The 144,179-nt window shown below is 36.2% G+C and overlaps 4 protein-coding genes across 5 annotated transcripts in view; 2 read left to right on the top strand and 2 right to left on the bottom strand.

Moving 5' to 3' along the window:
• The window catches only part of PDC (phosducin), a 19,880-nt gene extending 9,455 nt beyond the window's left edge, over positions 1-10,425 (top strand). The window contains 4 exon segments of the mRNA XM_037504419.2: positions 3,632-3,716; positions 5,915-6,063; positions 9,903-10,008; positions 10,011-10,425. Of these exon segments, the coding sequence (XP_037360316.1) occupies positions 3,656-3,716; positions 5,915-6,063; positions 9,903-10,008; positions 10,011-10,423 (729 nt within the window). The 5' untranslated portion in view covers positions 3,632-3,655 and the 3' untranslated portion in view covers positions 10,424-10,425.
• A 12,633-nt stretch (positions 10,426-23,058) lies between these two features.
• ODR4 (odr-4 GPCR localization factor homolog) lies at positions 23,059-52,465 on the bottom strand. Its single transcript, XM_054693421.1, has 14 exons — positions 52,243-52,465; positions 49,239-49,359; positions 48,254-48,388; positions 45,051-45,146; positions 42,958-43,064; positions 41,908-41,944; positions 40,694-40,834; positions 39,796-39,891; positions 38,907-38,975; positions 36,213-36,341; positions 35,445-35,533; positions 31,142-31,329; positions 26,297-26,407; positions 23,059-25,103 (listed from the first exon to the last, which is right to left on the bottom strand). The coding sequence occupies exons 2-14, from the start codon at positions 49,335-49,337 to the stop codon at positions 25,036-25,038; spliced, it is 1,365 nt and encodes a 454-aa protein (XP_054549396.1). The 5' UTR covers positions 49,338-49,359; positions 52,243-52,465; the 3' UTR covers positions 23,059-25,035.
• A 6-nt stretch (positions 52,466-52,471) lies between these two features.
• On the top strand, positions 52,472-117,921 carry TPR (translocated promoter region, nuclear basket protein). 2 transcript variants are annotated; one of them, XM_037506316.1, is made up of 52 exons: positions 52,472-52,645; positions 52,997-53,305; positions 54,616-54,720; positions 56,607-56,680; positions 59,323-59,419; positions 60,630-60,733; positions 61,001-61,165; positions 61,581-61,673; positions 62,079-62,159; positions 62,239-62,326; positions 62,997-63,137; positions 63,544-63,635; positions 64,730-64,927; positions 67,335-67,442; positions 68,338-68,564; positions 69,412-69,575; positions 71,504-71,637; positions 71,727-71,875; positions 73,134-73,296; positions 74,511-74,645; positions 75,106-75,246; positions 76,150-76,315; positions 77,095-77,261; positions 78,173-78,325; positions 78,687-78,803; positions 80,863-81,066; positions 81,573-81,757; positions 82,504-82,651; positions 84,206-84,343; positions 84,445-84,576; positions 85,495-85,625; positions 86,211-86,421; positions 87,359-87,496; positions 87,804-88,002; positions 90,081-90,286; positions 90,771-90,832; positions 91,458-91,666; positions 93,707-93,979; positions 95,615-95,763; positions 96,145-96,228; positions 98,531-98,728; positions 99,862-99,993; positions 100,206-100,296; positions 102,743-102,927; positions 104,945-105,013; positions 105,130-105,224; positions 107,945-108,051; positions 109,305-109,400; positions 109,532-109,688; positions 111,370-111,488; positions 117,057-117,152; positions 117,724-117,921. In XM_037506316.1, the coding sequence occupies exons 1-52, from the start codon at positions 52,576-52,578 to the stop codon at positions 117,777-117,779; spliced, it is 7,311 nt and encodes a 2,436-aa protein (XP_037362213.1). In that variant the 5' UTR covers positions 52,472-52,575; the 3' UTR covers positions 117,780-117,921. The 2 variants fall into 2 exon arrangements, with proteins under 2 accessions (XP_037362213.1, XP_054549395.1); XM_054693420.1 differs by lacking the exon at positions 52,472-52,645 and having other exon boundaries at positions 53,008-53,305; positions 105,133-105,224.
• Positions 117,922-117,972: 51 nt separating this feature from the next.
• PRG4 (proteoglycan 4) lies at positions 117,973-133,349 on the bottom strand. The gene is given in 15 exon segments (XM_037506315.2): positions 117,973-118,070; positions 118,854-118,979; positions 119,460-119,657; positions 120,092-120,248; positions 120,503-120,639; positions 121,436-121,513; positions 122,197-123,324; positions 123,327-123,735; positions 123,738-123,811; positions 123,814-124,314; positions 125,972-126,094; positions 126,580-126,729; positions 129,094-129,213; positions 130,703-130,825; positions 133,274-133,349. Coding segments are annotated over 15 exon segments (3,498 nt in total).
• Between the last annotated feature and the right edge of the window lie 10,830 nt (positions 133,350-144,179).

Here is a 144,179-nt window from a genome sequence, read left to right as displayed (position 1 = left end):
GCTGGTCGTTGTATATTTCCTATTTCCCATGATCATGGAAGGATGGGAAATCCTGAGAAATTTAGAAGCTCCAAAGCTTTATAAATTAAGGAAAAATTAAGCCTTTAGGTTCAGAGCACAGAAATAGCAGTCAGCATCTATATAATTTAGAAAAAATCACAAAAGTCAGAACTAGGTGCTATGGACTGAATTGAGACCACCCCCCCCCCCCCGCCCCGCAAAGCTTACATGTTGAAGACCTAACCCCAAGTATGACTAAATTTAAAGATAGACTCTTACTGAAGTAATTACAGTGGTTAAATGAGATCATAAGGGTAGGGCCCTGGTGCATACGATTAGAGTTTTCATAAGAATCAACACCAGAGAGGCCCCCTGGTGGCTCAGGGGTCAAAGTCTCTGTGCTATCATTCTATCACCAGCCACTGCAGCATGAGTTCGATCCCTGGCCAGGGAGCTAATCCACATGGCGCCACAGACCTCTCCTGTCTCTCCCACTGCTCCCCTCAGCAGTGTATTTCAGTAGAACCGCCTGTTCTGCTCCCCCAGTCTGTCTCTGGTGAATCCTCTCACCCCCCACACCTCTGGCTTATACCTCAGTTCTTGTATGCATAAATAAATAAAAATAAATCTTTAAAAAAAAAAGAACAAACACCAGAGAACTCCTCCTCTCTCTGCCACATGAAGACACAGAAAGAAGGTGACTTTCTGTAAGCCAGGAAGAGAAGCTTCTCTAGAAACCATCCCTGCCATACCTTCGTCTCGGACTTCTAGCCTCCAGAACCACGTGAAGATAAATTTCTGTGTTAAAAACTCAAAGCTTGTGGCATTTTGTTAGAGCAGCCCCAGCAGACAGATATCAGAAACTATGTTTCTATGTGATTTTTGACCAAGAGAAAAATGGCAGAAAGTTTGAGAGAGCAAAATATTAATTCCCAAATACAAGCCCCACACTGAGATTTATTTTTTATTAAGTTGGTTAACAATGCTACATAATTCAGAGGTATAGGAATACACCTTTTCAGATGTATGTTACCACACCGCACCCACCACCAAGGCACCTATAGCCCTTCACCATAGTTATTTGGGTACCATCTACACCCTACTCTCCTCCCTCTCCCTTCCCCTCTGATAGCTTCAATTTTACAATCAGACTCCTAGGGTTATGGTTTTGGTCTATCTGACCCCTTGTTTATATAAAATTTGGAATGCATAATAACAAGACTAAGAAACAGGCAGATGATTTTAGAAATTGATCTAAAAGATTGCCAAAGGCACAGCTTGTTCTTTCAATAAAATTTTAAAAAACTAAAGGCCATTTCTTGGAGTGTGGAATAAATTTTTTTGAATGGTTAATATGAGTCCACAAGTGAAATATCCTACTTGGCTGTACAAATCTCCACTGTACAAAACTGACAATGCAATATTTCCATAATTTTATCACATAGGCAAGAGTAGTACTACTCTTGCATTTCCTAGTTTTATTTTAATATCTGATTGATGTATATTGTCTATTACACTTGCTTTTATAAATCATTCAGAGACAAAAGACTGTTGACAAATTCTCAATCAATATGCATTAGTGTCAAGAACCAGCAGCAGGCAATGCCATTTTGTCTTTTGTATTAACTTTCCAGGGTTATTATAAGTTTTTTAGAATTGATTATGATAACATGAAATCAACAGACACTTCTATTACAATTAGCATATAATCATGAGGTTTGAATATTTTATTTCAATAAGTACTATCCCAAAGAACTTAAAGACATGGTAACTTATATTAATCTGTTATTTTTTTATATCCTCACTTTGATTTTAAAGCAAATAGCAAAACATTAGGTTGGTCTATATGACTAATTTGTTCACTCATTTAGCATTTTCGTGAAGAGGCAAATGACATAGTAGAGAAAATAAAGACGTGGGAGATTTATGTGTCAGAAAAAATTGGCTTTGAAACTTCGCTCCATCCAATCTTTCGAACTCCAGTGATTCTGGAGTGGGAACTATAGTGAGGGAGACAGTAAATTGAAACCAGTCCAAATGTTGGGAGCAAGTATTAAAGCAAAAAAATTAAAAAATCAAAACTAAGAGTTGGGTTTACCATTCGTTGGAAAAGCACCAATCAACTCAAATGCAGAGCTGCAGCATAAACCAATAAAAAACTAAGATGAAATAAAAGCAGAAGATGGATGATATCATTGCTTAAAACTGATTTTGAAAGAGAGAAGGGAGATGACAAAGGAAGAAGAAAGAGTGCAAAGATGTATCAATGGTAATATATCATCCATGACTTGAAAATTTCAGGAAAAATTACAACTAGGTGGATTCCTTATGGAATGTGTTAGTATGTACAATAACAGATTTTTCTAGATAATGGAAAGGTAAATAAGCAAAGATTGAATTTGAGTGTGCACTAAGAATAAATAAAGTTCTATGTGAGGACATCAAGGAACTTCCTAAGAATGCCTCTACATGTTTTTGATAGATTTTTTGATGTATTTCACCTTCTGAAAATTCTAGGCATACTTACTGGTTTACATTTGCTTGATGAGTAACAGCACCAAAACTTGCTTTAAGATATGGAGAGACATTACAGTGTTAGGTTTTTTTTTTTTTTTTTTTTTTTTTTAAAGAGAGGCAGGTATTTTTATTTATTTATGTATTTATTTGTTTGTTTGTACATGCACTGGGTACAGTCAGAAGTGCAGGAGGGTGAGAGAATCCACCAGAGCCAGAGCGGGGAGCAGAGCAGGCAGAAGGACCGAAGTACACTGCTGAGGGGAGCAGCGGGCGGCAGGAGAGGTCTGCGCGCCAAGTGGGACCCTCCTCTGGTGGCCGGGGAACAGCCGGGGATAAAACTGGCGCTGCAAAGTACGCAGGCAGCTTCGCAACCCAGTGCTCAACCGCTGCGCCACCGGGGAGGCCCCAGTGTTAGGTTTTAAACAGCACTGTGCCCTAAATTATCGTGATTTATTTTTTATTTTTAGATCATCATTCTTTAATGTCATTTCCGAAGCTGGATTTATCAAACCACATTAAGGAAAATGGCTCTATTATTACCATGTTAATTTCCATGAGAGTGTAATGTTGTAAGACTTAGCTCCAAAATAAAATTATTGCTCCACCAGGTGATCTTAGGCAAGTAATGTAAACTCCCTACTGGAACAATGTCTGGTACATAGTAAGTGTTCATAGTAAGTGAATATATAATTATTAATAAAACTATTTGTATATTTGTATTGTATAAAATATTGGGATATAATTTTATGAAATCCAGTAGCAAACAGTAATAAAAGAAAATCGGTAATAAACAATGTTCACTAAGTACATATGCCTAAACTGAAGACATGTTAAGTTAAAAAAATAGACATACAATGAATTACATAAAATCCTTAGAGGCATAGACATCTTTAATAATACAAGTATTAAATTAATATCCTTTTACAATGCAAACAAAATTGTACTGATACTCTAATACTCCATCGCTTACAGATAAACCTTAACCTACTTGGAAACTGTCTGCTGGACTATATATATATATATATATATATATATATATATAAAACATAGAACATATATATATATATATAAAAACATAGAATTATGTAATCATTACTGTTTTTTCATCTTACAGATTATAGCAAATATAATTTTCAAAATGGAAGACGCCAAAAGCCAAAATCTGGAGGAAGACTTTGAAAGACAGTCTATACATACTGGTAAGAGAAACTTTAGAGAAAAAAAATATTAAATTAAAATTAATCTGGAGGGCCTCCCCGGTGGCGCAGCGGTTGAGCGCTGGGTTGCGAAGCTGCCCGCAGCCTCTGCAGCGCAGGTTCGATCCCCGGCTGCTCCCCGGCCACAGGAGGAGGGTCCCACATGGCGCACAGACCTCTCCTGCCGCCCGATGCTCCCCTCAGCAGTGTACTTCAGTCCTTCTGCCTGCTCTGCTCCCCACTCTGGCTCTGGTGAATTCTCTCACCCTCCCACGCTTCTGACTGTACCCAGTGCTTGTATAAATAAATAAATAAACAAATCTTTTAATAAATAAATGAATAAAATTAATCTGGAAATCTCTAATGTTCTTATCGCCAAATTTATCTTGAAATTAAAGCAATACCTTTAAATGATAGAGCTATCTAAAAAATATTTCAGCAGGTAAATTAATGTGAAATGGGAGACTCTTAAAGCACTTTTATTTAGATGTCAAAAAAACAGTAACCATTGAGAATTTCTTGCTGCCCAACTATCATAAAACCTCTCCATCTAACCATCTAACCTATAATTAACCACTATCTTATCTCCTCTTTTCCCTCAATTTGAAATTTTCCTTCAATTATAAAGTGGTAAGGCAAAAAGACAAATAAATTGAATTTTTTAATTTTAATTTGTTGAATTTAAAAAAATTAAGAGAATGATGATCCAGTCTTAAATTGATTTCATTTCATGCAGAGCCTGTTTTCTTAATCTGTTAAATTTTGTGGGCTGTCTAGATGTCACTACTAAGAGTTTTAAAAGTCAAATAACATTCCTCAAAAGTAAAATGTCAAGTTTCTTTTAAATCTATTGACTCTTATTTGACTATATCCCTTTCTCTTTGGATAATATTAATTGGAGACTTTCAATTTAGCCAGATGTTTGAATGAATTCATATGAATACTATATAAAAAGCATCGGAATTCATTTTATTTTTTTAAAGATTATTTATTCGTACATACAAGAACTGGGGTACAGGCCAGAGGTGGGGGGGTGAGAGGATTCACCAGAGACAGAGTGGGGAACAGAACAGGCAGACTGACTGAAATACACTGCTGAGAGAAGCAGTGAGCAAGGTAGAAGAGGTCTGCTGTGCCATGTGTGTAGCTCCCTGGCCAGGGATAGAACTCATGCTACAGTGGCTGCAGATAGCTTCATAGGTTGTGTCTTAATCCCTTGCACCACCAGGGAGGCCCCTATTTAAAACTTTTTATCTTCAGGAATTTAGACCTTCCAAGTACTGTTATTATCAGGGCAAGTGAACATCAGAATTTTAGCTGGATCATCCTTGACTTAATTAATTAATGTTTTCTTAAACCTGCAAATTCTATCTCATTTTTATTTGTAAAAGATTCTAAGACTATTAGGCGGAATTGAATGGTTATGTAACAATTTTCTTAGAACCATTTTAGTTTTTGTTATTAACATCAGTCTCTTCCTCACTGGATAAATCGTTTGACTGCTCTTGTTATTTTCTGGATCTTGATAACATTTCAATTTGTTTTCTAAACAATCCTAGTTTCCTTTATTAATAGTGTGGTGTTGATTATGGTTTATTGCTGAAGACTTTTTCTTAGTTAATAAAAAGTGCTATTTTTCTAAAATTCTAGTTTTCTCTCTACATTCTAATTTTATATTAGCCTTGTATTTTCATTAATGCATATGATTCAGAAAGACAAAGTCATCCCCAACTATAAGCATCCATTTTTATATAATTAAGATTGTATAATGTATTGTGCTATTCACACACCATGAATATTTACCATTTCAGAGTTCAAACTGTATCAGTATTTTGATAACCAACAATGTATTACCGAACTCAATCTGGAAGAAAATAAAAGTAATCCTATCCTTCTTGGTGACAAAAATTTCATAAAAGCCATAAAGTTAACAGGCCTTTAGATAAAGATATTGGCAGAGTTATGATTAAATACTTCATTTGCTTATTGTTTAGAAAGATTATTAACCAAATTTACTTAACAGTGTTAATGTAAGAACATTTTTATCAGCAAGGCAACCAAAAATTTGTAGCCCAAGTGTTTATTTCCAATGCAGTATATGACAAGGCTATTCCCATGACGATAGTTACACAAACACCAATTGTATAAATAATCCTTATGAAAACATAAAAGGAAACAATTTGTTTTTGATTTTATTCCAGGACCCAAAGGAGTAATACATGATTGGAGAAAGTTTAAATTAGAGAGTGAAGACAGTGATTCAACTCTACCTAGCAAGAAGGAAATTCTGAGACAAATGTCTTCCCAGGGAAGAAATGATATAGATTCAAAAGAAAGATTCAGCAGAAAGGTAAGATAAGGTAAAATCACTAATAAATTATTTACAATGTGTTTTCAGTCTCAATAATACTAAAATAATGTAGGACCTCTGACTACCAACTGGTTGCTGTGTGTTGATTCACATTCATACAGCAGAAATATACTTGGTGCCAGCTTTTTGGCCCTTGTAAAAATCTTCAAGTCTAAGGTCTTATTTTCAGATGTTGGTTTCTTCACTGATGTGGATGAAAGAATTAAATTTTTCCATCCAAGGAATTACGATAGTACCTCTTTCACTTGTTTTAAAGGGGTGTGGAGAGAAATAATGCAAATTGTCTTGATAAGTGTAAAACGTTATACAAATATGTGACAAGTATTGAAGATTTTATACTAAGTTAAGCTTTAGAAGTGTTTAAGAATAGAATAGCTACATGCCTAAATATGTGTAGGGTAAGTAAAGAATCAGGTTTTTCTGCCCTCCTGCCATTACGACTGATGATGGATCTCTGTGGTCCTGAACGCATGCCTGATGGCGGGCACCTGGAGTAGGGTGTGGGCAGGCATAGGTTGGTACACCTGGGCTGAGACTGGGCTTATAAGGGCGGTGTCATGGGGATGCCAGCGGAAACAGCAAAGCGAAAGACAGACCAGAGCAGAACCAGAAGAAGAGAGAGAATGAGGCCATGAGAGAACGCCAGAGAGCCTAGAAAGAATGAAGACTTGCTGGGGGCTGGAAGGCCTGCCAGCCTCCCGGCCGCCCAGAACTCTTGCCTGCTGTGTACCGGGTAAACCCCAATAAAAGCCTGCAAAAGCCACTGAGGGCTCCAGGACTTTCCTCCTTCACCCGTCTGCATAGAATCATAGAACCTGCCCTGTGTCTTCCTGCTGCTGCAATATGTGAATGGAGCAAATTTTATAAGAATACTCAAAAGCATGTCAATCAATATTTGTATGGTTCAGTCTATTAACTTGAAAGAACTATGGTGTAAGCTAAATGAAGATTGCTCAGGCTTCTGCGGCTCTCACCTTTGGCTTTGAATGCAGGAGGAGCTGGGGAGTGTTAGCTCAGTGTACGAATCCCTCATGGTGGACACCTGGAGTATGGTGTGGGCATGCGTAAGTGAGCACACCTGAGCTGAGAGACTGACCATATAAGTGCAGCATCACAGAGGATGGAGGGTGGCAGAGGACCATCTGGCACAGTGCAGTGGAGTGGTAGGGAGGAGCTACGAGAGGAAAGAGCAGAGCAAAGTGTGTAAAGATTCACAAGGGGGCCTGTAGGGTAAGTGAAAAACGCAGGCTTTTCCACCCTCCTGCCATTAGCATTAATGATGGATCCCTGAGGGCCTACCTGCATGCCAGATGGAGGACACCTGGAGTAGGGTGTGGGCATGCATAGGGGGGCACACACAGACGGGGCTTATAAGGGCAGTGTCACGGGGACGCTGGCAGAAGGAATGAGAACAAGAGTAGTAGAAGAGAGCAGAGAGAATGTCAGAGAGTCCAGAAAGAGTGAAGACTCTCCGGGGGCTGGGAGCACTGCCAGCCTCCCAGCCCCCTGCCTTCCATGTACCTGGTGAAAGCTCAATAAAAGCCTGAAATCCACCAAGGGCTCCAGGACTCTCCTTTACCCATCTGCCAGGATAATAGAGATCCTGCTCTGTGCCTCCGTGGTGCTACAGGGCCCAAGTTGCTGTCTCCCTGTGGGCTTGTTCCCCCTGTGAACTATCAGAAAACCTGTGGGGATGATGCCAATGGCTCCAAGTTTCTCTTTTAAGCTGCCTGAACCAATGATGAACCTACCTGGCCTGGGATGGTTGCAGAACATATGATAACAAATTATACAAAATTTAATTTTGAGGATCAAAACAAATTAAGTTGGGACAACAATCTTAAAGAAAAAATCTGATTCAAGCCATGAGGACATTAGGAAAATAAACATAAGGGACAGAAACAAGATAAGGAGGTAATGAAAACATCAGATACTTCTACTAAATCTGAGGCTAAGCAGCTTCTGTAAAATGAGAGTAATAATACCTACATGATAGGTATTGTGGTAAGAATTAAATAAAATTATTTATGTAAAGTACTTGGACTATAGGCAGTTTCCCATAAGGGCTAGTATGTCTTCTAAATTCTCTTCTTTATAAATTGTCAGTGGTTTCTGTTTGAGAGGATAGTAGTTGATATAATGGCGGCAGCTGATCCTCCGGGAAGCTCTTCAGCTTCCATGGCTCTGGGCTGCTTCACAAACTCTTAACTATACAATGTCCCATCATTACTCCTGGGGAGGAGGTGGTGCGTGCGTGTGCGTGTGGTGTGTGTGGCGGGAGGGGTGGAAAGATAGAGGTGGGAAGAAAGGGGGTGCTTAACATTCAGTTCAGTAAGTCCATAATGAAGTAGTCAACTATTAAAGGAGGTTTTGCAGATATTTTTATATTCCAGCTGCAGTGAAGAGAAGCTTTTTTGGAAGGTGGAAGTTAGGTCTTCTCTCACTTTAGCCTAAATCAGTGGATAAAAATCACCTGGAAGATTTGTTCAACTGGTTCACTCAGTGTCACCCTCACAAGTTCTGATTCCAAAGATCTGGGGTGATGCCCAAAATTTGTACTTCCTAGAACTTCTCAGGAGATGCTGATGCTGCTGGGCCAGTTTTAACTTCTTGATTAATCTAATGAATTCCAAATAGTAGTAAAAGTTGTCTTGACTTAAATTCTATCTTATGTAGTTAAAAAATAAGTAAGTGGTAAGATACAATCTTTTTTAACAGCTTTTGTGGAGGAGACAATGTACCAAGGCATTTGTTGGGGGATCATTTAAATGCACAGTTTGTGTGTGTGTCTGTGTGTTTTATAAAAGTCACTCCAGAGTAGCTCTTGTTGGGTTATTTTCACCCAAATTGATGGGTAATTAAGTGACTCATTGCTGAGATCATGGTCATCTCATGGTTGTTTCTACTATACTCAGCAATAGTCCTGCATGCAGTTCATCATGGAATAATTCCTGAGCCCCTATTATGTACTGGACACAATAGCAGATGTTGAAGAGTGATGAACAAGATGAATAAAATTCTTGCACCTTGGAATCTATCAGTAATAAAAAACTAATATTAAACACATACATATATAACACAATATGGGTTCATATGAAGAAAATATGAACCTGTAGGATAAATGGAAATGATCAGGATTTTTCACCCTCCCGCCATGAGCACCATGATCAACACCATGGTCTTAACACATGTGCCTGTTAATGGCACCTGGAACATGGTGTGGGTATGTGTAATGGACATGCCTGAGCAAGGAGACTGAGCCCATAAGGGCGGTGTCCACAGAGGATGGCAGCAGAGGAAGGGTGGAGGCTGAGGACCATGCAGCCAACTGCAGTAGAGACCAGCAGAGAAACCAGGAGTGAACACCAGAGAGCCCAGAAAGAGTGACGATTCACTGGGGACTGGGAGGCCTGGCAGCCTCCCGGCCCCCAGGCTTCCCTGCCTGGCCTGCCCCTGGTCACCTCACTACAAATGGTGTAGAAAAATCAGTAAAAGCCTGAAAAAGCTACTGAGGTCTCCAGGACTCTCCTTTAGACCTGTCTGCCTGGATCCATAGAGAACCTGCTTCATGCCTTGCTTGCATTACAAACCAGTATACTGTATAGAAGGAACTCAGGAAATATCATCAAAGGTGATGATACATGTTTGAACAAAGACTTATGTGAGATAAAGGAGAAGGCATATTAGGAATTGGTGGGGAGGGGACCTCTAGGCAGAGAAAAGAGCAAATACAAATTCCTTGGGTTGAAATTTGGTGTATTTAAGGGATATAAATTTCTGGTAAAATGATCTCTTTAATTTCTTTAATCTATTTTCAGATGAGTACTCAAGAATATGAACTAATCCACCAAGACAAAGAAGATGAAAATTGCCTTCGTAAATACCGTAGACAGTGTATGCAGGGCATGCACCAGAAGCTGAGTTTTGGCCTAGGTATGGGTTTTTGTATGAGCTGGAAACTGGAGAGCAATTCCTGAAAACCATTGAGAAGGAGCAGATCACCACCATCATGGTTCACATTTATGAAGATGGTATCAAGGGCTGTGATGCTCTAAACAGTAGCTTAACATGCCTTGCAGTAAAGTACCCTATGGTCAAGTTTTGTAAAATAAAAGCATCTAACACAGGTGCTGGAGAACGCTTTTCCTCAGATGTACTCCCCACACTGCTCATTTACAAAGGTGGGGAACTCATATGCAATTTTATTAGTGTAGCTAAGCAGTTTGCTGAAGAATTTTTTGCTGGGGATGTGGAGTCTTTCCTAAATGAATATGGATTGCTCCCTGAAAGAGAGATGCATGTCCTAGAACAGACTGACATGAGGGAAGATATTGAATAAAGATTCACTGTGTTAATAACTCATATTTCTCCTTTACACATTGAACTTTGGTGTGGTAGTATCTTTATTTCTTTAGAGAACGCCAATGATGGTCATGACTGCTCTATTCTGGGGGAAAAAAATCTGATTGATCCAAAAATTATATGATTAACCTTTCTTAATATTAGTGATTCAAACATATAATGCTTACTACAAAACACTTTAGCACCATGTTTGCCATAATCCCTTTAAAGTTATGTGTTGGGCCTCCCCTGGTGGTGCAGCGGTTGAGCGCTGGGTTGCGAAGCTGCCCACAGCCTCTGCAGCGCCGGTTCAATCCCCAGCTGCTCCCTGCCACCGGAGGTGGGTCCCACATGGCGCGCAGACCTCTCCTGCTGCCTACTGCTCCCCTCAGCAGTGTACTTCGGTCCTTCTGCCTGCTCTGCTCCCTGCTCTGGCTCTGGTGAATTCTCTCACACTCCCACGCTTCTGACTGTACCCAGTGTTGTATAAATAAATAAATAAATAAATATTAAAAAAAAAAAAAAAAGAATAGTACTGGAAAAATGATATTAAAAAAAAAGTTATGTATTGACTTCTTCACTGCTTGTTTCCTCAGTGTTATTACTTGTATTTTTCCCCATATTATTCTCAAATTACATTATTAATTATAATTTTGCTTATGTAATAAAAAAGTCTCATGAGAAAATAAATTTTCTATTTGAAGTCTATTCTTTCTCAATTATTACATTTGCAAGGACCTAAAAACATATACCCCCAAATGCTTCAGCAAGGCATATTTCAACAAAAACTAATACACTAAAAATTTAGGCACACTGTAGCACATTAAAGTTGAAAAATTATCTGTTAAAAATACTATTTCAGGGCCTCCCCGGCGGCGCAGTGGTTGAGCACCGGGCTGAGAAGCTGCCTGCAGCCTCTGCAGTGCTGGTTAGATCCACCACCGGCCGGCCTGCTGCGCCTGCTGCTCCTCTCAGCAGTGTACTTCGTCAGTCTGCCTGTTCTGCTCCCTGCTCTGGCTCTGGTGAATTCTCTCACCCTCCTGCGCTTCTGACTGTACCCAGTGCTTCTATAAATAAATAAATAAATAAATAAATCTTTAAAAAAATACAATTTCAGAAAAATACCGTGCTTTCACTCTTTTTTTCTTAGACCAGAGTGGAAGCAAGGTATTTTTATTCTCTAGACAAAAGAATATTTAGCAGTAATAATAACTATGGTTGATTGCCTATTATGGGCCAGTATTCTATAAATATTGTCTCTAATCCTTTTTTAAAAGATTTATTTATTTATACATGCAAGAACTGGGGTACAGGCCAGAGGTGGGGGTGGTGGTGAGAGGATTCACCAGAGACAGAGAGGGGAACAGAACAGGTAGACTGACTGAAATATACTGCTGAAGGTAGCAGCAGGTGAGACAGGAGAGGTCTGCTGCCATGTAGGTAGCTCCCCGGCTGACCAGGGATCAAACTCGTGCTGCAGAGGCTAGGCATAGCTTCACAGGTTGCGTCTTAACCCCTTGCACCACCAGGGAGGCCCAATATTGTCTCTAATCCTTAACACATTCTGCAAGCAGATAGTATTATTTCCCTTTTATAAATGATGAAACTGGAATGCAGAGAAGTGAAGTAGAAGGTCTGCTTCTATTTCCCATGAAAACACTCAGAAAACTCTTACACAGACATGTGGAAATGCAAAATAAAAAAAATATAAAAGTCAGTGAAAAGCAAGATAAAAGAAATTTCTAGGTGTGTGAACCAGAGTGGAAAATGAGTAAAGAAATGATATGGCTTCTGTCTGAAGACATGTGCCTGATAAAGTCACTAAAACAGGCTCCTTGTGAGACGTGCTGATAGAACATTTGCATGTTTTCCTCTGGTGGGTCAATGTCGAAACTAGAAGTCTGTCACAAATTCTAGTCTCCATCCCTAAGACTAGTTTATTGCTTCTTGTCTCAAAACTTTTACACCCTTTTCCCCCCACTCCCAATTCTAAACACTTCACCTTACTCATACTTCATCGAGAACATAGAGGATCTCTGATGAGACCTACCACATCTTTTTGTCAACAATCTGAACTGCATAGCTATATGTAAACACTACTTGCACAGCCGTGTGGTAGACGTGTGCATGCATGCAGCTGGCTAAGGCCCTCTGATTAGACTGTGCTGTGGAGCCTTCTCACCTACACAGCCATTTTTCTCCTGCAATAATGCCCCCTTTCCATTTCTCTATGTTGCATTATTCACAATGAGACTTATAAATGAGTTTTTAAACTATCCACTATTTAAAATAGTCCCACCTATAATTTGAAATTTCCAGCTAGCCCTACTATTTTACAATCACATTTCTTGGAAAAGTATCTCAAGTCCCCATCTTCAGTTCTCATTCAATTTTTGTTCATCCCATTCCAATCATACCTTTCTAGAAAGCACTCTGAGAACAGCTGTAGTCAGACTATAAACTACAGTGGCCAGTTTTCATTTCTATGTGATGCTGTCCCTATAAGCATGTATCAGATTTGACCTTCTCTTTTTGAATCACTTTCGGTTTCTTTGAAAACACTTTCTGTTTATTTGCCTTCCATCTTATCTACTCCTACTAAGTAAAGAAGGATAGTCAAATGTGTATCTCAAAACAGAACAATATCTTCAGAATAAAACAAAAGTTCTTTTCTTTTTTTTTTACATTTCTTTTTTTTTATTTAAATATTTTATTTTATGTAATTCTTACATCTTTTTTCATCTTTGCACAATGTACGCATTTTCATTTTGGTTATATTCCCCATACAATACAAAAGTTCTTTTCAAAGAGCAGTCATCATTAACTAGTATAGTGCTGCTTTGTAAGGCTGAGGTGGAAAGCTAAACCGTGAAAGAAGACTCTCATCTATGGAGAAGACTAAAAATGAGTGCTTTGAAAGTTCTCTTTCAATGAAAGCTTTGCTCCAACAAGAAATAACGTTCCATGCACTAATTTAAAAATAGAGAGTTAGCAAGTTTAAGCAGGACTGGACCCAGAAATGTGTTTAACCCATAACTGTCAAAACAAAAGTAACTAGGTGGCATCTGTATAGGGAGTAAGTGATGGTAGCAACCATCCTCAAAATAAGCACTTGGTGACTAAGGGATACCAGAGTGAGGCTTTGATCAGAACATTCAACAGGAAGAGTTGGACAAAAGGCAGGATTTGACTAGAACATTTGAAACCCACTGCTAAAGAAATCCTGGATTTCAAACTTCCCCATGTAAACACTTAATTCATATTTCATTTGGCAGGAGGAGAAAGAGATCATTTTGGTCTCAGCAAAAGAATGACGTTTTAAATGTAAAGGTTTGAAATGTCATAACAAATCTAACAAAACCACCCAAATAGTAACTGGAATAGACTTGAGCAAAGAGCCACGAGTGTTAGTTGTGAAACAATAGGAAAAATTGTAGGGAGTAGCAGAATTATCTTGTAAAGTGAGATGCTACTATTGGTCATGCAGCGTTCTTGACATCAGGGATTTCAAGGTTAAAAAACTGGAAATTTAAATAAGCAATAGATGGGAAGTGCTTTATTTGTGTCTTTTTGCTTTAAGTTCTATCACCATGTTGAGTATTAATATTCCAGCAACTACCCATAATCTGGACTCTGTTCTTTGACCAAGTCTCTTGATCTCCAATAAACTACTTCACTGGAGCCACTCACTTCATTTGCTATCATGCATTCTTATTTTTCCAAATCACAATTCCAAACTTCCTTATTTATTATAATAACCATGTCTCCCTCCTTATTTACTTGTTGAGTCTACTTAAATTTGGGGTCTCTGATTTCTTCTAGAATTCCACTGCCCTCATGGGTTACATGACATTATCATTTTGTCAAGGCAAAATGTTCTCTCTCTCTGTCTGTCTCTCTCTCCCCCCCACCTTTTTGGATCCCCCTTTTTTTTCCTCTTTATTTACTTCTTTATTAGCTTAGATTGCATGGTTCATCAATTAAAAATATTCTTGCCAGTATCTTAATTTTCCTGGTCCTTCTTTGCTGTCAATTTAACTGTTAGACAAAGACACAGATTGTTTTTCTATTCTTAAATCTGTGAGGACAAAGAGTGCTGAGGGAGGAATGGAAATCATAATTTCATTCATTTTGTTTTTTTTAAAGATTTTATTTATTTATTTTTGCATAAAAGAACTGGGATGTGGGCCAGAGGTGCAGGAGAGGTAAGAGGATTCACCAGAGACAAGAGTGGGGAACGAACAGGCGGATCTACTGGAATACACTGCTGAGGGGAGCAGAGGGTGAAACAGGAGAGGTCTGCTGCACCATATTTGGGTGGTGATAGCACTGAAACATAACCCTAAGGCCATCAGGGAGGCCCAATTTCACTCATTCTGTATTACTGACCTCAAGTGAGTCTTTAGCAACTGGCAATCTCTCTACATTGCTGTGGTCAACTTAGTTTCCCATACTTTGTAACAATTCTTTCAAATCTTCTTTGTTTCCCTGTTTCTTCACACTCAGCAGATGACATTGCCAACTTCATGGAAATCTGCAGACATCAAATGAGATCATCTTCAATTTCCACTACCAAAACTACAAGCTCAAAAATCCTTACACCAATCCTCTTTCTGATTTGTTAGATTAGATGCTCTTTCTCTTAAGGTCAATAGTTGCCTATGCTTTAACAATCCTCCCACCTTCTCAGAATTGTTACATTAGTGTTGTTTTACTCCTGGATGATCATGCCTTCTGTTTCTACATGTTCAAACACTCCCTTTCTTTACTTAGTCTTTCCCCTTTATATGTACACCTCAGGGCTTACCAAGTCATTTTCTAAACTTCAGTTCTGAGTTGTTGAAAAGGGCATGATAAAAGTGAAATACTGTGCAAATTGTAAGGCACTATACAATGAGAGTTATTTTAATGTTAGAATTTGTTTAACCTAAAGATCAAGGGAATTGAGTTCCCATGATTTTATTATTGTCTAAGTGGAAGACGTGGGGGTATAACTCAACTCTCCATAATCATTACCATTATTTCATTTATGAGTAACAACTAGAAAACATTTTCAACAGTGCTAACGTGACATAGAAATTTTTAGAAATGTTTTACATCGATATTGTTTATATGTTTTTGTTTATATGGATATTGCAACCTAGCAGCTTACTGACATCCAGAATTTTAATCCTGGGGACAGACATCTGGTATATCTACAAGTAAACTGGATTTGACAAAAATAGAATCTAAGAGCTGATTAAGCTGCCTTTATCCCTATCATTAAATTCCCATTCACAGTTCTGTAAACAAAAGCACTTCCTAACAAACTGAACACACTGAGTGAAAGATCCCCTTCATAAAAGGTCGTCTTTTTAACTAAGAATTTCTTTCTTTTTTTAAAATTATTTATTTATTTATACAAGCATTGGGGTACAGTCAGAAGCGCGGGAGGGTCGGAGAATTCACCAGAGCCAGAGCGGAGAGCAGAACAGGCAGACTAATGAAACACACTGCTGAGGGGAGCAGCAGGCAAGACAGGAGAGGTCTGCTGCACCATGTGGGACCCTTGCTGGCTGGCGGGATCGAATCTGCGTTGCCGAGGCTGAGGGCATCTTTGCAACCCAGTGCTCAAGTGTTGCGCCACCAGGGCGGCCCCTAACTAAGAATTTCTTTGCAGGGGTCTTTAGCAATCAGAATTTCAGAAGTTCTACAACATATCATATTATAAAATCTAGCTTCATTTGATGATGCTATATAAATAATTTATTAAATATTTATATAATGATTTAAAAATAGAAGAAATAATCTATTTCTGATTATTGAGATAGTTAATAGCTATTTATCCAAATCCTACTCTCCCTAACTATGGGTCCATGGATACAATGCAATAAAAATCAACATAAACTTCATCTGTATCCATCACATTGGGATCCCTCCAAACAAATCTTTGCCCTGCTACAACACACAGGTATTGCAAAAGTCCGTTGTAGGTGAAAACACTTTAGAAATGACAAAAGCAGAGATAAATAATTTTCATTTCTATTAATTTATCTTTTAGTAGGAATTGTATGGAAACTCACTGGCTGTCTTTGGTGAATATTCATTACCATACTTGATATTCCCCATGTCATTAGATATAAATCAGAAGTCAAAAACAATTTACTAAATATTTATTGTACTTTATATTTATACTAATCCTTTAGAAGAGAGTCCATAAACATAACAAGCATTATAATACAGTTTGATTATTACCAACTGTTTTGGTAGTAGTTATGCATTTATTGACCTTTGAGTATTATCAGAGTCAGTAAAAGATATTTTATTTATCCACAGTTGTCACAATAGGAAGGAGGGAGACTGAGGTGCTGTAGTAAAAGAGAGACATTGCTAAGGATAATATGTGGATTATATTTTCAGAGTAATAACAGTAATTATTTCCTTAGGGAAATTTTCTCTCCCTCCCTTCATCTGTATTTTTGATCATTTAAAAAAATGTAACAGGGCCTCCCTGGTGGTGCAGGAGATTGAGTGCCACACTGTGAAGCTGTCCTCAGCCTCTGCAGGTTCGATCCCGGCCGGCCAGCGAGGGTCCCACCTGGCAAAGCACACCTCTCCTGTCTCGCCCACTTCTCCCCTCAGCAGTGCACTTTGGTCAATCTGCCTGTTCTGTTCCCCACTCTGTCTCTGGTGGGTCCTCTCACCCCCCACCCCCACATCTCTGGCCTGTACCCCAACTCTTGTATGCATAAATAAACTAAATCTTAAAAAAAAAAAAGGCTTCAAACTTCAAAATTAAGGAAGTAGGTTGAAGCTACTCAGCTTCAAAGAGAAGTCTTTTCTCATGTAAAATAATGACTTAGAGTAAAGAGTTAACCTCTCTTTTCTCACAGGGAAAAGACAATTCCTGAGAACCTCTCTCAGGGAGAAGAATTAGGCACTAATTGACAAGCATATCCTGCTCCTAGTGTTACAGGGCAGGGAGAGGGGCAGCCCAGACCCCGCAAACCTGCCTACTCTAAATGGGTTCTACCATCCGCCGCATCAACACAAAACATATGAGACTTTAATGGGAAGGAACTTTAATACAATTAGGAAACAATACAGGAAAGGCAAAGAATCTAGTTTCTAAATCAAGCACCCAGAGTTACCCGTCCCTTCGTGGGTAAAACTCCATCCAAATGGGATTGGCCCAGAGCAAGGCCCCAAAGCCTGCCACAAGTCTAAAGCATCTTAGAGTGGGGACCCACAGAAAAGGGTCAGAAACAACCAGACAAGCCTGGAGGGAAAAGAGAAAAATCAAAATCAAGACAAAAACCACGATTGTCACCTCCCCAAGGGTCTCACCCACATCTGTGTCAACCGTCCATGACCAAAATGCAAGCAGTTTCTTCACGTGTCTCTTGGCTCCATGTGCCCCCTCCAGGTTTCCTTCTGGCTCTCTATCCTGCTTCCTTCCTTCCTCAGTCTCCTCTGCAGCTTCTTCTCCCTGCTCAGCTCCACCCTCCTTTTGGGTGGGGCAGGAAACCTGGAACCTCCCCCTTTCCTGGGGACCACCCTGTTACACTAGAAGCATGACAAATTAGAGACATGTGCCCAAGTGGAGTTCAGAATTAATGTGAAAAATTCACCACTCTGCACCTCTCGTTTTCCTTCTTTTTTGATCAGGGGTGTCTTGCCACTGTATACTGGATGAATATGGGGAACAAAACTTGTTTCTTTAATTCATGCACTTCAGATTGAGAGGAACTGCTGTTAAGGTAAGTTAGTGTACCTGAAACTGATTTAGATGATGAGATTCTGGGCCTTGAGCCTACATTGATGCTATAAAGTTGCCTTAGGGGGTGATGAATGCATTTTCTATGTGTCAGGAACAAGAATTGTTATGGCTGGAGGGTGCATTATGGTAACTAATCTCCACAGATGGTCATCAACAAGTCTTTTCCTTCTTGTATCTTCATGCCCATTGAGAGTAAAGGTGTTTTTCCCCTTGACCTTAAATCTGTGCTGGTCCTGTAGATTACTTTGATGAATACAAAGTAGCAGAAACAATATTCTGAGATTTCTAAGCCAAGGTCCCCAAAAGATTTTCATACTTTCTACTTTTCTTGGAATGCTCATTATTTCTTGGATCCTAGCCATCATGATAAGAAGCACCATAGATCTGAGGCATCAAGACAGGTGAGAACAGGGTGGATGGAGTGTAGAAGTACAATGGACTATGGTGGAGGACTATGGGTATTCTGGTAGTGGGAGAGGTACAGTGACCACACCTGAAGGGAGACAGCTATACTTTCAAGGTATTAATGATGTCGTTTTTGGAGTTGTTGGGTTCAGAGAGTGGGGTCCTTGCGTTCACTCTGGGAAAGGTTTCACCAGAGCTCCCCTTTCACCAGCACCAGTAAGTTCCCAGGCAAGTTTCTCCATGACACAGAGACCAGAGATGTTAGTTATATCCAAAAGGGCAGGTCTATTATAAAAGGGAGAGAAGAATAAAAGACACTTGCACAGACACAAACGGGCAGAAAGGGCAGCTCGAGGGGACAAATTTGCTAAGAGAGAGGCCTATATGTTCACAGGTGGGCAGCCTTGAGGAGACCTGCCTCTGCTGAGAAAGGTCAGTGAAGACAGGCCCCAGCATGGTACAGGTCACCGGCAGGCAGGAGGCGGCTGCTCTGAAGAGGGAGAGAGTTGGCAAAAAGGAGCACCTGCATAGGCACAGGTGGGCAGAGAGACTGCTGCACTGTGCCCTGCAGATATTGCCCTGATATAGTCTTCTTCTCTTTGGGAGAGGCTCACTCCTTGATGGAGTGGTTTGTTTGTTGTTGGTTTTGAATAACTATATTGAATTTCAAAGGGCTCAGATTTCTACAATGGCTTTCAATTTCCGTATCTTTACCTTTAGGTCTGAGCTCCTGACACTCCTACAGCAGTCTGATATGGGTTTAGTGCTTTGTGATCTAGGCATTGGCGCCTCAGGATCTTAGTTCCTATAGCTGAGTTAATGACTGTTAATCCCCTTTACACCTACCTTCAGCTCTTGGCATTGTGTGAGTCGGGTTTCTGACCTTGTGGCTCCTCCTTTCCAGTTTTTTCTACCCTTATCTTGCATCAACAAGGATAAAAATACTGGCACTTCATTGAAAAAAATTAAAAAAAATAAAGAAAAGCAGCAGGAGCCCAGCCACATGATGCAAAATGGAGGAACCCCAGTACATGGAGAGGTCCTATAGAGCATTGATAGCTGTTTCCAGCTGTCAGCCAGCATCAAAGGCAGCCATGTAAATGAGCTATTTTGGACGTTTCAAGTCTAATTGAGTTCCTAGAAATTCTTCCAGTCAACATAACATGGAGTAGAATTACTTAACTGATCCTAGTGAACTTACAGAATTGTGAGAAAAATGAAATGGCTCCTTTAAAGTCAGTTATGGGGCCTCCCCTGGTGGCGCAGGCGGTTGAGCGCTGCGCTGTGAAGCTGTCCGCAGCCTCTGCAGCGCACTGGTTTGGTCCCAGACGGTCAGCGAGGGTCCTACATGGCGCTGCAGACCTCGCCTGTCTCGCCCGCTGCTCCCCTCAGTAGTGTATTTCATCAGTCTGCTGTTCTGTTCCCCGCTCTGTGTCTGGTGAATCCTCTCACCCTCCGGCACATCTGGCCTGTACCCCGGTTCTTGTATAAAATAAATAAATAAATCTTTAAAAAAAATAAAGTCAGTTAAGTTTGCTGGTATTTGTATGTAAATAATGTACATGAAGAAACCTATTTCAACCTGAGAACACATCCCCAATATTGTTCCATCTATTCATTTGTTTCTTGACTCTGTCTTGCCATCACTCTCACCTTGAAATGGAAACGATCTTGAATTTTCACTACATCACTCATTCATATTAAAAACAAAGTTTTATCACAAATGTTTTCCTATATAAAATAGTTTACACTTGTTTTTGAAAAGCTTTACAAAAATTGTAACCAAATGATACCAAATGCCAGCTTCAGTTTTCCTCAGCCAATAAAAGGAAACAGAATTTGAGAAGGAAAGTTGACAACTGAGAAGATCAATGTCCTGCTCTTTGGTAGAATGCAGGGGTATTTATACAAAGGAGTGCAAAAACGGGAAGATGGTCAAGGATCAGCATAGCCTTTTGTTGTAGGCTCTGGAGATCTGGGGAGATGGACAAGGGTTGGTACCAGCTCTGATTTATTAACCCCACCCCCATTTAATTTCCATATTATCTTCTTAGGAATGTTCTTTCTTTTCCCTAGAATGCAGGAAGACAAACTTGTTAAATGCATGAGATAGGAATGCTTATCTGGTGTGGCGGGAAGAGAGAACTGCTCACTTATCACTGCATCACTACTGCATGGAATGGCTTGAGACTTGCTTTATTTATCACTTTATTTCTTAGGTCATTCTCCCCAGTGAATTACAAAACCCACATTTTATTTTCTTGTCAATGGACATTTGGGTAGCTACAAACTGGGCTGCCTTGAACATTCTTACACACACTTAAACACATATGCAAGAATCTCTCTTAAGGTATATATGTAAAGTAGAATGGTTAGGTATTAGACTATGTGAATTCTTTACAGGAGAACATCATATTGCCTTATCAGTTTACAGCCCCACCTACAGATGTGTTCTTCATATACATCTTCATTGGTATTGCCAAATTTCTTAAAATTTAAAAACATTAATTTTACATCTATTGAATGTAAAATTATATTCATTTTGGTCTTCGTCATTTAAACATCTTTACACGTTCAGTCACATCCTCTTAAAATACCTGGTTTATCAAAAAAAAATTCCTAGAAATATAACTGCAGGACTCAGGAGTAGTGTCGGGGAGGACACAAGTGGACAGGGGACCCGATGGTCTGTGGTGGAAGACTGGTCATGGTGTGGTGTTGTATCAAGGATCTGAAGAAATGTGAACCTATTACCCCAAATCATATAGTGTGTAAATCAATGTTACCTTAATATAAAAAAATAGTTGCAGAAAAAAATCCTGATTAAATGATAATAAAATACCTGGTTTATGTCCTGTGGCCCATTTTTCTACAGGACAATGATAAAGTGGTGGGAATAGGCATTTGTGTATTCCTGATTTAAAAAGTATAGAACTTAGTCATGATTTATTATCCTTCCATAGTATGCTGAATTCCACTTAATAGTGCTTTTGACTTTCATATCTGCATTAAGTGTTACTAACTTGCAGTTTTCTGCTATTGAATGTCTGATCTAATACTAGTAAAAATTAAACTGTCCTCATAAAGTGAGCTGAAGTTATTCCTATATTATCTATTTTTTTGAAGTTTGTAGAAAATGTTCAAATAGTAAGTTCCTTGAAAGAGGGGTAAAACATCTGTAAATATGGGTTATATGTTCTGTCAAATTTTTTTTTTTTTGCTTCTCAGTATTATTGAGTAAGTCTATTCATCTTGTCCATTTCTTTTGGAGCTAATTTAAGGATTTTTATTTTTCTAGACCATTGTCTATTTTTGTCTGTTCTCAAGTATATTAAGATGCTCCTAATAGTCCCTTATTTTCATCTCAGGAGAACCAATGGGTGGGAAATCCTTTTCAACTTTGTTGTTGACTTCTCAGCCATTTTCATCTTCAATTATGCCAATTGTATTTGTCATGAAATCACCTTAGATAAGGCAATTGTGATTCTAATTCATTGACTTCTTCCTGTGATGCTTCTTTTTGCATCTACATTGTTTTGTTCTTTACTAAGTTATACATCTTTTCCTTAATTTAAGCACTTAAAGTCATTCCCCTAAAAGTGTTGTTTCTGCTGTATCACCCAATTTTTGCAAATGTAGTATTTATAATTAGGACCTAATTATATGCTTTGTTCTTTCAAATCTATCAAGTTTTTTTAACTTGTGAATCTGTTTAAACAGAGTGCTGAAAGCTGTTTTCCTATAATACTAAGAAAAATTTAAGCTTTATTACTGACCTCATTTCTGATTATCCATTTAATACCAATCTTTGAGATTTGTGGTTTTCCTTCACACTCAGCATATGGTCAATTTTTGCCAATATATTCTCAAGATTATCCTGTTTAATGTTTTGCAAAATATGTCCATTGAATCCATATTGGTATTTATATTATTCAAATGTGTTTTCACCCATTTTTTGGTTTGCTTGTCTTATCAATTGAGAGCTGTTGAAATCTCGCACTGACATTCAATTTGTTTAGTCCTACAGTTCATTCCTTTTGAGGTCACTGTATAAGGTATGCCCAAATTTACAACTGTTACATATTCCTAGTGAATTGATTCTGTTCTGTCATTTAGTGATTTGCATTTTAAATAATACTATTGTACTTTAATTTTATATCACTAAAGCTACACATTTTCTTTCGCTATTTGCCTAATGCAGTCGTTTTCATCTTTATTTTCAACCTCTCTTATATTATAGATTTTCTTTTATAAACAGCCTATAGCTAGATTCTGAAAAACTCTGATTTTGTTTAATTGGGTTGTGTAGTCATACTTATTTTTATTCGACTTAAATTATTTTACTAATTTCTTCCTTTTTTTGTATTGAGTTACTAACTTCTTATTCCATTATTTTCCTTTACAATGATTCATTAGTTATCATTTTAGCAATGACAATTACAATTTTACTATTTATATTTAACATATGTTTAAACACTATCATATTCCACTTTCTGAATAAGATCACTGAGGGCAATTTCAATTTTAATCCCTCTCCTACTATCTAAGCCATTGTCTAGTTTTTCAATAGTAACTGATTTTAAAAGTCTAATTAGTTACATGTTTAGTTATATTTACAACTTTACTTCTTAAAAAGACTTAATTATAATTGCTTTACATAAACCATGCTTTTGATTTTGATGTTTATCACTTTATCAGTTCTTCAATTTCAGATACTTTTGATAGCATTTTCCTTCTTCAAGATTATTCTTCTGCAGTTTCTTTAATGAGGTTTGTGATAAAATCTGTGTCTCATTTGAATATGTATTTCAATTTGGCATGTTACAAATTCTAAGTTAATAAAAGGCTTTTCTCAGAATTTTGAAGGTATTATTCTACCATTTTGGGGGGTACATTGTTGTTAGTGAGAAATCTGAGTATTTGTCTTGCCTTCAATGATATTTTCTCTGCTTTGATTGCTTTTAAAGTCTATGCTTGGCATCTTGTACTGACATTATATTGAGTTTGGGCATGGATTTAATCTATATATGTATTTGGGACATATTTTCTTTTTCAATATATGAATTCATGTTTTTCTACCAAATGCAGAAAATGCTATTATCTCTTCAAATATTGCCTCTCCATTTTCTCTTCCTACTACTGTCAGTCTTCATAATTCTTCTCTAAGTATCGCTTCACTTCTCTTTATATTTTCTAGTTCCTCATTTCTCCTTGCTATTCACTGGGTAATTTTAGATCTTGCTTCCAGTTTATTATCTCTCTAGCAAGTCTAATATAATATTTAATATGTCTGAGGTATTTTTATTTTTTTTCAAGTAATACAGTTGTCATTTCCAGTGTTCTATTTGGTTTTTTCAGGTGTGCTTGTGGTTCGACTGTCCTTCATGTATGTTGGTAATGAGCTTCAAGAATTTAATCCAAAGTTGTTTTACAGGTTCTCTCATGCTTTCAACTTGTGTCTTGTGTTCTGAAATTATGAAATAATATTGCCTGATCTTTATCTATGGGATCTTGCACCTAAATTAGGGAATATTGGCCTATATTTTACTTCTACCATAAACTATAGGGTAGCTGAGGGCCATTTCAATTGTCACAGGTGGGGGATCATCTCAGTTTCAGATTTCTTGTTTTTCTAGTCCCAGACAAACTGCACATGGCAGTGCTATTTACCATCTGGCAATCACAGTCCACCTGTATGCTTAATATTTATCATTCCCAATGCAAAATGTGCTCATTTTTTGTGGGGGACAAAGATAGAGGTTATTGTGCTTGAAGAATTCCCTTATTTTCTTTTAGTTTACTACTAATGCATTCAGATGTAGATTTTATTCGGGATCTACTTTTTTTTTTAGCAACTAGTCTAATGTAGTTAGAAGCAAAAGTCTTGTATTAAAACAGTATGATAATCTAACTTTAGAAAGCACGTAATTTCTATCAATCGTTCTGATCAAACCTCTATGGAAAAGTTTCCTGCCTCTCTATCAGAACTCCATCAGTATCTTGGAACTGAGTATACATTAGAGAGGTCATATGGTAGTAATTTACCCAACAGGTTGTTGTCTGTTTGCAGAAATTTCTTTTGTGCTCTCTTACTAAGATATTCAGTCAACTATTCAAATTTTCAACATCCTGATAAATATGTGATTCACATCAATAGGACTAAAATCTGTGAAAGTAAGCCATCATTTTGAACATTTAAAAAAAAAAAGATAATAATGAATTGTTGCATGCAATTCCCCTTTAGATGCATAATTTTATTTTTGGAAGCCTGAGCCACCTGTAATATAAGCAAAGCTAAACAAGGCAGCTGGTGATTTCATTTTAGGCATTACGGCAGCAGATCTGGCTGCTATTGTCTTAAGTGCAGATGGACTGTTTACATCTTTATTATTCATAATTGCTGGTCAGTGTTCACTGGATGATCAGGAAGCTCTTTATGCCTCAACCTAATCACTGAAGTAATGAAAGGAGATACCCGCAGCAAGGACTGCAACTGCAAATGCTGCAATCACACCTAAAAGTAAAACAAACACAAAACAAATGGACATGGAATGAGCAAAAGAAGACTTAGCTGATCCTAGGGTCTGAAATGTGGTTAACTGACAGGCCTAAACAACAACAACAACATACACACAAAAATACAAATGCTTATACACATATATATGTGCACCAAAAGCCAGCAAAATCTTGGAGAAAAATATATGACTAAGCTGAAAAAATAGATTGATTAAATTTATCTGGTAAACATATACTTCTCCACTGTAGCAAAACCTTAAAAGAAAATGATGTATCTCTTATAAATGTGTGCATGCTACCACATCTAAGAGAAAAATTAATATATATTTTAAAAACTTCTATAAATATTTACAGTGACATTCAGGTATCTCATGTTACTTAAACTAATAAGACACCAAAGGGCAGTGCTTCTCAATCATTTTAACACAGTCATTTGTACAGTCACTGGAAACTGCAAAAGCTCAGATTCTACCATTATAAAATCTAAGGAAGTCTGGGTTGGTGACTTTTTTAATTTTTATTTCTCCTTATTGTAAATTAAAAAAAAAAATCGATCACAGTAGCACAGCAATACACACACACACACACACACACACACACAAAATCCATATGATACAAAGAATTTAGGTAATTTAACTTTTTTAATGAATGACAAGGACAATAACTAAAGCATATGATTTTTCTCAGTCAAAAGTTTCAATACTTGAAAGCATTTCTCAAATTGGGATTCCACACTGAACAACAATCTCCATGCAGTAAGTTGGAAAAATGTTGAACTGACTGCTGTACTTCTTGGAGTTTTTAAAATGCTTAAACGCATTATAAATTTATAGACTTGAATTTGACTTTTTTCCAAAGAAAACATCAAAATCTTCAGCAACAATAATCCTGGGCATACCAGTTTAGAAAACACTGATTTTTCCTATTTATTGATTCCCCAAACTCAACAAGCTTTTCTAAGAACACAAATGAAATGATTAAGAAGTGTTATCTTTGAAGGCACTTGGAAATGCATTACTTATAAATTACTTGTAAATCTATCTCCAGGGCCTGACATTTTTCTATAGTACCAGTAAATGCTGGCTTAATCTAGTAATTTTAAGAAAATCAAAATGAAATGAAATTTTAAAATGGCAAGAAAATTCAAATCCAAAATACCATCTTTTCAACATTATAAAATAAATAAAATACCTATGTTTTGCTGAATTTTCAATACCATCGTAGTTTTAATGGGTTGTTTTGGCTGTTCATCATCTGTGTTATCCAATGAAGGTTCAGTATTTATAGAGGAACTCACGCATACTGTAAGAGGATAATAATAATAAACCCTAAATAAAATGTGGATAATTACCATTTTAAAATGAGTTTTAAAGAACATTATAAAGAACACACACTGTGAAGTCCATTTTCCTTCTACTTGATTTCTTTAATAACAGTGAATTTGTTCATTATCAAATGTAGGTGAATAAATTTTTGTGGAATATGTATCAAACTGACATCATATTTAAAATACTTTATGGTTATCTCTCCTGCCCACCTGTGACTATGAAGGTGCCTTTTTCTTTTTCCTTTTCCTAATAAGCCTCTCCTTTTAAAATGTAAAAAAAAAAAAAAGAAAATATTTTATGTAGTTTTGTAACTGACCTAAACCAGACAGTCACAGAGTCAGAGCTGAATGATTCCCACAAATTATAACTTACCTTTGGTAGCAAAGATAAACTGATACCAAAAATCAAACCAGATCATAGCTGGATAATCTTCACTCTTAAATTGGGATAATTTTTTATCACTCATTGGTGGTTTTGGCAAGCAGCAATTTCAAATTGGATACATGTTATTTTTCTTTTTTTAAATTAATTAAAAAATTATTTATTTATTTATTAAAGATTTATTTATACAAGCACTGGATACAGTCAGAATTGAGGGAGGGTGAGAGAATTCACCAGAGCCAGAGCGGGGAACAGAACAGGCAGACCGACAAAATACAATGCTGAGGGGAGCAGCGGGCGCAGCAGGAGAGATCTGCAGAGTTGCAGAGGTTGTGGACAGCTTTGCAGCCCAGTGTTCAACCGCTGCGCCACCAGGGGAGGCCCTACATATTATTTTTCTACTTCATTATGCCAACAGCAATTCATGGAAGTTGGCTTCGTTGAACATATTTAACATGGATTAAAAGCTTTTGACCGAAAAATATCCTTTGTGCACATGCTGGTGGTGTTCAGTTTTTTTCCCCTTAGTGCTAAAGAATCTGACAGAAAACCTCAACATGTAAAATAGATGAAAGTAGAATTACTCTGGTTGATGCAAGCTTGGAGGTTCCTGGAATCAGACTTCCTGTTTCCCCCAGTTAAGTGGTAGTGAAGTGCTGCTGTAGGGAACTCTAGAGAACTATGTTTGAAAGTAACCACTTCATGTTGATCCCTTTATTCACAAAGACAAGAAGTACAGACTGAGAGAGAGTAAATCCTACTGTTTAAATTCAGCACTTGGATTTAAAAAGTTCTGGCAGCCATCTCTACAATCCAATATACTAACATAGGCTTACAAGGATGATACATAAACTCACTGAAACAATTAATCTATGGTACTAAATGGATGAAAGAAAAAGAAAAAAGTAACCTACATCTCATCAAATTCCTCTGCAGAAAGGTTAACCATGACTTTCAGAAATAATTCTTAGTAACTACGTCATTAGAATCAAGAGCCTGACCATCTTCCCCACCCCCTTCAAGCATGTAACTAAAGAATTAAAAATAAATACAAAAACCATTTTCATTTTTTTCCTTCTCCTTTACCAGATTAATTACAACAGCCAACAAAGTTTTATTAAGAACTGTTTCTAGGGCATCCCTGGTGGCGCAAGGTTAGGTTAAGCACCACACTATGAAGTAATCCGCAAACCTCTGCAGCTCGAGTTCCATCCCCAGCGGGCTGGGGAGCAACCCACACAGCACAACAGACCTCTCCTGTGTCACCGTCTCACCGTCTGCTCCCCTCAGCAGTGTATTTCAGTCAATCTGCCTTTTCTGTTCCCTGCACTGTCTCTGGTGGATCCTCTCACCCCCTGCATCTCTGGCCTGTGCCCCAGCTCTCGTATGCATAAATAAATAAATCTTAAAAAAAAAAAAAAAAGAACTGTTTCTAGAACTATTCAGTCTTCTATGTTTCTATAACTTCTGGTTTTCTCAAGGGACATATACCTTAGTTCTAGTTTACGTTAGTCTACCAGCTTCAAATGGCGCAAATTCATTTATGGGTCTAGGAGTTTAATGTATAATTATATTCATGTTAAACACAAACACTTTGAATTTTCTATTAGCAAGTATTACTGCTAGAAAGTTTCTCCTTTGGGCCACTAAGATCCACAGATAACAAAAGTAATGGATAAAGGTGAATTACACCTGTTTGTTACAGGAACATTTTTCACTCAAGTATTTATATGTATGGGACATAACAGTTTTATTTGTCATGATATATTAAACATTTAATACTAAATTTTATATGGGAAATTCATGCTTCAGTAAGTCCTGTGCAAATAATTTACTTACGTCTGTGTTATTTTTAAATGTCATAAAAATCATCTTGATTTGATACAAATTGGAGATAATTTTACCAAAGCAGACAATTTTCCAAGATGAATAAGGCCCTGTCATAACAATTTGTCCATTTGTTTTTGGTGGGGGTTTGCAGGATTTTAACACAAACTGTAGATACTATGTCATTTCACCGATACTTTTAAGTTATTTGAAATATAAATGCAAATAATATGATTTAACATTAAATTAGATCTCAGCCATTTCTTAAATCCAGTTAATTTTAACTACTAACAAACCCCAAATCAGTCATGTAAGAAAATAACCTCCTTGATTAACTGTCACCAAAAGAGAAACCAAGGACCTTAGGAATGCAGACTAAGATGCAGACATGTTCTGATTCCATTCCAGGCTTTTGACAGGAAGGTAGGACAATTCAGAATCTTAAAATGAGTCTTGAACTGATTCGTTATTTTCTTCTTCATTCTTGAATATTAAATTAATGAGGTTGCACGACAGTCAATGATTTAGCCAGAAAAGTGCATCCTTGGCATTTGCTTATTTTTCCTTTATAATTAACAATGTTTAACCAAATCCCCCCAAAAAATTAATTTTAGCTCCGATATCAAGGCAGAATTGGCAAAGATGAAATTCACCAGATTTTAGAAGTGTCTCAAAATTTTAAGTGACATGGTGTTTAAGATAAAATTCATCTAAATTGTTAATTTCTACTAGGAGATGACTAATGCATCTCAGAAATTTTAAAGTCATAGTTATCCCTCACCTTAGGTGAGTCATTTTGACAAACTGTTCTTCATCCCTTAAGTCATTTAGAATGATGTTATTTTAAGATATTTACTTGGCAAAATATATATTTTTAACATAGCAACTACTTGGCAACTGTACTATACAATACTAATAAATAACAATCAGTCAAATAATAACATTAAATCTGAAAAACTAAACCTAGATACTTATAAAAAGCTTAATGTTCCTAAACGGATAGTAAATGATTTTAATTTTTGAATTTGAACATTTGAACCACTTTTTTTTAATGGTTTATTTAATATGGAAACCTGATGTGACATATTTATAAAAATCTAGATACATATAAAACATTACACTTTCATATTAGCATTTTTCATTATAATTTAGAAGGGGCATTATATTTTTCATAATATAAGTTTTATTGATTCACCATTAATTTACAATACTATATAGATTTGGAGGCATAGTTTCACCTCTATCTGTAACTAAACAGCACTCTAATGTCATTCCTACTCTCTGATGCCTTCTTTCTTCCCACAACTCTTCCTCTCCCCTCTGGTAAACACTATATTATTCACAGAATCTGAGAGAGATTTTTGTTGTGATTTGTTATGAGAAACCATCTGGTTACTGTCTTTTACTTTCTAACTTACTTTGCTTTGCATGGTCACCTGAAGTTTCATCCAAGTTACAAAAAACAAAATTTTATCCTTTCTAATAGCTGAGTAGTATTCTATTGAGTATACAGACCATAACTCTGTTATCCATTGATGGGAATTTAGATTGAGTCCACATCTTGACTATCGTGAATAAAGTTTCTATGGACATTGGGGGTATTTAAATTGTTCCAAATTAGTATTTTCATATCCTTCTAATAAATACCTAGGAAAGGTATTCCTGGATCATAAGGTATTTCTATTTTTAGATTTTTAAGGAACCTTCATACTGTTTTCCACAGCAGCTGCACCAATTTACATTCCTACTAACAGCGTATGAAAGTTCCTTTTAGGCTACAACCTTGCCAACACATGTCGTTTTTAGTCTTTTTGATGTAGGGAATTCTCACACGAATGAGACGATGTCTCACTGTGGTTTTGATCTGTAGTTCCCTAATAATAAGTGAAGCTGAGCATTATTGAGCATCTATATATAGATTTGCTAGCCATCTGTGCCCGATAGCCATCTGTATATAAAAGGTTTGTTAGTTCAAAATCTTATAATAATGCTAGCTAACATTACCCTACATTTATGTATCTGTTTATAAACCATTTCCCCTAACATGTTTACTAAATTCTTGCCCATTTCTGCTTAGAAGCATAGTTACATGAAAGAGCTAGGGAAATAAAGGTAAACAGTATAGAAAAGAAATTCAATAAAGAGGTTTCAAAACTTTCTGACATATTTAGCTAAATAATGACAATGTGTTTTGAGAAAATGTTTTTTATAGTAAAAATACCTGAAAGTTATATATTTCCACCTACTTAAGGCTGCACTTGTTTTATGAAGCACTACTTACTATGTTTGGAAGCCTAATCTTAAATGTTGGTACTATTTTCCATGAATATACTGCACATTTATATACGTAGAAATTAAACATATTTAAAAATGCCTTGGTTAGTGTGTCAAACAGAACTAGTTTTAAGGAAATCTAAAAGACATGGTATTTAAACTAGATGTCTCATAGGTAATTTCGACTACAGTATATTCAAGTTCTTAAATAATACCATATAATTACCTGTGTTTATTTCCTCTGCAATTTCTAAATCTTCTATTTGAATCATATGATCTAACATCTCTCTAAAATGGTCTTTGATTTCTTCAGCTGACTCATCGCCAAATTTATAGTCACATAACATTACAGAGGATCCTGGAATGGGGACAAAAACCCGGAGAGGAAGAATGTGGAACTCTTTTCCAGAATCTAAAAAGAGAAAGAACATTATCAATATTTAGATAGGTTTGTTACTAGTATCAATGACATATATTTGACAAGGATATGAAAGCATTTAACATATGTAAAATCTGTGCCTCCCTGGTGGCACAGGGGCTAATGTCTCAGTGCGATCAAACTATCAGCTGCCACTGTGGCATGAGTTAGATCCCTAGGCAGGGAGCTAATCCACATGATGCAGCAGACTTCTCCTGTCTTGCTAACTGCTCCCCTCAGCAGTGTATTTCAGTAGATCCACCTGTACTGCTCCCCATTCTGTGTCTGGTGACTCTTACCACTCTCCCCTGTACTTCCCCCACCCACACAGCTCTGGTCTACACCCCATTGTATGCAAAAATAAAAATAAATTATTTTTTTTTTAAAAAGAAGTAAAATCTAAAAGGCCTTTTCATTTTCTAAGAACTGCTTTACCTTAACACTGCTGGCTCTTACAAGAGACCGAAATTAAAGTCCTATAAACATAAATTTATGGCTACCTTAAGGGAAAGGATTCTGTTGATTGTGCATTGCTGTATTACCCAGTGTCCTATCAAGGAATACCCAAGAAAGAATTCTTACCCTGGTCTTAGACATTTCGTCTTTCTTATTTGTTTTAACCTTACAAGTACTGAATTTTATAAATTAATCTTGCCTTTTTCATGCAGGGAAAGAGTAAATGAATGGCTACCAACATCAAGCATATACATAATGGCATTCATTTTGTATAATCTCAACACTGACTTCATCTATATAGATGCTAGATATCAAGCAGATAGAAGTCATCAAGACATGATTTTATGTAGTAACCTCCCTATCAACTCCATCTTGTTTTATTTTCATTTTCCCCTTTCCTCATAATATTTAATATTCCTTATTAATATTTAATTTTATCTTGATACTTGTAATGCTTATTTGTAAACAGCCTTAAGTCATTTTTCAGGGAAAAAAAATAACCTGCAATTAAATAAACAACACCTATATTTCATTCTTTGAATATTCACAAAGTAAAACATATTTCCCTCAATTTCTAAGGTAGTCAGTGCTACACAAAAACATAGTTATTGTTTGGCTTAACATCATGATTCTAATGAACTATTAACAGAAATAGATTTTGTATAAAGAATGACCTTTTCAGCAACAGATATGATTTTGGAAAGATACAAAAGTACAGATGAACAAAACCAGGACTCATTCTAATAGTAACCTACATTTCCTTATTAAGAAATTAGTGGTAGCTTTCTGTAACTATAAACAGAAGATGATGAAGAATGCCTTAAGTGGGCCTCCCCGGTGGCGCAGTGGTTGAGCGCTGGGTTGCGAAGCTGCCCGCGGCCTCTGCAGCGCCGGTTCGATCCCGGCTGCTCCCCGGCCCCCGGAGGAGGGTCCCACATGGCACGCAGACCTCTCCTGCCGCCCGCTGCTCCCCTCAGCAGTGTACTTCGGTCCTTCTGCCTGCTCTGCTCCCCACTCTGCCTCTGGTGAATTCTCTCACCCTCCCGCACTTCTGACTGTACCCAGTGCTTGTATAAACAGAACAAACAAATAAATAAATAACATGCCTCTATAAAAAAAAAAAAAAAAGAATGCCTTAAGTGTCTCAGGAAACTGTAACTTGTTTTCATATGAGAACTAGGAGAACAATTTTACTCTTGATCAGACTGCCTCCTAGTTAAAAAATTATATTACTGCAATTTGTACTATAGTACATCAATTTGTCCACATACTGAAATTAGGAATATATATTTTATTTTGGGCCATAGTTGCTTGAAATGAGAAAAGTTCAAACCTTTCAAAGATAGCTATAATGTGCATGTGTAATTGGAATGTAAAATTTTAAAACTATTTCTAACTGAATTCTAGGTTTGCTGTTAAAAATAATACATTTATTTGTATTATTATACTTGCAATTTAATTTTCTGTCATATCTAAAGAGCAACAAACATGTTGCTGGAATAATTTCCTGTTAATGAAGTTAAAAATATATATATATTTATACTATATTTTTAAATTACAATGCTACACTTTCCAAAAATTATGGTTAAGAAACTTTTTAAAGGCAATTAACATAAAGTAAGTAGTTCTCCTCTTTCATTATTTCCAACATAATAGCAACTACCACTTACTAAGGTATTGGCTTACCAACTTCTGTTATGGACTTTAAAAAAATTTTATCTCACAGCATCAAAAAGTGGCTACTGCAATCCTTATTTTATATAGAAGACTCCAGACTTACAGGCTGCACTATCTGTGCACAGTCACCCTACCATTAACAGAGCAGATACAGAATTCAAGAATTTCAAGATTCTTGTTCTCCCACCAAACTCTAGTACCCATTCTCTTCACACAAGCCTCAAAGGCCACTCAATTATCAGTGAGGTTTTTTCCTTCCATTTTAAAAAAATTTAGAAAGAGGTTATGATATTGACTTCTAATAAATCAAATTTAATGTACAAATAACACAACTGTTAGTAGAAGCACCTAATTTTACTAAATATAAAATAATAGCAGCACAGTTACACAGTACCATTTTTATGAAGCATTTTGAAATGTAATAGGGCACTTAGCAATATTCTAATACCTAACATGTGATATGGTAGCTCTCTGGCACTAATGGGGATACAACCCCATGTTCTCAAAATACCAAACTTCATAATTTAGCTATTACACAAACTGTTGCTGAGGACAGTGAAGTAAATGTTTAAAACCATTAGAGTTATCACATACACAAAGTCAAGTAGTAAAAACAAAATCAAATTGACATAGCAGCCTCATCAATGTAGCTTTGTTTTTGCTATAAGATTGTGTGGTTAAGTGATCACGTCTTACTACTTCCCAAAACAAAAATCTTAACCTCATAGCTGCATAAAAGATTCAAACTTGGTCTCAAGCAAAAGCATGTGACTAGTGGGTGGAAAGTTAGGGTTATTTGTGAATTACAGGAAAGGCAAATGGTAAATCTGGTAAATTCATGAGTTTATTATATTAGGAGTATGAAAGGATTGCTTTGGGCTTCTTTGGTGGCCCAAGCATTCACTCTCAGTGCTATCACCTCTACAGCCTGAGTTCAATCTGAGCCAGGGAGCTAACCCACATATGGCGTAGCAGACCTCTCCTGTCTCGCCTTCTGCCCCTTTTGGCAGTGTATTTCAGTAGATCCACCAGTTCTGCTCCCCACTCTGACTCTGGTGAATTCTCTCAACCCCACCCCCAGTACCACTTAGCCTATATCCCAGATCTTCTATGCAAAAATAAAATAAAATAAAATAAAATAAAATAAAATAAAATAAAATAAAATAAAATAAAATAAAAGGATAACTTTGTTATCTTAGCCTACCAAACCTGACATAATGGCTATCAGTAAAACTGAAATGTGTAGTTATATAGAGGAGTCATGCTTTTTTCCTATAAACAATAAAATATTCCCTGAATAAGCTAATATATATATGTCTTAATCATTTAACTTTCAACTGTCACTCCACTCAAATCTCAATAGTAGCAAGGGGAAGATGTGTGTGCTTCAAAAAGCATATTCAGTATTATAAATTACTTTTTGAGTAAAAAAATAGCTTAATACAAATTACTGAAATGTAAGAAGACATTTATATTTCTCAAAATATGGAATAGTTATAAAAGGTTAAGATACCAACTTCTAGCTATATTTAAACTGACCAAAGCCTACAAAGTATATAAACTAATATACAAAGAAATATTTGGTAAGAGTAAGAGCAATCAATTACAAATATGCCAGAAATTAATACTGATTGAATAATCTCTTATATAATACTCAACACTAATAAATATTTTGATTCTGAATAAACCTTAAAAAAAACTTCAGGCACTAATAAAAATGTTTGCTTCATTTGGATTGAAGTTAATGTAGCATAAAAAAAAAATCCTTAAAAAATTGCTATGTTAAGAGATTTGTAATATTTTAGGGTACTGAAAAAAATTTGGCAATTAAAAAATTTTCATTCAAGAAGTTAAAGATGACACATTATTATAAAAGATATAAGTAGATATAAAAGATGACATTTATTCTATTTTGCTATCCTATTACTATATGAATTGAATACATGCAAGAAAAGTACTTAATTTTATACTCATAACTTTTTTTTCTGGACTTTCATTTAAAAGAAGATCCTCAAATAATATTTCACAACGGTCAGCAACTGTATTCAAAATATCTCTCTTCACTGCCTATGGAAAACAAAACACAATAAGTAATTAAATAATTATTTTAGATCTATATTATTTTACTACCAAATAACCTCCAGGTAACTGATTTCCCTGTATAATCATGCCCTCAAAAATAACTGATATATTATTCTACCTTCTTACTTCCAAATATTTAACATGCTTATTAACACATTATAGTTTAGTAGCAAATTTGCCTAGAATTCATCTAAGTAGAATATAAAACCTAGTAATTAATGAAACTTTGCATCTAAACAAATAATGCCAGCATTATAAATTAAGAAATGTATAACTGTGACAAAAGTTCCAGTCATCATTTTTAAAATTCTGAATTATATAGAGTATACAACACTACATAGTAATTCTGCCTATGAATACTTTTCCTATTATTTATAAAGTTCAAATTTCCCCAAAAGAAATGATTTCAAGTGTACTTATACGTCACAACTGTGGAGAACCTACTAAATGTATATAAACACCACTTTTAAAAAAGGTATCCAATAGATACAAATGAAAATTCTCTGACAAGTTATATATATTTGGTCCACCCAACAGATTAGGCCTTTATCAGTTAACTAATCAAATTAGTAATTATGAAATCTGAAGTTAAGAAAAAGTTTTTTTGAATAGCTATGTTAACATGCTCCCTTTTGTCATATACCCGTTTTTATCCTTTTGATACCTGCACAGCATCTTTAACCTTGGGTTTATTGCAGTGAATATAAGCTCTACATTTCACAGCACCCTTAAGATTTACAGAGCCGCTGCAGATCTGGACTGTGGCTGTGGATCTGTGTTCTGAATTCAAACACTGAAAGACAAAATCTGTTTAAGTTCTAATAGCCAACTATTATTAACTATATGAAATACTTAATTAAATAACATATAAATCATTTCATGGAATAAGGGATTTTTGATTGAATGAAAATATTCTTCACAAATTAAAATGTCCTAATACTTCTCCTTATAAGTTACATACTATTTTATGAGCATTTTGGATATACTTTAAAATTAAGTAGTACTACATTCAAAGTTTTTTTCTTACTAACATAAAGTACATCTAAAGTACCAATATTCAGTTAATAAATTCACTGAAAATATATTATTTGCAGATAACTCATATAAGTACTGTTAGGACGAAAGATACATTAAGAAGATATGATTTCATAGGGACATAACTATACAAAATAATGTTTACACAAAAGTAACTGAGACACAAAGCAGGATGTAATAAATATGCCAAGATAAAAAGCAACACATAGACACTTATTTGTATACTTTAAATTCATAACTCAGACTAAAAATAATGCCATGCTCTAGAGCAAAAACAAAATTTACTTGTGACCAGAAAATGATAATAAAAAACTATCTTTAGAATAGTAAGTCAGAAAATAATGAAAAGTAATGGTAAGGTTAAAAAGAGGCTTGAGTTAGACTTTCTACTTAATATAGCATAAGTAAAGAATTTTCAGCAAGGTTGGTAATACAATTAGTATTTGACCCTTACATACACTCAATTCTGGAAAAAATTTGCTAAGTTAATGAACACGCGAATCAATGTAAAATGTAATTCAGGAAGGATGATCAGAGGTCATATATAAGACAGATTTGAAATACGGAAAATACTCCAAGAAATATGTGAACAAATGTCTCAGGATTTTCAGAGAATCATGTTGGGCAATAATGAATAAATAGATGGAGATGAATAAATAGATGGAGAGAGACCAGTTAAGAGTTTACCTGTGATCATCTAGACAAAGTAACAAAATTGTAAACTGAATGGTAGTGGGACTATAAGGAGGATAAGAGATGACTTTAACACTGCAAAGGAAGAATCAACATATTGTATGGAGGTCGAAGAGAAGATTAAAGTCAAAAGCATTCATACTTTTATTAGTGACTTTAATTTTTTGTTTAAGATAGCCAATTTTCAATTTTTGAAGAGATGTGTAATTTAAAACAAACATAAAAATATAAACATTCCTAATATTGTGTCATTTTTATCAAATCAGAGATACCATCAATCTATTTCAAATTAAGTATATAACAACTCTTTTTGCTAACAAGCATATACAACAGCTGTGTACACCTCGTTTACTTGGAAGAGTTGTGAATTTGCTTATAAAACCTATAACCCAAAGTATTACATGTGCACACATGCATATATAACTATGCATAGGAACTAGTTTAAATAGCTATCTGCCTGGCGCAAAGGCAAAAGACCCAAACAGGTTTTATTAAAATAATGTTTCTTCATTAATGCAAAAGGGCACCTGTATCCCTATGTTTATAGCGGCACTATTTACAATAGGTAAGCTATGGAAACAACCCAAATGCCCAAAAATAGATGACTGGATCAAGAACATGAGGTACATATACACAATGGAGTATTACTCAGCTATCAAAAAAGATAAACTCATGCAATTTGCAGCAACATGGATGGAGCTGGAAGGGATCATGCTCAGTGAAATAAGCCAGAAAGAAAAAGAAAAATACTGGATGGTCTCACTCATAGCAGGAATTTAGAAAACCTAAATAAGGGACCAGGATCAAAGCAAGGGGGATGGGAATTGTATGGGGACTATAACCAAGATGAAAATGCATACATTGTGCAAAAATTAAAAATGATGTAAAAATATATAAAATAAAAAAATACATATTTTCCGGGGGTGGGGAGATAAATGTACCCATTAATAAAAAAAAAAAATCAATAAATGAAAACAATTTATTCTTTAACAAAATACCTATTCATTCATTTCCTAAAAATAAATGTTTAAAGGTATCTGGAGAAATAAAAAAATAATGTTTCTTAGTAAAAAAATACATGAAATCTCATCTTTGCAAAAACATGCATGGACCTTGAAGGAATTATGCTAAGTGAGAAAGGTATAAGACAAATACTACATGATTTCACTCATATGTGGAATATGAAGGGGAAAAAGCAATCTAACAAACAAAAGAAAAACAAAGACAAACCCTCAGACCCTTAGACTCTGACAACAGTATGATGGTTATCAGGGAAGAAGAGAGAGAGAGGGAATAAGTGGAGGGGGCCCATTGGTTGGTAACAGATGGTGACTGAACATCTGGTGGGCGTGGTGTGATAGACGCAGATGCTGAGATGAGAAACTGTACATGCAGAACCTATTCAGTATTGTAAACTAAAATTACCTAATTAAAAGAAAAAGATATAATGTTTCTCGGGAATACCTTTTCTAGAACTGGATGTTTTTACAGTCTATTCTAGCTCTGAAATTCTTTGACACTCTAATTAGAAACATAAAAACAGAAGCATAAAAACAAACACACAAATAGAATTTCATTATAGTTATTCTAACAAATAAAGTATTTTAGATAATCATTTAAAAATATTTACCAACTGTGTTAGCACTCTGACATCAAAAGAATGACTAGATGCTTGAACATTTCCCCTGGAAGATTTTTTCTGAAAAACATAAAAGTTAAAAAGCTACAGGAGATCAGAGTAAAACATAGAAGACCATATGGGAACTACCCTACATTTGCTAAGTAACTCAGGAAAGTCTTTTATTTGCTTTATTTTATCTTTTCTATAGATAACATTACTTTGTATATTCTCTATCAATTAGTGAGTATCTTAAAAACCTTTAATTCCCTACTTTCATTCCCCTAAAGCAAGGATTGGCAAACTATGGCTTGCAGGTCAAATCCAGACTACCATCAGTCTTTGTAAACAAAGGTTTATTGGAACACAATCAAGATTTCATTGCCATTTTGTCTGTGATGCTTCTGTAACAGCAGAGTTAACTACAAAAGAGACCAGATGATCCATAAAGTATGAAATAATTTACTATTTGGATTTTTACATAGAGTTCATTGACTCTTGCTCTAAAAGGAGATACAACCAATATTCGTCTTCCTTTAGGTCAAAGCTACTTTGGACATCTACACATACAGGACAGATTGTCACCTACAAAATGATATTATTAGTCTTCAAACTGTTATCAGAACAGAACAAAACATGCCTTTAAGTGGAGAGTTTTTAATTTGGAGGTTAAATAGAATTTAGGTAACATTTACTCCCTCAGGTTTAAGGATACAATTAATTTAGATATACTCTCCCATAATTTTCTGAGAATAATATTTGCCCTTTATTTTAAAAGACCTTAGAAATAAGAAGTTGATGAAAATTGTTTTCATAAAGCCAAGGGCTAAAGAACTAAACATAAGGCATCTTTTATTTTTCTTTAACCACAATTTCATAGGATGATTTCCTTTTAACTTACCTGTCCTTCTAATAGGTCACCATCTTCATCTTTAACTTGTCCATTAATCAAATAAACACCATTTTCTATTTGCTTGGCCCAGCGTGCTAGTCCAGTCTTAAAAGAAAGAGAACGAGAATATCTTTCAGGTATAATGCCATCTCAATTTAACGCCCTGGAGTCTACTTTTTTCCACCTAATATTCTGAAATATTAAAAATCCCTAAATATCAGCATTGTGGTATTTAAATTCAGTCTCATAAACAATTAAAAAGTTTAATCCCCAATTTTTGGCATCTCATACATTTTTAAACTAAGTTTTTCTAATATTTATCCCAAACTCACATTCATTTCACCAGACTTAAGAGGTTTACTAACTACACAACCATACTTGAATAAATGCTGTAATTCCCATTATCTTAAAAAAAAGTGATAAAAGAGAAAACACCTCAAAATAAAGTACCATTAAGAGGAAAAACAAACCTACTCCATTTGCCTTCTTTCATAGGAAAAAAGAAGAGAAATAAGTTGCAAATAAAATAACGGTATTAGAAAATTTAAAAATGAAAATTAAAAAAAAAATAGAAAATTTAAAAATGACTAACTGGGAAAGGGAAGAAAAAATTAAGACCAAGAGAAAGTAAAAAGACCAAATAGCATATTTTCTTGTATTTTAAATGTAAATTAACTATACTTAATAAGGATGGAGTAGCTGTTATGCTAAATACAGCTGTATTACGACACTCTCCCATCTCTATATAAATTTCTAATCTGGCTAGGGTAATATATCATAGTATAACAACATCATTGTAATTAGAATACAACTTTTGAGGATTATAAAATTAATAGTACAACCAGAATAAATGAAAAGAGATTGTCTATTTAATAATCACTAAAGAAAATTCATTTTACCCTGATACCTTTGTATTTTTTTCCAGAGTATAGCTGACAGAAGTAGAAGAGAGTGGTATGTGAATATTAATATGAACTGTACACTCTAAAGAAACCCATGAAGATGATAGTCCATTTTGATACTTCCAATCTGCTGGTTTGGCTGAACTCTTTAAGAGGAAAAACAAAAAATATGCGACTTAGGTAAAATACACAGATCACTAAAATACCATAAATATCAACCTAATAACTTATACAAACTGATATCTAAAATATCTGATCAAATTCCTTCAAGAAAGGGCAATAGCTTAGAACTGAATAAAACTAAGGCAAGCATTAAGTCATGTTGCCAAGCAGGTAACCTTGACAACTTCTTCCCACGGCAGTAGGCTAAAAGGGATCAGGCAGTTCCATGTTGAGAGTTCTGGCAAGTTCTCTGGTCTCCTCCAGCTCGTATGTGTTCTTCCACAGTCTTTTTTTTTTTTTTTTTTTTAATTAATTAATTAATTAATTAATTTATTTATACAAGCACTGGGTACAGTCAGAAGCGCGGGAGGGTGAGAGAATTCACCAGAGCCAGAGCGGGGAGCAGAGCAGGCAGAAGGACCAAAGTACACTGCTGAGGGGAGCAGCGGGCGGCAGGAGAGGTCTGCGCGCCATGTGGGACCCTCCTCCCGTGGCCGGGGAGCAGCCGGGGATCGAACCGGCGCTGCAGAGGCCGCGGGCAGCTTCGCAACCCAGCGCTCAACCGCTGCGCCACCGGGGAGGCCCTCTTCCACAGTCTTATAACTATCTGACTAATACTTGTGAGACATTCTCCTTTCTGTCCCTTCTTTGCTAACAAAATGCTGCAGTTACTTTTTCACATGTTTTTACATACCACAGCAATATGTTAGCCTGCTTCTAAGTACAGGTAGGCTGTATACTTGGCACTGTAGTAAGCAAAAGCCCACCTTTACCCCCAGTCTCTCAAATATAATACCTAATACACAAACAAGTTAGGGAGAGAGTAGCAAAAATAGTTTAACAGTTAAAAAAAAAAAAAGCTTTCCTTTCCTGTAATGAAATTAATCACATTTCAAAATAAAAAATTACAGGTGGTTGTGGATATCAATAGGAAGTGACAGCACTGAAATCATTAAAATTATTATTTCATGAAGATTATTAAACTAAATAGGAATTTAAATTTTATTAAAAACCAGTTTGTAACACAGAAAAATATTTAAACAGTAATTTTTCTTACCTTTGGATCATGAATATCATAAGTTCGACAAACTGTCCTTTACTAATTAAGGATAGAAATGGACAAAAAGAGAGGCAATTCTTGATAATCAAAGGAAAAAAATCATCAAAACATAAAGTGCATGCATTCAAGAACTTTTACAAATGCATATGACTGCATACATTTAAATGTATATGTACATACATGTATATACACAAGCATATAATGTTCATGTATGTGTTTGTACAAATAGATATAATTATGTGTATAAATGCACATGTGAATTGTCCTAGATAGTACTTGTAGTCATTTAAACTATTTCCTATTGCTTATAAATACTACTAATACATCAAATAGAATAGCAGCACCTCAAATATGTGCCCTCTGAAACAAATAGGAGTGCTGTTTTGAATAGAGCCAAGTCTGACAATGTTTATTGGGCCTGTACATGGAACTTTCTAGTTCATAACCAAAAGAGTTAAAATAAAAGCCCAGATCTTGCAGGAATGATCCCTTTTTGAATTCTGCCTTTTGGAAGACCTAATTTATTGAACCCTTGTCTTGCTGCACTCTTTGGTGAGACTGTCTCTTGCTTAGAAGTCACTATGGCAAGATGTAGAGGAAAAGAAACTATGTTACTGACTTTGTGTCACATGATCTTGTTCAAAGACAAGTATTTCTTGGACACTCCATACTGTCTATCCTGGTACACCTGTGCTTTGAATTGAGCATTTTACCTATAGGAATTAGAGCTGACATGTAACGTCATAAAAGCATTACTATACCAAAGTTGTCAGTCAGATGGGCACTTAACCTCTCTGCAGGAAATGTATGAGTTTCAACAGGAGCAGACAGCTAGTAAAGAATTCAGAATCTTGAGCCTTTTCTCAAATTCTTTACAACGCTGACATGATTAACAACCAATACCACTACTATTAGTAGTTCTAATTATATTATTTACAGTACAATTTATAAATCATTTTAAAAATGATTAAAATAAATGTTTAGGGGAAAAACTTGCAGGAACATATTTTGGTATTATATAAAACATAAACCCTAGATAAAAGATACTTTTTTGTAGAAGAGCAAATGTGAAGTGTCACTCGTTCTGAGACTTCCTCCTCTGTGAAGTCCCACAGCTTTTTTTTATTCATAGATTTTTCCACAGCAAATACAAGCTGAAAGAAAGAAAAGCACACATTAATTGAAAGTAAAATGATAGAAGAAAAGTGAGTGCAGAAACAGACATCTATAATGTTAAGCTCCCATTTAGCTTCAAAATTCTATCATTATATATTCCTTTCCTCAAAATAAGTACAACTGATTATTAGCCATTTGGACTTTAAGGATATAAAAAACTGGATTTTAATTTTAAATAGAAAAATACAATTCATGATATATGTAACACATAATTAATGATCAAATGACATGAAAAAGATTAAAAGTGAGAAAGATCAGAATGAATTATATAAATTTATGCTAGGATTAAGAATTATAAAAATGCATACTTGATTTGTGGAAAGAAGCCATAAATTTAACTCTAAGCTTTCCAACAATAATGCACTGAGAGAAAACTAGAGATTAGTTAAGAGAAATTTAAAGAAAATAAACTAATCTAATTCATATGATCTATATACTGAAAACAATTGCTCAGAAGAGGCATAACTTTCTTGATAATGACATCAAAAGAAAATTTTCAGACAAAAGTAATATAGGGAGCAAAGTTCTTAACAATAGGAGAGATCTTATAGGAGAGAGCATGACAAGTTTTACAGGGCTATTTTTTATTATGTCCCTCAATGCAGGTCAATGGAAAAGAGTTAGATAAGTGAAAAAAATTTCTAAAAATGTATTCTCAACTCTTATATGCTTCTTAGGAACAAAAACAATACAAAAGTAAAAAAAAGGAGCACCTGATTGCATCTCTAATACTGAAGCCACATTCACTCCACTCAATCCAGTACTAAACACAAAAGGATGCACAACCAGTGCCATTAAATACACAGATTTGGGATATATTTTGAAACACCAGAGGATGAACAATTGTGAAAGAGGTACATTTGACTAAAATGGAAAAAGTGGCAGAAAGGTGAATAACTTGCCAGGGGAGGGGAATTTCTCCATTTCTTCCAGTACTCCCCAAAGTACAAATGTCAAAGGCTAGAGAGAGGGATATGTGATAGATAAGAAGGTCACAAAACTGGGTGTGAAATACCTTCTTGAGGGCTCATGTGGATCTTGAGTGCTAAGAAATTAAAGTTGGCTAAGCAGTTTACTTTAGACTATAATTTAAGTGAAAAGAGCTTCTGGATTTCAAATTGACTTGTAGATTATTTTATCCAACTCTGATGTAGGAATTAAACAAAAAACACAGGGGATTCAGGATAGATACTCTGTCCAGGGATAAAAAGTAAGTATCGATTGGTTCTTTATGCCTTACTTTTAGGATACTGAGAAAATTCAACAGAAGGTGAGGAATTTTAAGACCTATTAATGTCATAGTATAGCAATCACTTGGAACCAAATGGAAGGTCTGGCAGAGTACTGCTACTGCACACACAAAAAACTGTTAAACAACTGTCACTTATTTCTTTTTTTTTAAACAAGTGGTTTCTTTTTTTTTGGCTTAAACATTTTTTTTTTAAAGATTTATTTATTTATTTATACAAGCACTGGGTACAGTCAGAAGCACGGGAGGGTGAGAGAATTCACCATAGTCAGAGCGGACAGCAGAGCAGGCAGACTGAGGAAGTACACTGCTGAGGGGAGCAGTGGGCGAGACAGGAGAGGTCTGTGCACCATGTGGGACCCTCACCCGGTGGCCAGGGATCAAACTGGTGCTGCAGAGGCTGCGAGCAGCTTTGCAACCCAGCGCTCAACCGCTGCACCACCAGGGAGGCCCACACTGTCACTTATTTCATAGTAACACAAAACTATCTTTAAAATAAAGACCATTTTAAAATATGTAGCTTTGATAAAAAATATAAACATTGACATTTGTTACACTCAAGATACCAAGCAATTTGATGGAAAAAGTTGTTTCAGTATAATCCCACCATAAAAAATTATGAAACATAAATCTAAATATGGCTAGGACTGGTATACATATGCATAATCAATTACAGTAGTAAGTAATTTAAGAATTTTTTACATATCAGACTTACTCTACGCAGGGCATTTTGAAAATCATTTCCCATTTCTAAAGTTGTAATAATAAATACTCCAAGAACTAAAAGTCCACCAGGTAACATTCTGGATACCTAAAAACAGAAACACAGAATAACATAAGCACCCACATTAAATAGAGTTGGAGAAACTATTAAATCAGCAAACACCAACTGAGCACTACAGCTATATTCAAAGCATTGAAGTGAAAAACTGGTTAAAATATCAAAAAATGAATGACAACTAAGATGAACGACATATTATTCTGAACACAATCTTCAAAGTGCCCTTAACTAAAACTATTGTATAAATATAACCACTTAATAATGATACCCTTCAGTTGCATTAATAAATATAAACCCCTTTCTCATGAGATCAAAGACTGAAATATCTTCTAAAATATTTTCAGTGGCTTCCACTATCAACTAAATAAAATATAAATTTTACCTTAAGACTAGCATTTCAGATTCTCTAAATGGCTACTCTGACATTCAGATTAGCTGGTGCTAATTTGATGCTATTTTCCCTAAACTATTCAAGCATCATTTAGAAACTTCTCACTGTTTTCTATACATATGCCTGGCCTTTCTGACTTTATACCTTCACTCAGGCTGCTCCCTCAGTCACAGCTACCTCTTACTTGTTTATGTGACTAGACTTATCAAGTACTTCAAAGTCAGCCTGAAGAATGCCTTCCTAATTCTTTCATCTCCAAACTCCAAACTTCCACAAGACTTTGACATAGTTTCCCCATGGAGCTTACCTACCACACAAGCCTGTTTACGTTATTATTACTGTTTACGTACCTTAGTAACAGGAATGGGAGGTCTTTTATGGGAGGAAGTGATTCTCAACTGGTCTTTTTTTTTTTTTTTTTTTTTTTGTGGCACCCTCACCAGTGGCCAGGGAACGAACCAGCACTGCAGAGGCTGCCGGCAGCCTCACAGCCCAGCACTCAACCACTGCTCCACCAGGGGAGGCCCTCAACTACTCTTATTCCTATAATATTTAGCAGAAATTCTATTACAGCCTAGAATTTGAACAGGGGAATCTGACTTGAAAATTTTATTACCTTCTATTGTTTAAGTTTCCCTCAATTTTTAAGGCTATTCACTGGTATTAGGCATTTATGCTATTTCCCATATTTCTTACACTAAAATAATATTGGTTAAAAATCCTTGTAAGTCCTTCTGTGTTCACAGAAGGAAGTAAGAACAACTTAAGATAAATTTCTTAAAGTGGATTACTGGGTCAAGAAATTATATATAGTTTTAAGATTTTTGATATATATTATGAATTTGTCCTACGTTTCCCTTCCCATGATTATGATAAGTTTTTAATGCCATAGGAATTTTTTCCTACCATCTATACACTGAGTTCAGAGTGCTTTGATTATTTTTTGTATATTTAATGTATGAGCAAACTGGTCGCAAAGCTGTCTCCAGAAAAATCAGATACCATAGTCTAACCCCTCTTTACTGTTGGATTCTTCTGATTTCATAAATTCTATTCATTGTTGTAACAAAAGCTTGGCATATAAAGAATAAAGGTTTATATTTAGCATGGGGAATGTGTATGTGTTTTCAAAGTCATCGATACATAAAACTGGTATTTTTTTTCTAGAGGCAAAAAGCTAATCTACCTTGCTTATAAATTGTGTGTACATACACATACATGTTTATGTGTCTGAAAGATTTAAAGTTGATTGCAGAAGGAAATTACTCTAATATTCCTTATCAAATAGTATAATCCAGTCAATAAATAGTTTCAAGCAAATAAATTTATCATTTCCTCTCACCCATCCCCAAATATGCTTCCTATTTATGTAACAGCAATATAATCTTCCTAAATACCCAGGTCAAAAATCTCAGTAATCTCTAGCTACTCTCCCACAATATCTCCTCATTCCCAATCTGCCTGATCATTAAACATTGTTAATACTAGCTTTTTCTTTGGAATGTTTTGACAATGATGCTTTAGCACATTCCATTTGTTGGTTTATTCACATATCCACTTATCCAATATCTTGGAATTCTCATTATAAACAATAAAAAAAAATACTGCAACTGGTACTAAGGCTACAGCTATAAACAAAACAGATGTGACACTTGCTTCATAAAGCTCAGCAACTAGCTTAGACTCACATCACCTTCTTTTGTACTACTGCTGAAATTATAGTCTGTTCTGTCTACAGTCACTCTATTCTCCATTTACTCAGTACCAAGAGATCAAGATTATTCTCTAAATTATTGATAGATCAATCAAATTAACTCCTCAAAATAGGGAGCTGTGAAGGGAACTACTATCTACTGAACAAATGTCTCGTATCTAAAAATGACACTCCAAAACTATGCAACAACTGGCACCTTAGGGTCTTAAGTCTAACAAATTCTTTTATATACCCCATATTTTAGTTATACACATACATACCTTTAGCTTTCATGCCTTTGGTTATACTGCCCTCAGTGCATCCAATGTGTTCCCTGAATTCTACTGGCAAAGACCTATTCATCCTTCAAGTTCAGAGCCCTCTGTGAAGCTGTCTGCAATTCAGCCACTGTCAAATATTTAATCAGTTCCCATTCCATTTTCCTATATTACTTTTTTACTTTTATCATATGTCTTATAATTGTTTTTGGTAATGAACTTTCGCTATCGTTAAAATGTAAGTTGTAAAAGGATATTTTTAAAAAATTTAACCATTTTATTCACTCAATGACTACCACTATGTCTTTAAAACAAGCTGACTAGCAACTACACTGTCAATTACTTGTATTCTAAGGTAAAAAAAACTTGGGAAAAAAAGAAAAAAGAAGAAAAATTGGAAATGAGCTAAATGACTTCTAACAGGAAATAGGCTAAAAAAAAAAAAAACACAAACAGCTATGCATAACAGATAAGATCTATTGCCAGGGTTCAAAATCCAACTGCTGCCATTTTTTCACTATTCAATCTTGGCTGGATTACCTAACTTTCAATAAAATGTTTATTTCTATTTAAATTAGACACAAGTAATCAACAAATAAAAAATATCACTATGGGTGAAACAGAATAAAAGGTAACATATTTTTGATAAGCCATGCAAATTTTAAAAATAAAGAGTACTCTGAAGTCCTAATCTAGACACCTGAGGATGAATTGGTATAATTTTGCTGGTCAAATAAACACAAACTTAACTACATAAGGAAACAAATAGGATGACCTGGTTAGCATGTTCTGTAGTCCACTCTTCATCCAAGTTATCCAATTTAGCTTTGGGTTGTTTGAGATTCTCATTTTGTTCCTCCTTGGGTGGTGTTCTAGTGGCAAGAATCACATAATCCTTTTGTGACGAACACTTAAAAACAAATTAGATAGTTTATTAGAGTGATAGCTAACTGAATATGGTAAGGCTTTTGTGACATAAAAAATAATGTATAGTATGTTAAATTGTTAATATCTATTAACAATTACAATGGAATCTACAAAGAAACCAATTTTCACAGGGAGTCTGACATTTCCTTCACAAGCTACTTCTCTCTTAATGCAGTTAATGCCATCAGCTCCTTATTTATTTGGGCATCCTGAATGTGAATCACAGTGTTTCTTAAAAATAATTTAGTAATGAGTGAATGAACTGCATTTAAACTGAAAGTATGCTCGGTCAATTCTCCATTTTGTGTTTGATTTTTAAAATATAACTCTAAAAGGATAATAAAATTTATTTAATTTCCTAAGTTCCCTCAATCCCTTTCCCTTCCTCTCCATGGAATAAACATAAAAAGAAATTCCTTAAGATGGGCACTATCACCCTGTAATAAAAATATATGAAAATGTTGTTACAAGTTTAAGAAGAATGTGAATTAAATTGTCAAAAGCTACTTTTGTGAAGAATTGGAAAACCAGGAATAATAAATATTAGAAGTGAGCAAAAAATACCTAGAAAAGATGAATAATCTGGTCAGTAAAATTTCTAATTATGGAGTTCCTACATTATAAATTACTTTTGCATGTCAAAGGCATTTTTACTTGAGCAAACCTAAGCTAGGTTAGTCCTACTTTTCCACATTGTTTTTCAAAATTTACTTTAAATTTACTAGTCTTACACCCATGTCTCCACCCCAACGATGAGTTTATGGTAAAATAGCTGACTTTACCTGCACTAAGATTCAGTTTGTTTTATCAAATGCACAGTGAAAGATACATACCTGTCCTATTAAAAGACCAGAAACAAAAGCCTTTCCTTGGAGATTGATGTTTGAAAGATACTGGCCAACGGTTTCATCGACAATGTAGGTTCTTCCCATTACTGAGAACTAATTTGAAATCCTAAAATACAAGAAAAAATATGTAGCTTTTTGGTAAAAATATAATTTACAATGTTTTTCTCATAAGAAAAGTATAATGACACACTCCATTTCTTGCAGAGATTGCTTATTAAATAGGGATATTTATCTTTATGAAGTTTAAGTGTGCTTCAGAATTCTCAACATAGTGTCACAGCAAACAACTATCAACCACCATTGACGGGAGAGGTGAAACCTTCTATTCCTGGGAGAAGGGAGAGGACACTAAACTAGCAGTCAATACCCCTGACTTCTTATTTCAGGTCTACTAGTCTTAGTTGTATCACCTTTGTACTGTGCTAAGCCTCAGTCTTCTGATTTCTAAAATAGGAAAGATGACCATATCTGATGTTCACTGGGAGGCAGAGGCACTCAAACTCATTTACTCGACAAGATTACACTAAAGAACTACTGTGTGAAATAAACTATGCCAGGGGATGGCAAAAAGACAAAAATAATGGATCTCTTCCCTTGAGTAACTCATAGTACAACAACAGTTATGAAAAGATAAATAACAATGGAATAATGAAATTTGTATAGCTCCTACTTGTTATAAGATATTGTTCTATATACGCTTTGAATTCAGTAACATTTAATATTCTCAAAACGGCCATGAGACAGATACTACTATTAATACCTCATTTTATAAAGAAATTGAAGAGAGGTAATACGCCTCGCCCAAGTTACAAAGCTTATAAATGCCAAAGGTTGTATTTAAATTGAAGCAATCTGGTTCTAGAATCTCTTCCCTTAAAAACACCATCTCCTAATGAATCTCTCAATGAAACCATTAGTATGGGTAACACCACCTCTGCTCTCTCTTCAGTTTGTGGATAAGAACCAGTACATTCCTCTTACTGGCTTAAACAACTCTGGTTTTCTGTAGCTTAAAATCAAAGATGCTGACTAAAGTTGCTGAGGTGGTATATCTGAAACCAATAAACTGCTAGTCACAATGAATTTGCATTACTCTAAAACTAAAGTTCACAGAATTGATCACGGTTTGAAATGGCCATCAGATACTGTTTTTTCAAGGAGTCCATTCTATTTTGTGTCAAAATGTACTGGATTTCTTTCTAGCTCTTTTCCAACAACAACACAAGTAAACTTGGTTTATATACCATTTTTTAAAAGGTGACTTACACACTCTGAAGAGAAACCAGAGTATCTTTTTTTTTAACACTAAGTCTAGAACTGTGTGCCTAGTTACTAATACCTCTATAAGGGCTTTCCACTTTCAGCTGTGCCTTAAGGAATGCATTTCCGTGTATTAATCTTTCTTCTACTTCATTATGCTAATCTGTATTTTTTGCTTCTGCCCTAATAATTCTTAATTTTTATAAAAAATACCAAGTGACAGTGACTCCAAAGCACTACATAACTTTCTTATCTTATTTCTTCCAGTATGTTCCCAATTAGCTATGATAATGTGTAAGAAATTGAATATAACTTGAAGATGAAAATCTATTGGGTTTGGAAATTTGGTTGAATGTCAGATAATTTCTTTAATGCTCCTTCAAAAATTTTAAATGTAGCCAATCATACTTTATAAAAATGTAGATCTTGTCTTACACAGTTAAAAGTTACCTGAAATGCTGTTTGCAAGTTGTACTGCAGTATAACTCAAGACAACTCAAACTTCCTGTATTCTTGGTTACCCAGTCTACAAAATAATTTGGAAAACTGCAGGCCTGCAAACCTATCTAATTTTAGGATTTTCTGAGTACAGAGTATCTGCTTTTCCCAATTGGTTGATCAATAATATTATATTGTGGACCTCAGATAGTAGAGAGCTGTACATATCAGCAAAATTATGTAAAATATTTCTGGGAAAAACCAACTTTAAGTTCCATACTGATATTCACAAAAGGCCTGCTACTGTGGGAGTTGCAGAGAGGACATTCCGAATGTTTTACTTTTTATAAAGAATTTAATCAATTCTTTTAGTGAAGTGAAAATATATTATTGAGCAAATGAATATAATAAAGACTCCAGCAGAACTTCCAGCCCAGGTGCAATGAACACTCCAATGCAGGCATAATTAACAAATTTGCTTACTTACAGCTCCTTCCCTTTCAAGATTCATGGCCAGGGCCTCAGCACTGTTATCTGCAAGGTCAGGCAGCCAACCAGCTGGTCTATCTCTCCAAGGCCATTCCCAAACGCCTGCATCTTTCCTCTCTTGCCTTGTCCCCCCACCCCTTGTCTGGGGACTTTGCCACAAATGGTTGTGTCTACTGAAAATGATGCTATCAATATAACAGATATAGACACAGTTGTGCATAAAGGAACCCTTGGTCAAACCGGTGCTCAGAACTTACAGGGCTACCCAGGTCTGGGACCTCATGCATGAGTAATAAAGCTTCTCCTGACCTCACCAGTCCTGAAGTACTCTGCCTGGGTAAAAGGCTAGAATTTATTTCTACAACATTAGAACATCAAACATGAAACAATCTATTGATTCAGTATGGAAGTCACAGAATTAAGGCCTGGAAACAAGTAGTTCTGTAGGATGGTGACAACGGTTTTTAAGAATGTGTTTAGCAACTTTCGTTACAGCCGGTTTTCAAATATTAACATAAAGGAACATGTTCTACAACGTTGTTACCTTTAAGTATGAAAACATGGGCTACACCCAAACCCCTGTGTTATTTAAGTCCTCCTGCTGAAAAATGAACCAGGCTCCTTAAATGCCTGTTGCATCAGCCGCCCATCAGAAAAAGGCAAGTCAGACTGGATTTGAGTGTGCACCGGAGTGTCTGTCCATATGTTTCCTTGGCTGTCCCTTTCTTCCTTGAAAAGAGAGCGCTCCATGCTCGAGTGCATACACACACCCCGCACTCACGTATCACTAGGGCTGACTCACCAGAATGTGCACGCCTGGTATATCTGTAGAGCTGTCAATCCGCTGGAGAAGGGGATTTAAAGCTCAAATACCAGCCTACAGGGTCCAGGTTCCCCCGACCCGATTCCACAGGCAATGAATTCATCAGAATGCGACGGACTTCCCTCACCTCACTTCCCAGGGCAAACCCGGGGTCTCCGGAGTTAGGTGGCTCAGGCTGATGACGCGAGAGTCCCCCTCCCTTCACCGCAGCGCCTCAGCCCAAGCCGCTGCGGTCGCCACCCCGCCCCCTTCCGGGCGCCATTGAGAGCGTGGCGGTAGCCCGGCGCCTGCCGTCCGGCCCTGCCGGGACCGATGCCCTCTAGTGGCTCAGTGTCTAGAAGCCGCCAAAGGGGACGACCTATGGCATCCCGGGGCTTTGAGGGTAAGGTCGTTCTGCTCTTCGGGGAGGGACATGGTTGACAAGTACTAAGTGGCGCCACCGCGCGGAGAGCAGTCACGCGGCATGGAGAGGAGAGTCGGGGGGCGGGGAGAAAGGAGGAAGTGGAACGGGAGGGGCGGCCTGGGCGCGTTGAAGGGATTGAGAAAAAGACTACGTTTCCCAGAAGTCTGCGAGGCGGTAGGGGACGGGGGGCCGGAACTCCGACTGCACCGCCGGGTCAGAGGCCGCGTCTGAACTCGGATTCCCAGCGTGCACAGCTTCCGGTCGCTGCGCGCACTCTGCAGACGCGGCGCTGCGTCGGCTGTCGCCTTTACGCGGGACTCGGTTTCCCAGGGTCCCGCCGCGGGAGTCTCCGGCGGGCTGGCGCGCGCGAAACCCCCGGCGAGGCGGCAGAGGCGACGGCCCAGGCTTCTGGGTCCAACTGGGCTCCCTCTCTCTTCTCCGTTGCTGCTTCGTCGGCCGCTGCCACCGCGGCTCTTGGCCCAGCCGACATGGCGGCAGTGCTGCAGCAAGTCCTGGAGCGGACGGAACTGAACAAGCTGCCCAAGTCCGTGCAGAACAAGCTAGAAAAGTTCCTTGCTGACCAACAATCCGAGATCGATGGGCTGAAGGGGCGGCACGAGAAATTTAAGGTGGAAAGCGGTAAGTACGACGCTCTTCCCGCCCTCGGCTCTGGCCCGGACTCGGTATCTCTGGACACTTTTGTCGCTCTGTAAGATCGCAACCCGTGACCTCAAGGGCGGCCTCTCTTTCCTGCCTCCCGGGCACCCTAGTCCTCACTCCCCCTCTACGCATTTGATAAGGAGCCTTTTTGTTTTAAAAAGCGGAATCCCTTTTTAAATGTAATTGGTATTCTCATATAGCGACCCCTAAATTGTCCCTATCCAGGACAGAAATGGTGACGATCTGGATGTGTTTTCACTGTTTTTTTTCCAGCCTGTCTGTCTTGTTGCACGTAATTTCCGCCGTTTTCTAGTCACCTGCGTTCAAAGACCTTTGTCTAACTGTCCGGTGCTTTTGTCTGAGTATGTGTCGCTCTGGGGCCGTAGCGACTTAGATGGTCCCCAAAAAGTAGATGAAGAATACCGCGCTAGAAACAGTCAACGTGCAGGAAATAAGCTTCATAAAACGGGTTTACCCCCCTGAAAGTTAGAGTTCGCTATAGAAAGTAAGTTAAGGCCTGTTTATAAATAGATGCAATAGATCCTCAAATAAGAAAGTGACTAACAGTAGTGAACATTCTTGAAAGAAGATTAAGAGTTTAGTAGTTACCATTTATGAAATAGAAACTTTCAGTTGTGTGTCTTGACTTACCAATTGTTTGGTGTTTTTTTAAACTGAATTTTGTTATTGATTAGAAATTCTGAATAAATTTTACTGCAAATAACATAATTGTCAAAGAGTTGATGGTGCAAATTTTCTTGAATCGCCAAACTGAATATATAGTACACTGCATTCTATAAAATTTATATAAGATACTGAGTGTCTCCTGTGTGTGTGATGAGCTACTACAATACTTTACTAAACTATGCAGAATTGGTCCCCATCCTGTGGGAAGTTAACACATTTTAACATAAATTCAATAATTTTATACTCTCAGGTATTATTTTGGCTATTTTAAAACAAGACTTTTAAAGAAAAAGTTTTTAATTTAAACAATTTTTGTCTCCATTTAATAAATACTTTTTTAAAAAGTCTGCTTTATACAGACATGTTGCCTCCTTTAAAAAATTTCATAATCTTGTGAGACTTGAAAGACTCTTATTAGGCCATACTTAGATGTTAGTTGGAAATCTTAAAGTGCTTTTCATTCCTTAAGCTGTCTTTACCCAATTTCTCTTGATTGTAGTGCAATTCGAGTGTTGTGTCTTAAATTTTGAAATCCTGTTTATTAAAAAACAGCAGTATTGACAATACAGGTTTGATTTTATTTTTTCTCTGCTCTCCTGTAGAACAACAGTACTTTGAGATAGAGAAGAGGTTGTCTCACAGTCAGGAGAGACTTGTGAATGAAACCCGAGAGTGCCAAGGCTTGCGGCTTGAGCTGGAGAAACTCAGTAAGTATTTAATTACATTTTTGTAGGTATTCTTGGAGTGCTGAGATCTTCAGATACTTCTTTGTATGCTTTGGAAATGCCTGTTTACTGTATATGAAAATACTGATTGTTACTGTTTTTGTTAATGGTGATTATTTTAATTTTTCATTTAATGGTAAAGACTTGGTAAGAACCTAGTGGTCATGAGACTTGGGTTCTGATTGTTTTATTAAAAGCTCAATACCATTGTAAATCATAAGTTTCTGTTGTTTATAAAATGTTTGTAATACCACCTGTTCATCTGTTTACACATCTGTACAGATCCAGTGAGCTGTTTAAAAGCATTTGCAAGGTCCATATATAACTGAAAAAGTAGAGTAACTTCATTTTTATGTTGTTAAAAAATTAGTTTATTCTATTTTATTTGTTTCAGTTTTCATACTTTTTACAAATATCTGTGAATCCCAGACTGATATTTCCTCTTTATGGCTTAGTTCTTTGTGAAAGATGATAGTTACCTCATAACTATCAGTAGTTTCTTCTTGATTAGTTTTCATGCATCATTAAACCATATAAGGTACACAGGATCTTTCGTAAAGGTCCTGACATTTCTTAGGAAGATGATGTGTAGTTCAGGCAGTTTGCAATGGAAAAGAGCAAATATCAGAAGAGGTCTTTATGGATTAAGGAAGTAGTAAATATTGTTCTTAAATATAGCTGGATTTTAATTTGACTTGAAACACAGGAAGCTAATAGTCAAGAAAATGGTTTAAATAGCACCTCTCTCTTAACTGGGAACACGTCCATTCATCTATTTATTTGGGTCATAGCATTTTCTAGCTAATTTTGACACCTCATCTTAAAACATATAATATATATGTCTGATGGTATGTTTACATGTGTAATGGGGGATGCATACTTAGTGACTAGCTAGATGTGATTCAGTATTTGTGTGTGTATGTGTGTGTGTGTGTGTGCGCGCGCGCCTTGGCATAATAAAAGGGCCTGTAGAGCAATGGTGCTAATGAATTTCAGGAAAATAACTGATTACAGTTGTTTTTATGAGCTTTGGAAGAGGAGAGAGAGGAAGAGATGGAGTAAATCTAGACTGACATCTAGGAGGCCTTTCTGTGGTATATAATTATGTTTGTTTTTGTTTTTTCAGCTTATTCTGGAATTTTGTCTGGAAAGCAATAAATAACATAAAGCAAAGTTTAGAGTACCATAGTATACTGAGTTTTCCTTTTAATAAACAATTGTCTAAATAGAATTTAAAATTGGAAATGGTAATAATGTGTTTGCTCATGAAATTGCTTGCATATAATATAAATGACATTTAGTGGAGAAAGTTTCAAAATGTATATTCATCCTAATTATTTGCGTATAATTGGAAGAGAAACTGTAGAATGGAAGACAGTCCATTAAGAAAGGATATTGTGGGGCTGATAATTGAATATCAAGTTTAACTTTTTTTTCTTAAAGCTCTCTCTTTCAGAGTGGTAAATGAACTGAATTAACATTTATCCATTATTTTGTTGTACTCATTTTATGTACTGTTATTATCTCTTGGTCTTTTCTTACTCAGTGTTCTTATTTTTAAATATAATTCATTTTTTCATGACTAATTTATTAAAGCTTTAATATTAAGAAAGTTGCTAGCTGCATATGGGCCTTCCTGTAAATGTTTGGCTATACGAATCACAAATGGGATTTTCAAGATAGGATATCATTTTTAGATTTAGTCAAGAAATACAATAAATTTAAGATGTATTTGCGACTATGAGAGTAGACTATTGTACAACTGTCTTTGAGCCTTGGTGTTTTAATTTTGAAATATATAACAGTTGGATAAAAGCTGTCAATGCAAGTTTGAAGCTAATATGTGTATATAAAATTCTTCTATCTAGACAGTCAACTGAAGGCACTGAGTGAAAAAAATAAAGAACTTGAAGTTGCTCAGGATCGCAATAGTTCCATTCAGGTCAGTTATTCCTATGCAGAAAATTGGTTGTAAACATGATACTTAAGGAGGTTTTCTATTCTGATTATACTTAATAGCTTTTTGAAAAAAGATTTATTTTATTTATTTATTTATTTAGTGCTGGGGTATAGGCCAGAGGTGCAGGGGGTACGAGGTTTCACCAGAGACAGAGTGGGGAACAGAACAGGTGGATTGACTGAAATATACTGCTGAGGGGAGCAGTGGGCAAGACAGGAGAGGTCTGCTGCGCCTATTACTCAATGGGAAGATAAAACATGTTCTCTTAATGAGAAGCTACTAACAAAAATAAAAGTATCCTTAATTGGGGCCTCCCCTGGTGGCGCAGCGGTTGAGCGCTGGGCTGTGAAGCTGCTCGCAGCCTCTGCAGTGCCAGTTCGATCCCCGGCCGCCGGCGAGGGTCCCAGATGGCGCAGCATACCTCTCCGGCCACGTCAGCCGCTCCCCTCAGCATTGTATTTCGTCAGTCTGCCTGTTCTGTTCCCACCTTGGCTCTGATGAATCCTCTCACCCTCCCGCGCTTCTGACTGTACCCAGTGCTAGTATAAATAAATAAATAAATCTTTTAAAGAAAAATCCTTAATTGGTTCCTTGTTTTATTGATTGGGCATTTCTTTTACTCATTAGAATATATTTGTGGTACATATTTTTAAAAAACACTTAACTATAGAGTTCTTATGCTGTGATTTATTTTTCATATTTGGAGCAAGGTGATATAGAAATAAAAGTAGGGTACACGTTCGGTGATCCACCTACCTACCCAGCCACTCACCCACTTATCTGTCTACCTTCCCTTCATGTAGAAATTACCAACTGAATGCTTAACTATGGTCTAAGCATGATTCCAAGTATTGTCAAATAATTGGGAATATGGATCAATTCACATGAGAAATCATTTCCTTGAGCAATGATAAATGATAGATTATGATCATAAGGACTGCTAAGCAACTTATTTAATAAAATGGTCATACCCAGTCATTCTTTAACCAGGTAGAAATCAATACTGTAAAAGAGAATGTTTTATCCCTAGAATCTAAATTGGAGCACAAATACTCACTCTTTAGTGTATCTAGGCATAACTTTACAGGAAATGTGAGATACCCGTATAAACTCCATTGATGTTATAAAGCTGTACCTTAAGTATAGGTATAGCAAGTTTTTGAATGGAAAGGTTTTCCATATTAATATTTATTGGGTTAACACATTTTGACTCTTAAATCCAAATGAGTTCAATTAAAAACTAGATAATATAGTTATAAATGTTTTAATAGCTATAATGTTTTAATAGTTTTAATAGGCTAATTCTGAAAAAGAAGTACCAATTTAAGAGTATTTGCTTAGCTACATAATAGCTTTATAAACCTGTGGCAATTAAAACATAATGCTGATATAAGATTCGACATAGAAACCACTGGAACCAGACAGCCCAGAAGTAAAACCCAGTACAAAGGATCGTTACCTTTTGGGTGAGAAGGGTGACTGGAATTCTTTGTAAATCTGGTAGAAGTTGTGTGGCTCTGTAGCCTAGTAAACAGCGTGCACATACCCATATAAAATTTTGCAAAGTTGATTCTTAGCCCTGGATTCACAAACCCCAGAACTCTATGCTTTAAAGTAAAGTAAAAGTAAGCTCTCACAAAAAATTTTAAGTGTTTGGGCTTTTTTAACAAATAGTATTTCAGAAATTGGTCAATGGGGGAATCAAATGGGACTATCAAGGTAGAGCCTGATCTCTTTCTATACTTTGAGTAATTTTCAATTGGATTAAAATATTAAAAATGAAACATAAAACTGAAACAGTAAAGTTTAAATTATTTACTGCCTTCTGGCTGAAAAAGATTTCTAATCATGTAAAGTGCAAGAACTTATAATGGGAAAAAGTGGTAGACTTTATCCAGTAGAAATTTAAAATTCTTCACTTAATACCTGAAATAAAAATAAACCACTTAAAAGTACTTTTTCAATAAAAATATGACTGTTTATATCCTTAATTCATAACTACTGTCAAATGGAAAGAATAAGGGGGCAAAGTGGACAAAGGAATTTATGAAATGTTGATGTACTTGTAATAACATGTAGTAACGCAATGTTCCCATGTTTGCATTAGTTGACTTTCCTTTTTTTAAAACATAATCTTCAATTCTGGCATAGTTACTTTGAGATTGGCATTTATAACAAAGAAAAAAATATACATTATTGCAAAGCAAACTGACTAGTTTTCAGAAATTCTATTTCTAGAAAACTTTCTTGAGAAATAATTTGAACCAAGATGTAAATACAGTGATGTTCATTGGAATTTTATTTATGGCAGTTAAAAACTTAAAAAATAAATGCTACTATATATGACATGTTTAAGTAATAGGATACTTCCATGTGATAAAAAGTGACCTGAGAAAATTTTTCATGTGCCTAGGAAAACTCACTTATAAAAATCCAAAATAGGAAAAGAAGTGTTGATTTTATGGGTAATTTTTAAACTTTCTGATGTATAAGTTGTAAGAAAAAGAAAAGTGCCATTTTTAAACTATAGCTAGTGTTAAAGTGATAATTCTATATTAAAGTTCCTATATTGATTGATCAACTTTGTATTTAAACATTTTACTCTGAACTCCTTTAAATGACAGAGCCAATTTACAAGAACGAAGGAAGAATTAGAAGCTGAGAAAAGAGACTTGGTTAGAACCAATGAGAGACTATCTCAAGAACTTGAGTATTTAACAGGTATGAAGTCCTTTAACCTCTGACTCTTCTCTTTTGTCTTCTAACAGTGCTAGAAATTAAGCCCTAGTCAGTTTCTGTTACTGATTTTTTTTTTTTTTTTTTTTTTTGGTCATAGCAGCAGAATGGAGATAGGGTAGCATCCTATTGTTACTCCCATTCACTTACCTTTCTTTCACTCATCTAGACAAGAATACAAATGAAAAACCTCTCATAGAAATAGGAATTTGAATCATGATTTGCTACATTGTTATTTATAATGATAACTTATAAACAGTTTAAATGTTAAGTTGTCAAGGTCATACTTAATCATGTTCTATAGACAACTATGCTGGCATGAGCTGTCCAGAAGCGTTCAATATAAAAATCTAAAAGAAGCGGGCCTCCCCTTGGTGGCACAGCGGTTGAGCGCTGGGCTGCGAGGCTGACCCCAGCCTCTGCAGCGCCGGTTCTTCCCCCGGCTGCTGGCAAGGGTCCCACCAAAAAAAAAAAAAATCTAAAAGAAGAAACCGATATTTAAAAATATAGGCTAGAGGAGTTAGGAGGCAGGAATATAAGATATTAACAATATGAAATGTAATGCATTTGATGGAATATTTGGGTGAACATGACTCTTAAATTTAACATCAGGTTTTCTTTGGTTTTTATAAGATTTTTGAAATTTTTCTATGAAAGGAATTTTAAGATAGTTGTGTTGCTATATAATAAATTCATTTAGGTAATTATACTTTTCTAGTCTCAAGAAGTAACTTCAGGGTATTCACGCATGCTGTTGATTTGATAAATCAGATTAAAATTAAAGGAATTTTTTTTAATAAAATCCTTTATGGTTATTATAAAGAAAAGTAAGCATGTATATTCTGGCTTTTTTGTGTAGGAGGTTTGTATTAATATATATATGTATCTTTGTCTTTAGCTTAACATACTATTTTGAAATTTAAATAGATCTTTGGATATATATGAGAAAAATCAGTGTTAATTTTGAATATTTAGCTTAAGATACCAAAATTAAGGAAAATTACCATTATAACCCGTGTTTGGATATATGAATTTGACTTCTCTGTAATTTATTTGTTGAAATGATGTTTGTTTTTAAGTTGACAACTACTTTGTATTAAATGTTCGTATTTCTGTTGATGTACTTTTTAATATTCAGTTCTTCTGAGCATTCGTTAAATTAATCATTCTTCAAATTCTCTTTTGTCCTTTCTAGAGGATGTTAAACGTCTAAGTGAAAAACTTAAAGAAAGCAATACAACAAAGGGTGAACTTCAGTTAAAATTGGACGAACTTCAAGCTTCTGATGTTTCTGTTAAAGCAAGTAACAATTCCTAATGCACAAAATAAAACTTTTCCTTAAAGCTTATGTAAATTAAATTTTATAAAGTAATAAAATTTTTTAATGTTTGAAAATTTAAACAGGATAATTTTAATTGAACTGTATGTGATAGTTTTCTGTTAAGAACCTGAGGTAACACTTATTTCTGTTTTACAGTAAAATTCTGCTTGTGTGTCTAAGCATATACAAAATGTTGAATAGCCATGTATTATCTTTAACTACAGATGAGCTTTTTTTAATTTTAGTATCGAGAGAAACGCTTAGAGCAAGAAAAGGAATTATTACATAGTCAGAATACTTGGCTGAATACAGAGTTGAAAACGAAAACTGATGAACTTCTGGCTCATGGGAGAGAAAAAGGCAATGAGATTCTTGAGTTGAAATGCAATCTTGAAAATAAAAAAGAGGAGGTGAGTTAGTAAAATTTTTTCTTCACGTGGGTTAGAGTTTATATTTGTGTGCCACTTAATTCATTCAGCAGTGTACCAATTTAAATGTATCGTAAGAATAGTAGTCAAACCTGGAGGAGGTAATAAAAGGCATAAAAATGTAGCCTAGGGTATTTACCAATTGCATTTAAATAAAAAATTAAGATATTCATGTATGGACTTTGCTACTACCTGCTTTTATGGTGTATGTTTAAGAAGTGGTAAGTTTTTGTGAGCTAAGTGCAAACACATTCCCTAAGCTGCTATTTTTCATTTTAGTAAATAAACATTTTATGTAAAAATTCTTGGGGGGTCGGTGGGGTTGTTTTGCTTTAACTTAGCAGCTTAAATTCTGTTTCAAATTATTTAATATGACATTCTTCCCCTGCCCTTCCAGATTTCTAGAATGGAAGAACAGATGAATGGCTTGAAAACATCAAATGAGAATCTTCAAAAGCATGTAGAGGACCTGTTGACCAAATTGAAAGAGGTAAATGCCATCATTTTTAAATGACTTTTTTACAAGAATATTAAAGCACCTGTAAACTTGTTATTTTATAAAAGGACTTCATGTCCTTAACTGTTCCTATCACCATAAAATCTCCAGGAGACATTCAGATGTTGCAGCTAGGATTGGAAGTGGCAATTACATGCTATATCCAAAATACTGCCTAAAAATGAGTATGGGTTAATTTTAATGTCATTTGACTGTTCCACTTAAAGATAAACATGTTAATATTTTGTCCTCAATACAGTTCACTTTTATCATGAAAATGGATTATAATTTTAGACTTTAATTTTCATCTTGTTACAAAAATGGAGTTATTTTGCTGTGGCATTTGTTAAGCATTCTGGATTCAGTTCAAATTAGACTGCTCTAATTTTTTTTTTCCAGGCCAAGGAGCAGCAGGCCAGTATGGAAGAAAAATTCCACAATGAGTTAAATGCTCACATAAAACTTTCTAACCTATACAAGGTAAATACCCTACCACATGTTTCAGTATCCCACTGTTGCATTATTGATATTTGGTAACTTTTTTGAGATTAACTTTCAGAGTGCTGCTGATGACTCAGAGGCAAAGAGCAGTGAACTAACCAGAGCAGTAGATGAACTACACAAACTTCTAAAAGAAGCTGGAGAAGGTAAAAGTTTTCATTTAATGGGAAGCATATTTTGTTTTTAGGTATTTTTTTCTTTACCTTTGCTGGGGGTAGAAGCCAATTTGAGGTAATATTAGGATTAATTAGGGGTAAAGTTTGAAGTAGAGGAAAGATCCTTGGATTAAAAAAATTTAGAATTAGTTAGCAAATAGTATATTTGAAAGTATGGCAGCTATTATTTTTTCTTTTTCTTTCATCTAATACCCTTACATATATTTTGATTTCTTAAGAAAACATTTTTCTTTAACTTCTGAAACAATAAGTACTTAAGGATTTATGGTTTGGTACTGTCAGTTCATAAATAAGTATCAAAGTCCTTCACTTTCTTACTTTTTTAAAAAATACTGTAAGGTATGTATTTATGATCTTTCCCAGTAATTTTAATGTTCTAGACTAAATATCACAATTAAAATCAAGGAAATACCTTTAGCCACTTCGTTGCTATTTGAGTTCCCTCATTTCCTCTCTGGATAATCACCAGGTCAGGACACACCAGGAATGATGAATACAGCAAGAGCTTTCACTGGGCAATGACTGCCAACCACAATCCCTCTAGAATTTAATGTCTGCTAAAGGGAAAAATGATCACTAGCCTAGTATATTTTATAAATTCGAAGATTTTAATTATGTGTTTGGATATTCTGTTTTTTAGCTAATAAGGCAGTACAACATAATCTTTTAGAGGTGGAAGAATCTAAGGAACAGATGGAAAAAGAAATGCTTGAGAAAATAGGGAAGTTGGAGAAGGAATTAGAGAATGCAAATGATCTGCTTTCTGCCACAAAGCGTAAAGGTATGAACTAATAGGTGCTTATTAATGACTTGAAGTATGAGATTTCCCTACATTATTTTCATTGACACTAATAGTATTTCTGTTGTGTTTTTAAAAGCTATCAAATTATGCCATTAGAATTTATTTTAGCTGAAAATTATCTGTATGTTTATTGTATTGACAGATATAAGTACCATTTCGTAATTGTATGTAAGTTTCCAGAATAGTTTTAATTATGGTTTTTATATGATTCTTAGTATTTATGTTACTATTTTGATATCATATTTTTAAAACTTAAACGACATACTAATTAAGAATTAGTATGTAGTATATAAGGATATCACTTTTTATTTGTCTCAAAAAGAAGATTCATGGCTTTAGTTTGAAATTTCACAATAATATATTAGATTGCTGTGTATTGACACAGGTGCCATATTATCTGAAGAAGAGCTTGCAGCTATGTCTCCTACTGCAGCAGCTGTAGCAAAGATAGTGAAGCCTGGCATGAAATTGACTGAGGTGAGAATAATAGTAAATCTGGCTTGTTATTTTCCTTCAACAGAAATGTTAGACTCTCTCTGAAACTTAATCCCTAGAAGAAATATTCTTTTTTTTAAATTTTATATAATTCTTATATCATTTTCATCTTTGCACAATGTATGCATTTTCATTATGGTTATATTCCCCATACAATTGCACCCCCCCTTGTTTTGACTCTTGTCCTTCCTCTCCCAGGCCCACCCCCCAATCCCTGTAGTGTGTCTCTGGTTTATAGTTGCTTGTTAATTTTGATTTTTACTTTGTATTGATTAGTCTTTTTCCTGGTCTCTTATTTAAGTTTTCTGAATTCCCGCAATGAGTGAGACCATCCAGTATTTTTCTTTTTCTTTCTGACTTACTTCGCTGAGCATGATCCCTTCTAGCTCCATCCATGTTGCTGCAAACTGCATGTGTTTATCTTTTTTGATTGCTGAGTAATATTCCATTGTATATACATACCACACCTTCTTGATCCAGTCATCTATTTTTGGGCATTTGGGTTGTTTCCATAGCTTAGCTATTGTAAGTAATGCTGCTATAAACATAGGCTTGCAGGTGCCCTTTGGAATTGATGTTTCTGTGTCCTTTGGGTAAATACCTAGGAGTGGAATTGCTGGATCATATGGAAGCTCTATGTTTAGTAGGTCCAGAAATCTCCACACAGCTCTCCATAGTGGTTGGACCAGTTTGCACTCCCACCAGCAGTGCAGGAGAGTTCCTTTTTCTCCACAACCTTGTCAACATTTGTTGTTGCTAGTTTTTTTAATATGTGCCATTCTCATTGGTGTAAGATGGTATCTCATTGTAGTTTTGATTTGCATCTCCCTGATTACAAGTGATGTTGAACATTTTTTCATATGCCTCTTGGCCATTTGCATTTCCCTTCGGTTAGAAGAAATATTCTTAAAGTTATCTGATGTTTAATGGAACGTTCTAGGAAAGCCTTTCTTAATTCTGTGTTAACATATAGCAGACATTTCCTACTTATGTGCTAATGAGTGTTCATTATGAAGTTGAGTAGATTGTAAGCATCTGTTATGATTAGATTTGAATGACCTTCTTTCTGCTTTCAGCTATATAATGCTTATGTGGAAACTCAGGATCAGTTGCTTTTGGAGAAACTTGAGAACAAACGAATTAATAAGTACCTAGATGAAATAGTGAAAGAAGTTGAAGCCAAAGCACCAATTTTGAAACGGCAGCGTGAAGAATATGAACGTGCCCAGAAAGCTGTGGCAAGTTTATCTGTTAAGCTTGAACAAGCTATGAAGGTTTGTTTGATTTCTGAATTTTAGCTGTGGGCAAATACAAATGAGAAATTACTGGGTTTGATTTAGTAGGTAGTTTTTTCTTAAAAGTATTCGAGCTAGAAAAAGATGTCCTTCAGTAATATAGTAATTATATATCTAAAAAATTATCATTATGTTTTAAATAATGGTAATGACAAAGTGTTCTACCTTTACCTAAATTATGAGAAACTGTGATATTTGTAATGTAGAGGAAGTTTTCTGTAGTGGTCTCTATTGGTGGATAAATAATGACTTTATCTGAGATTTTGCCACTTTTCTAATTCAAATAACAATCTTCACAATTTGGCAAGTCTTTGTATTATTTATGTATATACATACATATGTATAGTTACTATTGCTTTGCTTATTAGAAGTACAAAGAAAATTTCATGATATCTTTTGCCTCTTTAAAATTTCCTTTTTAAAAAGTAATGATTAGGAAAAAGCATAATGCTGATAATTTTGTAAAAATTAATATTACTGAGATTCTTCAAGATTAGTATTAAACATTTTATTGGGGAAATTCACCTAAATCCATTTGTATATACTATTCTAAGTTTAGAACAGTAGTTCTAAACAGTTTTTTTTTTAATCTTTCTATTTAGCTTTCTTTGTAAGTTAAGTGCATCTTAATGTTCTTGCCTTACCAGAATATTGGCTTTTTGACATACTCCCCCACTCCATGCGCCTTGAAAAGAGGTCCCTTTGATCTCATTACATGATCAACAGTTTCCCACTGTTAAGAGCGAATGTTTTGCCTACAAGATAATGTCTAAGGAGGATAGTAAGGATATGAATCAAGGGACTTAGTCAGATAATGGCAGCTATTCATTTGTGGGGAAAAAAAGTGTTACTACTTATTATAGTTCCAATAATAAAAATCCCTTATACTCTTCATAATTATCAAAGAATTTAAAGATTTTAACAGATAAATCTTCTGTACATTGTGTGCTCCCCCAGTCTCAGTTCTGTGATGCTGACTTGTTAGATTCTCAAGATTTTATGACCAAAATTATTTCCTTACATATCTTTATGAATCCCATTTTGAACTCAGTAACTTTCTGTCCTATAATTTTTCCATGAATATTTGCCTGTTTCATTTTATCACATATTGCTACTGAAATTGACTTATGCATACCTTTAGGGCGTTGTGCCCAGAATAAATATGAATCATTTTTCACTTGAATGATTTTAAAAACTATGTGAAAACAACACATTTAACAAGCATAGTTTATATAAATGTAAGGTAAAGCATAAGATTTCAATGACATTTTTTACTTATATCACATTCTTGTGCCCCTAAATCATTAATGATATTGGGATGTGAAACTTCACAAGGCATTCCATTATGCTTTAATTTCTTTTTTTTTTTTTTAAGATTGATTTATTTATGCAAGTACCGGGGTACAGGCCAAATGTGCAGGAGGGTGAGAAGATCCACCAAAGACAGAGTGGGGAACAAAACAGGCAGGGGGACTGATACACTGCTGAGGGGAGCAGCGGGCAAGACAGGAGAGGTCTGCTCTCCATGTGGGTGATCTCCACAGCCTGCAGGGATCGAACCGGCACTTCAGAGGCTGTGGACAGCTTCAAAGCGCTGTGCTCAACTGCCTGCACTACCAGGGAGGCTCTATGCTTTAATTTCTTAATAGCCTAGTGACAGTGACTGCTATTTGTTTGCAATTAATTCCTAATGTGATTTTTACAAAATCAAATCTTACATTTTACCCAGTGTTTTTTTATTTTGATGTTTATTTTTAGATAACCAGTGTAGTAATGATTATCTTTTTTGTCTTATTTTTGTATTTTGTCTGCTTTTGTGTTGGTGTAATGCTTTTAAGAGTACTATGAGGTCGTTTCATAATTCACTATAAATTTGGCACGACTGCGAGACTGATATTAACGTTAGGGGAGTGGCAAATTCCCCTTTATTTTTGTACAGTGATGAGTATTTGTGTGTTTAAAAAAATTCTCTTTAGAGGGTACTGCATTATATAAAACATTTTGTTTATATATTGACTTGTTATTTGAGCACTGTATAGCTTTGTTATTCCTATAACTGCTTCATTTGTAAAGTTCTTTGATTTTCGAGCGCAGCAGGTTGAGCACAGCACTGTGAAGCTGTCCACAGCCTCTGCAGCGTGGGTTCCATTCTTGGCTGGCCAGGGAGATTCCCACATGGCGCGGCAGACCTTTCCTGTCTCGCCCACTGCTCCCCTCAGCAGTGTATTTTGGTCCGTCTGCCTGTTCTGCTCCCCACTCTGTCTCTGGTGAATCCTCTCACCCTCCCATTCCTCTGGCCTATACACCAGCTATTGTATAAATAAAAAATAAATCTTAAAAATAAAAAAAAAGCTCTCTGATTTTCACTTGAATTTACATTTTAAAGGAGATTCAACGGCTGCAGGAGGACACTGATAAGGCCAACAAACATTCATCTGTGCTCGAAAGGGACAATCAGAGGATGGAAATACAAATAAAAGATCTTTCACAGCAGGTTAGAATTTTCCTTTTTTTCCTAAAAAAATGCCCAATGATTGAATCTGTTTGCAGCTATATAAGATGCTACCACACATTAAATTCTCATTAGTAATAAATCCAGCAGAATTGCAGTGTATCATCACTGTTTTTTCATGCCTCCTGCATCTTCTTTTTTTTCCTTTTAATTTTTCAAGTTAAAGGTAATGGTTCTAATAAGTGAAATAAATATTTAAAGATACATAGACATTTTCTATCTTTGCTTCTTCTCAAATATCAGAATGTAACCAATGTTAATAGATTTGTTTCTACTCTTTCATGTCTTATTGTATGAGCATATATAAACACATGTAGCATTCTTTGTTTTTACTAAATTCATACTGTGTGCATTACTCTGCTACTTTCTTTAGCCAAATAAGTCAGAAAATGTAGATGTATTTCTTTATATATTTTCCCCTAATTTTTATTTTTATGCGTACATAAACACACAAGAAACGTGAATGAGATTAGAATCTATTTTCCATGCTGTCTGTTCCAACTGTATAATGCATATGTAACCACACAAGAGCAAGCACAGACATACATGAGAGAAAAGTTGAGATACTGCTTTCTCTCTGTTTTATTTGGTCATTATTTTACAAAAATGGAGCCATGCTTCTGTAATTGTAATTTGGCCGCTTTTTAAAAAACAACAAACTTTATAACACTTGTAGAAATTTAAAACAATTTTAATTTCCTTTGATTTTTATGTTCATATCTAAAATAACATCTGGCACTTTGTTCTTTTAATATAAATTGATAAAAAGTGATGGTTTTCATAAAAATAGTATTTTCATTTGAAAATAACCATTTTCTTCTAAATGTTTCCAGACTCAAGTCCAATACTATTTTATAACATTTAAATTTTGTTTTAGATTAGAGTGCTTTTGATGGAACTTGAAGAAGCAAGGGGTAACCATGTAATTCGTGATGAGGAAGTAAGCTCTGCTGATATAAGTAGTTCATCTGAAGTGATATCACAACATCTAGTATCTTACAGAAATATTGAAGAGCTTCAACAGCAAAATCAGCGTCTCTTAGTGGCTCTTAGGGAGCTTGGGGAAACAAGAGAAAGAGAAGAACAAGAAACAACTTCATCCAAGTAAGCAATTGACTACCACAGTTTATTCTGCAAATATTTATTGGGAAAACTTCATATGTACAGCTAGCAGTGCTGGGTAGTGGGATATAGGGAAAGAGTAATACCCCCCCCCAAAAAAAATTCTACTCTCAAGGAACATTAGTTTGTAAGTGAGATCGATAAATAAATCAGAACCTCCCTGGTGTCCTAGGGGTTAAGTCTCAACACTATACTGCTATGGCCTGATTTCCATCCCGGGACTGGGTGCTAACCCACAGCAAACCTCTCCTGTCTCACCAGCTGCTTCCCTTATATTTACTAAAATGTAAGTCTACCTCTCCATCCCACTCTGCTCCTCTCACCCCCTGAACCTCTGGCCTACACCCCAGTGCTTCTACACAATAAATATTAAATAAGAAAAGGTAGATAAATCAGGTAATTTTAGTTCAACGTGATTGTGCTATAATAGATAGGCGCATACAAGATCAAGGACATAGCTTCCATTTCAGACCAGAGAACCAGACCAGTATTCATGGAGAAGATATTTAGGAATGATTTAAGCAGAGTAAAGAAATTTTTCTAAAAATGTATTTGGTGCATTAAGACTAATGAAAGCCAAAGACTAGTTGGTACTGCGTGGGACTGGTTTAACTCTTGCAAAAAAAATTTACAGTTGGCGTTGGTGAGCACTTGAGTCCTGTATGGTAAGGGTGTTAAGGGTGGTTCTTAAAATAGCAACAGAAGAAAGGAAAAGAGGTACAAAAATCTTACATCTAATGATAGACAATGAAATGCTTCAGTTTACGGTAGAAATTATAACTGCTTTTCAAATCAGTCTTGTGAAATAAAGTATTTTTTTTTCCTACAGAATCACTGAGCTTCAACTTAAACTTGAGAGTGCCCTCACTGAGTTGGAGCAACTTCGTGAGTCTCGACAACATCAGATGCAGCTTGTTGATTCCATAGTACGTCAGCGTGACATGTACCGTATTTTGTTGTCACAAACAACAGGAGTTGTTATTCCATTACAAGGTAGACTTTTCTATATTTAGAGTTTGCAAGATTTTGGGAAAATATTTCTGAGATAATGTTAGGGAATGGATTTGGCAAGCATAAGCAGTATCCACTCTAATGATGGCAGCTTTGAATTTGGCTACCCTGTGTGGTTGATCATAATGTCATGAATTCTATAACCCACCTATATTTTAGGTACAAATAAGAATGAAGAAAGGCTGATCATTGTTAAAAAGTATGCATCTTGGATCAATTAAGATACTTATTTTGCTTATGTGTTAACATTTAATCTGCCAGGATTATCTCTGCTAATCAGAAACCTAAAGTAATTTTAAAAGGTAGATTCTTTGCACTCCCACCAACAGTGCAGAAGAGTTCCTTTTTCTCCACACCCTCGCCAACATTTGTTGTTGCTAGTTTTTTTAATATGTGCCATTCTCACTGGTGTGAGATGGTATCTCATGGTAGTTTTGATTTGCATTTCCCTGATTACAAGTGATGTTGAACATTTTTTCATATGCCTGTTGGCCATTGGCATTTCCTCTTCAGAGAAGTTTCTTTTTAGCTCTTCTGCCCATTTTTTGACTAGATTATTTTCTTTGTTGTTGCTGAGTCTCATCAGCTCTTTGCAGATTTTTGTGATCAGTCCTTTATCATTAGTGTTGGGTGCAAAAATGGGAGTGCAAACTGGTCCAACCACTATGGAGAGCTGTGTGGAGATTTCTGGACCTACTAAACATAGAGCTTCCATATGATCCAGCAATTCCACTCCTAGGTATTTACCCAAAGGACACAGAAACATCAATTCCAAAGAGCACCTGCACCCCTATGTTTATAGCAGCACTGTTTACAATAGCTAAGCTTTGGAAACAACCCAAATGCCCAAAAATAGATGACTGGATCAAGAAGATGTGGTACATATATACCATGGAATATTACTCAGCATTCAAAAAAGATAAACACATGCAATTTGCAGCAACATGGATGGCGCTGGAAGGGATCATGCTCAGCGAAATAAGCCAAAAAGAAAAAGAAAAATACCGGATGGTCTCACTCATAGCAGGAATCTAGAAAACTTAAACAAGGGACCAGGAAAATGAATATAAGAAAGTGAAAATCAAAATCAACAAAAAACTATGAACCAGAGACACTTTTTGGGGGGTGGGGGGCGGGAGGGGAAGGATTGGGGTCAGAATGGGGCGTTTGCAATTGTATGGGGGAATATAAAAATAAAATTTAATATTAAAAAAAATAAAAAAAAAAAGGTAGATTCTTTGTTTATAGTTTTTTTTTTTTTTTTCCAAATTTTTTTCAAAGGTTTATTTATTTATTTATTTGTACAAGCACTGGGTACAGTCAGAAGCGTGGGAGGGTGAGAGAATTCACCAGAGCCAGAGCGGGGAGCAGAGCAGGCAGAAGGACCGAAGTACACTGCTGAGGGGAGCAGCGGGAGGCAGGAGAGGTCTGCGCGCCATGTGGGACCCTCCTCCGGTGGCCGGGGAGCAGCCGGGGATCGAACCTGCGCTGCAGAGGCTGCGGGCAGCTTTGCAACCCAGCGCTCAACCGCTGCGCCATTGGGGAGGCCCTATAGTTTTTTTTTTTTTTTTTTTAAGATTTATTTATGTAAGAACCGGGGTACAGGCCAGATGTGTGGGAGGGTGAGAGGATTCACCAGAGATAGAGCAGGGAACAGAACAGGCAGACTGACTGAAATACACTGCTGAGGGGAGCAGCAGGCGAGACAGGAGAGGTCTGCCATGCCATGTGGGTATCTCCGCGAACCGGCACTGCAGAGGCTGGACAGCTTCACTGCGCTGTGCTCAACCGCCTGCGCCACCAGGGAGGCCCCTGTTTATAGTTTCTATAATGATGATCCTAAGGCTGCTTTGTTGATTTGGTAATGGTATATTTGCAAAAATTACATCAGTCATTTTATTTTTCGGCAGCTTCGAGTTTAGATGATATTTCTCTTGTGTCAACTCCCAAACGTTCAAGTACATCACAGACTGTTTCCACTCCTGCTCCAGTACCTGTTCTTGAGTCAGCAGAAGCTATAGAAGCCAAGGCTGCTCTTAAACAGGTAAATATAAGTTCCTTTACACCTTTATCTTGGGTTAGGTTTTTAGCAAACACAAAGTGTTATCTTCTGATAATTTTTCCAATACTTAGTTGCAGGAAATTTTTGAGAACTACAAAAAAGAAAAGGCAGATAATGAAAAAATGCAAAATGAACAGCTTGAGAAACTTCAGGAACAAGTTACAGATTTGCGATCACAAAACACCAAAATTTCTACCCAGCTAGATTTTGCTTCTAAACGGTAAGGTTTCTTTTGTTCAAAAATTAAGAAAGTCTAAACATTACATTTTCTTATTCAAATGAAGCAGATTAAAGTGTTACTTTGCAGTAGTGTTACTTTTTTTTAGTCCATAATGCAGGATAAGATGCTATGGGGGGGGTTCATTTTTTTAATATTGGTTAATGATTCTCTTGGGCATTCCTAAGGAAAATAAGTTAAAATTCATGTGAAAAATTTTACTAGTTTTTCTTCCTGAGATTAAAGGACCTGCTTATTCTGTAGGACTGAATGCACAAGATGAGAGCAGTATGAAAAAAATTCAGTTTTTTCTGCTCAAGATGCTGGATGTTTTCTTAGAGGGAAAATTAACTGTCTTGGTCATTTACAAATACATAATAGTAAATTTCATTCCATTGTAATTTGTTATCAGATCCTTTGAATACTGACTGGTTTAGCACGTTTGGATATTTTTTTTTATATATGCTACATAGTAAAACTATGTTTTTGTAAGGATTAGAACAAGCAGTTGCCTATACCTGTAATTTGATATTCCCCCTCACCCCAGTAAAAGTGGGATTGTTAGCTCTAGGCAACCATTTTCTAAGCTTTCAAGCACACAAGAAAATAAGATTAAGGGGACTCGCCTGGTGGGCGCAGCGGTTGAGCGCTGGACTGCGAAGCTGCCTGCAGCCTCTGCAGTGCTGTTTTGCCCCCTGGCCGCCGGCGAGGGTCCCACAGGGTGTGACAGACCTCTTCTGCCACGGCCTCTGCTCCCCTCAGCAGTGTATTTCGTCAGTCTGCCTGTTCTGTTCCCTGCTCTGGCTCTGGTGAATTCTCTCACCCTTCCATGCTTCTGGCTGTACAAATAAATAAAATAAATCTCTAAAAAAAAAAAGAAAGAAAGAAAGAAAGAAGATTAGGAATTATAGACGGAAAAGGACTGGCAAAAGTCCACCACTAAGTATGCATTAGATTCTTAAATTGCTTGTCTTGTGGGTGTCTGGTGTGTAAGCATTGGATTGAGATCATTTTAAGTATGATTAAAATTCTTGTGGATGAATAAGAATAAAAAGTTATATCAGCATAAAATACTGTGCTATTTAGAATTTGAAATTAACAGCTAAATTGAAAGTTTAGGAGAAAGAATGTTTTGCATTATTACTTGGGCACTCTTTCCATTTTTTATCATATAAAACAAAACTGTTGTGAAATTCCTCAAGGAACAAAGCTAGAAAGTTATACTTCAGTCATGTATAGAATTACTTTTCTTTCATGTAAGTTATGAAATGCTGCAAGATAATGTTGAAGGATATCGTCGAGAAATAACATCCCTACATGAGAGAAATCAGAAACTCACAGCAACAACTCAGAAACAGGAACAGATCATCAACACAATGACGCAAGATTTGAGAGGAGCAAATGAAAAGCTTGCTGTTGCAGAAGTGAGTCCAACTTCTCTCATCCGACTTGCATTATAAATTACATATGAATTTTCTTTTCTTGTTATTTGATTTTACTGGTTGGTATGACCTAGATATTTGGAAAGTTTGTGGATTATAAGTCATTATATAGTTTCCAAATATCCAGTGATGTATCAATTGAGTGATTGTTTCTATTTAGATTGAAAAAGAATAGAAGTTTCTTTTTCCAGACTAGGATTTCTTATATGTCTTCCATCTCAAAGTAAATGTGTCAGTGTTTCTTCATTTATAACAATAACAAATGAATATTTTACCCAGTCTTGCTCATTTTTAATGAAGAAATATAAACAAATTATTAGCATTGCGTTGTATTTCTGAATTTGAAAATGAATACAAATGTTCATCAGAATTAACATTACTTCCTAACTTAAAAGCTGAATTTTGTGGTAAATTTTATATAGGTTTTACGTTTTTATAAAGTTCTCTTTTATATCTTTTTGATCACTACTTAGGTCAAGTTTTTTCTCATTTAACCTCTTTAAAAATAGACTCAAAAGATCAGTATTTTCCTTTTTTGGGGCAGTCATGAGGGATAGGTAGGTTGAGACTTAAACTTAGGTTTTCTAATTCTTTGAATTTTAATGTGTTTTTATCTTGCTTACACTCCACTGTGGAGAGTAGACAGATTCTAGCTGGTGTGATAAGTTATATGGTTGACAGTTTGTGACTTGCTGGTTGTAGACCTGAATTCTTTTGAGATTTTAAAGTACCCACCCAGATTTCCTGAGACTCAGTGTACTCACTATGGGGTGGAAAAAAGCTTACCTAGATCAGTGAGCACTCTCAGAATACTTACGGCCGAGCCTGAATTTTAAAACTTAAATAATGTAGTAACAAGCTGATAGGTCTTTAGTTTAATTTGCAGTTTTGTTTCTCTCCTCTCTGACATTTTGGGTTTTATTGTTATTGTTGTTGATTTATTAAAGTCTTATAAGTATTCATGGCATTGAAAAGTTTTTTTCCTTTGCTATATTGGTATTTCCAGTAATTTTTGTTTAGTATTTCAACATGTGAAAACTATTTTAAAAGTTATATTTCCTTTTACGATGAAAAGATAATTTAGTTAGCCCTAAGAAATGTGTAGTAGTGAAGGATCCTTTTAATTTTAAAAAAATGTTGTTACATTTGAAATATTCTTTTCTAACATTTTCTTTTTCATTTGCATTTGCCTCCAGGTAAGAGCAGAAAATTTGAAGAAGGAAAAAGAAATGTTTAAGTTGTCAGAAGTTCGTCTCTCTCAGCAGAGAGAGTCTTTATTAGCTGAACAAAGAGGGCAAAATTTGCTGCTAACTAATCTACAAACAATTCAGGTAACCAAATTAGAAAAAAAAGTTTATATCATTTTAACGTTTCTTCTCATGGTTTTCTTAATTAGAAAATTCATTGTCACCTTTGCCATCAGTTTACTATGACATCAGCATTCTAAATTTAACTTTGAATTCAGAGAATAGATCACAAATATGCTGATGACAGTTGATCCTGACGTTTTTCATATTTGTAGAATCTGCACAGTTGAATCTTTTATAGAATTAAATCTTTGGTTTTTAGTTTTTCCTTTAAACTTTTAGAAAATCTGAATGATCATTATCTCTGCCTTCATTCCCTATTAAGTAGGTGTATTAATATGTCAAAATACGTTCTTGGTAAATGTTCCCAATTCTCTTCTTGTAGGAATTGATTTTAAAGCTATAATTACATACAACCTTTTTTTTTTTTGGTATTGCCTTTTTTTTTTTTAAAGCATAACCATAAATCTTTTCTTTACTTTAGGGAATACTAGAGCGATCTGAAACAGAAACCAGACAAAGGCTTAGTAGCCAGATAGAGAAACTGGAACATGAGATATCTCATCTAAAGAAGAAGTTGGAAAATGAGCTGGAACAAAGGCATATGCTTACTAGAAATCTAGATGTGAGTCTATTATTAGTATGCTCAATGTCGGTAGTTGTATATATGTAAGTTAAAAAATTAAACCAGTGTATGAACATACTGCTTTCTCATGTGGAAGCTTGGTATTGAAGAGACTTTTTACAAATTCTTAAGTTTTCTTACCTCTTTGTATGCCTAGTAATTTTTGATTGGGTCCCATACATTTTAAATTTTATCCTATTGGGTGCTCATAATTTTTGTAACCCCAAAAATCTTGTGTTTTTTTTGAGGGAATATGGTAAAATTAACTGAAGACAGTTTGATTCTCTAAAGTATTGCTTATTAGGGAGGCCCAAAGACTAGACCTAGTTATTTTCCGATTTTGAAGCAAGGTCTCTCTCAGTCCTAGTTCCATCATCTAGTTAACAGTTAGATTTCTTCAGGTTGGCTCCTGGGAATAGGTATTTCTGACTCTGAGTGCCGGATACTCCTTACTCCACTCTCTTTGGATGACTCCTTACTCTGTAAGGGGTACTGCACATTCATGCACTGATCACTGTTTTGCTGCATATTCAAGAGGGATCTGCTGAGATCTCTTTTCTACCTGTGTAGCTCTTTTCTCTCCTGATAATCTTCCATTTTGAGCTAACTTAGTCCTCTTAGTTTTGTGTTCTCATTTCAGGGAGTCTGCTTGCTTATCTTTGCTCATTTCCTCTCTGCCACAACCCAGACACTCTTAAGTCAGTAAGCTAGGGAAATTATAGGTCTTATTTTTCATATTCTAGTTTCATATGTTTTATTGGTTTCAAATGTGAAGGTAAATCTGGTTTCATGTTCTATCTCTTGGCCAATTTTGAATTTCTGTTTAAAAAAAAAACTTAAACCTTCTAGTTACTTAAGAACTTGAAAATAGTGTTTGTGGATTAATGTAATGTTTTCTTATAGGTTCAACTTTTAGATACAAAGAGACAGCTGGATACTGAGATAAATCTTCATCTTAACACAAAAGAATTACTTAAAAATGCTCAGAAGGAAATTGCTACCTTGAAACAGCACCTGAGTAATATGGAAGTCCAACTAGTTTCTCAGTCCTCACAGAGAGCTGGTAAAGGTAAGTAAGTAATGGGTAGTAAAGTACTCCTTTAGGCTTATAACATAGCTTATAAATAGTTGATTCTTGGTGACTACTATCAAAAGAAAAAAATTACTCTTCCCATAGTAAAGTTTAGTTTTAGGCTTAAATTAATAAATTTGTAGACCTGGTAGATTCAAAGTAGTAATGCCTGGCACCTGACCAAGGTACACTCTTAGTGTCCCTATTGCTGAAACCATGTATTGATAGCTTGCAAGTGTTTCTTTTGAGGAGGGTTAATACTTGGATTTTAAGTTCTCTCCCTCTGAGGATAAGGTTACTTGTTAAATCTGCGTTGGTAAGACTCGTAGAAATAATTGGGTTTTTTTGGGTCTCTAAGACTAGTATCTCTAATCATTGCTCATTGATAGTCTCAGATTAAAGATTTATTTTATTAGATTTTACTTCCATTTGTGAATATACTATTTTAAATTCAGAAACCTTTATGTCTTGATAATCTTTTCCCTATGGTTTTATTTCTTAGAAGGGAAACTAAAAGTGTAATGTAGTAATTGCTTATGTATGCATGCACATATGAGTGTGTGTGTAGTAGATAATTACCCAAAAGCCCTTGTTGATAGCATAAGAAAAGTCTTCCATCTGCAAATTTTTCTCTTCTAGTGATATTAGAATGAAAATATTTCTGATAAGCCACTTTTATATTTGAGCCTTAATCCTAATATCACAAACTCTTTGATAACAATCATTCCTAAAAGTACTTAAAATGTTAATTTTAAGGAAGCTATTAAATCTTTCAGGTCAGCCTAGCAATAAAGAAGATGTGGATGATCTTGTGAGTCAGCTACGACAGACAGAAGAACTGGTGAATGATTTGAAGGAGAGACTCAAAACAAGTTCTAGTAATGTAGAACAGTATCGTGCAATGGTTACTAGTTTGGAAGAATCCCTCAACAAGGAAAAACAGGTATATTCAATTTTGAATTTAATTTCAATGGACTTACTACCTTTTTTTTTTAAATTAGAATTTTGGTATGTGTAAGGAACTTAGTATGGTAAGAATAAGTTGGACTAAAATCATTGCTCCTATGTCTTAAAAGTGATCTAATAAGCCAGATATGATAAATAAGAAAACAATGATTATAAGAAAAAAAAGAAAGAAAAAAATTAATAAGAAAGGGCAGGTATAATTGCTCACAGAAAGGTACAAATCAGAGGTCAAAGTGATGAGACTAGGCAAGATTGTCTCCTGAGTGTGGCTTCATAAAACAGATGACATTTGTGCACAGCCTTGAATGAAGATATCATTTGCATATTCAAAAGTAGAAAATTTTTCCATGTAGTAAGAAGCCTCAACCAAAATATATGGAAAGATTTCATATGATTAAAATTTGGCTAGTGTATTGTTGATTTTTGTTTCTTCCAAAATTTCATAGCCAGAATTTATTTTAATTTGAAAGATTAATAGAATAGATAGAGTTAAAAAATTCATTTTGTAGACCATAGGTCATTTTGTGGACCATTTATCTATACCACAATCTTAATACATACTTTGTGGTTAGCAGCAAAGATAATCAAAATATGTGGATGGGAAAACCTTTCAGTGATAAAATAGATTTGGTAGATAGATAATTGAAGGTGAAATGAAAGTTGAGAATTTTACTTCAAGAGAAAAATGAGAAATAATCAAGTTTAGTGTTAAATTATACTGTAGTTTTAAATAGTGTTTTTGAACACTAATTAGCTTTTGATGGATTTTATTTTTAATACAAGACAAATATTAATTTTAGTACTCCTCAAATTTACATTAGATGTGGAAAAAGTAAGTGTTGAATTTAAATACATGAAATTTTTGTATTTTTGGGGGTGATGGTGAAGGTGACAGAAGAAGTTCGTAAGAATATTGAAGTTCGTTTAAAAGAATCTGCAGAATTTCAGACACAGTTGGAAAAGAAACTCATGGAAGTAGAGAAGGAAAAGCAAGAACTTCAGGATGATAAGAGAAAGGCCATAGAGAGCATGGAACAACAGGTAAATTTTATTAACCATAACTCTCTTTCTTTGTTAAGGATTTGAATTCTTTCATCTACCTCAGTTAATTTTTCAGTATATTTCAATGGGTATTGATTGAACACATATCCAGCAATTTTAGTTTTATGTTTTAATTTTATCTGTTCACGTTTCCTTTTGGTATAGGTATTAATGTTATTTTTCAGAAGACTGCCTGAGACTGAGTTTTGCAAATAGAAAGTAGCTCTGCAAAAGTTATATGGGAGATTTTATCAGGTTATAACTATTTTAAATTTAGTAAGAGGTTCCTTTGGGCTAACTGGATTTTTAAAAATCTGTTTAAGCTTGCAATTAAATCTCGTTTTAATTTTGTTCTCCCTAGTTATCTGAGTTAAAGAAAACACTTAATAGTGTTCAGAATGAAGTACAAGAAGCTCTTCAGAGAGCAAGCACTGCTCTGAGTAATGAACAGCAAGCCAGACGTGACTGTCAGGAACAAGTAAGTGTTGCTGTCATAATCAGTTACTACAAAATGAGCCTTGACCCTAGAGAACATTTCATAGAGTGTACTAGTACATTTTTGGAATTGGTGATCCTATTTGGTTATTTCTACTCTTGTTGAGCTTGGACTTAAATCATTTTAAAAATATAGATGAAGGTGACAAGTAATTAGTGCAATATCCATTGACAAAGCTATCTTGACAAATGGAAAATACTATGAAAATATGAGTAGGTGCCGGAAGCCAGCTCCGGCAAAACGTGTCAGGGGTTCCTGCAAGGACGAGACAGTGTAGACGAATCTGAGGGGATGAGGGAAAGGGAATGAGGAGACACAGACACTTGATCAGGGTACAAGTATCTCCTGCCGAGGGTCTCAGCAGTACTTTATTTATACATCAGAAATTGTTACTTGATCATTACATCATGCAATCATGTGATTTTACTTTTACATTGTTTCAGAATTTATTTTTGATCATCAATCAGTGCACAGCCCTTTCTTAATTTTCCCAGTCTATGATTAACTTGGTTACTTGGTTACATTAATTTGATTACATTATTTCCCTAGGTGATGTACATTATTCAGAAAATAGAAACAGGTGCTATACACAGTGTGATTTATGTGGTCAAGCTAAAATATTAAGCAGGCCTTGTAAGATCAAGGGCGGCTTCCTATTTTCTATATAGGACCAACGTGTCCCGGTACCATGGAAACAGTATGTGGTGTGTTTCTCTCGGACCATTTCACCTCCCGGGGTGCCTCAGGGCCTTCTCTAGTGGGCACTTTCACCGGGCTCAGTTCCAACAGTTCTATCAAGTGTGGCTTGTTAAAGAACTCAATGTTACTCATGGTAACTGAATTACAAATTGGAGGACGTGGAGAATTATTGGGAATCATTTCATAATCAATCATGTTGGAAGGTACATTTCTCAAACTACTGAAGTGTGTATTACCAAAACTGGCATTGATGCCAACACTCATTGTGTTACTCTAAAGCTTATGGAAAATTTCCATGGTTTCAATAACTGCTACAAACAAATGAAAGGAAGTAGCAGGAGCCAGCTGTGGAGTTTTCTGACTTTTCAGAAATTTTCCTCATGCCTGGACCTTGTCAGACAGCATGGGCTTCCTGACTTTTCAGGAGTTTTCCCTCATGCCCAGACCTTGTCAGACAGCATGAGTAGCATGGCTCGCGCCAAGTAGGAAATTAAGTGTATGCTTGTTTCCATTGGAAAGCGTTTTTTTATTATTGTAGTCTTTACTAGTTCTGATTGTAAAACTGGAAAGTGCTTCAAAGGTATGTTAGACAAAAATGGGTTATCCTTGTATTGTTGCAAATGCCTTTCTTAGTAAACCAAGGATCTCTTGATAATATATGTAATGCATTACACCAATTCTATATGCCACTTTCATAGAGTTTTAAAAAATACAAAGTTGTATTTGCTTTAAGTGTATATCATGCACGCACACACATGTAAATGTAATATAAGCTTTTAGAGTGTGGGTTATTGAAATGGGGAAAGAGCACATGTAAGGAATGGTTATATTCTCCTTTTTAAGTTGGGTGGTATATTAAGAGCTGTTCTTTTGGTTACTATTTTTTATTGTTTGTAAATAACTATCATATACATTTATCAACGTTACTTTAAAAATGGGATACAGGGAAAGTGCTTCAGAGGTATGTTAGACAAAAATGGTTATCCTTGTCTTGTTGCCAAATAACCTATCACTGGTAATTAAAGAACGTATCCATAATTCAATATTCCGATGAATAATTTTTATTACCTTGTGTTTGCTTTATGTTTGGTGTTTTACATGCATATATTTTATATAACTGATATCTAGCCTTAATTTCAGAAACTGTTCTAATTGCTAGTTTTTTATGCGTTTCATTTGAACAATTCTTTAATTTATTATTGAATGTATATCCCATAACTTACATAGTTATGCTTCTATTTTGGTATGTTTAGAATATCTTAATGCAGTTTGTATGTTTTTCCAAAACACACCGACCAGTTTTTTGAATCTTATATGTCAATGTTGGAATAATTTCTTATAGGCTAAAATAGCTGTGGAGGCTCAGAATAAGTATGAGAGAGAATTAATGCTACATGCTGCTGATGTTGAAGCTCTGCAAGCTGCCAAGGAACAGGTTTCAAAAATGGCATCAGTACGTCAGCATTTGGAAGAAACAACCCAGAAAGCAGAATCACAGTTATTAGAGTGTAAAGCATCTTGGGAGGAAAGAGAGAGAATGTTGAAGGTATGGAAATAATAACCAGAGTAAGCCTAGTTAACATCCTCTGCATATAGTTATAGGCTTTTTTTCTTGTGATAGGAACTTTAAAAAGTTGCTCTCTTAGCAACCTCCAAATAATACAACACAGGTTTTAAAACTAGTCAACATGCTGTACAATACATCCCTGGGACTTACTTGTTTAATAAGTAGAAATTTGTACCTTTTTACTAATTTATTTCATCCATCTTGCCAGTTACCCATCCCTTCACCTCTGGCAACTACCAGTCTGGTATCTGTCAGCTTGTTGTTTTAGATTCCACATAAAAGATCATAAAATATTTATCTTGCATTTTCTCACTTAACTTAGCATAATGCCCTCAAGGTCCATCCATATTTTTGCAAATGGCAGGGTTTCTTAAAGGTAATATTGCACATCATAATAGAATCTTCTGAGTTTTGAAAGGCTTGGTATTTTGAGGGGTTTTTTTGTACATTGGAAAACTCAATAATGATAGACCCTTGGCTTATAGGACGAAGTTTCCAAGTGTGTGTCCCGCTGTGAAGATTTAGAGAAACAAAACAGATTACTCCATGATCAGATTGAAAAATTAAGTGACAAGGTAGTTGCCTCTATGAAAGAAGGTGTGCAAGGTCACTTGAATGTGTCTCTCACTGAAGAAGGAAAATCTCAAGAACAAATTTTAGAAATTCTCAGGTAAATCTAATATATTATTAATACTTTTTATGGTATTAAAACAACTATAAAATGAAAGCACAAATGCATGAATTGAAGAAGGGAGACTTATGAATTGAAGAAGGGAGACTTATTCTATTTAGGTATAAAGCTCATTTCATTTATTAAAAAACCCACTACCTCCAAATTGGTCCCTTTTGACATTTATGCCAGTTAGGGCCTCCCTGGTAGCCCAAGGGGTTAAGTACTGCACTATGAAGCAATCTACAGCCTCTGTGGCCATGAGTTCGGTCCCCGGCCGGCCAGGGAACATCCCATATGGCGCAGCAGACCTCCCCTCACTCGCTTGCTGCTCGAGTACATTCAGTAGTGTACGTCGGTCAATCTGCCTGTTCTGTTCCCATTCTGTCTCTGGTGAATCCTCTCACCCCCCCCCCCCCACCGCATCTCTGGCCTGTACCCCAGCTCTTGTATGCATAAATAAATAAATCTTTAAAATAAATAATTATATATATGCCAGTTAAACAAATGACTTTAAGTTGAATCTAGTAAAATAGGGTCTTTGAAAAAACTTAATTACTTTCAATTTTCAGATCATTTTAAATATAATACATTTCTAAAACCTTTGTCTACTAAAAACGTTTCTCCTATTGGTATGAAAGTAGTTATTACAGTAAATGTTTTTTGTTTTGATAAAAATTATTTGTTTTGAAATGTTAGTGTTGGTAGCACTTTTAAATTAAATCAAATCTTATGTGTACTTGTAGATTTATACGACGAGAAAAGGAAATTGCTGAAACTAGGTTTGAGGTGGCTCAGGTTGAGAGTCTACGTTATCGACAAAGGGTTGAAATTTTAGAAAGAGAGCTGCAGGAACTGCAGGATAGTCTAAATGCTGAAAGAGAAAAAGTCCAGGTATGTAAATAAAGCTTTAATAAAGCAGTTACTAAATTCAGTTCATAGTAACATGATGAAATTTATTTAAAATACGTATTTTTCCTAAGCTCATAAATTCCTTCAATAAATACTTATTAAACACTGGTAGTGATCTGCCTGGTTTCAAATTCTAGGTTCATACCATTAAAGTGTGCCTTGGCTGTATTGTTTAACTTCCTTGCTTTAAAGTGTTTCCTTTCTATAATATTGGGGTGATAATAATGATTAAGTAAGTTTGTGCACACTAAACACTTAGAACCACGTTCAGGGCATATTAAGTACTTAATAAGCTCTAGTATCTTTATATATACATCTGATAGTCATTCTAGGTAAAAACTTGCAGAATATTTCTTGGTCAGCAGAGGAGCAAAAAAGTCAAAACTAAACTAAAGAAAATATGTATTAGCGAATGGATGGTCAAAAAATAAGCTTGACTCTGACTTTTACTACCACCCAAAGCTTCCTGTTAATGACCTCATTCTGAGGAGATGTAATATACATACACATCTGATAGAAAGGAGATTAAAACCTTTAATTATTTGCCTTGTTTTAACTGATAGGTATGACTTTTAGAGAGAAACCATCAAAATGGAAAATCAAGTAATTTTATGGTATTTATGTTTTCAGATAGACATTAAAAGTTCACATCCTGTTTAGAAAACAGTCCAGACAAGATCGGGCATGTTCAGGGTGGTATAGAAAACAGTTCAAATTCTGATAAATCTTCATATGAAATAATAGTGACCCTACAACCCAGTGGTGTTAACACTCAGAGCAAAGGAGTTGGGGGTAGAATTCAGGTTTTTAACAAAAATGCCATATTGTTTTCATCTCTTTGGCTTCCTTTACTGTTCTTTTGGGCTATAAGAAAAGCAAATACTAGAAAATGCCCAGCCCTCGAACAGGTACAGGAGAAAAAAAATCAACTCTTTACATGCAATAGGAAGAAAGTCAAGAAGTGAGATCCAATAAAACAAAAGTAATACATAGTCTATTCGGGCATGAACAATATTTCATGAAGGCCATGAATCCTAACATTAAAATTGGTGATGAAGTAAAGTATGTTCAAAATAACAAAAAAAAAAAAGTCTTTACAATTCAATATTCAATAAAATTGCTCAGAACTGAAGTGATGAAATAAGTGAATGAAATTAAAAGAATTTCTGGACAGTGGGGAAACCTGAGGATCAAAATAACATCATTTTAGAACAGTTTGTGAATTCAGTACTGCAAGAGAAAGAATAGGCACAGACCGAGATCTGGGGTGATGTTTTTACCTAATATTAATATTGATTATTTGGTGGTATATGTAGTATTTTTTTATTTTCATCTTTGTAATTTCTTGCATAGTTTGTTTTAACTCTTGGTAGTTAACATGCATCACAAAAACATAAGCATATAAAACTTAAAATTTTAGTATTGAAAGGTGACGTTTAAATTTTTTTATCTGTTGTTGGAAAGATTAGAACTGGTAGGAAAAAGGTCTTCACCTGTTGTTAGAGGCTGATATGCACTTATGTTGTAAATGTTTAGGTAACTGCAAAAACAATGGCCCAGCATGAAGAACTGATGAAGAAAACTGAAACCATGAACGTAGTTATGGAAACCAATAAAATGCTAAGAGAAGAAAAGGAGAGGCTGGAACAGGATCTGCAGCAGATGCAAGCAAAGGTTTGTAACGTAGTAATCAAGATTAGAGGAATGTTATTTTTAATATTATTGCAAGTGAGTTTTTACTTTAGATGTTAAAAAAATATTGGCCCTCTTTTTAGGTGAGGAAACTGGAGTTAGATATTCTACCATTACAAGAAGCAAACGCTGAGCTGAGTGAGAAAAGTGGTATGTTACAAGCAGAAAAGAAATTATTAGAAGAAGATGTCAAACGTTGGAAAGCACGTAACCAGGTAAATGCCATTAAACTCATTTCAAAGCATGGAAACGTGTTGTTTTTAAATAATAGGTAAAATTTAAGGGAATAAAATATTTGAAAAACTAATGAAAATTGTGTGTCAGTGAAATTCTGATGTTACATGTTACATATGTGACAGATGTTGATGTCAAACTTACAGCTCAGTGTAAGAGTTTTTTAAATTTTTGGTTACATTTTATGTACTTCTCAAAAATGACTAATTGTTTCCTTTAATTCCAAAGGTTTAGAGTTTTACTTTAAAATACTTTAGTACTTGAAAGTAGGGATTTGTATACTTTATTGAAACAGTTTTATTCTTAATGGAACCTTGGGAGGGGATGAAACCATGTATCAGTGTGGCTAGAAATTCCTGTATTCAAGCAAAGATTGGAGATCTGCCTTGCCACATGCTAGTTGTGTAATATATATGTTTCTTAATCTTTCTGAGCCATATTTCCTCCTCTATAAAAATGACTAGATGTATTTCTGTTAAATTGCACTACCTTTCCTAGTTACTAGTCATTTAAATCAAGGATTATTTTTATACTTTTGTTTAGATTGTAATGCATTATAAACTTTTTTTCTTATAAAAATCACTTAAGTGAAATTAGGTATTTCATATTAAAGGCTTTTAGATTCTTTGTGTCCCTTTCTTTGGATACATTGTAACTACTTTGAAAGATTTGTTTGCAGCTATGAAAAAATACTGAGTAATTCATGACATTTGCTTTTTTTTCTCCTTCCACTTTAGCTAGACCTTTAGTCAAACTCTGCATTATCATGTAGTTTGGTGCTTGATGTAATACCATTACATATGTATGTAATACACTTAATGCAAGTGTAATTAGGTATTCTGCTATTTTATTAAGCACGTCATTTTTATGAAATGATATTACATGTTTTTGTGTTGTAGCATCTAGTGAATCAACAGAAAGATCCAGATACAGAAGAATATCGGAAGCTCCTTTCTGAAAAGGAAGTTCATACTAAACGAATTCAACAGTTGACTGAAGAAGTAGGGAGACTTAAAGCTGAAATTGCAAGGTATGTGGAAAGAAACCTTCAATTAATAGACTACATGGAATCTTTAAAGTTTGTTTCTATACTTTATATGAACTTCCAAAGTGTTTTTGTAAATTTAGGAAGAATATGAAGTACTATAACTCTCACATACAGCTTTCCTTTTATTACGTGGAGTATGCCCAAAATACTGACAGACTGTAGCCTACAAGGCCTAACTATATTTATTCCATCTGGTCTTTTACAGAAAGAGTTTTAACAATATTATAATAGGAAGAATGTGGGTTTTGCTGTCCAGCAGATATGGACTAAAATCTATCAGCACTAGATTTTACTGTATAAAATTGTGCATATTACTGGACACTGGTAGCTCAGTTCTCATCTTTGAAATGGGCATGTATGCCTAAATAGTAAATAAAGGACCAGAGATTCATAAGTTAAGGAATTGTTTTTGGAAATATGTATGTGATATTTAAAAAATTTTTAAATGGAAGATATACTAACAACACACAAAAAAGGTGAAATTAAAAGATTTTAAAATTTGAAAAAAAAATCCTTATGTGTAGCCTTTTTCCTCTTCTCCATTTTTTTTTTTTTTTGTTTGTTTAGATCGAATGCATCTTTGACTAACAATCAGAACTTAATCCAGAGTCTAAAGGAAGATTTAAATAAAGTAAGAACTGAAAAGGAAACTATCCAGAAGGACTTAGATGCCAAAATAATTGATATCCAAGAAAAAGTCAAAACTATTACTCAAGTCAAAAAAATTGGACGTAGATATAAGACTCAATATGAAGAACTTAAAGCACAGCAGGATAAGGTATTTTGAAGTAGTTTTTTTTTTTTTTTTTTTTAAGATTTATCTATTCATCCATACAAGCACGGGTACAGTCAGAAACTCTGGAGGGTGAGAGAATTCACCAGAGCCAGAGCGGGGAACAGAACAGGCAGATGGACCGAAATACACTGCTAAGGGGAGCAGCGGGCGGCAGGAGAGGTCTGCACGCCATGTGGGACCCTCGCCTGCGGCCAGGGATCGAACCGGCGCCGCAGAGGCTGCTGGCAGCTTCGCAGCCCAGCGCCCACCCTCTTCACCACCAGGGGAGGCCCTGAAGTAGTTTTTTTAAAAACATTTTATGTATATCATATATAATTTCTACTATATATACTTTGGATACTGCCATCTAGAACTTTTAAATCCATTTTATATTTTGAATCTGAATTTTGTTTAATTCCCAAAGGGAAAGAATTTGTATTTGGACTTACATATTTACCTTCTGCCAGATTAGAAATATATAGAAAAAAGAATTCTTAACCACCAAAATATATATAGTTAGTATATTTAAGACTTTAATATACTTTACATTTGAGTAATGTGATTTTCCAAAGAAATAAGGTCATCTGTGTATTCTTTATACATGTGTTCTTTTATAACCTATTATTTTTACTTTATTCATCTTTGTGAAAATGTATTTCCCTGTCAAACATTCATCTCTAATGAATCATCATTTTGATTAGATGGTTAATTTCCAATTATATGGAAAACTCTAATTTAGCAAATATTTTTGGACATTCAAGTTCCACGGAAAATTTATTTATGCCTTTAAAATTGTCCTTTGTAATAGTCATGACTATAGCCTTAGATAACATTAAAGAAGTGGAATTGTTGAATATTGCATTTAATAAATAATTTATTCATTCTTTTAATGAATAATTGAATAAATATGGCAGTATGTTACTATTATTTGTTTTCATAGGTCATGGAGACCTCTGCTCAGTCTTCTGGGGACCATCAGGAACATCATGTCCAGGAAATGCAGGAGCTCAAAGAAACCCTTAACCAAACTGAAGCAAAGTCAAAATCACTTGAGAGTCAAGTAGAAAATCTGCAAAAGGTATGAGAGTGAGAGCGGTGAAAGGTGCATGTCCCTAGCTTTACTTGTTGAATATTTAAAGAAAAATGTTTCACACTGACACTTCGTCTTATCATATGGAAATGTATATAGCTTATCCTTTTTACTTTGAATGGCTGTTTGTAAATGATACCCTGTCATCTTCAAGTGTCCGTGTACTTGGTTTGACCGCATTTTGCATTTATACTTCCTTTAAGTTAATAAGTTTTACATTTTGAATCTAAAGGGAATACAGTTTATATTTGTCTCATTGAAATGCATTTTGAATATACTTTAATTTTCTTTTAAGACATTGTCTGAAAAAGAAACAGAAGCAAGAAATCTCCAGGAACAGACTGTGCAGCTTCAATCTGAACTTTCACGACTTCGTCAGGATCTTCAAGATAGAACCACACAGGAGGAGCAGCTTCGACAGCAGATAACTGAAAAGGAAGAAAAAACAAGAAAGGCTATTGTAGCAGCAAAATCAAAAATTGCTCATTTGGCTGGTAAATTTCTGTATACTTTAAGATTTGAACATATTAGTGAAAGTTGAATGCCGGAGTCCAGCTCCGACCAGGGAAGGGTCCTCGTAGGACGAGATGGCATTGGCGAAGTGGAGGGATGAGTGGGTGAGGGAATGAGGAGACACAGACCCTGATAGGGTGCAAGTATCTCCTGCTGAGGGTCTCAGAAGGTCTTTATTTATACATCAGAAATTGTTATTTGATCATTACATCATGTAATCATGTGATTTTACTTTTACATTGTTTCAGAATTTATTTTTGATCATCAATGCACAGCCCTTTTTAAAAATATTTTATTTTATATAATTCTTACATTATTTTTCATCTTTGCACAATGTATGCATTTTCATTTTGGTTATATTCCCCATACAATTGCACCCCCCGCCCCCTTACGTTGACTCTAGTTCTTCCTCTCTCCGCCCCTCCCTCCCACCCCAACCCCCCCATAGTGTGTCTCTGGTTTATAGTTGCTTGTTGATTTTGATTATTACTTTGTATTGATTAGTCTTTTTCCTGGTCTCTTATTTAGGTTTTCTAAATTCCTGCTATGAGTGAGACCACCTGGACAGCCCTTTTTTAATTTTCCCAGTCTATGATTAACTTGGTCGCTTGGTTACATTATTTCCCTAGGTGATGTATGTTATTTAGAAAATAGAAATAGGTGCTATACACAGTGTGATTTATGTGGTCAAGCTAAAAGATTCAGCAAGCATTGTAAAATTGAGGGTGGCTTACTATTTTCTATATAGGACAAAGGTGTCCCAGTACCATGGAAACAGTATGTGGTATGTTTCTCTCGGACCATTTCGCCTCCTGGGGCATCTCAGGGCCTTCTCTAGTGGGTACTTTTACCAGGCTCAATTCCATCAGTTCTAGCAAGCGTGGCTTGTTAAAGAACTCAGTGTTACTCATGGTAACTGAATTACAAATTGGAGGACATGGAGAATTATCGGGAATCATTTCATCATTAATCATGTTAGAAAGTACTTTTCTCAAACTACTGAAGTGTGCATTAATGAAACTAGCATTGATGCCAGTACTCACTGTGTTATTCTAAAGCTTGTAGAAAATTTCCATGGTTTCAATAACTGCCACAAACAAATGAAAGGTAGTAGCAGGAGCCAGCTATGGAGTTTTCTGACTTTTCAGAAATTTCCCCCATGCCCGGACCTTGTCAGACAGCATGAGTAGCATAGCCCGTGCCAGTTGAATATTTGATACAGATTTAAAAATTGAATGGAAAAGAAAAAAGTAAATATTACAAAGTGATCTTTTGTGTTTATGTGCTTTAAATATTAGATTTATTAGATAGAAAACAATTAGAGCGGTCATAATTTTTAAGTGATGAGATTTCCACGATTTATTTATGAGGTCGTAATTGTTAACTGCTAATAAAAGTGCTATTCTTCTGCTTTATTAATATTTAGTAGTAGTATGACCATTGACTAGAAGTCTCTTTAGCCTGTAGGACGCCGTCCAGAAACCGTCAGTAAGCTCCTAGACTGCCCTGAATCTCAGGCCAGTGAAGCCTCACTTTACTGAGGAACCCTCCTGTCTTTCAGGAAGAGTACATGTAGATCTATCAGAAGCGCCATACTACAGTGCTCTGGGACTTACTGCACTTTGCTTATCAATCCGCTAAGTAGATAAATAATGCCAAATTGTGTTTTATTATGAACATATTTTGAATGATCTCTAATGTAGTGACTTAATTCATAGAAAATCATTATTTTTGAAAATGTGCTTTAGCTCATATGAAATGAAACTTTGTAATTCATGAGATTCTTAACATTTAATACATTGAAATATTAAAAGACATATACAAAGACCTCTGGTTAGTTTTTGGTGAATCCCTTATTTTTGTGAGATCTTAGGAAAAGTTACATATTTTAATGCTGGAATAAGTATATTTTATGCTGGAGTAATGAAATACAGATATTTAAAATAGCTTGTCAAAATTACTGTCAATAGAATTGGATACAACCTTTGTACTAGGCACATCAATGTTGCTTATTTCCAGTGTTTGATTATATTAATAAAATCACATAATTGCTTTTTAGGTGTGAAAGATCAGCTAACTAAAGAAAATGAGGAACTTAAACAAAGGAATGGAGCTCTCGATCAGCAGAAAGATGAACTAGATGTACGAATGACTGCCCTTAAGTCCCAATATGAAGGTCGAATTAGTCGCTTGGAAAGAGAACTCAGGGAGCATCAAGAGAGGCACCTTGAGCAGAGAGATGAACCTCAAGAACCCACTAATAAGGTGATATAGTTAATTCTGTGTAAATGATAAAATCATTTTTTTTTACATTATACTTTAATTGTGTGGTGATTTAGGAGACTTTGTCAGAGTAAATTTTTTTTTTTTAAAGATTTATTTATTTTATACAAGAACTGGGGTACAGGTTGGAAGCAACAGAGGGTGAGAGAATTCACCAGAGCCAGAGCGGGGAACAGAACAGGCAGATGGGCCAAAGACACTCCTGAAGGGAGCAGCGGGTGAGGCAGGAGAGGTCTGCCGCACCACGTGGGGTTCTCCCTGGCTGGCGGGGAATCGAACCAGCACTGCAGAGGCTGCAGACAGCTTCGCAGCGTGGTGCTCAACCGCTGCACCACCGGGGAGGCCCCAGAGTAAATTTTGACCAGACCAAGTACACAGAGAATTAATGAAAGTAAAATGCTTCGGTGGTATTGTTTAGTGGCCTTTTGTGGGATAGGCACAATAATCCATAGTTTTATTTTTATAGGTCCCAGAACAGCAGCGGCAGATCACATTGAAAACAACTCCAGCTTCTGGTGAAAGAGGAATGTGAGTTTTAGTTCTTTCACAGCCTATTAATATGTTTTTCTATTACAGTTTAGGGACGATCTAAGGATCATGGGGAGAAAACAAATACTTATCCATGCAAAACTATATCATACATTTGCCAACATTTTCCTCGCCATAACACTTGCTTTCAGCATGCTTTCAGTCCTCTATCAGTAGATCTTTGTGACAGAGAAAACATCTTTTATCTTCAGTGTGTGATTGACTTTTCAGATAGGGTACTGATTTTCCTCTGATGTATATATAATAACAAATGTAAGAGACTTGGGTTCACTTGAATCATTGTTAGGACATACCACTGTGGAACATTTCCTACAGTTTTTAAGTTCTTTAATTCAGAATCTCTTTAGTACGAGTTTTGAAATATTTAGTGAACAAAAAAATAATACAATATATTCATTGCCTCTTTAATTTTTTGTAATCTGCCAAAAGTCTACCCAAAGAGAAATCAGAATTAATAAGGTCTCAATGTATAAAGGTCATACTTGCTGATTCCTCACTTTAGGAAATATAAGTGCCTTGGTTTTGCTCCTATATATGTATTTTATAAGGGATATTTATGGTGATTTCTTATGAATCGTTGTTCTTACATTTTCCTCTCTACAAGTGCCAGCACATCAGATCCACCGACAGCCAACATAAAGCCAACGCCTGTTGTTTCTACTCCAAGTAAAGTGACAGCTGCAGCTATAGCTGGGAATAAGTCAACACCAAGGGCTAGCATCCGCCCAATGGTCACACCTGCAACTGTCACAAATCCTACTACTACCCCAACAGCTACAGTAATGCCTACTACACAAGTGGAATCACAGGAAGGTAGGTAAAATAATACAGATCTGATTGCACTGCCTGCTTATTTAGATTTATTATGAGAAGATGATAGTAACTTCAAGGATACATGAGGTTTCCGTTAAAGCTGAAGTCAGGGCTTCCCCAGTTGGCGCAACAGTTGAGTGCTGGGCTGCGAAACTTCCCGCAGCCTCTGCAATGCCAATTCGATCCCGGCTGCCCTCTCCTGCTACGCCTGGTGCTCCCCTCAGCAGTGTATTTCATCAGTCTGCCTGTTCTGTTCCCCTCTCTGGCTCTGGTGAATTCTCTCACCCTCCTACACTTCTGACTATACCCAGTGCTTGTATAAATAAATAAATAAATCTTTTAAAAAAGGGGAGGGGGCCTCCCTGGTAGCGCAGTGGTTGAGCACTGGATTGCGAGGCTGCCCTCAGCCTCTGCAGCACCAGTTCGATCCCTGGCCACCGGGCGAGGGTCCCACTTGGCGCTCAGACCTCTCCTGCCGCTCGCTGCTCCCCTCAGCAGTGTACTTCATCAGTCTGCCTGCTCTGCTCTGCTCTCTGCTCTACCTCTGGTGAATTCTCTCACCCTCCCGTGCTTCTGACTGTACCCAGTACTTATATAAATAAATAAAATAAAATCTTTTTGCGAAGCTGCCCACAGTCTTTTTAAAAAAAAAAAAATGCTGAAGTCAGACATCATAGTAAAAGTGGACAGTTAATATTTTCAAGTGTATGGCTCCCAGGATACTTGTTAATGTAATGAATTTCCTCCTTCCCTTCCTTGCTGCTTTGTTATGTTCCTAAGCTAATTAAAGGGAGAAATACATCCTTATGAGTATATGATACATTTTTCCAAGGCCAAAATCACACTTTTCATACCAAAGAAAGACAAATGTACTTTGGAAAACATACTAAATCACCCAGATACCACTTTTTTATTGAAACTGTCTGACATTTTCCTTTCTCTACTTGACACTTAAACTCATTACAGCAATTACATTTTATTTAGTTAAATACATGCCTTTTTAGTTCCACTACATTGAACTCCTCAAGGAGAAGTTTCGTTTTCCCTTGTTAATCCTCTGCCTAACCCCAAGATAGGTCCAGTAGCACTTCCCTAATGCATTTTCCTTAGATTCTTAACAAATACTAGAATTCAGTTAATTGCTCTAAGATTTAGAAATGCATAATGTGTATGTACATGCTACGAATACGCAAAATATCCTATTTCTGTGGCATTGAATGATTGTCAGATACATTGCCATATAATACTAATTGAATTTATTTTTAAATTTATTTATAAATATTTTACATCATTGTTCATTTTTAAACATTTGCTTTCTTTTCTCAGGTGTAGTCCCCATAGAATTTCCACCACCAGTTCACCTGTGCACCATCAACAGTCTCCTGTGCCCCTCCCTCCCCCTCTGTTCCCTCACCCTGACTATCCCCCTCCCCTGCAGGATGTCTCTGGTTTATAATTGTCTGTTTGCTTTTGTTGTGTTTTGTATTGTTATTATTTTTTGCCCCTTATGTCTTATTTGGCTCCCCTATATTCCTCCTATAAGTGAAACCATCTGACATTTTTCTTTTTCCTTCTGGCTTATTTCACTGAGCACAATTCTTTCTAGCTTCATCCATGTTGCTATGAATGGCATTAGTTTATCTTCTTTGATTGCTGAATAAAACTAGTTGAATTAAATGATCATTTTACATAAATTAAAACCAGAATGCTTCATCAAAATTTGTTAATCTTATTTTGATCTCTAACTCCATTTATTTTATATGATCATAATTCATATGTAGAACTAGGTGCAATACAGTTTTAGATGTTTAGTTATTTCAGCTACAATTTACTGCATGTTATCAAATCAGTGATATAGGCAATGAAAGAGCGTATAGATGAGTGTATTACCTTTACCCACAGTGTTTTGCCTAAGGAGAGTAAAAGATATGTGCACCAGTAACTATGCAAAATGTCACTATAACAGAATAGGGAAAGATAACTTCAGCTTTGAATAGAATAGAAGAAACATACTAATTAAATATTACAATTATTTTTCAGCTATGCAGTCAGAAGGGCCCGTGGAACATGTTCCAGTCTTTGGAAGCACAAGTGGATCTGTTCGTTCTACTAGTCCTAATGTCCAGCCTTCTATCTCTCAACCAATTTTAACTGTTCAGCAGCAAACACAGGCAACCGCTTTTGTGCAGCCTACTCAACAGAGTCATCCTCAAATTGAGCCTGCAAATCAGGAGCTATCCCCAAACATAGTAGATGTTGTTCAGAGTTCACCAGTTGAGAGGCCTTCTACCTCCACAGCAGTATTTGGCACTGGTAAGATTAATTTTAAAATGAAGTTAGGGCCTCCCTGATGGCCTTGGGGTTAAGTCTCAGCGCTAGCACCACTAGGGCCTGAAATCAAACCCTGGAAAAGTGTTAGCCCCGTAGGAACTGAGGTGTGTAAAGGCCTTTCTGCTTACTACCTATGAAACTAAGATATGTGTTCAGTTAACAGCATTATTAAGTGATAGAACTCTTGGAGTCCAAATTCATTATCTTGAAAACTTTCTTGCTGAAGTTACTGTCCAAAATTATGTTAATTGTAATGAAATAAGTTTTTCTATCAAGCATTATAACTACTAAATTTTGTAAGTATGTAATTAATGATCATCAACTTTACTTTGTAAAGAGGAATGTGCACCCACATGGTGCAGCAGACCTCTCCTGTCACGCCCGCTGCTTCCCTCAGCAGTGTATTTCAGTAAATCCACAAGTTCTGCTCCCTACTCTCTCTGGTGAATCCTTCACCCCCTGCACCTTTAGCTATATCCCAGTTTGTATATGCATAAATAAATAAGATTTTTTAAAAATAAAGTGAGGTTAGAGTTGGTCTGTACAGCTGTAGTTTCCTGTATATAATAAATACCTCAAATATTATTTGTATATGCCTATTTTCTAATATGGTTAATAATGAATGAAAGTTTTTCTGGGTTTTTTTTCTTTTTTTTTTTTTAAGATTTATTTATATGAGAACCGGGGTATAGGCCAGATGCACAGGAAGGTGAGAGGATTCACCAGAGACAGAGTGGGGAACAGAACAGGCAGACTGACTGAAATGCACTGCTGAGGGGAGTAGCTGGCGAGACAGGAGAGGTCTGCTGCGCCATGTGGGAATCTCCCCAGACAGCCGGGATTGAACCCACGCTGCAGAGGCTGCGGACAGCTTCACAGTGCGGCGCTCAACTGCCTGCGCTACTGGGGAGGCCCTGAATGAATGTATTCTTAACGTTTCGTAGTGAATTCTATTTTTTGTTATTCATTTTTGTCCTTAAAGTTTCTTCCCCTTCAGTGATTTTTTTGGATTGATTTAAAGGTAATACAATTTGTAACACATTATATGTGATTTAATACAGGTCCTAAGAACTAAAAGACATCTTAGTAAGACTGTATAAAGATTTTCAAATCTAAGTATACAGTATATATTATTTTTAATCCAAGAAGTTCTGGATTTTATAAACTAGAAGGCTATATGGAAACATTAAGAATACCAATTCTATGTTAGTACAATATGGTGAATCAGAACTATTGCTGTAAAATTTGATTGACTTTATTAACCAAAGGTTAGGTTGATAATATAAGATCTTTGATTTCAGAGCCTAAGTTGTTCTTTGTTTACACATTGCTAAAGAGGAACAAATTGTCTTGATCTGTCCATTGAAATGTTTAGGGTTTTTTTTTTTATGTTTAATATATTTTATTTTAAATGATTCTTACATCATTTTTCATTTTTGCACAATGTATGCATTTTCATTTTGGTTTTATTCCCCATACAATTGCACCCCCCTTATTTTGACCTAATTCCTAATGTTTCGGTTTTTTATTACATGATCAAATGTTTTTAAAATTGACCTTGTATGAACTGGTCACTATCAAAATCTGATTTGAGATTTTTGTTATGTAATTTCAAAGTTTCAGCTACCCCAAGTTCTTCTTTGCCAAAGCGTACACGTGAAGAGGAAGAGGATAGTACCATAGAAGCATCAGACCAGGTGTCTGATGATACAGTGGAAATGCCTCTTGCAAAGAAGCTGAAAAGTGTTACCCCCGTAGGAACTGAGGTGTGTAAAGGCCTTTCTGCTTACTACCTATGAAACTAAGATATATGTTCAGTTAACAGCATTGTATTCCATTAAGTGATAGAACTCTTGGAGTCCAAATTCATTATCTTGAAAACTTTCTTGCTGAAGTTACTGTCCAAAATTATGTAAATTGTAATGAAATAAGTTTTTCTATCAAGCATTATAACTACTAAATTTTGTAAGTATGTAATTAATGATCATCAACTTTACTTTGTTAAGAGGAATGTGATTAATTTATAAATGAGCATTTCTGACTAAAATTGCAATTTGAGTTTCGTTTTACTGGAAGAATTAGCTATTGAATAGGTAACTTTTCATCTAGTATACTGAAATGGTTAACACACTCATGTTACAATTCAGGAGGAGGTTATGGCAGAAGAAAGCACTGACGGAGAGGTGGAGACTCAAGCATACAACCAAGATTCTCAGGATTCCATTGGAGAAGTAAGTAAAACATTTAAAGAAACAAATTGTTGCTTTTAATGAATGAAATTAGTTTTGACAAAATGAAGCATTGTTGGACTTTAACTTGCTGCTTTTATATTTAATGGCATTATTAGAGTTATCAGTGTGATTTCTGCTTTATTTTACTCTTAATTAGTGTACTACCTTCTAACTTTATTAAAGAATTGTTTTTGTTTGTACTTATCACAGATTTTCCAAACAGTTGTTAGTAAAGATGATCCAAACTCAATTGTTTGGAAGGATGAGTGCTAGTTGAGTTTTGCATCAGTCCATGGTGCCCCATTTGGTGCTCCTCTGTTGCTTCTATCTTACTGAATTAAAATAATGTATAATAAGACATGTATTTGCACACTGCATCAGTTTTGGGACTTCTTATTTGAGCTTTTCTAGAGGCAGCATCACTAGTAGAAATGCACAGTCTCTGAAGTTATACAGCAGTCAGTTCCATTCCTAACTCCACCACTTAGAAGCTATGTGACTGTAAGCAGGTCATTAATTCTAAATATCAGTTTTTCTCATATGTTGGGATAATATAATTTTTTGTATTATGTAGTACCTGCCACATAGCACTCAAAATATTACTTACTTTTCCTTCTATCTTTGCCTTACAAATTGAAAATTCATAGTAATGTTAAAGGTTATTGATATTAAGACAATTCAATACTATATGCCTAGTGTTATTTAAGGAAATTTGAGTTTATGAACTAATGGAATCCTCGTAACAATCCTATTTAGTAAGTGAAGAAACCAGTGCCCAGATACATACATACCTAAGTTCACATAGCACTAGAGCTTGAACTGAGCTTAGGCTGTAAAGTTATTTTTTGTCTGTAAAAGTTAAGAAATTGGTCCCTAGCTAATCTTAACCATAAATTGCAAATGTTGATTTCTTATATGCATTAATTTTGTAGGTTAATTATTCCAGGTTTTTGTTTGTTTGTTTGTTTGTTTGTTTTCGGCTAAAAACAAAAAGCTTAACCTCCAATTTGAATATGTGATACTCTTAATGACATCTGTTTCACGTATCTTTCAGTGTCACAGCTAAGGAGCATAATAGCATTTTTAAAATAATAAGATGTGAATTTCTATCTTATTGCCAGACTTGGTTAAATTATACTAAAATCTTCTGTATAAACCTTTTATTGAGATTGGCAAAATTGTGACTCAAAAGTGCCATTTGGCTGTCCACTAAACCTCCTAGCACCATCTACTGAATATGTAACAGTTCATTTCTGATTTTCTGACAGGGTTGCAGATGTTCTTTATAAATGTTGCTTTTCTTGAATAAGCATGTCATTTGAGGCACATTTGAAATTATATCATGACTTACTCATTTTTTCCATTAAAATAAACAAAATCTTTATGAATGATTTTGTTCACAAGACATTGTTTCTGGCTTATATGAAAAACATTTTGTTGAGTGCTTAACCAAAAAGCAGAGATTTAATTTTTTATAGTAACTATCAAATAAGTTTAAGTTTCAGTTTTTTCTAATTAATAAGATGGAATGTGAGGAAATAGATTAAGCAAAGAATTATTTTTATATCTGATATCTAATGTGATTTGAAGGCTTAGTGTAGAGTTCTTTTGGAGGGGGAGCAGTGTCTTCATAAAAAGACGATAATACATTATTTTAAAATGTATGTTTTTTCCAGACTATTTCTAGATTGGGGAAAGGGTAATTTTTTAATAATGACATGGATTCTTTTTTCTGACTTTGTTGTGCAAACACTGTCAGTTGAACCACATTGACTACTGAGCACTTGAAGTCTTGACGGGTGGTTAGTCCAAATGAAAGATAGAAGTTTAAACTATATTTCACATTTTGAAGACTTAGAAACTAATATTAAATTTAGAATAGCTGAAATTATTTTGATTACATGTTAAACTAATATTTCAAATATATTTTATTTTTTAAATGACTACTAGATAACTCCAAATTATATATGTGAATCACATTGTGGCTCACATTTCTGTTGGCCAACACTGATCTACAGTATCACACTGGTAGTTTTGACACACACATAGCTACATGTAGTTATATTTTTTCCTCTGGAGTGTTACCCAATGAGATTTATAATAATTCTTCCAGAAGAAGACATTAATGAAACAAAAGTTTATCTTCTTTAGCATGTGTTTCAAATTCTGCTTTTGAAAATATTTTTCAAAGTAAAATGCTTGTAATTCATAAGTATTCTTTTGTCTTTATTTTGATGTTATATCTTTTACTGATAGTTCAGCTATATTGACTACTAAAATTTTTTAATTATTATTTTTAAAGGGAGTCACTCAGGGAGATTATACTCCAATAGAAGATAGTGAAGAAACATCTCAATCTCTACAAATAGACCTTGGACCTCTTCAGTCAGATCAGCAAACAACCTCATCCCAAGAGGGTCAAGGCAAAGGAGATGATGTCATTGTAATTGACAGTGATGATGAAGAAGAGGATGATGATGACAACGATGGGGAGCATGAGGTAAATTTGGTTTGCAGTTATCCATTGTTATATACTTATATACTTAAAGACAGAATGCTCAAATCCTTGGGATTACTAATGCATCAACCAGTAAATTCTGATCCTTTATCAGTTTAAAATAGATACTTTGCTTTTTTTTTTTATTCTGAGTAGTTCTGAGATTAACATTTTATAATATATATATTGAGCAAATGATGGAAAATTCCCCCCTCTTTTTTTTTAAAGATTATTAGACTCTAGAATAAGCTCTGTGTTTGTTAGATTGAGTTTAATCTTATTAGTAATTCACTATGCAAACAAATATTAACTCAAAATAATTTTTAAAAGATTTATTTATGCATACAAGAACTGGGGTACAGGTTAGAGGTGTGGGTGGGGGGTGAGAAGATTAACCAGAGACAGAGTGGGGAACAGAATAGGCAGACCGACTGAAATACGCTGCTGAGGGGAGCAGTGGGTAAGACAGGAGAGGTCTGCTGCACCATGTGGGTTACCTCCCTGGCCGAGAGGCTGGGGATCGAACTCGTGCTGGGCTGCAGATAGCTTCACAGTACTGTGCTTAACCCCTTGCGCCACTAGGGAGGTTCTCAAAAACTATTTTAATAAATAATAGTAATTGTAAGCTTTATGGTTTCTGGATGTGAAAAGGAAGTAGGGTATTTTTTGTTAGTTTGTGGAAAAAAGTAATAGTTCTGTAATTTCAAAAATAATTGTTATGCTAATTGTAGGGTATTTTAAGTGAAATGTATTTTATTTTTGAAAGTTAATCCTGTGTTGACAGCTTCAGATTTTAGTTCTTTCATTGGTTTTCAAATCTCATAGCCTGTGTTTGTCATTTTCTTCTTCACCATCACATTTTAAATTTAGAATTAAAGTAAACCACTTGATACTTTTTAGATATCTAGGAACTTTAATCTTTGAACTGATCTAATGAGAATAGTTAGAACTCAGAATGGTTGTTACTGTATTAATTCCAGTAAGCTTTATGGTTTTGATATTGGCTGTCACTAAGCTAAGACCATACAACTCTCAGGATGGACCCTTTAAATTTCTACCTGTTGTATTAGAATGCAGAGAGTCTGTCTGTGTCTGTGTCCAAGACCTGTGTTGATACTTTGAGATTTCTCTACTAGGATTATGAAGAAGATGAGGAAGATGATGATGATGATGAAGACGACACAGGGATGGGAGATGAGGGTGAAGATAGTAACGAGGGCACTGGGAGTGCCGACGGCAATGATGGGTATGAAGCTGATGATGCTGAGGTAACTATGATTCTGACCATCTTTTCTTTAAGAACTTGCTAAGAAAACTTACTGTTTTCCGAGCATATGAAAGAGATCCATGTTATTAGGACACTAAAACTTTGTATGTGTTTGGTTTTTTTTTTTTTTTAATGATTAGTTTAGTTTGGTTAATTATTTTTAAAATAGTTTCTTGATTTATTTGTATTTAAGTCATCATGTTTTGTTTTCAGGGTGGGGATGGAACTGATCCCGGTACTGAAACTGAAGAAAGTATGGGTGGAGGTGAAAGTAATCAGAGAGCTGCTGATTCTCAAAACAGTGGTGAGGACTTTCGTTTGTTTTAACTGAATGTTTCTAGTAATAGTTTCTAAATTAGGATTGCTTTTAACTATGTAGGTAATGAGATTTGGCAAGCATGAGGTTGGCACTTGTTAAATTTTTTCAGTATTTTATCAGTCTATTGTATTTCTGACTGTGAAATCAGTCTTTATATTGTCTCTTCTACCAAGTTGAACTGCTATAAGATTCTAACATTTTGAAATATGTATTAATAAATCCCCACATAATGCTTCTGTTCTTTAGTGGAAATACTTAATCAGGGACATTAATAGCAGTGACAACAGTTTGCAGCCAGAAGAGGTCAGTCTAATCAAGCTACATGTTTCATGATTTGAAATGTTGTCTTCAATATTTTTCCCAATAAAAATAATACTTTTTCATCATTGTAACATGCCTGTTGTTAAATATTTGAAGGGATTAGTCCTGGGGGTTCACTGAAATTCTATAGATAATAAAAGATTTTGGAAATTGTTTAAGAATTGTTTTTGAATGTTTCAAAGAATTGCTAATCATCTAGTGTAACATCTTAAGGTACACATAATACAGAAATGCATAGGGATTAATAAATCCTAATATGTATTTAGATTAATGAGGAATCATGTATCTGAGTTTCCATAGAGGCTTGTTACTTGAAAGTACAAAGTAACAACATTACTGTTGGTAATGTAAGCCATATTACCTCAATACAAACTATAAAAATAAATGGGCAAAATATTTTAAGATTATTAAATGAGAATTTGAAAGATGATTAGCAAGATTTTTGTTTCATCTGTATCCTTGTTTGCAAAGTTGCTTTCTTTTTTAATGTACTTCTTGTATCAGGACTATAATATGTATATATAGCTTTAAATGTATAACCACGCATGTAACAGGTTGGATACTCAAATTTCCCTTTATTTCCCCAGTGTACAATAAATCAAGATTAAGCATTATTAAAAAAAAATAAAGTACAAAACCTTTTCAACCTTTTTCATTTGTTAAGAGAAAAGCAAACGAATGAACATTTAGCCATTTAATAAAGAATATTACTTTTTACAGGTGATATGGATGTAAAGAGAGATTAATGATGCTTTGAGTAGCATTTACATTTTATAAAATGTTTTCTTGGCTTAAGAAATATCCTTTGTCACATAGTTAGGATTCAAAGGGAATTTGGGGGGTTTTGTTTTAGCATTTCAGATATTATCTCTCAAAATTAAATCTGTTGAGGGCAATGTTCTTAGCCATTTTTTTTTTAAACACAAGGCAGGTAATAAATAGTCTTTGAATGCTTAAACTTCCAACTGTCTTTATTTAAAATCAAGCAAAAAAGACCTAGTGATATGGATAAAAGCTAAGTTAATTGATGAATTAGGCATTGCCAGTTGTTACAAAATTGCCAGTTGTTACAAAAAATGCTTTTCTGAGCAACTATACTTCTATTGAATTATCTAATTCATATTATGAATTTATCAGAATTACTTACCAATGAAGAAACAGAGCATAGCAACTTAACTAAGGACACATAACTATTAAGCATTGGAACTAGAATCTGATTGTAGCCATTAGATTTTCAAACTACTTCTGTAATATCTCATTCAACTTTTCACAGTGAGGACAGCTTCTGTGTTTCTAACATGTATGTGTGAGATCCAGACATCTGAAAGATCATTGAGATCCAAAATTTAGTGTCATCATAGGACTTTTCCCCCCCAAGCTCCTTTACCCTCTTTGAGGGTAATACTGATACTGTAGTGGTCTGACCTTTAGGTAATTGGCCCATTTTAATAACATGAGCCAAAGTTTTTTTTTGTTTGTTTTTTTTTAAATCGAGGCATGTTTTATTTATTTATTTGTTTGTTCGTTTTTTGTTTATACATGCACTGGGTACAGTCAGAAGCGAGGGAGGGTGAGAGAATTCACCAGCGCCAGAGCGGGGAGCAGAGCAGGCAGAAGGACTGAAGTACACTGCTGAGGGGAGCAACGGGCGGCAGGAGAGGTCTGCGCACCATGTGGGACCCTCCTCTGGTGGCCGGGGGGCAGCTGGGGATCGAACCGGCGCCGCTGAGGCCGCGGGCAGCTTCGCAACCCAGCGCTCAACCGCTGCGCCACTGGGGAGGCCCCGAGCCAAAGTTTATTAAATGTTTTTTTTCTCTTATGTTTAGGTTAAATGTTTTATTTTGAAATCTTCAGAAACACTTTTCTTGTAGATTATATTTGTTCCTCTAACCAACCAAAGAAGTAAACTCAGAGAGATTAAGGAACTTGCCTTAAGGCCACACTCAAGTGACTACATGCACACCCATTTTCTCTGGTTCCACCTCACCTCACTATTTTGTTTCTGAAACGATTGGTGGCATTCTTAGTGGCAAGGTTTATACTTAAGGAATTGTCTAAGTTATTTTGTAGTAAATTTAATTGTTCAGAATAAGCTTTTCTTTTCTTACAGGTGAAGGAAATACAGGTGCTGCGGAGTCTTCTTTTTCCCAGGAGATTTCTAGAGAACAGCAGCCATCATCAGCTTCTGAAAGACAGACCCCTCGAGCTCCTCAGTCACCCAGACGTCCACCACACCCACTTCCTCCACGGCTGACCATTCATGCTCCACCTCAGGAATTGGGACCACCAGTTCAGGTATTAAAAGTACTGGTTTTTTGAAAAGTGAACTTTAAGAAGTCTTTTTCGGCTTGAAAACTGACCCTTAAAAGCCAATTATACAACTGAAGCATCTAGAGGGAGGTAGCAGTCAGGGGATAGGTAAGAACAAAGAGAGAAGGAAGTACTATAGACTATGGTGGTGGACTATGGGGAATTTGTGCACATGGTGACTATTTTTAATTGTTTCTTTGAAGTGCACAGGGGTTATTTTGTTTGTTTAAATGGAAAGTTTTTGTCATGCTTCACAGCATTTTTTTCTCATTGTTTAGCAATCACATACTAATTTTCACTTAAAATTAGTGAAAATATTCATGACCCTTTATATGTAGCATATTTTGTAGGAAGATTGTATGTCTCTTAATGAGAAACTCTTGAAGAAATGGGGGTAGTACAAAAGCTCTATTAATAATAGAGCTTGACTATGGAAGCAATCCAAGTGCCCAAAAATCGATGACTGGATCAAGAAAATGTGGTACATATATACAATGGAATATTACTCAGCAATCAAAAAGATAAGCGCATGCAGTTTGCAGCAACATGGATGGAGCTAGAAGGGATCATGCTCAGTGATACAAGTCAGAAAGAAAAAGAAAAATATTGAATGGTCACACTCATGGCAGGAATTTAGAAAACCTAAATAAGATACCAGGAAAAAGACTAATCAATACAAATTAAAAATCAACAAGCAACTGTAAACCAGAGACACACTATAGGGGGATGGAAGGAGGGGCTGGGGAAAGGAAGGACTAGAATCAAAATAAGGGGGGGAGTGCAATTGTATGGGGAATATAACCAAAATGAAAATGCATACATTGTGCAAAGATGAAAAAAGATATAAGAATTATATAAAATATTTAAATAAAAAAATAATAGAGTTTGAGTTTTACTTACCTGTGATTTAGGACAAGTGTGGGTTCCACTAAAATACCAAGAAAGATAACTGCATTATGTGAAAATATAGTCTTTTAAATTAATTGATTGATTAATTAATTTATACAAGAACCATGGTACAGGCTAGATGCGTGGGAGGGTGAGAGGATTCACCAGAGACAGAGTGGGGAACAGAACAGGCAGACTGACGAAATACACTGCTGAGGGGAGCAGTGGGTGAGACAGGAGAGGTCTGCTTTGCCATGTGGGATTCTCGCTGATCGGCCAGGATCGAACCCGCGCTCCAGAGGCTCTGGACAGTTTCACAGTGCAGCACTCAACTGCCTGCGCCACTAAGGAGGCCCTGAAAATACAGTCTTAATGAAATACGCTTAATCTATCATTACATAGATAGGACTTGTCTAGGGGCCTCTCTGGTGGAGCTATCAGGCTATCAGCAGCCAGTACAGCACGGGGTTGATCCCCAGCCAGGGAGCTAACCCACATGGCACAGCAGACTTCTCCTGTTCACCTGCTGCTCCCCTCAGCAGTGTATTTCAGTAGATCTGCCTGCCCTGCTCCCCACTCTGTCTCTGGTGAATCCTCTCACTCCCCTGTACCTCTGGCTGCACCCCAGTTCTTGTACGCATAAATAAATAAATCTTTAAAAACCAAATAAACAGGGAAAAAAGATAGGACTTGTCTAAGTTGGGAAACAGTTTATAAGACATCAGTACTGCTATTTGAATACCAAAGAATTATTGAGACTTAGATGCATAGTATATTTGCTAACATTGTAAGTAAGGAGATCGGACCTAAATTAGTTGAATACAGATAAGATAGGATCAGGGATTGGTTTTAAATATTTATGTTTTATCTCTTGATTAATAAAATATTCATCTGTTGGTTAATAATAGTCTATATAGTTAGAGGTTTATAACTATTTAAAACTGATTTCTTTATTACAAGATTAGAAGTGTTCCTGAGAAAATGTCCTGATGATTACATTATTGGCTAGCACTTCTTTTTTTTAAACAAGCATAATAAGCTAATTCTGTTGATAATTGGTGTTTGTTTTTTTATCTAATTCTTTAAAGCAAATGTAATTCCTTTTGACACACAGAGAATTCAGATGACTCGGAGGCAGTCTGTGGGACGTGGGCTTCAACTGACTCCAGGAATAGGTGGCATGGTAAGTGCCACTTACCTGTCATGTATAAATGATTCATTTACTCAGCAGATGTTTGTGTAGTCCATTGGTATGTTCCTGTCATGCCTGTTTAGTTCCTGTTTTCTCTTTTGTTTTAGCAGCAACATTTTTTCGATGATGAAGACAGAACAGTTCCAAGTACCCCAACTCTTGTGGTTCCACATCGTACTGATGGATTTGCTGAAGCAATTCAGTAAGTTTGTGAAAGGGAAACAGTTTGTGACTAATTCAATTTCTTTGTTCCCCTGTTAATTTGTTCACATTTCACTGGTTCATTATATGTTGAGTATTACTCCACTGTATACTAAACACTTGGAGTAGGACTATTGAGTGTTGTAGTATTGAGAAAATTACTTACAGGTGAATGAAATACAGTTGCTTCTATTAAACTTTGAACTATAAAGGTAGTATGACAGTGGATAAGAACATCAACTTTAGAACGTAATGTCAGGATTTGAAACCCAGCTGTACTGTGTCTAGTTACTTAGGTTCTCTGTTCCTAAGATCCCTCTTTTTACTAGTGAAAATAATACCATGGTTCCTATCTCATAAATTATGATGATTCAGCCATAATTTTTATTAGCATGTTTAGAATATTGCTTGGTACGTAGTAAATGCTTTGTAGATGCTGGTAAGATATTGGTCATAATTGATTGCATTACTATGAAAGCTAAGCATATAAACAACTAGCTGTAACCTAAACAATCTAGGAGTATAGAGGCACAAGCAATAGACTTTGTTAATATAAATGACAAAGTGATTTATTCCAGTGATTAAGGGACAATAATGAGGACAATGTTAAATTGAGTCTTGGAAAAGAATACTTAATATTTATTATTTCTATAAATAATGTATTTAATCTTCCTAATCACAAAAGTAGACACTATTAATATTGCCACTTTACAGATGGATACTGAAGCACAGATATTAACAAATTTGCTAGAGTTCAGAGTCAGGAAATGTGTTTTGGGTTAGTCAATCTGGCTCTAGAATCTATGTTAACTGTTATGCTATACCACTCCTTTTAAAGAATAAAAAAGGATTCCTGTGTTTTAAGTACACATTTAGTTGTGACTGAAGTATTAGTTGTATTACAGGATGTTCTTGAAAATGAAAATTATTTCTACAAACCTGGGAAAAGATTGATTGCCCTGTAGTATGTATTTTTTTTTTTTTTCATTTTTAAAAAAAGATTATTTATACAAGCACTGGGTACAGTCAGAAGCGCGGGAGGGTGAGAGAATTCACCAGAGCCAGAGCGGGAAGCAGAACAGGCAGAAGGACCAAAGTACACTGCTGAGGGGAGCATCGGGCGGCAGGAGAGGTCTGTCGCGCCATGTGGGACCCTCGCCGGTGGCTGGGGATCGAACCGGCGCCGCAGAGGCTGCAGGCAGCTTCGCAGCCCAGCGCTCAACCACTGCGCCACCAGGGGAGGCCCTACCCTGTAGTATGTATTAATGTGTGGCCATTAGAACCAATTTGAAACTTGCTTAGTTAACCATAGCTAACATTTTTTTGCAAACCAGCCAATCATTGCCTACTCCCCTCCAAAAGTCACCCAAAAGCACAATCTGAGTGCCCACCTGTCAACAGCATTCTATCATAGCCAGAAGATTCTCCCATTCATGAATAACTTTATGGGGCCTCCCTGGTGACACAGGTGTTAAAGTCAGCACTATCAAGCTATTGCCAGCCACTGTGGCAAGAGCTCAATCCGCGGCAAGAGTTCAATCCCCCAAGAGTTCAGTCCCCGGCTAGGGAGCTAACCCATCTCACTGTCTTGCCCGCTGCTTCCCTCTGCAGTGTATTTCAATCAGTCTGCCTACACCCCAGTTTTTGTATGCATAAATAAGTAAAATTTTACCAAAAGAAAAAATAGCTTTGTGAAGAAAAGTTTAAAAAATCTGCCTGAAAAAGTATATTCTTGGGCCTCCCCGGTGGCGCAGCGGTTGAGCGCTGGGTTGCGGGGCTGCCCGCAGCCTCTGCAGCGCCAGTTCGATCCCCGGCTGCTCCCCGGCCACCGGAGGAGGGTCCCACATGGCGCGCAGACCTCTCCTGCCTCCCGCTGCTCCCCTCAGCAGTGTACTTCAGTCCTTCTGCCTGCTCTGCCCCCCGTTCTGGCTCTGGTGAATTCTCTCACCCTCCCGCACCTCTGACTGTACCCAGTGCTTGCATAAATAAATAAATAAATCTTTTTTTTTAAAAAAAAGTATATTCTTAACTAAAGCAGTAGTGTTGATGTGGAAAGAAAATAGATTCAATAATTATTGCAGAGAAATAATCCATAAAATTAGTAGTTGGCTAACTAAGGAAGGATATAGGATAAGGTGTGACAGAAATAATGCTATTTTATGTCCTGGATTGCAGGAGGGAAAATGGATGGTAGTGTTTCTAGGACAGGAGGAACACAAGTTTCTAGTCAACCTACAATAGGAATTTTTCTAGACCTTGGGAGCCGTTAAGTGAATTATTTCAGATAACAAATGGGCCAGAGAGGTGACCTGATTTCTTTATGTAAAATAGTGAATATATACAAAACTTACTCTTATACTTTATTCTAACCTTTTTGTTGTTGTCTCATGTTTAATTTGTGTTGCTTATGAAAGCAACATAGAAACATCTAGCAGCAATATGGAGACATGTAGCAGATGTTAGAAATGAGAGGTGTAGTTCAGGAGAGGTGAGGTTACAGATCACATGTATGAATAAAATGATTCATATTATGAAATTCATTTACAACTATTATTTTGAAAATATTTTTATTAGAATTCAGAATTCCTTTATCAACTTTATTTTCAGTGTGTTTTTTTCTCAGTTCATTTATGCTTATTCTTCCTATTTGTATTCTTTCCATTATGTGGTTTAAAAAGGGTAAGTTTAAATTTTCTCTTAAGTTAGTTTTTGCCTATTTAGTTCCCCACAGGTTGCTGGTGTTCCTAGATTCCGATTTGGGCCACCTGAAGATATGCCACAGACAAGCTCTAGTCACTCAGATCTAGGCCAGCTTGCTTCCCAAGGAGGTAAGTAACTAAATAGAGCTCTCCTGGATCTGCATGTATTTGGTAATAAGCTATTCTGATGTGATTTTATGAAGTGAGCAAATGAAAATATTTAAAAGGCTGATCTCTAAATTAATCCCTATGCTAATTTAGGGAAAGTGCTATAAATAAACATTGACTTAGATGTAAATCTTATCTATCCACCAAAGTTCTGAGTTCTTTGAACATAAGGACTAATTTTTACATTTGTATATCTTCTGACTCCTAAGATAGTATCATCCATGTCACTAAATATGCAGGGATATTTGTTGAAGCTATAATTATCTATAGGTACTACCAAGCACTTTAACTAATTACTGGGAAAAATGCAGTGTATTTTCTGGTTTTGGCTTGACATTTAACATTTCTCCTTAAATGTATAAAACTAGTTAGAGATTTTCCATTAACATTAAAAATAAGAAAAAATATATTAAATGTGGGATAAAATGACCCCTAAATTAACTAATGGTAGTTATTGTTTGGACATGAATTATGTTTTTGTGGAATTATTTTTAGTCTGTTGATATTCATATAGCCCACTGTATTTCTGGGATGCTGTGTGGCATTTTGTAAGTAAATAAGGATACATACTACTACTTTAAGTCCAAAACAAATGATTAATCTGTAATAATTAATCTGTAATCTTAGTCCCAGTGTTTTAAGATGGTTATTTCTAGTACTCTGTGCTTCTACAAATACGAAATTCTGGTTTGATTTTTTAGAAATGTTAAGTTTTATGTGGCACTGTTTTGTAGTACAATTTCTAGACATGGGAAATCAGATTTTGGTTTTAATTGCAATGTTGTACTATCTTTACAACCTCCAGAAGATTACCTACCTCCCTGAAATTCAGTTTCTTTAGCAAAAGGTGCAATACTTCGCAGTTTTGATAATACTTTGCAGTTTTGATGAGTAGTTTCTAATATCATACCTATTTCAAGTTATGAATAAAGTTAGCTTGTATGAGACTACCAGAACAATGTTTTAGCTGTTTTTTTAAGGGTACTTAAATTAGTGTTAGGGAGATTAAAGGGTAGTTTAAATTTTTTTTTAGTTTTTGAAGATTGATTTTTTCTTAATGATTAGTGGTAGGCTTCAACAAATAAGCTAATAAATAAGCTAGCAAATAAGCTAATAAATAAGCTAATAAATTTTTTCTTTCAGGTACCTGGTATATTGATAATTCTCTTTTTTTGTTCTTTCAATAGTTCATTAATATTCAGAATTGTCTTTAGGTTTAGGAATGTATGAAACGCCCCTCTTCCTAGCTCATGAAGAAGAGTCAGGTGGCCGAAGTGTTCCCACTACTCCTTTACAAGTCGCAGCACCAGGTAGGCATCAAAGTCAGATGTAGCTTGCATGTTTTTTTGGTAAAATGTAAACCCGTGAGATATCTTGCTAAAAATTAGGTAAATCACAAAGTTAAAGTTTGTACTGCTTTTCTGATCTTTTCATTTTGTAGTGACCGTATTTACTGAGAGCACCACCTCAGATGCTTCAGAGCATGCCTCTCAGTCTGTTCCAATGGTGACCACATCCACTGGCACTTTATCCACAACAAATGAAACAGCAGCAGGTGATGATGGAGATGAAGTATTTGTGGAGGCAGAATCTGAAGGGTAAATGTTTATTTTGTAATTTTTGTTTGTTTTAGACTTGCCAGACTTCACATTTGTTTTCCTTTAGCTGGGGGGAAAAAAATTAGCATCTTATTACAAAAAAAAAAAAAAATCAGGCCATGTATTTTGAAGACTAACTTTTGCATGTAATAGTATATTTTCGGACTTGGAAGTTGTTATTACAGAAGACAAATGACTTTTTTAAAGATTATCTCTGAAAATTACATGATATATTCTGAGACAAAGTATTTCTTTAAATTTAGTGGTACCCTTCCATTAATGTAGCTCTTGAACTTTTCCCCAAGAAAGAAGTCTTTCTGTGAAAATTAGGGAATGACTCACTTTCCATTTAGTAGTGGACTGTCAAGTGAACTTTATTATTATTTATTTATGTGCATTTAGAACTTGGTGTCTGAAATACTGACTTCTTCCAATTACAGATTTTCTATTAGTTTTTAAGACCTGACTGAGTTTTAACACATCAGTTATAATAAAGTTTAACAAAAGAGGTATTTCATGACAAATCATCTGGGTATTTTTTAAGCCAAAGGAAGTAATTTAATGGAAGAAACACTGGACAGTGAGTGATCTTGGAGAATTTTAACTTTCAAGTTAACTTGAAAGCCTACTTTTTTAATAAATAAAAAATTGGACTACTTCATGAGCAGAAACTTTAGCCAGAAGTTGAAATCAGATTTCCTAGGAAGAACTAAAGGATTTTGTTTTATTTAGCAGTATTTTCTTAGAATAGGTATAGGCCACCCCTACTGCATGAGGAAAAAAACAGGTTTATTACTATGCTGTACTGCAGTTGTACCTAATTTTGGGGAGGTTGCAGACCTTGCTAAGAATATTAACTACCTTTAATTCCATAGCAAGTATGCAGGTCATTTCTAGACCACACAATATCTCTGCAATGTAGTATTTTACATTTTACAAATGAGAACTCTTGACATGTTAAAATAGCTTGCTTAGTTAGACTATACCACTGGTAACTGACCCAGACTGGATTGGATACTTGCCTTCACCACTTCTCAACGTAAACACAATCATGACAAAGATCTTTCAATGCCTTGTTACTAATAACTGTACTAAGTTTGCATATTATAAAAGCTGGAGCAGACTTAATTTTTTCCTATTTTATCTTCCTCACTTGGTTTTTTTGAGCTTTCTGGGATGAGAGAGAAAGACAGCGTTATAGCCACTGAGTCAGGAATTTCACATACACCCACAACCTATCTCATCTGGGCTGGGACCCATGGTGAGTCACTGGTGTATTAATAATAGTTGTCACTACTGTGAATTATTTTAATACTCTGCTTTCCTAAATAGTTGCTTTGAGATTTATCAAAATCTGTATAATATGGCTTCTATGAATATCAAGAATAGAAACATCCCTTTGTCAAAAAGTTAAAAAAAAAAAGAATGGCTAAATCTGGAATATTTCCTAGTGAGAAGAGGAATGAGGAAAGACCAACTGAAACTATCTTTGCCCCTGCTCCTTTAGAAGAACCATTTTATTACCATTAGCCACTATCAGTATCTCTAATATTGAGGTGAAGGAAATTGGTGGAGTATTCAAGTGATAAACGATCAAAAACAGTTTGGGAACAATTTAGGAAAGGTACTTTTCTAGGCTCAGTTATATATTTTCTAACCAATTTTTGTTTTCCTCTCTTAGTATTAGTTCGGAAGCAGGCCTAGAAATCGATAGCCAGCAGGAGGAAGAGCCTGTGCAGGCATCTGATGAGTCAGATCTCCCTTCCACTAGCCAGGATCCTCCCTCCAGCTCTTCTGTAGGTAAGGTCCTGCTCATCACTACAGTACAACTTGTATGCTTCAGACTTGTTTGCAGAGACTGTTTTATTAGTAATAATGTGGTAATGTTATATTTTTCCTGAATTTTAAACACTTTATTTAAAAGGGAATTTTTACTAGAGGAACTTAAATCAGTCACATCTCCTGTTACTACAGATTATATATTCCTTAGAAATTGAAGGTCTTTGGCCACCCTTCGCGGAGCAAGTCGGTCAGTGCCATTTTTCCAACAGCATGTGCTCACTTTGTGTCTTAGTCACATTTCACTGATTCTTACAATATTTCAAACATTTTCATTATATCTGTAATGGTGATCTGTGGCCAGAGATCTTTGATGTTTTTGTTTTGGGGCACCATGAACTGTACTCCTATGAAATAGCCAACTTAATTGATAAATGTGTTTCTGCTCTACTAACCAATCGTTTCCATCCACCCCATCCTGGGACGTCCCCATTTCTTCAGACAGATAATATTGAAGTTAGATCAGTTAATAACCTACAGTGGCCTCTGAGTGTTCAAATAAAAGTCTCTCATTTTAAATCAAAATCTAGAAATAATTGAGCTAAGTGAGGAAGGCATGTCAACAGCCAGGACATGCTGAAAGCTGGACTTCTTTTGCCAAATGGTTAACCAAGTGTATGCAAAGATAATTAAAAGTGCTACTCAAGTGAACACATGAATGATAAGAAGGAGAAACAACCTTATTCCTGATACCAAGAGTTTTAGTGGTTAAAGTAGAAGATCAGACCAGCCACAACATTCCCTTAAGCTAATACCTAATCTAGAACAGACTCTAATAATTCTTCAGTTCTGTGAAGCCTGAGAAAGTGAGGAAGCTGCATAAGAAAAGTTTGAAGCTAACAGAGGTTGAGTCATGAGATTTAAAGAATCCATAAAAGTGTAAGATGAAGCAGGTGTTGAATGTAGAAATTGCATCAAAATACCCAGAAGTTCTCTGAAGAGGAAATGCAAATGGCCAACAGGCATATGAAAAAATGTTCAACATCACTTGTAATCAGGGAAATGCAAATCAAAACTACCACGAGATACCATCTTACACCAGTGAGAATGGCACATATTAAAAAAACTAGCAACAACAAATGTTGGCGAGGTTGTGGAGAAAAGAACTCTCCTGCACTCTTGGTGGGAGTGCAAACTGGTCCAACCACTATGGAGAGCTGCATGGCGGTTTCTGGACCTACTAAACATAGAGCTTCCATATGATCCAGCAATTCCACTCCTAGGTATTTACCCAAAGGACACAGAAACATCAATTCCAAAGAGCACCTGTACCCCTATGTTTATAGTAGCACTGTTTACAATAGGTAAGCTTTGGAAACAACCCAAATGCCCAAAAATAGATGACTGGATCAAGAAGATGTGGTACATATACACCATGGAATATTACTCAGCAATCAAAAAAGATAAACACATGCTGTAAGGGATCATGCTCAGCGAAATAAGCCAGAAAGAAAAAGAAAAATACCGGATGGTCTCACTCATAGCAGGAATCTAGAAAACTTAAATAAGGGACCAGGAAAAAGAATAACTATAAGAAAGTAAAAATCAAAATCAACAAACAACTATGAACCAGAGACACTCTATGGGGGGTGGGGGGCAGGGAGGGGAGGGATTGGGGTTAAAATAAGGGGGTCGCAGTTGTATGGGGAATATAAAAATAAAATTTACAATAAAAAAAAAATACCCAGAAGATCTACCTAAGATAAGTAATGAGAGACTACACTAGATTTTCAGTATATAAGAAACAGCCTTATGCTGGAAGAAAATGCCGTCTAGGACATTCATAACTAAAGAGAGAAGTTAATGCCTGGTTTTAAAATTGTCATAGGACAGGCTGACTGTTGTTAGAAACTATCACAGTTGGTGACTTTAAGTTGAAGTCAGTGCTCATCTATCAGCTATGCTAATCTACTCTGCCTCTGCCATATAGAGTGACAAAGCCTGGATAATGGACCCTCTGTTTACTGAATATTTTAAGCCCAATGCTGAGAACTACTACTTAGAAAAGATTCCTTTTAAAATATTACTGCTCATTGATACATACCTGATCGCTCAGGAGTTCTGATAGAAACGTATAAAGAGATGAATGTTGTTTTCATCCTAATATAACATCCATTCTGCAGTCCATGAATAAGGAGAGATTTTGACTTTCAAGTCTTACTACTGTCATGTGCCACGTAGTAACATTTCAGTTAATTACAAGCCACACATACAACACTGGTCCCTATGTATAACCTAAATGTGTAGTAGGCTGTACTACTAGTTTTGTGCAATTACACACCATGTCACTCCTGTTTGATCTAGACACAAGTGATTGTCAGTATATGCTCTGTAAAACTCTTATGGCTCTTAGATGTGTTCCAGAGGCAGTGGTGAATGGGTTACTGGGAGGGAAGCTGGGAGGAATAGTACTATAGACCTCCTGCCTTTGTTAAACCGGAGAAACTCCATTTTATTTGTTCTTTGTATTGAGATTCTACATGAGATTTGATTAGGGAGAGCTAAAGGGTAGGGGATTTGTTGCTTCAAAAATTGTTTGAAATTTACTGCTGTAAACAACTTCAATGTTATACATTTCAGGTTTTTGAAGTTTAAATGGCTACTTTTGTTATTAGTTTACTTTCAAATTGTGGTAACATTAGGATTCTGTCTCTCAGATGTTGATGGTAGGGTACCCACTACTAAATCCCCCAAAGTCCACCCCCATAGTCCATTGTGCTTCCTTCTCTTGTTCCTACCTCCTCCTCTATCCCCAGCCCTGCTTTGAATTTTTCTGTACTTTGGTCAGTTTTTAAGGGTTAGCTTTTAAGGTTGTCTTTCTCTGGTTCTTAATTTGGTTTCTCTGTATTCCACGTTAGTGACACCATTAGATATTTATCTTTAGAATCTATATTATATGTCTGTTTTTTTTAAGTTTCTATATATTGTCACATCTTTGTTCATTTTTCATCATTTTTTTAACAGTGCTTGCTTTCTTTTCTCAGGTGTAGTCCCCATAGAGTTTCTACCACCATTTCACCTGTGCACCTTCACCATAGTCCCTTGTGCTCCTCCTGCCCCCATCTCAATCCTTCTGCCTCCCGCTCCCCTGCAGAATGTCTCTGATTTATAGCTGTTTATTTTTGTTTTGTTGTGTATTGTTTTAATTGCTATTATTTTTTTCCCTGATCCTTTATTTGGTTCCCCTGTATTCCTCTTATAAGTGAAACCATCCAATATTTTTCTTTTTTCCTTCTGACTTATTTCACTGAGCTTAATCCCTTCTAACTCCATCCGTGTTGCTTTACGTGGCATTAATTTATCCTTTTTGATTGCTAAATAGTATTCCACTGTGTATATATACCACATCTTCTTGATCCAGTCATCTATTTTTAGACATTTGGGTTGTTTCTGATCTTTCCTATTATAAATAGTGCTGCAATAAACATAGGGGATTTAATTCAAAAGGATTTTTGAATGAAGGTTTTTGTGTCCTTTGGTTGGATCTCTAGGAGTGGAATTGCAGGGTCATATGATAGTTTCATTTTTAGTAGTCTGAGGAACCTACACACAACTTTCCATAGTGGTTGGGCCAGTTTGCATTCCCACCAGCAGTGTAGAAGAGTTCCTTTCTCACCACATACATCCTCGCCAACATTTGTTTTTTATGTGCTATTCTTTTAGTGTCAGTTGGTATCTCGTTGTGGTTTTGTTCTGCATTTCCCTGATTATGAGGGATGTTGAACCTTTTTTCATGTGCATTTCCTCTTTGGAGAGGTGTCTCTTAAGTTCTTCTGCCCATTTTTTTGACTGGATTGTTTACTATGTTTTTGAGTTTGAGTTCTTTGTATATCTTTGTGATCAGTCCCTTATCAGTGGTGTGGAGTTTAATGGCTACTTTTGTGGAGTGGAGTGCAAAATTGTCCCAATCAGTAGGGTGTTTCTTTGTTTGGATAATATCTGTTTAGCGGCACAGAAACTTTTTAGTTTGTTGTAATCCCAGCTGTTTATCTTTTCTTTCACTTTCTTTGCTTTGGGGGATGAGTCTTTAAAGATGTTACTGATGTGTATGTCATGTAGTGTTTTACAACTGTTTTCTTCTATATATTTAATGGTTTCAGGTCTTATGTTCAATTCCTTTATCCATTTTGAGTTGATTTTTGTGCATGGTGTGAGGTAGTAGTCTAGTTTCATTCTTTTGCATGTCGTGGTCCAGTTTTCCCAGCACCATTTATTGAACAAACTGACCTTGTTCTATGTCTCTCTTGCAGTAAAAGCTGTTACACTTTAAGAAAAAAAAATAGCATTTATTGAGCACTTCTGTAGATCAGGCAGTATTCTAAGCCCTTTGTATATATTTGCTTATTTAAATTCTCACATCAATCCAATGTGGTCAACACACAGTAAAGTTAAAATTTCAAAAAATTGCAACTATAACAATTAATAATACAATTACTGAGGTTCTGTGCCCCCACTTATATTCTGATGTCGCATGAGAACACTTTCCTCTGCAGAATTGCACTAGTTATGTATCTTATCAGAGTTTACATAAGAAAATATCCTTGTTTCTTTTTTAGTATGGTATGAAATTAGATTGTTCTTTAACTTTATTTGATACTATAAAACACTAAAACTCCACATTTGAGCAGTTATTCCTTTAGTCAACAGATATTAGAGTTACCAGGTAATTTTATAGATAGAGTCACTGAGAGTGAATTTAAAGAGCCAAACTGTGTGGTTACTTGGGTGAAGAGTGTATCAGGAGGCGAGAGGGAGCAGCTGCAGAGTCCAGTAAGGGCAGCAAGGAGGCCAGTGTCACTGGAGCACAGGGCAGAGAGAGACTAGCCAGAGATAGGATGGGGTGCTGGGGAGCTAGTAGATCATTATCAACTGCTGTGACTTTCAAGAGTGTAGGACTGTTGGAGCATTTGAACCAAAAGTAGTGATGTACCTGACTTGAAGGGTTAATGATAATATTATTGTCAGTCTGATTGCTATGTACAGAAGAGATTGAAGATGAGTAATGTACAGAAACAAGGGCATGCTTTGGAAACTGTTGCGTAATAATAGAAGGTAATTATTCCTGTTTTTAGATAGGATAGTTATGGTTGTAAGAAGAAATCAGATTTGGGGTATATATTTAAACTAAAACTGGTGAGATTTGCTAATGATTGAGTTTGGGTTGTCCATTGAAGAGGAGTCAGGTATGACTCACATTATATAGTAATGGATTGTTTTCTAAGAGACATGATTGTTTTGTTTTTCATTGTATTCCCCAAATTCTAGCACAGTGGCTGATACTTGGGTAGGCCCAGAGTAAATATTAAATTAGTTGAGTGAGTGAAGAAAAAGTCAAAACACTTTTACTTACTTTTCCAAATAAAGATATTTGATATTTGTTTTACTTTTTCCCTTTTTAAGTGTTCCTTCTTAAAAAAACAAGCACTTTAATATTGTATTTTTATACAAGCATTCATAATTTGTTTTGCCATTTTAACTGTTTTCTTGTCTTTTAACTTGCTTTCTAATATCCTATGTTTTTCTTCTTAGATACTAGCAGCAATCAACCAAAACCTTTCAGACGAGTGAGACTTCAGACAACATTGAGACAAGGTGTCCGTGGTCGTCAGTTTAACAGACAGAGAGGTAAATTTCTAACATTATGTGATAGGATGTGGGATAGCAATGAATGAAACAAGTTTTCTAATTTTTAAGTTCTGGCCTGTATCTCATTTTTTAAAAATATTCCGAAGATTGATTAAATCATTTTGCATAGAGCATGTGATGTTTAACTAATCCGTAAACTTCTTGCAGACGGATTTGTAAACTATAGGTACATAATGGATATGTGTTATAGTTTACATTTATTCATTTCTTCCTTTAATTCAAACTAAGATTTGGAAAAAACTCGAGTGTTATGGTTCTGTATATAAGTCATTTGTTACATCTCTGTTAATGTTACATACTTTTTTATACAACAGAATAAAGCCTTGTGACTGCTTAGTTACTAAAAAAAATTGTTTTATTCATGCCACAAAAAATCTAATTGCTATAATGATTTCCACTGAAGGTGACATATCTAAGTACTGTATCAGCAGTGCCTAGATACTTGAGACTGAAAAACATTTTTATAATGAACTACGGCAACTGAATACTCTAGTTTTAAGCCAATCCCTAAAAAGATGTATTCCGTTTACTTCCTTTTTATCTCTTACAGGTGTGAGCCATGCAATGGGAGGGAGAGGAGGAATAAACAGAGGAAATATTAATTAAATGTTCTATAAACTGTAATAACTGTGAATAAGATTGTCAAATCTGTTTGTATGATGACTGTCGAGTTTAAGAAACATTTTTGTATTTAAATTGGTATGCTCATCTTAACACTTTATTAATAAAATGTATTTCAGTGTCAAAATTTATTATACTTTTCTTCATTTTAATTAGTAGTTCTTCCTTTGTTTCTTGTCTAAGGACAGTTGTACCAGGCCTTGGATAAGGTCTGCCCAGAACGAGTAGTGATCGCTCTTGCTGTTCTGCTAGGCACGTCAATGTTATAGTATTGATCTAAATCAAAGAGAAATAATTTTTTTTAGTTAAAAGAAAGCCAAGCACTCAAACTTAAAAATAGTTTGTGTTGATTATTATGCTCAAAGACACTTGTTTAATATCAGAAATACTTGTATTAATTAATTTGAACTTATTGACAAAAAAAGAAAGTCAGTTGCCTTCATCGATTGACCTTTCATGTTATTTCAGTAAAATTAGATTCGACCTTCCTTTTTCAAAGTGGAATTTGAGAATAAATGAATTAGTTTAAAAAACAGTAATTCACTGGGTTTTACTCTTTTAAAAAAATGCATTCTGGCATGATTCCTATAGGTAGAATGCCTTACACTTCTGAATTTTTCAAAGAAGAGTGTCCCAGGAAATGCTTGTTTAATAAAAATAGTTTCTGAGAAACTTTTCTCTGATCTGGGAGACTATGAATGATACAAATCAGTACAACTTTATGGCAAACAACACCTCTATTAAAGGCCCCAGGTAATATTAATAGAAGTAGAATACTGTTTTCAATAGCAGTTTTACTCAAGTGACCAGATGTTTTGTCACAATGGGCTTTAATCTCATGAAGGAAAGGGCAGAATTAAACTGCAGTTCAGTTTAATTGCAAGTAAAGTGAAAAATCTCTTCCTCTGAGCAGTTGGTATTGTAGTTTAGCTTCTCCCCTGTAGACACCATTAAATCCTTTGTGGTTTTGCTTTGGTAATATTCATATTTACAAAATAAAATTGCATATTTGTGATGCTATTAAGATTTGCCTACTAAAATGTTTACTTATTGACTTACCCTTGGAAAAGGCATAGTAGTCGTAGCCATCAGGTTTTCTGAGGTTGGGCAGTGCTATAGCCGAAGTAACCATATTTGGAAGTCCTCTCCACATTGTGCTCACTCTAACTTCGTTATGCAGGAGACCTGTGGATGCCATATTTAAAAGTTTCACATTGAAAGGCAATGTGCTATATTGAAAAGAGCAACTATTAACGTCAGACACACCTGGGTTTTAATCTAATTTGGTCGCTTAGTATCTCTGTTAACTTATGGGTAAGTTACTTAACTGTAGTACCTCAGTTTTTGGCCCTTCTGATCTGGCTCACATGCCTGCTTGTTAGACTGTTGTGAAGGGTTACATTACGGGTTTGTAAATAATGTCCTTGGAAAGAGGTACTGGATAAATAGTATGTATTATAATTAACAAACCTGAATAAACTTCATTCCTTACCCACAAAGAAAAAAGTACTGATTTTGACTATTCACTGAGGCATAGTGTTTTGCATGAATAAGCTTAAAGTAGTAGGGCTTTTTACGCAGTTTTTATATTTATTAAAGCTTTATAAGAAACTATAGTGCATATACTTCATGTATAAGAATTTGTAATCCGGCACAAAACATTACCTTTGTCTTGATAAGAGACTCTCATGGGTGAATAGTGAATTCTGATGGTGTGTGTTTGAGAAGGTCCGATAGCCCGTTCGAAGCGACGTCTCCTAACCTGTGTTGTTGGTCCATATACTGAATAATTTATAGCAGGCCTTCTTCCAGGGCACTTTCTGGCAGGTTCCTGTTTATATGTATACTGCTGAACACCACCACCTATTATGTATTAAAAATTGCATGTAATAGAAAATTATTTTTAATTCCCAAGAAAAGATTTTTACAGGTGGGGGACATGATCATTGTTTTTCATAAAGCATGTCCAGACATTAATAATGGCTACTAGTCAAGAGTATTATAAAAAAAGTCCTGAAATATTTGCTGAATGAAGCCAACAAATTACATAGATATTTAATCTTGTCTGAAAGTATCAATCGATGACCTGAAAACTCAGATGAAATTGTGATTTGCATGCCAAGAGAGCTGAATATGTCTTACTGCCCTCAATTTTTATTTCTTATTGAAAATATTTAATTCTAGTTACTAAGGATCTCTTTGACAGTAAACCCAGTAATAAATGAAACAATTGAATAACATTTTCCTGGCATGTCAATTCTTAAGTTTTATAATTTTGTCAATTACGTAACACATACCTCTCTTGAAAAAGTACACGGATTCGGGTCTGTTGTTGTATCTAGCTACAGAGAGAGCTCCCACTATTTTTCCATTTAGTCCTCCAAATCCTTTTACAATTTGTTTGGGATACCCTGGATCTTTTACATCATTGGTGAAACGCCAGTACTGAGAATCCTGATCATTAAAAAGAAAATGGTGGTAATAGCTTTAGGGGGAAAAAGGCTAGGAATAGGAACTCAGATAAAAGGGAAGAAGTTTTTAGCAAGTGTTAGAAAAAGCTTATCATTAATTGCTAAGTTAAGTTAGATTTTCTATTAAATTTTGAAAAACTATGAAAATATAGGGACTCTTCTGAAGCAGAGGTCCAGCCAATTTACATTGTCATAGGGTAGCTATTTGCAGATTGCTCTCAAAGATACGTTTCTTACCTTAAAGAAGTAAGTTTTTCCTTCACAGTTGCATCTAGTAAAAACTGTATCAATTGGGGAGGGAATACCCCAAACTTCAGTAATTCTTCTAGGTGGTGGAGGTCGAGTAAATGGTCTTAGCATCCAGAAGTAATGACCTAAAATTCAAAGTGGTAGGTCAGCTTGCAAATAATGAATGCTAAAACCCATTCTGGAAGAAACTAAAATGAAAATGTTCTAAATCATTTTAAAGAAGAGCAGGTTGACAAGTCAGAACTGTGAGTACAAGTGCAGAAGTTAGTATTTGAACTTTTCTGAGAGTGGCTATTTGTCAAGACTGAAATTTAGCATTACCTTTGAAATATGTAAGTTTTCGAGTATGGAAAAATCTTTTTAGCTTTGTGACTTAGAGAAAGCAACTTATCTCTCAATCCATCTTTTAGAATAAGGAATTATAATTAGATGACTACTAGAATCTCAATGCCACTGTGAGAGGCTATAGTGTTTTGTTTTCTTTCAGATTAAATCTGTATTATAAGAAGACAAAAGTAGCAGACAGTAAAACTGAGAACATGAAATAACTGCTGATGTGCTGTTGTCTGACAGAATAACTGCTGAACAGACCGCCATCAAGATTTTCAAATAAAGCAGGGCAGGGACTGCAAAACCTGATTTGCTGTGAAATTAAAATTTGAACTATTCATCCTAACAGTAGGAAAAATCTAAGTAGGAACAGTTTAAGCTCATTTCATTTGTTACCTTAATGTACCTGTTTGTTATTTTCAGTATTTCGATAATTGATTCAGGTTTCCATAAAATTGTAGAAGCCTCAGTTGACCTATGAGCTTTCCCTCCAGAAAACTCAACTCAAAGTAGTACTCGCCCAAGGCTCTGGTTCACACAAATGCCGAGAACAAAGTGATGCAGAGAAAAAGAATTATGTGCATAGCTCACCTCGAAATGCAACCAGTGTCCCGTTGCGCAATGTGGTCACTGCATCCACTGGCTTGCCATTGCACAGATCAGTCTCATCTGAAGCAAATAACAGAAAAACAAATTAAGCCAACATCAAATGAAATGGAGAAAATGTTCATGTTCTTGTCAAAACTTTACATGGAATTTCGTTTCCTCTGTTGACCCTTTCCTAAACTCTCCAAAGGTTGAGTTTGAAGTGTATATATCTCAGAGATGCAAGTGATCAAAGTGATATAATTCATAATTATCTTAAAGGTGATAAGCAAAAAAAATGTGCAAAAATAAATTGTGATTTATAATGGATCGAGTTACCTGCTTTTCTTGTAAATTAGATAATTATTGGATGTTTCATCTCAAGATGAAATTCCATTTTTTTAGTTCTGATTGCTCTTCAGAATTAGTTTTGAAAAGAAGGTAATGCAGATTTTTGTTTTGCATCATACTTTCTTTTAAAAATAAAAGAACTAATATTTTTGGCAACTAAATATTTTTGGCATTCTATACACCAGCTCTGCTTCGTGCAGATGCACTAAATTCTAACATTAGGTTATTACTTGACTTTCTAAAGACCCGATAAGTTTCCCATGGCTTCTCCCCTGCTTACCTGCAGAGAAGCTGTAAAACTACAAATGAACAAGTTTGGGTCTAGATAATGTATATCTACAGACTGATACTAAATCAGGGCATTCTCGTTCAGATGTAAGTTAACATTACCAGGTAAAAAATTAAACATCTGTTACCTGAAAGCATGGGTTTGACTTCGATGTCTTGCTTGTGTCCTCCCACTAAGAAATTACTACCTGGACGGCCCATAGGAGTTAACACTGGGGCGCCGGGAATCATGTCGGGTTTGTCTCCTTCAGCAGCATCTGTAGCTTCGTCCTTTGGATTTATTTCGACTATTTCTGAGATGGGAGTTGTGCTGGGACCAGTGGTAGTCGGGAGTGTGGCTTCCGTTGTGGTGGTCAGGGTTGTTTCAGGCACTGCTGTTGTGGTCTTTGCAGGAGTTGGTGTCGTCTTTGGTTTTCTCACTCTCGGCTTTCTGGTAGAACCGGGCTTTCTGGGGGCTTTGGTTGGTCTTCGGGGTTTAGGAGTTTTCACTTTAGGATCAGTGACTGTAGTTTTTGGAATAACTGTTGTTTCCTCAGGTTTTTCCGTAGCCTCTTCAGCTGCAGTTGTTGTCTCCTTTGTTGTACTCTTAGGTGCGGCTGTTGTCATTCCAGGCGGAGTAGGTTTCTCCTTCTCTGTTGTCTTGTCTTTGGCTGTTGTAGTCATTTGGGGTTTGGTGGCTTTGGGAGCCTTGGGTGTAGGTGCAGCAGGTTCCTTGGAACTTTTTTCAGTAGGTTTTGGTGTGGGCTCTGCAGGAAGCTCAGGAGTTGGTTCAGCAGGATTCTTGGCAGCAGTGGGAGGCTCCACAGGGGTGGTTGGGGTAGAGGCCTCTGAGGTGATTGGAGCAGGCTCCTTGGTGGTCGTGGGTTCAGGTTTCTTGGGGGTGGTGGGCTCCGGCTCCTTGGGGGTGGTGGGCTTGGCCTCCTTGGGGGTGGTGGGCTCGGCCTCCTTGGGGGTGGTGGGCTTGGCCTCCTTGGGGGTGGTGGGCTCCGGCTCCTTGGGGGTGGTGGGCTCCGGTTCCTTGGGGGTGGTGGGTTTGGCCTCCTTGGGTGTGGTGGGTTCTGGCTCCTTGGGGGTGGTGGGCTCCGGCTCCTTGGGGGTGGTAGGTTTGGCCTCCTTGGGGGTGGTGGGTTCAGGTTCCTTGGGGGTGGTGGGCTCCGGCTCCTTGGGGGTGGTGGGTTCAGGCTCCTTGGGGGTGGTGGGCTCGGCCTCCTTGGGGGTGGTGGGCTCCGGCTCCTTGGGGGTGGTGGGCTCGGGCTTCTTGGGGTGGTGGGCTCGGGCTCCTTGGGGGTGGTAGGCTCTGGCTCCTTGGGGGTAGTGGGTTCGGGCTCCTTGGGGGTGGTGGGCTCGGGTTCCTTGGGGGTGGTGGGCTCGGCCTCCTTGGGGGTGGTGGGTTCAGCCTCCTTGGGGGTGGTGGGCTCGGCCTCCTTGGGGGTGGTGGGCTCGGGCTCCTTGGGGGTGGTGGGCTCCGGCTCCTTGGGGGTGATAGGTTCGGCCTCCTTGGGGGTGGTGGGTTCAGGTTCCTTGGGGGTGGTGGGCTCTGGCTCCTTGGGGGTGGTGGGCTCGGGCTCCTTGGTGGTGGTGGGCTCCGGCTCCTTGGGGGTGGTGGGCTCGGGCTCCTTGGGGGTGGTGGGCTCCGGCTCCTTGGGGGTGGTGGGCTCGGGCTCCTTGGGGTGGTGGGCTCCGGCTCCTTGGGGGTGGTGGGCTCGGCCTCCTTGGGGGTGGTGGGCTCGGGCTCCTTGGGGTGGTGGGCTCGGCCTCCTTGGGGGTGGTGGGCTCGGGCTCTTTGGGGGTGGTGGGATTGGGTTTCTTGGTGGTGGTGGGTTCGGGCTCTTTGGGGGTGGTTGCAGGCTCCTTGGTGGTGGTGGGAGCAGGGGATTCCGTTGTAGTTTCAGCCTTAGGTGTAGATTCAGTGGGAACTTCAGCTGTGGGTGTAGACTTCTCTGCACTTCTTATCTCTTTAGTTGAAGTAGTCTTCTTCTCTTTTGCGCTTGTTGAAGTCTGTTTACTTATTGTTGAAGTCTCTTTAGTTTCGACTGTTGTCTCCTTACTGGCCGTAGCAGAGTTAGGTGGGACAGTAGGTTTAGGATCTGTTGGTTTTACCGTTGTAGTCTTGGGAGCTGTGGTAACCTTACTGCTTTGAGTAGTGGGAATGTCAGGCTTCGGGGTGTCTAGCCCACTTCCAGGTTCATCTGCAGCTGGTGGTTTTGGGGTAGGCTTTTTTTGAGGTGCTTTTTTCTTATCTTTTGCTAGAGAGAAAAATATGTACATGTTTTATGTTTGAAGGTTTTTTTTTTTTTCTGTTGATAGTGATATAAAGATCCCGTCATCATCTTTGATGAGTTTTGTGTCTCTAGGCAAATTGCTAACCTCCAACTATCTATTAATTAAATTGTGAAATGGTTCAACTTATCTTATTGGGCTATTTTAGGGAATGGATAAGGGCTTAACAGCACTGGAGACAATTAATACATGGAAGCAACAACTTTGAAATCATCTTTATGTTCAATGACACCGTTATTAATGCTCTTGGCCCCACATTTTCTCCAATTTTCTTATTCCCTATTGCTCGGTGCCCCTTCCTTCCTCCTGGAAACTCAGTTCCAACATCTTGCAAATTCACTGTACCAATTCTCTCTGCAGCTATATCCAAGGAATCTGCTTCAGTTACCCCGATGATCTCGGTTGAACCCGGTTTCCACACGCATGGCTGTTAGCTTTCTTTCTTTTGCCCACCTAAATTCTCAAGCCCAGAGGATATTAGGATGCCATGGCAGCAAAAGGACCAATAAGGTGCCTTTAGCTAGTTCCCATAGGGGAACTATAGACCTGAAGGGTCACATCACTGAGACACTTCATTCTCTTGATTGAAGCTCTATTGTGTGCAAGACTCTGTAGATGACTCCCAGATTAAGTATCTGGTCATTCATCTAGAGATAAAGCTTCAAGGGAAATCACAACCACCCAGGATATAGAGTTCATGGAAACTCTAGTATCCAAAAGTCAATATTTCCTGGACAGCGAGAAAACACTTTAGCATTTCAGGAAATAATAAAATGAAAACCAAAGAGTTAATTTCTTGGTATGTTAATAGTTGTGACTTTTTTTTTAAGAGTCCAGTGAGATATAAACTGAAATAATAATACATGGGGAGGGGAAGTAGGCTGAATAAAACAAAATTGGCCATGAAATGACAATTATTAAAGCTGATAGTGGATTTATATATTTATTATACTATTCTCTTTGCTTTATGATTGAGATTTTCCATGATAAAATCTTTATCATAGAAGTTTTAAGTATGGTACTATAGTAATAAAATACTTAAAAACACCAAAAAAAGTTTCTCTTTTTGGCAGGAACTAGACTGCTTTGTGGTACAGTCTCTATCTTGAAAACTTAGCCCACTGTGACATATAATTTGTCAGGAAAGTGAAAGGATTTGTAAAATGTAAATAATAACATTGCCTTTCTCAGAGAGGCACATGGAAATTTAATGGATTAACATGACAAAACACTTAAATGTTTGCTAAATAAAATAAAGGAAATCTGCGAAACAAAAACAAGAAAACAAACACAATGAAAAGGGAGGGAGAAGAAGAAAGAAAAATGATAGCACATAGGAATGGAAATAGAAACCAAAGTAAGCATTCCTGGTGCCATCCTCTGGCTCAGCAGTTGCTGCAATAGCATCTTCTTATCCTTTGCTTTAAGGAGTCAATTCTTAGCCACTTGGCTCTAATTTCTATGAAAGATTTTCAGTGGTATCTTTAAAAATATTCTGTATCAATTTAGATACCCCTCCCAAATATTGAAAAAAATCCTCAAATTGTTCTAGCAACAAGGATTACTTTCAATATTATTGTTAACGGCATTGATACAGTCTTTGATCTTTATCAATGCTCAAACCTTGGAGTTTCTTCTTTAATTCTCTATTAGCAGCTGAATTTTTGGAAGACTTGATTTTCCGAATAGTTGAAGAGGAAGAGGAAGAGGAGGAGGAAGATTCTTGATTTTCAGAAACAGAATGTTCTATAAATCAAATAAAAAGTTTGATCACACCAACTGTGATTTAAAGCAAAAACGAACCGCCCGTCGAAACACAACAAGAAATGCTATTTACTGATCTACAACTGTGTTCTGCTCTGATTTTATCAGCAATTCGATCGGCTGTCGTTTCAATTTTCACTTAAAAGCTAGACACCTGAGCTTATCACAGATACTAGCAACAGGACTATACAATTTCTCATAATTCAGCAAAATCCAATTTTTTTTCCGCAAACAAACTAATGGAATTAAAAAAAACCCTGAGATTTGTCGCTTCTGATTATTTTAACCTAAACGCATGCTGGCTTTGGTAAATAAGGAAGACAAATACCTGGGGATTTATACTTTGGCTGCCACTTTTACTTAAAGCAAATAAAAAGTGTAATGAACCTTTCACGAGTCATAAGATGACACCGTTTTGTGAGAGGCTTTATCAGACCTCCTTTTTTTAACGTCTGTCATCTTCCTACCTTCTGTTATCTCCTCTGATTCTACAACTTTCTTAGTCTTCTTCTTGTTTGGTGATTTGGGAGAACGTTTGGAGGTTGTTTTGACGGTTTGAGAAGCTTCTGGAGGCGGAGGTGTAGTCTTGGGAGACGGTGGTGATGTGGGTTTATGCACTGAGGCCAAGCGAGACAGGTCAGTTAACATCTGGTTTATACTCAGCAGCAACTCTAACTGTGAAAGGCAGTGACACATCTGGCTCCAAGAGCAGATGCTGGTGAAAAGCAGTGCAGGCGTGACCCAGCACAACACTGATAACTCCAAACCAGTGAATTCTGAGGATACAATTCTAGAAAAGTGCATCTGAAAGTGTTGTAAGTTGTGACAAAGTTGCATTTGAAAGTGTTGTAAGTTGTGACAAAGAGCAAAGATGCCAGAGTCAGATGGCCTGAGTTGCAGTTCCCAAGCCCATGAGTCTCCACCGTGGAGACCATGGGCAATGGGCTAACCCCTCTCGAGCCTTGTCTTCTCAGCTGCCAACAGGTGTTTATTCTAGATGATTTCTGAAGGGATTTGCCTGCCTTAAATATACTCTATGTTGGCATCATCTCTTGTACTTCAAAACTCACTACAGGTGAATGACAGGATCCACGAACTCTTAAGAGAAATATAATTTCCTGTTTTCATATTCACCTAAATCAAATGGTGCCAATTTACCTTTTATCACTTTCTTAATTGCAAAAATCCTACATGACTGTTCTCTTACAGAAATGTCATACCTTCCCATTCTGCTTTCCTCAACTTTTGTCATCCTGTTCCAATGAACAACAATTAATGACCTGATAGCCATTTTTTTAATCCTTTGTCAAACCCCACCACCCTTGCCGCCCTTTTTCCATGTTCTGATGCTTACAAAACAAATTAAAAAGGACAGGGGCTTCTGAAAGGTGGGAAGGCAGAGAGCCATTGGGACTTGCTGGGTGGAGTCTCGTAGAAGGCCTGCTGCTCGCACCAAACAGTCCTGGGGTCACTGTGCACTGACCACCTACCGCTCCTCCTTCCTCTTCCACCCAACAAAAAATGTACTGAAATTTGAGAAATGGTCCTACCAGGTATTAATCAACCAGGGACCTCAAGCAACACAATCCACCTCTTCATTGCAGTAGTGCTTTCTCACGTTCAAGGCATTGGACTGCTGAGATTCCTCCAATTCTTGAAATGTTATGATTTTCAGACACAGAGATGCCTATCTGTGGCAAAGCTCAGTCAGCTATGTGGTGAGTCACAGACAGTTTGGTGGTTATTTTGAAAAACTGAAGCAGTGCAGGTCTGGGTGTTTCCTATTTTCAGGTGGGGTCAAGACTATCGCTATAAATCCTGTAAATGGGGCATGAACTTCATCATTTTTTTTTTCATCATGTTCTCCATAAGCCTCAGGTGAGCTGACCCCCATCGCTGGGTAGGATAAGCTTTGTCTTTACTGACATGTTCTCTCAGTGCTTCATCTCTCTCTCACCATCTTCTCTCCCCACCCATTCTCTGCCCAAAATAAAATCTTTTTTTTTTTTTGTCTCACAGCCAAAACAATGACCAGAACGATGGATAAATATCTGGCAGGACTGCTGGTCCTGCTCCTGCAGTCTGAGGTTTTGATTACGAGGGTGTTGTCTCCATGATTTTTGGAATGCTTTCCAATGAAAACACAGCACAGTTAAGAAATATTCCTCAACTATGCTGATTAATAGTTTTCCACCCTATTTCTCCACTGTTTGATGGAAGCAGGAAGTACAGTCTTATTTAAGTAAAATAAGATTATGCAAGAAATGCTTATTTTTACTTTTACCTCTACAAGTATTCTTCTTCTTTTTTTTAAACAAAGTAGGACTTAAGAATGAACATTTGGGAAGAGGAAGGACTATTATTTAAGTCTATTAAGCAAAGTTAATTATTTTGTTTCGTAAAACCTGGAGACTTGTCTTACATACATCTCAGGAACTGTACTCAGAGGCTATTTCAAGTGGGAACATCCCTTCCTACTACTTCTGTAACACACAGGCATCTCGGTGGAGACTACTGAGGGGACTGGAGGGATGGGAAGGGACTTATCATTTACAGTTAACTTCTTGGTCAGTCAACCTATAAATTTAGTGCCTATAACTAACTCCAGAATTTACTAGTTCAGAGATGGTGAAAGTGTCAATTCTCTCCTTAAATATACACAGTGAGACAAGAAGTCCTCAAATAAGTAGGTTACTGTTGACTTAACCTGCACTGGAACTACACCTGCCTGCAGAAAAAAAGCATGCACACCTAGCCCTTATCCTCCTTACTCAAAGCATCTCTCGAGCTCCCAGGGCCTGGCTAAGCCAGGGCGTGCTGTTAGAAAAGGTTTACCTTGGTGAAGCAAAAGCAATACAAAATAGTGCATGTTAGTAAAATTAAGATCTCAGAAGGACCACATGTCAGGTGTTACCAGTGAAGCAGAGGTGGGCACAGGTGGGGTTGTATCAAGAAGCGCTGACTGGCACTGTGGCACTTACCTTCTTCACAGAAGTCCTTATAATCAGGACAGCACTTGCCAAACTTCGTACATTGTGCATCACAGTCACACTCTCTCCCTCTCACAAAGGACTCGAAGCAGCGGCCTTTGCAGGAACTCTCTACCCAGAGCAACAAAAAGTTATGAATTATTAGTTAGGCAACCACGTGATAGTTATTTCTCACCTTCTAGCTGAGCTCCAAAAGTACATTGCTATGTCTTTTTTATTTGCAATTTGGAAAATGGATGGTTTCCCAAATGGAGACAGCCCACGTCAAGAAAGAAATATGGTGACTGAGGGAAACTCTTTTTGCCCTTCAAGGCCCCAGGAGATGCCCCCATGGGGCCTGAGGCATTTGTAAGTATGGACAATGGAAAATTGGGGAATGACTAAATTGTGAATTACCCTTCAAAAGAAACACCTTCATACTCTCCTCTCATCCTACCACTTTGTAATAGATTTTTGTTAATTGAATATTTGGACCCTGCAATGATATATCCCAAATATATTTATATTAGTGGGTTACTAAAAAATTATCTATAATGCAGACTTTATTATGACAAACTGGGCAAAGTTTAGCATTCAAAGATTTCAGCCTGATCTCCTGGCATTGTTTGTGTGCTGACTCAAAACAAAAAAAAAAAAAACAAAAACAAAAAACCTTGGTTAAGGTCATAGTAGCTCATGGAGACTTTCTTGAAATAATTACCATATACAACAGGTAGATTATGCAACAATCTATTCATGAGCTTCCTATGCAAATTCTAAAGCAAATTTAAAACAATTTTAATTATACTTTTAATAAACTGAATATGAATTACTTGTGTTAACAGTAAAATGGTTCAAAATATGTTCAAGTGAAAGACCACTCATAATTTCAACTTACCACCCTTGGGGATTTAATTGAAACTCACCATTAAACACTGATTTTTAAAGTGCCTTTTTGCTACCAGAAGGGCAAGGAGAGAGTGGAGAGCAGGGTGTGAGGGGACTCAAGAAATTATGGCAGACTGTGGGTGCCTGGGTGGTGGGCATGGTGTGGTCCCATAGCTCTGAATCGCAGACATTGTAAAGCGATGTTACCCCAATAAAATAAACAAGTGACTTTCCCCAGGTAATTTAGAAATATGTGAATACCCAAAGCCCAAGTAGTAGACAAGATTATGTTATATCTGGATTCTTAGGATGACACCATTGAAAGTCCCCACCCTGAAGCAATTCACCTCTGATTGTTAGTAAATAAACACTCTTTACTTCATTTGCTTAATGCCTCCAGAGTCACAGCTGATTGTTAGTAAATAAACACTCTTTACTTCATTTGCTTAATGCCTCCAGAGTCACAGTTTTTCTCTGTTTCAAACAAGACATTTTACTGGGCACTTGTCCAAGTGATGGTTAGTCCAAATGACTTCTCCAGCCCCCTCCCGCCCCCACAGTCACAAGCTTCGACACCATTCTCAGGTACAGCACAACGCGACATTTATGCAAGTGAGGGGAGAGGCATTTAAGAAAAAAGAAGTGCAACAGTGTGAAGGCGGCATTGCAAGGGGCTGCAGGGAGGTGCTCACAGGTCGCGCTGGTGCCAGAGGAGAAGGCTCCCAGGACTTACCCATAGTGCAGACTTTCTTGAAGTCGGGACAGCACTCCATGTAGTGTTGACAGTTATAATCACAGTTGCAGATGGCATCTCTAGAATACCCTTCCCCACATCTCCCTGCACAGCTTGATAAATCTAAAAATTACACAATACTAATGTAAACATGGCCAGACTTTTAAAGAAAGAAAGAGACTGAATGAGGGCAAAGCCACCTGGGAGGAAGGGTTGTATCCTTTGGAGGGGATAGTTAGCAATGGGGTAGCTCTGCCTGATCTATGTGGCCTTGATCTTGCCTCTTCATTCCTTTAAACTGAGAATATAAATACACTTTTGTAAATCAAGCAGAGTAGTGACTTTGCACCCCTTTTGGGGGCACGGGTGGCAGCTTCCACCACCAGAACGATAGCCAGTGGCCACTCTTTGAGCATCCTTGTGCTAGACACTGACTTGCATGTCACCCCGAAAGCTGTGAACATGTTTCAGGAGAGGATTCATCACCCTTCTTTAGAGATAAGGAAAATGAAACAGAAATTTTAACTTCTTGCTCAAGGGCACCCATTTAAGTGTTAGTTGAAATATGTATGTATTATAGGTCAATGATTACCTGTCAATTATTTGTATTGACCTCTTTCCCTCAGATGTCCTGATTTGGGTAATAAACTATATGGTGATCTTAAGTAAACAGCCCAACTAGAACTGGAACTGATTTAGCTGATACTAAAGCTCAGTTCTCCCACCCAATCTAATTGCCTCTCTTCTTGAGAATGAGTTTAAAGCAAGCTAGTGGTGCCAGCACTCACTTTTCTAGGCTTCCTCCTCCTTCTATTGATGAGCATATGGGTTTTTTAAATACTAGGGAAGACAGATGTTTGTCATTTCTGCTACCATGAGCACAGAATGGATAATTTGAAATAGCATCTGGGCACATATATAAGGACCATGGGTGGAGTTATTCTGGGTAAAACAAACAAAAACAAGAACAAGGGGATAATTATCCTCACATATAATTAAAAAAATAAATTGAAAACCTCCCTGAGAGAGAACCAAAGCAATGTAGCATGTGAATCCATCTCTGGAATAGAAATTGGCAGATGTAATATCATAGGTCCACAGAGGGACGTTGAAAGACACTGAAGGAAAATCTCAAAATGATGAGTCCAGGAAAGTTAAAGTCTTAATAGGCAAATAAAACAGCAAATATTAGGACAAATTTCAGACCGTATGCATACATATTTGCACAATACATACAAAAATGCATATATAGTGTATGTATATAAATACATATATTATATATAAAGAAAAAGAAAATGGGAAGAGGTTGAGGAGGCAAGGAAAGCAGACAACACAACATCAATGGACTATTCTTTCACAGTTAACAGATTTCGGAAGTAGGACGTCAATTATCATTACAGGAAAAGTTTATTTAGACATGACATCTGTCCTACTTTTATTGCTATTACTTTTAACATTATATTTTAAATTCATTTATTCAAAGAAAAGTAGAACTACTCTAGTGAACAACCGGTTGCATAACAGAGGAAAGGCGATTGGGCAACATGCCCAGTGTTGTAATATTATTATGAGAGAGCAGAAGGGTCTGGAGCAGAGTAATCTCATTCCTAATTAAATATTTATATTTGCTGTCATGTGTTTTTCCAACTTTCTTTTTTGATCTAAGTGATTCTGAGTATCTATGGCAGCAAGTTACGGCTTGTGCTCAGGTTATGAGAATTTTAACTATTTTACTGGAAATGTCTACAAATGTAATCTCACCATGACAAACATACACCCTCATTTTTCTTTTCTCAGATTTTGCTTATCAAAGAAAAGAAAACAAAAATGCAAAGCTTGGTATGATTGTCACAAATCAATTTTGATGACATGTGGAGATGTTTACCGAGTTGATCCATTAAATGTTCCTTAACGCTGAAAAGGAGTAAAAAGAACTGTTCATTCAGGACCAGTTCTGTCTCTGGAGGACTGTGAATAATTTAAGATTATATTATAAAATGGCCTTCACATCTGTTAAGTCCATACCTGAATGAATAATTCTCGTGAAAAAGAGAGTACTTTCAAGATTAAATAAATGTCATTTGAAACATTGTAAATGTTCATTATAACATGATATCTATAGCTATATGATGACAAAATAAGATATCCGTAATTTGATGTCAAAGACCAGTTTAAGTTTCCTTATGAACACGTTGACAAAAATTATATGCTATTTAAATATTGTTCTTTTCAGTTAATCTGAAATCTAAATATCTCTCACCATAGTTATATCAGGTAGGAGTCTGTTTTTAAAAACTTTTGCAAGAATGATAAGAACAGTGAGTGCAGAAATTATTCTTAGAAAAACTTGAAACTCCTTGAAAGATTTCCTAATACATGAGAAAGAGGTGAGAATTCCAAAATATGTTTAAATAGGCTGCATTTTGCTTTACATAATTTTAAGCTCATGTGCTGCTGTAAATTCCAACCAATAGACATTTTTAGACACCTATTTCTTTAGATTTAATAAAAGTCAGAACTGAATGATGAAATCCAGTTGTTAAATGAAAGTATTTCTGATGGTTGAGGTACCTTGAGAAGAAACTTGCTGAATCAAGAAAACAGAAAGCAGCAGCAGTAAATGAACAGGAAGCATTTTCCACTCCATGGCTGGACTCAGGTACCGAGTCTTCACTGAAAAGAAAATTAAACTATCAAAAAACTGTTCTTAATGTCACCCTAACTTATTTACACACAGTGTCTTAGTAACTTTTGAATTGTCATTTAATGATAAAACCATCCTATCTTGAAACAAGATTTTTAAAAAGCAATCAGCTTTATAGTAAATAGTATAGTAAATAGTTGACCATTTTAATACTTAAGAATTCCCCCAAACAGAAAACAGAGATCTTAAAATTCTACTCAAGATATAGCATGTACTTACTGTGTGAGGTTTAAATCAAGTTGTAGATAAAATAAAATAACCAACTTCCAAAAAATGTAACAGAAGTTACTCTCCTGACTTTCCCTTAAGTCTCAATATAATTTTATAAGTTTCCAACAGGTGTATTGCACAGATGAGATCCTTTCCAAACCTTTCCACTGGCTATCCTTATAAATCTTTCTCAAACCCCTTTAATAAAGTATATCCCTACTGAACTGAAAAGAGTTAGTTCCATGAAGCAAATTGACGTCGACACTTACCGGTGAAAGGATAGATGAATTTCTCCAATGTCCTGGAAGTCTTATATATTGGTGCAAATATATTGGGATGGACCAATTAGTCCAAAGGTTAGACAAAATCAACAGTGACAACCTATGAAATCAAACTTTCCTCATTATTGGAAGACAGCCCAGACGACTAGACTTAGGCAACATCTGGAAAACACTTCAATTAAGAAAAATGACTACTACAAAATAAATTTAGATTTATTGGCCAAAACACACTTCTAATTTCTAAGTGAAGTGAACAAATTGTCCTGAGATGGTAAATCGCCCTGGCAGGCTTTGACGAGCTAGCATGTGGAAGCAGCAACCTTAAAATTATCACATGCTCACATCATTTCTTTCTTTTTCTCCCCCAGTTAAACCTGGTAAAGCATGATTTTGAAACTTACCTAAGGTGAGTTTGTGGCATTAACTTTCTGAACTTATCCTGTGAAATTAAATGTATATTTCTTTTCAGTATTTTCATTTTCACTGAACACAGAGAATGTGATTTGCATAATCCACACTGAATTTTCTAGCTTCCTTTGCATTGTGAAAACCTGCTTCAAATTTGTACTGATAGCTCCTGTGCCCCTTTCTGAAACCTTGTCAGATGAATCCAAACCATTTCCAACAATATAGTCACAAACGGACTGTGTTTGTTTTTTTGAAATATATGTTATGCTGCCCAACAGACAGATTTCTCTAGGAAAAGCCAACGTCTTTATCTTCACGGTATCACCAACCTCTAGTCTAGTGCTTCACCAAGGTGTGTGCTGACCACATGCTTATTGAACCAAGTTGTCATAACGTGGATTCCTCCGGATTATGTATTTGGTGAGTACTACTTTTAACTATCCCAAAATGCCTTTAAGCTAAATATAATCATCCACATTTTACAAATAAGCTAAAGCACCACAAAAGATCAATCTGTGACTACCTAAGGATATATAAGGAGTGGAAGTCAGAGTCAAAATGTGAATCCTGTCTTTTCTGGTTCCATCATGTTTCTATTGTATCCAGTTCCCCTTTTTAATTTTTATTTTGGGTTACATTTTTGCTTTTCCATATATGTCCATGTTCCACTCACCCTCCACCAAACCATCTATATAATACCCTGTCTGCCTCCTTCCCAAGTCCTCTCTTCTCTCTGGTAAACATTACAGTCTTTCACTATGCCCAAGTGAAAGAATTTCTGCATTTTGCCTGTGCTGTTTTTGTTTTTTGGTTTTTTTTTTGCTTTTGTATTCCACAGATGTGTGAAGCAATCCAATATCTATCTTTCATTTTCTGACTTATTTCACTTAATATAATTGCCTTGAGTGCATCCATTTTGTCCCAAAAGTAACTATTTCATCCTTGTAATAGCTGTAGAGTATTCCAGTGAATATGTCCCATAATTTCTTTATCCTTTCGTCTATTGAAGGGCACTTAGGTTGGTTCCATGACTTTACAATTGTGGGCAGTGCATACATCTTTCTCTATTAGAGTTTTCATATTTTTAGATATTCAGCTCCCTTTTGATCAAAGTCACCACTTCAGTAATCTGTCTGGAAACTATTTCCCCATCTTAAGCGGTATTTCCCTTTAATCAACTTCTTTTTGTGATATTTTCACATCAACCATAGCTAATAGGATAAGGAGTTGAAATTTGAACTAAACTGGACCAAAATATTTCCCTATCCTTGAAATTTGGAATTAAGATTTAGAGATTTTAGTCTATCTACGGAGCTTTACAAAAGTTAAATTCTGTCCATAGTCTAAAGAAGTAGAGAGAGTCCTTCAGAATAAAGAGAAACAAATAATAGACACAATCATGCACAGAGAGGTAGAGAGAAGTTCAAGAACTTTCTAGTATTGGATACTCTCCAGTTGTAGATAACTTCTAACACTGTATCTTTATAGTAGTTTACCTGCTTTGGGACTGAAGGTGTTTTCTGTTTCACATACATGGCAGATACATACAAGATCTTGTTGGCTAGAATTGAATCAAATGGTCTTAATTATTATCTTTTAAAAAGTCAAGAGGAGGAGGGCCTCCCCTGGTGACTCAGCGGTTGCACGCTGGGTTGCGAGGCTGCCTGCAGCCTCTGCAGCACCAGTTCGATCTCCGGCCACCAGCGAGGGTCCCACAAAAAAAAAAAAAAAAAAAAAAAAAGGCAAGAGAGGAAAGCTAGAACTTTGTAATAACTTTTTCAAGTCAGAGCTTCACAGTGTTCTCTTATTATTTGCTTGAAATGCTGAGAATACCAAGAATTTCAGATATAAATTTATACAGAAACAAATATTTTTAACACAATTATAAATTGCTTTTTTTTTAAAGATCTATTTATTCATGCATACAAGAACTGGGGTACAGGCCAGATGTGCGGGAGGGTGAGAGGATCCACCAGAGACAGAGTGGGGAACAGAACAGGCAGACTGACTGAAATATACTGCTGAGGGGAGCAGCTGGGAAGACAGGATAGGTCTGCCCAGCCATGTGGGTATCTCTGTGGCTGGCGGGGATCAAACCCGCACTGCAGAGGCTGCAGACAGCTTCACAGTACTGCACTCAACCCCCTGCGCCACCAGGGAGGCCCCATACATTGCTTTCTGATTATTGCCTTTTAGAACTATCAGTACTATCATTTTCCTTCTTAATAGAAACTCATAGTGATTGTCAATGACATTTTTTTTTTAAAGATTTATTGATTTATTTATGCAAGCACTGGGTACAGTCAGAAGTGTGGGAGGATGAGAGAATTCACCAGAGCCAGAGCAGGGAGCAGAGCAGGCAGACTGATGAAGTACACTGCTGAGGGGTGCAGTGTGTGCGGCAGGAGAGGTCTGTGCGCCATGTGGGACCCTCGCTGGCAGCCTGGGATGGAACTGGTGCTGCAGAGACTGCGGGCAGCTTTGCAGCCAGCGCTCAACCGCTAAGCCACTGGGGAGGCCTGCCAATGACATTTTTTAATTGATTGAATAATTTGCTCTGTAATACTTATTCTTAAATTCAACTTACAGGCTTGGAAAACTGACAAAACAACACACACACTATAATGGACAATAATAATTTAAAACATATCCATTAACAAATTCTCGTTGTTAGCAAATATGTTTTCACTAATAAAGCATAATAAGGTATGAAAAAGAATGAGAAACTTTTGTTAAATATCAAATTCATGAGGTTTAAATTATGAAGTACCTGATTTGTTTTATTCTGATGGGCAATGAAGCTGTCTGGGTGAATAAAGTTTGCAATAAAAAATTGGCACATTTTAATTTTGTCTATTAAATATACCTTTATAGACGATACCAAACACTTCATTCCATGAATATTAGGCCATTTACTCTTCCTTGCTTATTAATTCCTTGTGATTGTTGCATTTGATTACAGCTTTCACCTTTGAGATTTCTTTTCTAACTAAAGATACTTTCTTAATATCCATTCAAATATCATTTAGTTGGGATAAACATTATTGCAGGATTTGTCTTTTGTATAGGGGGATAGGGTAAGAAGAGTGAAGAGAGACAGAAGGGGGATCACTAACACTGGATTCTTTCCTCATCTGCTGGGGAGACTTGCACACATTTCACCCTGATGAACATCAGTTTCTGGGCTTGGCAGCAATGCAGTGATGCCCTCGGAGAAGATTCAAGTGTGCTCAGGGATATTTCCTCTGCATTAAATTATCCCAGGCTACTGTGCCCTTCTCCTTGGTGCAATCTGTCCCCAGCCCTACTGTTAGCTGTCACTTTCTGCAGGAACCACTGTGTTTGTACCTAGTGGCTGCTCTCCACCTCCCTACATCTTAGATGTGCTTCATTTTCTTCCAACAGCAGCCGAGGAAAAAGCGAAGCATGCCAGGGGAGAACCACTGATGCAAGCTTGCTCTTTGCTACCCTAATTTTGCTCAAATTGCTAAATTAGTGTACTCCAGAGGTAGAATAACTCCTTTCTTCTCATACAGAATAAAGACCCAGGCTTGGGTACTTCTCTGGCATTTTCATCTACTGGAAAGGGTTGTGCCTTTTTTTCCCTGGATGTTGATTAAAAATCTGACAAGCAGATATAAGAATAAGTATCACTGCATTTATTTTTAGAGATTGTAGCAATCTGATTATGGCTCTTGGACTCTTCTACCCTTTTTTTGCCAAGCTAGAATCATGTTTCCCAGCTTCCCTTTCAGTTATGTGTGGCCCCATTGGAGTGTGCTTTCACGCCAATGAAATAGGAATAAAAGGGAGATGTGCAACTTACACTTTACATTCTTAACAAGATATTGCCTGACCTTGTAAACTGGAAACCAGATATTAGAGATCAACCTTGATCATGTAAACAAGGGTAGCTTGCCTAGGGAAGAGTAACCTTTATGGAATACAAACATACACACTCTCTCTTTGGACTAGTCAGTGAGTTGCATAAAAAAATAGATTTCCATTCTATTTGATTAAATCTAACTTGGGGTCTTCTTGATATACCAACTTAGATGTTACCCTAATATTAAAATCAAGGAAATTCTCAAGTATTTAAAGGAATTGTATTCTAAACCTAATCTGTAGACTATACAATGGTATAGAAAAAAGTGTTATTGGTAATGAACTATTGATATTAGAAAGGGAGAGTAAATTATTTTATGTGCAGATGACCTGATTGTATATGTAGAAAATTCTTTTTTTTTAAAGATTTTATTTATTTATTTATACAAGCACTGGGTACAGTCAGAAGCACAGGAAGGTGAGAGAATTCACCAGAACCAGAGCAGAGAGCAGAACAGGCAGACTGATGAGGTACACTGCTGAGGGGAGCAGCGGGCATGGCAGGAGAGGTCTGCGCGCCATGTGGGACCCTCGCCGGTGGCTGGGGATCGAACCGGCGCTGCGGAGGCTGCAGGCAGCTTCGCAGCCCAGCGCTCAACCTCTGAGCCACTGGGGAGGCCTATATGTAGAAAATTCTAAGGAATCTACAAAGGGATTGTTAACCTGAACTGAGCAAGAAATTTGCAGGATACAAGCTAAATAACACTAGCCATATTAAGGCCATTTTAATGTATGAACTTAGATGTGCATGAAGAACGTTAATCAGATGATGAATGTGCTAAGAATAATCATTCATTCATTCCATTCTTTTGATGAGCAAATAGTGCTTACCACAAGCCTACCCCAATATGAATTGCTGGGCATACATATACATGCAAGATAGATTCTCTGGTCTCAAGAGTTCTTGATCTAATTAGGAAGCCAGGCAATTAAATAAACAGATCAAACATCATGTGAAAAGAAGGAGTCAATGTGATGAAGAGTTACATAGGGCTTTGCCCTCAGTGAGAACATTGTTCAACTCTCAGTTGCTAAAAATTTTGTACTTCGCAGGCTTATACAATTCTTTTAACTTATCTAGACTTCAGTTTCCTTATCTGCACTAGGAGAAGAAATTCCTACTATTGGCATTACAGAGCTGCATCAAAGATAAGAGAACTATATTGAGTATTATAGGCTCAATAAATTAAAGGTTTTGCAACTGTGGTAATGATTATGATTCTAGAACTTCACACAAACTGCCATGGAATCCTGGATGAGCAAATGAAAAAGCACCTGAGGAATTCTTCATAGAAGGATACCAGGTACTGCGTCTGAAAACTCCTGTGATGAGGAACTGGGACAAAAAGGTCATTACACTTAACAATATAAATCCTCTTTTTCATTTGTTCGGTAGCTCCTGATAATAGGGCATCTTGGTCCTGCATGGAATGAAACTAGCCACAAAATGACCTTATAGTCACCCTGGTGTAGACTTTTCCCAATGGACTGTTTCCATAATCAAATAGTCACAGGAAATGTGCTGAGCAAGACACACACCATGACTTCATCGAGTCTCATGGCGATCTCATGAGGGGGTTAGCACAAAGAAACCCATTTACCTTCGAGATGGCTGAGGCACAGAAAGGCTAAGTACTTGCTCAAGGTCACAAAGTGAAAAACCAGTAAATGGTAAAGTTTGCATTTTTAAACTACTGTTTAATCTATGCAAAGTCCATGGTTTTAACCAATTCTACAAACGACTCTGTAGAATTGTAATATCAAGGGTTGCAGTTATCAAGTGTTAATAACGATTTTCTTTTATGCCCCTACGTAATTTTAATTATATTTCTAAAATGGCATTTCACTCTTACTCATATATTTCCCATGGCACCTGAGCGTCTTAATTTTCACTATCTTGTTCCTTGGTAGCCTTTTCACCCTCTCTAGTTTCTTTTTGTACCTGACTGATGCTCTCTATCTGCTTCTTAAATCCAACTTGAGTTTAGTGTCTTTCTGTTCATGCCACCTTCCCTTTGTATCCGTTTTCTATCTTACATCCTTAGCATTGTGGTCATCACAGTCTCATCACTTGGATTCCAGGAATCCTATTATGTGACAGTTCAGACAAAATCATTGCAAATTTATTTTCCAGTATCCAACAGCATGAGTCATCGCCACACAACTATTTAAGTTAGTGAAAGTGAATTTGGGTGCTATAATATGTCAGTGTGACAAATACATGAGAATTGGGAAATTCAGAGTGTGGGAGTAAAGTCTGGGTGGGGCTGAAGAACCACAGATAGGTGGCAAGGGAGGGGAGTCTCCAAAGAGACATCGTGGAGGACATCTCATTGAGTCATTCCGAAGAAGGAACACCAGGCACTTTAAAAATACTGGGTATAATGCAATTTTGGCTGATCGTACAACATTGTGTAATAATCTTTGTAAAATCCCTTTCCGGGAGATGGTAGCTAATTTCTGTCAAAAAGACTGAAAAGCAGAACATTTTACAATGATTACCTGCCATGAACTTTGTAGTAAACTTGATATGAAAAACGCAATCAAAATCTTAAAATTAAACATTTTCCCTCTCCCTCTTGAATCTTTGTGCTGATTCTTCATGAAACTTGACACCAGAGGATCTTTACATGTCTGGGAGCACGATAGATGTTGAGTGAATGAATGAATGAATGAATGTCATGGCTGATATTTGCATTTATTCTGCTTCTCCCTTGCACTGGAAAAGGAGTCTTGGTGTTTGCAAACCCTTGTGGCCTTTGTAGGTGTCAAAAAGACTTCAAGAGTGAAGGGATAGAGAAGGGAGATGAAACAAATGGGTATTTAAGTATTTTTTTATTTATTTTCTTGTCTTTATGTGAAGGAAATATTTGTGGCAGGAGGAATTGATGGAGATCATCTCCTCTGCCTGTCCAACTCCTCCTTGAAGTAGTTTAGTAAAGATCTGTGTCCTTTATCAATCATCTTGCCTTTCAGAGTCCTATTTCAGACTTTTCACACTCCTAACTATCATTCATATTTATTGAGCGCTAAGTAGGAATGAGGCACACTCATTAAACAAACAAAAAGACAAAACAGCAAAGTAGTTTTATTATTATCATTCTCTTTACAAATAAGGAGACCAAGCATCAAAATTTGAGTGGCTTTAACTGTGAAAATGGCAGGTGCAGGAGCCATACTACATTTCTCTGAAAATTACAGATTTCTTTTAACACTATATTCCAAGTTCTAATGCTGAATTACTACAGGTGCCCAGAGAAGATTTAGGTCTTTAAAATATTTTCCAGTTTAAAAGATGCATGTGACTTCCTAGTTCATAGAAGGGTTACTGGGGTGGCTAAATTTCTTTTTTTATTTAATTGTAAAAATGTTGTAACTGATAAAGCATTCACCTATAATTTCACCACCTTAATATATTTACATTCTTACATATTCTCTTGCAGATTTTGCCCCATGAAATTAAAATTTTGTAAATACAAACTCCATAATAATTAACATTTAAAGTTTTAAAGTTTTTACTTACTGAATTTGCAAAAGTATTTTTATTTACTTCATAATTCTTATGCTAATTATTGTATAATAAATCACTGTTGTAAAACTTTCCTGTGGTTATCTTTTGATAAGGATGTGCTTTCAATTCTTTGTCTTTAAAGGAAACTTTGGGGTTCTACATGGGAAAAATAGACAACTTGTATTTTTTCCAATTTTTAAAAAAGATTTATTTATTTGTGCATACAAGAGCTGGGGTATAGGCCAGAGATGTGAGGATTGAGAGGATTCACCAGAGACAGAGTGGGGAACAGAACAGGCAGACTGGCTGAAATACACTGCTGAGGGGAGCAGTGGGTGAGTCAGGAGAATTCTGCTGCACCATGTGGGTTGCTCCCTGGCCGGCCGGGGATCAAGCTCGGGCTGCAGAGGCTGCGAATTGCTTCATAGTGCTGTGCTTAACCACTTGTGCCATCAGGGAGGCTCTTTTTCCCTATTTTTGAAGGTTAAAAGAGGCAGTCAGAAATAGCTCAAACTTCTGATACATAAATTTAAACTTTTGCTCCTAAAGAAAACAATACATTATATAATTAAATGCTCCCACAAAACTTTTTGCACTATATTATGGAGTCTCCTCTTTCAGTGACCAATAACTAATTTTGAAGAAATACCCTCTTGTCCTAATTTCTATAAACTCCTTTATCTTATAAACTAAACTTCTTTGAGTATGTTTGTCCTTTAATGTGTCTGAATAACTAAAAGTGATATGGAGTATGTCTTCATAATGAAATTGAATTTTGTAAATAACAGTTGTATATCCTTAGAGTTAATTTTTCTCTTTCATCTTTACTATTATTATTTTAAATGATTGTGTCTTATTTCAATCTTCACTTAACTATACTTTATTCTTGACCTTTATATAAGTTGCTTCCAGTTCTTTTGCTTACAATTAATGCTTCAGTAAGCACTCTTTCCCACACAGCTTGTACTGCCTCTTAACTCTAAGATAAAGTATTAGAAGTGAGAACATCTTTATGGTTCTTTATAACCACTGCAAAGTTGTGTTAATGTCAAGATTGTAAATTCCCCAAAGGCAAGGAAATTTCATATACATTTGTATCCCCAACATCTAGCAGATGACTTGTCTAAAACATTTAATTGAAGTGTCTAAAACATATTTAATTGAATTTAATGAAACTATAGGACTGTCATCAATAGGCCAGTCTTTTTAAAATCTTTTTCTCCCCCACTCAACACTGGTACTTAGACATACGCTCCTTGTTTATTCTTCCATCTGATGGTATATATTTGTAGGAATTAGACCTAACTGATGACAGTGAGCTCTGATTTTGGAAAACAGGTTGTTTTTTGTTTTTTTTTTAAGATTTATTTATTTATTTATACATGCACTGGGTACAGTCAGAAGCTCAGGAGGGTGAAAGAATTCACCAGAGCCAGAGCTGGGAACAGAACAGGCAGACTGATGAAATACACTGTTGAGGGGAGCAGCAGGCATAGCAGGAGAGGTCTGCATGCTATGTGGGACCCTCGCCGGCGGCCGGGGATCAAACTGTTGCTGTAGAGGCTGCGGGCAGCTTCACAGCCCAGCGTTCAACCGCTGTGCCACCAGGGGAGGCCCTTGGAAAACAGGCTGTAAAAACCTTGTAAAGTGAGGAATGATGCTGGAAAGCATGTGACTTCTGAAGGAACCTTCTACTGAGTGATTGCAGAATGCAAAAAAATTACAGTCAAATCTCCATAGCATTGAAAACAGAAACTCCTCTCTGTTTTTCTGCCCCCAGTCTTATCTTAAAGTCTATTCCTAGGTATGGAAGTTAGCAGGTGAACACAGGTCAAAGTTGAGGCAAATAGCCAAAAACTCATTTCTTTCCCGCCACCCTTTATCTCTTCCACACTTCTTGTTGAAGAGGAATGTGGGAATGTGGGAGAGTTCAGGAGAAAAGATGTGAAAGGCCAAAAAAGATAAGTCTTGGTGTAAATAGATGACAAAGTCTTACAAGAAACCTCTCTGAGATCTGATTCCTACCTATCCTATCTGGTCGGTAGGAATACCAGAGGGGAAAAAAGTAACTTATGTGAATATCAGTAAAACTAAAATTGGAATTGTTAAAAAAAAATTTGGAAACAAATAAAAGTATTTTGTGACTCTTTGTATCTAAAAAATTAGCTTAGTATGGGAAAGCAAAGAAACTATGTATTGTGTAATATAATGCTCTGGAAAATTTAATTTTTTTAAGATTTATTTATTTATTCATACAAGAACTGGGGTACAGGCCAGAGGTGTGGGGGTGAGAGGATTCACCAGAGACAGAGTGGTGAGCAGAACAGGCGGATTGAGTGAAATACACTGCTGAGGGGAGCAGCGGGCGAATCAGGAGAGGTCTGCTGCGCCATGTGTATTGCTCTCTGCCCAGGGATTGAACTCGTGCTGCAGTAGCTGCAGATAGCTTCATAGTTGCATCTTAACCCCATGCGCCAC

This window comes from Talpa occidentalis, unplaced genomic scaffold (assembly GCF_014898055.3).
Source record: "Talpa occidentalis isolate TD23 unplaced genomic scaffold, MPIMG_talOcc4v2.1 talOcc4.12, whole genome shotgun sequence".
In the NCBI taxonomy this organism is placed as follows: Eukaryota; Metazoa; Chordata; class Mammalia; order Eulipotyphla; family Talpidae; genus Talpa; species Talpa occidentalis.
The sequence above is the reverse complement of the archived record's forward strand: the minus strand, read 5'-3'. Positions and strand labels throughout refer to the sequence as shown.

What these genes read in the sequence shown, in the direction of transcription:
- ODR4 (XM_054693421.1), bottom strand. Translation starts at nt 49,337, where the DNA reads ATGGGAAGAACCTACATTGTCGATGAAACCGTTGGCCAGTATCTTTCA. An exon ending in TCAGAGTGCTAACACAGTTG is followed by an intron (nt 36,342 to 38,906) that starts GTAAATATTTTT and finishes TTTGTCTTTCAG; the next exon opens with TGTTTGAATTCAGAACACAG. An exon ending in GAAAATTCAGCAAAACATAG is followed by an intron (nt 25,104 to 26,296) that starts GTATTTTATTTA and finishes TTTTACTTTTAG; the next exon opens with GTGTGATTGCAGCATTTGCA.
- TPR (XM_037506316.1), top strand. Translation starts at nt 52,576, where the DNA reads ATGCCCTCTAGTGGCTCAGTGTCTAGAAGCCGCCAAAGGGGACGACCT. An exon ending in CTCAAGAACCCACTAATAAG is followed by an intron (nt 90,287 to 90,770) that starts GTGATATAGTTA and finishes TTATTTTTATAG; the next exon opens with GTCCCAGAACAGCAGCGGCA. An exon ending in GCTTCTGGTGAAAGAGGAAT is followed by an intron (nt 90,833 to 91,457) that starts GTGAGTTTTAGT and finishes CCTCTCTACAAG; the next exon opens with TGCCAGCACATCAGATCCAC.